A 132,458-nucleotide genomic window follows, 5' to 3' on the forward strand; every position below is an offset into this window, starting at 1 on the left:
TTTGGGTTCATGCTCTTCTCAATGAATTTAGTATTTCTATTTCAAATTCCATACCTTTATATTCCGATAACCAAAGTGCAATTAGGATTGCATCTAATCTGGTTTTTCATGAGAAGACAAAGCATGTTAATGTAGATTGCCATAATGTTCATGATAGCTTCTTGATGGTACATTATCTCTCCCTTATGTTTCTTCTACTGAGCAAAAAGCGGGTTTCTTGTGTTCTCTAAATTTAATAACTCTTGCTCTTGGAGATAGTTATGACCCCCCGAGGATATATTTTGATCGGGTACTTCATGAGCCCCTCTTGAAAGATTGTACAGGTCATTGCCAACTGCTCACCATCTACCTCATTCGGTGCACCAGTGCGGCTCCCGCTAGCACCATGCTTAACCAATGGCTCAGCTGCAAGTGCACATACACCCATCGGTGGCTTAGCCACTGGTACTCGCCTACACTCACCAACAACTTACAATGAGTAATGTGCCTTCAAACTGACTAGGGCTTATTCGTACTCTACAAAAAACTCTTTTTCATGCCAATGACGTCCCAACCCACCTTAGTGGTTGTTGTACTTAATTTCGCCAAAAAAGGCCATTGGAGTCCCAAAAATTGTTATTTTCTCTTGTATTGCATACTGAGGAGTGGGGGCTACCACCATTGCTCTGACTTATGAAGGGTTAGGGACAACTGCTCCAAGCTAGGTACACTTATAACTGGGTATAAAGAAGCAAGTGGACCCTTTTTCCAAATAGCAGAAACCCATTTCCCAAGAAATATTTCTTATTGTAAGAAATGTATTTCATAGGACATAAAAATTTTGCAAAATTATGTGCGGACCATTTTCCTCCCTTTAGTCCAAAATACCCCACATCTTTGCAAAAGTACCAGAGACCACCCCAACCCTCTGCTTTTTTTTTTTCCTATTGAATTGCCACCTTCCGACATTTCCCACACCGGACTGGTGGGAAATTCTCTAATTATTTTATTTGAGGTAAGTCTAATACGAAAAACACCGAACAACTTTATTGAATTGTTCGATGTTTCTAATTTTGGAAAGCCCAAAGTTTGTAGGGTATCTTACTTCAGCAATATCAGACAAATGAATGTGAAACTTTTTTCAATTTTAAGTTGTCTGATTTTTTCAATACTAGAGTGCTAACACAAGAAATTTAGGTAGATAGACTTTCACATTAAAACTCCATAAATCAATGGTAGGAAAAAGAGGTTCCATTGTTGATGATTGATGTCTTATATTCTGAAAAAATAGATATGTCAAGGTGGAGTCAAAGAGATGACTCCGAAAGGCCGTTAAAAGAGAGAGAGAGATTTATTGAATAGAAACTATAAGGTAGTAGTCCATTGAGAGAGAGTGTGTGTTTTGAAGGAGTAACTAAAACGTAAGAACGAGTAAAGGATAATTTTCTTGCATGTGTGTCATGTTCCAACTATCAAAGGACTCACACCCAAAAGAAGGGATTACAAAAAGAAAAAGAAAGAAATGACCATTATTAACAAGGCTGTCTTTCTCTCTCTTTACCTACTACTGCTAAACCTTTTTTATGATATCTTTGAAAGGGATCACCATCTTGAGCCTTATTTTGGCTACTTCCAACCTATCATCGTGTGGGTAACCAGCCTTGATACATCACACATGTTGGAAGGGGGTGGATACCACAAATTTTTAATTATTTTCCTTATTTTCTTTATTTTCATTTGTGGGGTCTTCGGCCCAAGCCAATCTCTCCTTAACCCAGCCTCTCAGATTCGCTCACCCTCATACTCCATTTCAAGTGACACAACTTAGATATAAATTAATAAATAAATAAATAAAATAAAAATAATATATATATATATATATATATATTTATTTATTTATTTATGGGGAGAAGCAGATGAAATCATGCCCAGACACCAAAAGGTTTTAAGTCGATTGAAAGAGGATGTGTATAGAATTATCATGTGCACATGTGACGTTTCCAACATTTTTAATGTGTTATTTATGGGTACCCACCTTACTCTAAGACTCTCAATAAAAATGCCTCTTTGATACAGCCAATAATCTCTCAACATTCAACTATATATAATCAATAATCAATAATATCTAGTACAATGAATAATCGCTCAACAATGGAGCAATATATAATCAATCATCAACAATCTCTCTCTCTCTCTCTATTTGGGGAGGAGACCACGAGTCCCCATAATGAATGGTGTCTCTCTTTCTCTCACATAAAGGACAGCATCTTATTCTTTGAGTTAGGTGAGCATTAAGCCTGGCAATGTGAGCCTTGTGTTGTAACCACAAGATGATCAGTCCTGAAATCTTTTATAATCAACATAATGTAAAACAAAAGGTCATTTCAAGGGGGGGAGAAAGGCGTGACAGGATAGAAAAGCAACAGTGAGAAAGGTGTTAATAATGTTAAAAATCTACTTCTTTGAAGAAACAGCCCACCGCAACCTTGGTCACGGTGGGAAGTTTGAACTGGTATGGGGAGAGAGATGTCATACTCAGCTTATGGTATCGTGTACGTTGAGGACGATAAAGAGTGGAATTGCGATCATTTGTGTTTTGGGAAAGTCTTTGGTGCGTCAAGGACAACACATGTTAAATATCCAAAAATATTGTCTTGAATTTCAATGTAATATTAACCATCAATTTATATTAGATGGTGTAGGTTATAGCGTTGAACTACCTTTGGTGCATCAAGGCCCACGCCAAAGCTTGATCCTCATGTCTGATTTTTATTGTATTTTTCAGTTGTGGTTTCGGGGCATCAAAAACCCATCTTACAAATAGATTTTCCAAAATTTATCTTAGAGATGACTTTTTAGATCTTTAACATTTAATATACCACCACACACATGAATATTGAGAAGAAAAATGGGTTTTGGGGTATCAAAAACCCATCTTACAAATAGATTTTCCAAAATTTATCTTAGAGATGACTTTTTAGATCTATAAAATTTAATATACCACCACACACATGAATATTGAGACATTTTAATCTTTTAAAGCAATGTATTTTTAGAGATTAAATTTCACCTTTTTTAGATTCATTATAATGGTATCTCAAGGTTTTATCCCTGTGAAATTTTGGATCCCAAAACTCATCTCTAAAAAGGATTTGTCGAAATGGACAATTTTGTTTGTTTTGAAAAATTTGGTTCGTCAGCAAATAATGCATCTGCAAATATGTCCGCCTTCCCAAATTCATGTAAAAAATAGATTTTGGATCCAAAATTGCACAAGTTTATAATCTTGGTGGCCACAATTGTAAATTTGAAAAAGAATAGATTTTGGGTATCAAAATTTGTTTACTTCAATAAATTTGTGGAGGCCCGCACCATTTTGGAGGGATTGGGGATGGAATTTTGATACGGGCATTTATACTATCCTCCCCAGGGAGCATGTTGTACACTTACTCGCTCGAGTAGAAGGCTAACTTAGGAAGATCCTTTTTATTCAAAATTTTGGGAACCACCTAAAAACCACTAGATGATTATATTCAAAAGAAAAAAAAAATAATTGAATTTTGAATTTTCTAATAGTTAGATTTCACCTTTAAAAAATTAGACGGTTCCTATGCAATCTTGAGATTTTTTATTTTATTTTATTTTGACAAACCTGGGAAATATTTTCTATCTCCAAATTATGGGATCCTCAAAATACCCTAAATTGGATTTTTTCCCAAGGGAGCCAATTGACAATATGTTCTCTCCCGTTCATGAAATCTTTTGGCTTTTGATGCCAAATCCATGGAAAAGCAGTGGATTTATATGTGGGCGAATCACCCAACAAACTTTCCTTGGTGCGTTGTTCCTAACAAAAACTCAATCAATTGCTTAATAAAAGAAGCTCTCCATTTGCCCAATGTTATCATTGGACCGGTCATCGAATTTAGTTGAAACTGGTACAATTGTTGGTTGAACCGACTAGATTGGATTTTTAAAAATATAAATAAATAAATAAAAATATATTAGTTAAAACATATTAAATGTATTAAAAATCGTCTAACTTAACTTATTCAGTCGAATAGGTCAAAATTATGTACTTTAAATAAGACAAAATCATTAAACAATAATTATGGTTAGTTTTTGACCAAACCCAATCTTTGCTTTTCAATCAGGCTAGCCACAAAACTAATTAATGATCCAGGTGGTCCCAATCTTTATTTTGGACCAAATTAACAAAGGAATCAACTGGTGGTCCAAATCAGTGTAACTCAATGTCAATCTAATCTTGATATCAAGCAATTTTCACTTTAAAGTCCGCTAAACATAAAAAAACAACAGCTTAGACCCAGTTTTGGTTTTCAATTTTAAAAGGGGAAATTTATCATGAGAGATTAATAACTGACCTTTTTGGAGCTATTCCAACTGAAGACCAGTATTTTGAAACTAAATAAAAAAGGTAAAATATTAAATTGTTTGTCTCTCATGGGTAATTTGATAAAGGAAAAGTTTATATAGAGTCGAGGCTCTAAACAATCAAAATAAAACCCACCTCAAAAATTTCACTAGAAGAGGTTGTTTTGATGCTCAAATATCTTCAAATTGATCATCTCGACATCAAGATGCATGGACATAAGAAAAAAATGGATTTCAAGTTATGAAAATAGTGCATCTTGAAACGCATTTTTGAACCTTTAATTTTCAATATTTTCCATTTTTCATCGATATGCTCGATCTACACCATTTTTAAAGCTTTAAATTTTATAATTAAAGATGAAAATATATTTTAAGGCTATCACAAAGATTTCTAATAATGAAATCACATTTCTCGATCCTATTTGAATGTGCACTTTACTTTGATTGTTTAGAGCCTCGGCTCTATACAAACCACACCCTTTGATAATTTCCTTTTAAAAATTCTTCATGAGCACGATTTATTCAATTGCAATCTCTGTAAAAGAAAAAGGTTTCTAAGAAATCAGCTTCATCCCTAATAGTAGAAAGGCCTTTTTTCATACCAATGCATTGTTCTGTCTAGTGGTGTGAACTGGGCAATTTTTGTTTACACAGAAGTCACACCCATTTTTACCCATCAGATTTCAAATAGGGTAGTTGTGGGTGTATTATTGACTAGACCAAAATTCAAAAAAAGAATTCTCGAATTTTATAACACATCACAAGCCATTCAATTTGACATCTAATGGCCAGTAGCAATTATGACCTCCTTGTAACAAAGATAAATGATCTTATAGTATACAATCTCAAATAGGGGTTGTATATTATGAGACCATCTACCAGTGTTGCAAGGAGATCACAATGAATACTAGCCATTAATTGTCAAATTGGATGGATTAAGGTGTGTCATGAAGTTGAAAAGAAAAAAGAACTATGAGTGCAGTTAACGACACTTATAACCACCCTATTTAAAATCTGATAGACAAGAGTGACTTTGACCTTCTTATATTAAAACAAGGCCTCTTTGTATAACTTTCTTAGAAAATATTAGAGTGGAAATGTATTCAATGAGCACGATGAAGTTTATGTACTGAACCTTGACTAATAAGGGATAAATAGAGTTTTTCACTGGTTAAAATCTTTCAAAATTTATGGACTTTGAGTGGAGGAACAACACACCCCAAATATCGTCAAACATCTTGGGTGGAGACATGACACACCATGTTGACATTGCTGGTTGGTGTGATGTGAAGGTTTTTGTAGGAAACTTCAACACAATAATTGTGTATAATTTGAATGAAAGTGTGTTTAAGCTTAGTGCCCTTATGCTTACATATTCCCAAAGATATTCCCCATTTAACATCATTAGGACCTTTTTACCAAGACAAGATATTCTCCATTTAACATTATTGTGACTTTTTTAAGCGATTTGTATTTGTTGGGAAATTATCTCATAAGAACGGTCCTCATGGAGTCATATGTCATGATCTACCGTTTGATATTGATAAGAACCAAACGAAGTTCACCACTGTTCATCAAGTTTGTCAATCATCTCCGCCGTTTGTGATAGGGATCCAATGGTGGAATCAAAAGTCTTACATGAAATCTGTGGGACTCGACTCTATGAGTCACATCCCTAGTCTTAGATTTCACAACAATTTTTATTTTTTTTATTTTCTAATCATCCGCAGGTTACTTAGTCTTTAGCACAATAAACTTTAGTTAGGGTAATTCAACTTAGTCTGGGCCAGTGCTACCCCAGCTAGACCCGACCCAACTATGTTGTCGGGTTTGAGAGGAGATTTAGATATACACATATATGTGTTGATATTTATCAATAACATATCCAACTTGTCAACTATTTAATATTTTACTTATTTTCAACCATTTTGAGTTCAACTCACGATCTCCTATATACTAATGGGATCTTTGAAATTAAATAAAAAATTTGACAAAATGTTAAATAATATATGCTTTAACTGTATTTTGATCAATTAAATATATATATATATATATATATATATATATATATATATATATAAAGGTTGGGTCGGATTAACTTGAACCTGAACCCGATCCATCCAGAAAGGGTCAAGGCGAAACCCATACCCGATCAAGGTCCAATGAAGCCCAACTTGACCCATTGAATCAAATAAAAGTCCGGACCTTGCAGGTTGCCACCCCTAAGGCCTTAACTTTCAGCCCTATCTACTGTCATGTTCGAAAATTTTCAATAGGGCACTTGTTTATGCTTAGATGTATACTTGTTTTTATATTATTTTAAATCTACCTTGGACATATTAGGTTTGTACAAAGAATAATTTCTAAGTCAAGAACTCTGAGTACCAACTATTTACTATCAAGGCATTTACTTTTCTGGTTTTGTAAAAAGTTTCATAAGGTCAGTGGTCCCACCTAGAAGTCACCAATCATGAGTAACACATGTAAAGCTTATCCATTCCAAGATGGAGATATTGGGAAGCTTAACAGGTTGCAATCAATGATTTAAAAAACAGAATGATGACTAGAGGTGGCAATGGACCCGGATCCGGATCCAACGGGTTGGGTTCAAGTCCAAAACCTGGACCCGAAGTTTGGTCCAAGTGGATCGGACTCATACATGTAAACTATTAGATATAAAATATTTTAAGCTCTATTCGTTTGGGTGTATTAAGGATTTTATACAATAATAACTCTTAACCATTTTTAGCTATTAAACGACAAATCAAACAACTTGAAATCTAATGGTGGGTGAATGTGATCTTGTTGCCAATAATATAAATATATGATGTAAAAAAACAGAAAAAAACAAAAATTTGAATGAAGTAACCGATTCTCAAGTCGAGTCCGACAATTCCCAGCCAAGCTGGCATTTTTAGATCACCGGTTGCGATTGATGAAGAATTCATTATCCTTGACGGTGAATTCTGTTGGAGGGACGAAATTGGAGTTTGAATGGAAAAGAAAAGAAGTGTGATGTGATGATGTTGGGCATGGCATGTGCATGAGAATAAGGGGAAGCGAAAACCAATGTGGGGTGGGGCCCAAGATACAAACGAGACGAGCAGTTTTTTTCATGGAGACTGCCAAAAGCTCGTGCCAATTATGAAAGGGCAAAGTTTATGCAAGACTCAAAGTTTATACAGAGCCTCGGTTCTAAACAGTCAAATTAGAGCCTACTTAAAAAATTTCACCACAAGAGGTTGTTTTGATATCCAAATATTTTCAATTTGATAATCTCGACATCAAGATGTATGGACATGAGAAAAAATAGATTTACGTTCCACAAATAGTGTATCTTGTAATGCATTTTTGGATCGCTAATTTTCAAGATTTTCAAGTTTTCATTGACCTGCTCAATTTATACTGAAGGTTTAAATTTTATAATTAAAAATAAAAAATATTTTAAGGCTATCACAAATATTTTCAATATTGAAATCACATTTCAAAACACTATTTGAAGGTGAGTTCCAATTTGATTGTTTAGAGCCTCACCTCTATACAAACCCCACCATTTTGAAATTCAAATATATATATATATATATATATATATATATATATATATATATATATATATATATATATATATATATATATATATATATATATATATATATATATATATATATATAGATGACTTAGGGAAGTGTGCGCCCTCAGCCGTAGGATAAAATCTACGGATGCACAATGATTGACTTGAGGTTCCCTCTCACTCCTGCGATTTGAATTTTGCAAAATATCTCTCTCTCTCATTGTAATAGTATAGTACTTGCAATTTGTTCTGTTTCTAATTGAGTATGGTCCCCGCTTTGCTCTTTGCCATGAAATATCAATTAGATGATGGTACGGGCAGTATTCGCTCACAGTCAGTGCATTAAAATTCGGATAGGTAGGATAAAACATTCACTCGTAAATTTGTCTCCGATAGTTGGATTAGCTATTTTAATCAAAGTTTAGATTTGTCTGGATTACTAATTTAAAAAAATTAATAAATAAAATAAAATAAAAATAAAAATAAGACTTTATAGGGTGGAATTAAAAAGGGACATAAAAAACATTAGGCATAAAAAAAATTATAGAAAGGGGAGTTTTAGGAGGAACCAAGTCGGGACCTATCCCATGTTAGAATCGGTTCAATACCAACCAATTCTTAGCTGGATTGGAAATTATTGGGTTTTAAAACACTACTAATTGTTTCAAAACTTGGATCCATAGGTGGATTGGTTACCTTAGATGTCTCCGTCAGATCACTAGATTGTTGTTTTAGATTGGTCTAAATTGATGATCTAAAAAAGATTATATATATATATTATTAATTAAATAAGAGTAATGATCCTATGAGACCCTCCGCCACCCATTTGTGTAGGACTCCAAATGATCATCATTAAAGTTGGCACGGATAGTTAGAAAAGTTATCACATAGATGTGAGACTTGATTTTTCTATAAATCCGTACCAAATTTAATAGTATTCTTTGGAGTCCTATACACATGGGTAGGGGACGGTCCTACAGGATAATTTCTCATTAAATAATTTATTTTTATTTATTTTATTTTTTTTTGACAAAAGTACTAACTTGTATTAATTGTAGAACATTACAAGTCAACAATAATAAAAAGACCAGAAACAATGAATGAATCCAAAGTAGCGCCCTTCTATGTTTTTGGCAACCCTATAAACATGCTGAAAAGTCACATGCCTGTGAAGTTAAATCCACAACATGAAACCACAAAACATGTCGCATCCACGGTACGGTGGTCTCGTTCCTTGTTACACCAATTCACAACATTCATTGAACTCCCTTTTATTATCAACAAATTGCCCAAATATCTCTTCTTCTATATTAACACGCTTTGCAACAAGGCATGAATTTCAGCATCATTGGCCGAGACCACTCCACAGGAACCTGCAAAATAATTAAGTATTTTGCCCATATAGTCTCTACAAATCACCCACTCTTGCCACACTTGGATTTCTCATAGAGGAGCCATCAAAATTCAATTTACATCAACTTTCTATTGGTGATTCCCATCTACTTCTCAGTCAATACATACAAACTTATTTTTTTTGATATTTTTATTAGATTCTCTTATTTTTAAAAAATGAACATTCAAAACTTCAAGTGATTTGAATTTATAAAATAAAAAAAAATTAAAATATAAAATACATTTGTGACTATTGGAATGGCTCAAATTCAATCTAAAGCCATTGGGCTAATATTGTAACTGTTATAAAAAAGCATTTATTTCATACTAAAAATATATCCCATTCAATGTATTAAGGTAAATTTGCTGAGTGTTCTCTCATAATTTTGTTGCTTAGATTAAGAGAAGAGTGTCTCTCTCTAAAGTTGCTTAGATTAAGAATAGTGTCTCTGATAATGTTGTTACATCTTTCATGGAACAAGCAACCAAATCCCCTCTAAAGTTACTTAAAATTGAGATATGCATTGTTTATCCTATCCATTTGAAGTGGTTGAGTTGGGTGGGATCCATTTAGAGAGCCATTTACCAAACCCATTACCGCCAATCACCAAGCACATCCCCCACAATGGAAACTTCAACCTTTTGAAGGTGCTATTTAGGCCACTCGTTTTAGGAGAAAGAAAACAAATGGAGCCTTCCAGAGGGCAAATCATTCAATAAGGAAAAACGATCAGTGTTTCCAATGGAGGACTTTGAAGTCGAAGCTGCTCTCTCTCTCTCTCTCTCTCTCTCTCTCTCTCTCTCTCTCTCTCTCTCTCTCTCTCTCTCTCTCTCTCTCTCTCTCTCTCTCTCTCACAAAATAAGAATGACTTTGAAGCCTGTTCTATCTATATCTCCCTTAAAATGATTTTGAGAGATGGACTCTTTGTCTCTCTCTAAATAAATTTGAAGCTTGGTGTCTCAGAATAAAATTGAATCCTCTCTCTCACATGTGCTGCATATGGTTTACTTGCTCATTTTCACTAAAAACAAGCCCACTGGTTGGCCTAACACAACAAAAATGGAACCAAGCCCCCCGATGCTCACTCATGGGAGATTGCTAGATCTATAAGGGGGAACTGACGAGTGCCGGGCCCAACTTTGGAGAGAGAGAGAGAGAGTGAGAGACTTATCTCAACATCAAGGTTTTCGAAATTGAAGGAACTGCTCTATTTTTCAAAGTCAATAACCGCATTTGTTAGTTTTCATAAATCAAGAAACTGTCATTTTGGGAAAGGGGCTGGGTCGTAGTGGTGGCATCCCCATACTTTAGTCGCACATTGTACTCTCCACTCCCATTCACAGTTTCAAAAATCTAACCATTTAAAAAATAGGTAGGCACCAATATTCCCACTGAATTACCGAAGCAAAAAAAAACTGTCCTTTTCAAACACATAAAGAAAAAGGGAATGGACCTCTCTCTCTCTTTTCTTTTTTTCTTTTTTATGAGTAACAACATTAAAAGGAATGGATTTTTTTTCTTTTTTTAGCGGTGAGCGAAATTTTATTGAGAGTATAAAGGAGGTACAAAGCAAGGGCCAAGAGGCCCCAAGAAAAAGTAAATAAAAGAAAAAAACAAAGACAATTACAAAGATGTTACACCCTTAGCAAGTGCATCGAGTAAGTTCCTCTCTCTATTAACATGTGAAAAAAAAGGACCTGCCTCCCTTGTAGATGAAAATGTATTTCTGCCATCACATCGTTCCTCCATGGTACAGAAAGGGGATTTGTGCAGCAGTTAATCACATTAGAGAAACCCCGAAAATCCAATAATAAAATGCTGAAACTATTGATCAAGATTAGATTCAACACACACAGTAAGACTTACCAATTCAACTTTCATTAGCCAAACAGTAAGGCAATATATCATGCGTCGTCCATATTATGTGGCCCCTATGGTCTCTCAAGAGTCCTTTATCAGCAACTGCCCCATTGTTTCTCATGCGCCTGTCAAAATTCATCACCACCCATTGTGCAGGTGGTGGTTTCCAATCTGCCACCTTTCTAATACGATGTTTTTTCATGAATAGTACTTGTAAGAAATTGGTCTAGAAATGCTCTTCCAATAAATTCTCGAAGTCCATCTGAGCAATGTTGTCACGTCTTTAGTGAAGTCTCGCGCTTCGACTGTGCGGCACTAGTGCACTCAACCCTTTTGAGTATGAGTCAACCTTCCCACACTACTACGCACCACCCACGCACAAGCACCACCAATTGAGCACAATAGAAATTAACCAAGTGTGCACCGCACAAGAGGAACCAACATACACTCAAGAGAGGACAAAAGATTGAATACGGAGAGCTTTGTATTCACTAGAACACTCAAATGCTTACAACTTTATGAGGTGCCTCCCAAATGAGGAGTCCTCCTTATATAGGCACTTGGCCTTAAAACGAATGGTCAAGATCTATACAAGTGTAAACCATCCAACAATTACGAACATTCTAGCCCATACAACATTCTATAGAGTACTCTTTACAGCCCTTTCTTAGGATAGATTGAGAAACCCTCTAGACTCTCCATGCACTAACTAGAGTTCTCTAGAACCTTCCTGGCACAAGTGATAAAAAATATATAAAAACTATTGTACATGATGTACAACCCAACATAGGGACAATGCAGCATTCTTTAGGGCCCTGACATGCTTCCCCACCTAATATGGCGAAGTCCTCGTTGCGCTTCCTCCATGAAACGAGCCGTAGCGTCTCTACGTATTCCCAGCTTGCTTGTTGTTCGACTATTTTCTCCACTTAGCCAAGTACTTCCTCCACAGTGATTCTCCTCATCGATGTATCGTTCGACTTATAAGGACATTCTTGGCCTCCTTGCCCTCAGGCAGTGCACCATAGCAATCATTTAGACTGCCTTTCCTTATGAAGCCACCCATCCTGCATCCAAAAGCACCTAGTATTTCCCTTCTTTACCACTTGTCACATACCACCCCTTGGGATCGGCAAGCCACCACCAGGTACTCTTGCTTGGGTGTTGTCAACGTTGCCTTCCTTGGTTCCTCCAATTCTAGAGGAACCTTCTTGTCAAGGACTATAGCCGATGGTTTTGCTCCTAGCTTCCTTTCTATCTTATGGCCTAGGAGCCTTCTTGTCACATATTATAGCCGATGGTTTTGCTCCTGGTTCCTTTCTATCTTATGACCTAGGAACCTTCTTGTCACAAACAATAGCTGATGGTTTTGCTCCTGGCTTCCTTTCTATTTTATGACCTACCTCCTCCTAGCCTTTTAGGTAGCTTTGGTGACATCCTGTCCTTGGATCCCTCCAAGGCACATTCAACTTCATTAGCCATTATTCCTAGGGGGTCCCCTTCTTTGGGTGCTCCCACTAGTGTAGCCAGACGAGTCAATTCCCCCTCCTTGGTGAGCTGCATGGCTGACAGCGTCTTGATGGTTTTGGTGCCTTGCACCACAGCCACCACACACGAAGCTTGTTTTACAAGATACATATTGAGTTTGCAAAAGGAATGGGCACTAGTTTTTACCCCATTAGGAAGTCCATCCCTAGGACAACCTAGTAATCATCCATAGGCACCAAGGATAGGTCTATCTTGCCATGCCATTGCCAACGTAGATATCCACCCCACAAGCTGCACCATTGATAGGTTTGGCATCTAAGTTGACAGCATTAACCCAATCTGTTTTCTTAGCAAACTGTAAACCTAACTGGTTAGCTTCTTTCTTAGAGATAATGTTGTGCATTGCACGAGTGTCAATCATTGCCTTCGTGGCTGTGGCCTTCCCATAGATTTGCGCCTTCACGTACATGAATCCCTTACTTTGGGCCTTGAATCTCGCCATCTCAGCCTTCATCCCAATAAAGAACTGCAGTGACTCCATTTGAGACTCCTTATGCCTCCATCATCGGGGTAATCTAACCTTGCCAAGAGAGATTTTTGAGGGCATCCTTCTTAGGGCAACCCCGGGCCCGGTGTGGTCCATCACATCTGAAGCACTCCACACTTCATGGCTTGGACACATCCCTTTGGTCCTTGTTACTCTTGCATCCTTGCTAACTTTCCCACTTGAGGGCTTGTTAGGTCGTCCTTTACGGTTGGAAACTCTCCCATCCTTAGAAGGTTGTTACGTAGAAGGACTGCTTTTTGTGAACTTGACCAATTGTTCTACCACGCAATAGCTGATGCAGGTCTTACACCCCACATCATTGCAACTCTTGCTCGGCCCATGGTTGCAGGCCTTCCATGAAGTTAAAGAACAATTCTTTCTCGACCATGTCAGGGATCTCCAACATAAGGGTCAAGAAATTCCTTGACATAGTCTCCAATTAATCCAATATGCCTCAATCGTTTTAGGCTCTATGGGCCAAGTACTCCACATTCTCACAATAGAATTGCATCTTAATTTCTTTCTTTAAATCCTCCCAAGTGTCAATTACACAACTACCCCATTCGATATCAGCATGCCTTTTATGCCACCAGAGTGTGGAGGTATCGGTGAGGCACGCAGCATGTACTTTGGCCTTTTCTCTATTTGCCACAGGAAGTTGTCTAACTCTCGGGTGTCCCATAGACCCACTAAAGGCTTTAGTTGAGCATACCTTAGAGGTCTCTTGGGCCACAATGCTTCCATTGCTCACTGCTCACTTCATAGGGGTGAGGTCACTCCTAAGTTCATCAACTTGATCATGTTGCTTCACCAGGATCGCCATCATCTTGCCCTCAAAGGATTCCCCCTCTTTTTGTTGTGTATCTGTCACCTCATTTAGGGCACCCAACGTCTCACTCTTGAGTTCCTCGAGCCTCGCTTCAAGGCCCCTCTATTTTGTTGTTATGGTCTTGCCCATCAGCCAAGGCAAGCTCCAACCATGCTAGCCGTTTATCCGTAGCAAGCAAAGGGTCTTGGGACTTGTCCCTTTTTCCCTCTTTCTTGTTCCCATGAGCTTGGTCACTATCGGTCACACCAAAAGCCACAGTGTCATCCCTTTGAACCACAAGTAGAGTAAGCTCCCACAATCCTAGCTTCGATACCACTTGTCATGGCCTTAGTGAAGCCTCGCACCTTGACCATGCGACACTCGTGCACTCAACCTTCTTGAGGACAAGTCAAGCTTCCCACACTAGTACGCACCACCCACACATAAGCACCACCAACCGAGCACGATAGGTGTGCACCACACAATAGGAACCAACACACACTCAAGAGAGAGGGATACAAGATTGAATAGGAAAAACTTTGTATTCACTATAACCCTTAAATGCTAAACAATTTTCTGAGGTGCCTCCCAAATGAGGAGCCCTCCTCCTTATATAGGCACTTGGACTGACAACGAATGGTCCAAATTTGTACAATTGCCAACCATCTAACGGTTAAGAACCTTCTAGCCCATACACCATTTTAGAGTGTTCGGTACAACCTTCCCTTAGGATTGATCTAGACATCCTCTAGACTTTCTATGAACCTCTAGAGTTCTCTAGAACCTTCCAAGCCCAAGTGATAAAGAAAATAGCACTATTGTACATAATGTACAACCCATCATAGGAACAATGCAGCATTCTTTAGATTAGAGGAGCACCCAGAGGAGCACCCAGACAGCCCCATTACAAGGGCTAAATTTCATCATCAACAGGATGAAAAAATCCTATTTGATCTTATGAAGCATTCAAGAATGAGCTTGCTCTGTTCTTAAAGAAAGTCTTCCACTCTAAAAGGGGCGACATTCACACAGAGATGTCATTAGAGTTTAGCATCAACATCTTATTGGTCCATTACTCCACCATACCATAGTTTGGGAGCTCATGACCACAGCAATCGGTATTCTCTTCCACACACAAGCTAAGTTTGCCATCTTAATATTGTGAAGGTCCTTGATTATTCATTACATGAGACATTGGTAATGAGGGCATCCTAATTGAATGGACTCTTAGTGGCTCACACGACTGCATACTGTCACTCTAGCGATAGTAAGGGAGCCACACATATCATATTTAAAAGAAAAAAAAAAGACCCCCAAGATAATTGAATGGACAAAAGACGGGCTGCTAAAATGATCTTAATATGGTGTAGATGGCCAAAATCACGGATGCTGCAGTATATTTCGCATTACTAAAACTATGGAAACAGTTTCTCATCAAAATAAATGGAGATAATAATTGTGACTACTATTAGATACTTGATAAAGTAATCCACACACCATGACCAATTAAAAAGTTTGTAGATATGACTAGCAACAAAAAACACTTCACATGCTCATAACTATCACTGAGAGGATTGACTGCTCAAAAGAATAGTTCAAACCAGTGCTCCAAAAGAAGTCAGGCTTGGACTCACCGGGGTCCCAATCCAAAATCACCCGTTCGACTCACCTGAGATGGATCGAGACTTGGCTGAGTCTGTAGAAAACGAACAAAAAAAATTTCAAAATAAGCTGAAACTTGGGCAGTCCCTGATTTTAACTTGCTAATAGCCAGGGTCATGAGCTGAGATGAATCAGGTCGGCGATCTTTGGAGGGACTAGTTCAAACTCGTAGAACTTCGGCTGAGCCGGTAAAAAAACAACCAAAAAAATATCAAGATAGCATGAAACTTGGAAGGGTCCCTATTTTTTAACTTGAGACTCACCATGGTCCCGAGCTGAGCCAAATCGGGTCAGCAAAACACTGGTTTAAACTCATAGAAAATCGACAAATACATAAAAGAAAAACAAATATTGAAAATGTGATTATATTGAATAGTCTTTAACAATTCAGTCATCCTATCAATATCGAGGGGAAAATTTTAAGGAACTAATGTAATTTTTCAACCAAAACTTCCAACTGAGAATCCATTCCTCAAAGTTTAAAACCGAAATGTCCAACACTTTTTCTTCCTCTTTTCATCAGGTAAGATATGGACATCTAGGAAATTGGCACATGTTATTTCAAGAAAATGGAGAGGCAATGCATTTTTCTCCAATGACCATATTCACCAGAAATTGAGATAACTGCAGTAATGAAACAAGCACAACAATCTTAAAAGAAAGTAGTTAAAAACAATAAAATTATGAAAGTTCCCTCAACTATAAAGTGGCCAACTAATCCGCGGTTTATTACCTTCCACAAAAAGCTAATCAGAAGCAGTTAGATCAGTCAAGAATAATTTTATCTTCCTTTCTAGCTGCTTTTTTCCGCTTCATTTCAGTTTGCACCTCCTTTCCCTTCAGCTCTAGAGAAAAGGAATGCAATGTGGCAGCCAAATCTTCATTTCTATGTGCTGAAATCACATTGAATATGAGCATTTGAATGGTCATATTAGCAACACAATGAAAGTCCATTGCACTTTTTATAAGAATACAATAGAATAGAAAATAATAGCATGTCCTAGAAGAAACAAAAATTCTTGCTGTAAAAGAGAAAAAAGGAAACAGGATCTAGATTAGTTTTGAATAAAGAGATTTATACTATGAGACCATTATTTGTTTGTACAAGGTGGTCACAATCATTTTTAGCCATTGGATGTGAAATCTAGTACATGAAAGTGTTTCACAACATTTGAGAAAGTTTGTTTTGGACTTTGTGCCTAAATAATGACACATCATCAACCACTTGATTTCAAATCTAACGGTCAATGATGATTGTGACCTCTTTGTATCAAAAGTAAATGGTCTCATTATATGCTTTTGTTTGAATAAATATGAGAAGTTGACCCACACCAAACATTTAGAGGCATGCAATTTTATTGGCCTTCATTTGTTTGTTCCTAGTGTAGCATGGTGTATGCACCTATACTTTAATCAGGGAAATGTCATTGATAATTTTTATTGCTGAACTCGGCAGGCTGTAACAGAGGAAGCATGTGCTTTTATACTTTCTAATGGAAACTATTCATAAAACATGGATTGTCAGTAATTGCAGAGCAATGAAATATGCGATGGAGGAGTTAAGAGAGAAGATAGAATCCATTTAAAGGAGATGAATCCATGACTGTAAAACACAATATTAAAAAGGGGCAGTAAAAAATGTCTGACATATGGTATGTTGGGTCATTCAGTATATTTACTAGTTCTTTTTGTTTTTGTTCATAGTAGGAGAGCATGAACATCTAAAATCACAACCAAATTGTGGGATGAACCAGACTTTTGATAGAATGCAATAAAAAATTCACAGAAAAGACTCTCATTAAATATTATCCACATTCGGTAAAGCACATCATGATCTGATACAAACAGACGGAAGATAAGCTTACCGCAAATTATGACATCAGCCACGTCCACTAACTTTCGACCACGATGATGGGCAAATAGTTCCATGTCCTTTGCCAACTGCTCTACTCTTCAAATAGGACAAACTCATCACTTAAAAACATAGTCTTCTTAGATTTAAATATAAAAGTCACTAAATAAAACAAGTGAGAATTTAATAAAACTCAAGCATTAAGGGGAATTGTGCTAGGAGGAATTGTTAATAATGCAGAATCTCAACACCATTTTTCTCTACTTTAATATATCAATGGATCTTTAGTGTGAAGCCAATAACTGATAACAGTTAAAATAGGAGAAAAATGAAAGAAAGCTAAATGAAAATTGACATTTACCTATAAATTTGAAAGTCAATTGAGCAAGGCACACCATAACTGGCTGAGAAACCTCCATACCATATTTTTTAGCTGCAGTTTTCCAAAAAAATGGAGAAACCAAATTAATAAAATAAATAAAACACCACTCTAGTTTCTGACACTATAACCCCCCAAATCTCTTAAAGAATGCATAAAGGTCATGAAAAGTTCGCTCATATTGCAATTTATTACTACAATATTTTCTCAAAACTCCTAAAAACGTCAACAAAATCTTTGAAAATTTTCTACAAGAATCCCAATTCCTCAAATGTGATCGAATTCAGAAAATCCATAAAAAATCCCACAAATTCTCCATTGGAAAAAAAAAAAAAAAAAACACATTAGTATTTGTTTAAATTTATATTGTGATCATAATCAGAAAAAAAAAAAAAAATGGAGAACGATTGGGACAAAACTTTCCCAGAAAAAAGCTCAGAGAGAACCAAGAATCTAGATAGAGGTATCCAAAAAGCAACATGATTTCTCAAAATCGCCACAAAAGGACCAAACAGACCATTCACACAAGAAATCCATAGAATCAAAATTTATATAATAATTCACATCAATAATTCCAGACCAGTTAGAATAATCAAAACAACAAAATAAAAGCTAAAAATATCTGGTATAAAGCAATTGGAAGCACTCGCATCACGTCAATAACATGCATTAAATCCATAGACATCTTTGAATCAGAAATCGCACATTAGCCATTTTTTAATAAAAACCCTAAATCGTTATCCTTGACCGTCACAAACCAATCCCAAATCTGAAAAGCACCTGATCTTAAGCATAACCAGCAACTTTTACAGTGATTCTCCACCTAAGAAACATGAATAAAAAATGGAACTTCCATAGTACTTTCGAGATTCGGGTTTAAGAAAGGTGATCATCACTCTATCTTTGACCCTAGGAGGTTAAAGATGAGAGTCAAACCTTCAGTTTCAGCAATGGAGATCACAGAGAGGCGAACCCTATTCTTAAGCAGTTCAGTCTTTCCATCGTCTCTGAGAACTGAAAGCCCTTCGTCTTCTTCGAAATCGCTGCTGTGTCCTTCCATTGGAGCATGAAACTGAGACCCTTGAAAACCATGTCCTCGGATTTAAATATTCTGACATTAAAAAAATGGCGGGCTTGAAGAACCGACATTTTTTTGTTTAAAATTAATAGGGTAATTACGTCTTAATTTTAGGTTTATTAGAAAAAACCGTATACTTTCGTATGTTTAAGGTTACAACCTTAAACATCCCAATTAAGGCGTACTTCCAAACTTTAACATAACATGCAATTTTGGTATAAAAGATTCTTAGGAATTTTTCAAAATTTATTTTCAAATCTAATTATAAAATTTAAAACCCAAAAATCGTTAAAATCAAGCAGATCTATAAACATATGAAAATCTTAAAAATGTATGGTCTAGATAATGTCTTGCAAGATGCATTATTTCTGGGGTGTGGTTTGTATAGTGCCTAGGCTCCAAAAAATCAAATTATAGCCTACCTTCAAATAGTGTCGAAAAATGTGGTTGCAATACTAAAATTATTTGTAATAGCCTTAAAATATATTTTTATAAAATTTAAAGCTTAAAAAATAGTATAGATCAACAAATCTATGAAAACTTGAAAATCTTTAAAATTAATGGTAAAAAAATGCATTACAAAATACACTATTTTCACAACTTGAAATACATTTTTTTCTCATGCCCATGCATCTTGATGTTGAGATGATTAATTTGAAGATATTTGGGCATCAAAACAACCTCTTCTAGTAAATATTTAAGGTGGGCTCACATTCGATTGTTTAGAGCTTCAGCTCTGTATAAACTTTACCCTTATTTTTGGGACTCAAACAAATTTTTTTTTTTTTATATGATTAATTAGAGAGTTTTTCACATTAAAACGACTTTTTTTTTATGGATTTTTTAGGCGAATCTATAGTTCTACATTTTAAGGTTGGAACCTTATATGAACTTATTCCATACTTAAATGACCCGTAAAGCAGTTTTATAATACCGCTTTTTGCGTGAGAAACGGTCTCCAAAACTGCTCTCGTTCTATTTGTAATAACTCTTTCCTCGAACCTATATAAATTGGGTGTTCTTTTTCTCCTTCTCTATTTTTTAAATACAAGGTGAAATTTTTTAACTGAAAAAAGATTAGTTTAATCAAAATTTGTTCTTTCTCAGTGGGAATTAAGGTCCACGAATTTTTAGATTAGCTTATCGGATAAATGCAATTACTTTGAAGGAATAGTGCTCTTTAAGGGTTTCTTTTTTCTGGTTAATCTTTGAATTTGAGGTTTTTATTGGGCAGTTCTCTGAAACTTTGACAATTTGAAAGTTCTGGTGTGTCGAAGCTTTTTTCTGATTAAAAAAGGTAATTTTTTTAGCTTTTTGGTGCACAAGGTTAATGCAGGATATTTGTTTGACTGCCGGAGAACTTTTATAGCAGCCTGAAAATTGTTTTGTTCACTGGAAAATTCCTATAGTTGCTGGAAAATTGTTGATGTGAGGTTTACTTGCATCAAAGTCTGGTGTCTATTAAAACTTGAATTATTTAGATTAGCCTACAGCTCGTTTTTTCTTTTTTGGTGTTCCTCACCGCAATAAAGTTTTCGAACTTATATTGTTTCATATAGGACTTTTTGACGTTCTGATTAACGGTAGTTAATTACCGTAATAGTTTTCGGAACTATTTAAACACAGTGATGTCTAGAAACATAAAACCATCCGTGAAGGATATTTTGGTAAAAAAAGATATATAAAAAGTGAAAAAAGAGTGTAGAAGAGGTTCATAAAAATATAGGTTGTTTTTTTAATAAACCTAAAATTAAGATATATTTCTAATAATTTATCTTATTTTTATTTAGATCACCTATTTGCATATGCTTTATACTTTGAGACGGCATATTGTAGAAATGCAATTAAAAAAGCTAACCTTCATTATCGTTAAATTTGATTTGCCCCGCTAGGGCCTTACCCCAACTTATCTACCCAAAAAGAAATGTCAAAGTGTTTGGTAATTCGGCCAACTCACACTATTCTTGTGCAGTCCCTTACAAAATATATTTCAAAGATGTATTTTCAATCTAAAATTTTAGAGTTCAATAATCTCAACCAATGATCTAAATTTGAAATTTTTCTTTTTCAAAAAAATATAAATGTTATTTTTTTAATCCATTTCTTCACCATCCATTTTAACTTTTAGTGAATGTAACATTTCTTGACAGTCATCTTAAAGATAGACGTCAGATAGACAAGGGACCGCTTAGTAATAGGTGAGTAGGCTGACTCACCAAAAATGTGTCCTAAAAATATATATAGGAGCAATGATCAAATGCAATAGTTGTATCATAATATAATGAAACGACACTTTTAAAAAACTATGTTTATGGTATTTGTATGACCCCAAATTTTACGCACACACTCTCTTCATCTCAACAATCAATCTCCCCCCGAAAAAAAAAGTTCAATTTGCAACCTAGATATGGTCAAAATGGATCCCCTCTAAAAATGAATGTAGACCATTCATTTTGTGAATTTCAATATCTTAGCCTTTGTAAACTCAATTTTTTTTTTTTTTTTTTGTTTTAACATTGTTAATATAATGATTATAAAGCCATCCAAAAAAATTGAAAATGAAAAAATCCTTCTAAGGCCTAAATCTAAGCATCTCACCAAAATTAACGCCCTATGTTAATTGGGTTAAAAAAATACTGTCTAAGTTGTGTTTTCAATTTTTTCATTTTTTGTAATTATTCATTAAAATGAAAAGAGTGCATATTTCAAAATTTGGATCCAACAAATGGCCATAGAGATGGTTTTTAAGTATTGTTGCATCATATTACTATACAACGGTTGCATGAAATCATTGCCCCTATGTTAGGCTATTCTACATAGGACACGGTTTATATGAGTTCATGTAGAAATGAGTTACGTCTTACAAATCTATTTTTGAAATTGATTTTTGGACCTAATGTTTAAGGACATGTAATCTCTAACATGGAGATTACAAGTATGAATAAATAAATAAAATTTTAAATTTTAAAATAATAAATTTATTAAGAAAACATTTGGACTGTTACTTTCAATTATTTTTAGATAGATTACCTATTTGCATCCATCTTTAAGATGGATGCTTTATACCTCGAGGACCACAAATGTAGAAATGCAATCCCTGCTGCATGAAACAATTTCCTTCTACATATGAGTATTTTTTTAAGATTATCAACATTGTTGGACACTTGATACCCTTACTCCACTATGTAGTAACTTATTTATTTAGGAGTATTTTAAGTAATTAATTAATAATAAAGTAGATATTTGTTTATAGAAATAAAAGCATTTATTAACTCTTAGTGAAGGATGACGTGATCCACATGATGTGTAACATCACCCACATGAAACAATGATTGTTTTTTAACTACTAGTAAAATACTACTAATTTCTTATAGAAATATCTATCATGCTTCTTCTCATGACTAAAAATGCCCTTACTAAAAAAAAATTGTTTTACAAAACAAAGGGCAATGAGTATCCAAAAATATTGAGTAGTACATTAAAGAAATCTTATATGTTGGGTACATGGTTTTCTATTCAAATTATATATTTATAATATGTATACTTACATTATTATATACTATGAGACAAAATATTTTTTTTACAAAGAGACCACAATTACTCCTAGCTATTAGATATCAAATTAGAGGGCTTAGGGTGTGTTACGAAGTTCAAGTCAACTTTTCTTGAACTTTGAGTCTAGTCAATGACATGCTCATAACCATCCGATTTGAAATCCAAAGGTTAAAAGTAAATTATCTCTTTGTACAGTATGCTTTCCATTAAAAAAATATTTATAATATATTATTAAGCCAAGGTTAAAGGATATACACATTTTGCATAATTGAAAGGGAAACACACCCCTAAAGGGGATTTAAGGTAAGAGACCTTTTAAGTAAAGGAAATGTATACAATGAAACCGTTTACTATGGAAGGTGACAATCACCATTGATTGTCGGATTTGAAATAAAGTGCTTCAAGATGTATTATTATTTGGGCACAAAGTGTTGAATGTTGTGAGAGAGAAATAATTCTATTTTATTCAGATAAAAGATTCCTAAATTTTTGTTTGACTCTCATTTTTGCATTTTCTTTCAACTTCCATTGTATATAATGAAACCATTTATTTTTGGTACATAGAGGTCACAATTACTTAAAACCCTCATATATGAAATGTGATAGCTTGGGTGTGTCACAAAATTCGAAAAAATCTCTTTTAAACTTTGAACTTGATCAATGAAATAAATGCAGCCACTCAATTTCACATCTAATTGTCAAGATTAATTGTGATAACCTTGTACCAAAGGTAAATGGTCTCGCTGTAAGCAAACCACTGTTCGGAAACTAACATGAAAATCAACTTATAAGTGGCCAAACTATAGATGCCAAATTATAGTTTGGAACTCCAACCGCCCCGATTTCACGAAGGAAGGTCGTTGCTAGGAGACTATTTGAAACCCAGATGCCAAAACAAATGCTTACCAACCGTACAGGACCCAACCGATACGGGTGTCTAACACGATTTGCTACATAACGTGACAGTAATTACAATCGTAATAAAGATTTACATAATAAAGATTTAAAATCGATGATTTCACCATAAAATGGCTGGCACACGTCGCATATCTTTCAATCTACCATGTAATGGTTGTTTTATTGTTTTAATTTTTGAGAGGTATTCGAGACCATTTTCTTCTAATACAAAGATGTCACAATCATTCTTGTCTGTCAGATTTTAAATCAAGTGCTTGTCAATGTGTCATTCACTACACTTATAATTCAAAACAAGATTTCGTGACACACCCTACACCATCAAATTTGACATCTAATAACTTTAAACTTGACGGTGATTTCCTTGTTATAATAATAAAAAGTCTCCGGTCTCATTGTATATAATCCTTCTTTTATTACTTCCCCCAAAATTTAGAATCGACATGTTCAAAATATTCATCTGAACCCCACTTTCAAGCTTACAAGATAAAGTCATTCCTCCTCTACATAAGAGATGAAATTCTTGGGCAAAACCATCCCTTTCTATACTTTAGCCCTTGGAAGGTGGTCCGTGACGGCCCATATTGCTCAAAGATCATAGAAGAGACTAAAATACCAATCTCCCACCCTGGAACATGCCCATTCACACTTAAAGGTTATACATCTCATGCACGTGCACATACAAGTCTCTCTCTCCCTCTCCCTCACTCTCTCTCTCTTCATGCAATAGATGCACGATTCAAATGTTGAACAAATTATTTTTCCCCTGCTTTTCAAAAAGTTCATCAAGAGGAACACATATTAATGGGTCATTGAAGGGCAATTTTCAATTTTGACCACAACTGCTTCTAAAAGAGGCATCTAGTTTTTGTTTGACAATGTTAAGAGGTATTATTAAATTAGTGCTTTAAAAGCAACAGTATCTATTTCAGATATTTCGAATATCAATCTCGCTCTAAGCACCCTATAAGATGAAATATTAAAAAGATCCACATTTAATGGATGATTTAGTGAGATAATAGTGTTTGAAAACAGCAATATATTACAAAATGACTTATGGCTTATTTGGTAAGATGTTAGTGTTAGAAAACCAATTATCTCACTAGGCTTTTCTTTAACCACGCAACCGGATTTTAGGAATGCAGTTTTTGGAAAACTGGTGGGGCAGCTGAGATTGGATTAGATGCCGTTGCTCGAGGCTCGTGACAATTGTGGAGTATCTCAAAGTTGAGCCACTCTTTCATGTTGATCCTCCTGAACCCAGTGAGAACAATGACAAGAATATCCGTCGCCCCCATTCTAATATCCGAACTCATATGTGATTATGTCCAGGATGATTACATGCATCCAGTAGTAACCCCTGTACATCGATGTCAGAGGTGGGTACTAAGTTAAAGAGTCTCTTGGTCAATATATAGGTCGCATGCCAACAACCACTGCATGCTAAACCTGCCAGATAACACCAGTGATTGTTGCATCATCAATAAAACACATCCTAATCCGAATAGTCATAGCATCAGAATATAATCTTCTTGTGTAAAGGCTTCTATTATAGACACCAACACACTTGAAACTCCACTGAGTCTCTCCATTTAAGAGACCATGGCCAGAAATAAGACACAACAGATCCACTGCCAAACAACAGCCATATAGATGCTTGATTTACAAAGGCATTGAAGGACTCAAGCCTCTCTCTGCAAGGTCTAGACTAAATGCCCAAAAGGATTGAAGATTAAAACATCGGCGGCTCAAAAACCCTTTATGGGGGGAGCCTTCCAAGGGAAGTCAGGAAGTGAACGTGCCTGACTGCTTGTTCTCTTGTCACAGCAATAACGCATAGTTTGTTCCAGAGCTCGTTCATTGCTAGGTTCAATGAATGGTCTAACTAGAGCTTCTGGGTGATCTCAATCACTGTCATAGACACAAAAGACATTGGGTGGCATCCAGGCAGCGAAGGGGGCCTAGGCACCTATATGTTAGGCTTAGGCAGGTGCCGAGGCTTCGAGGCACTGCAGACACAGTTTTATGCATATATATGCACACCAAACATATGTATGCATACATATGTACGACTTGTATTTCTAACCAAGTATTCATGCAAGATATACACATCAAATACATGTATTCCTAACCAAGTACATATGCATACACCAAACATAGGTATGCATACATATGTACGATTTGTATTTCTAACCAAGTATTCATGCAATATATACACATCAATTCTGAAAAACAAATTTGAAATCACTGGATAATTTTAATCAAGGTGCCCAAGGCACACTTATATGTGGGCTCCAAAGGCACATATATGCATAGATATTATTTATCTATATTTATGGATTTATATACTACAAGTATATATGCAAATATATGTGCATGGATGCTTAAAAAAAAATATTGAAATCATTGAATAATTTGAATCACCTTTGACATTTCATAATGGTGATAAATCAGTATTCATTCAATTATAGTTTAATATGAATTACTCAAAAACTCCTGTCATAAGTTGTCTTGATTGTTAAATATGAATCCAACAATAAAAGATAAATAAAAGGTGTTCGATGATCTATCAAACTTTTCTAAAATTTATTTGATCTCAAAAGAATTTAAAAAATCCTCTACTTTTAAAAAAAAAATTATTCCTTGAAATAGAAAACCTATAACAATTCCGAGGGGTTACAATAAGCCCACCACCACCACCACAACACACCCCCCCCCCCCCCCCCCCCCCCCCCAAACCCAAAAAAAAGGACCCTTTTACCCCTGTAGAGCATGAAAGAAGGCCCGAAATGGCCCTTGCCAGAAGGCATTTTATGCTCGAATACAAGAGGTCACCTAGGCAGGCACCACTAGTCCGCCTGGTCAGCCGCCCAGGTAGGGTGATCTGGTACCCTACATGGGGCAGGGCAGCTTCTGTTCTTCTTCTTTTTAACAGTGATCATAGTTCTATCAAACTATTGCCAAAAAGGTCGATAATTTACCTATGCAACTTTAAGATGGTTGTTTAGTGCACGGTATATCTCATCAAATCAACAAGAAGCGTGTGGCTTGTTTTATGCCGATTCTTGGATTTAGTAGAACGAAAATGTCAATCGGGTGTTCTCTATGCGGCATCATATGGAAGCTTGATAACCGATAGATTGTATGCAGGTTGCCCTCTCTCGTGTACCTCCTCATTTAGCTAGAGTACCTGAAAGTTGAAAACGGAAGTTGATATCTAATAAAGGAAAGGCCCTAATGGTGACGTGGTGACACAAAAACAACAATCGATTGAAGCCGTCATTCACGAGGGACTTTTTGTTGCCTAACATAAGGGTAAGCTCACGACAAACCACACAGTTCTAATCGATATCGACCAGCTATATCGCGCCCTCAACAACCAGCTTAGGGTTACAAGTGTCAACTACTAACCTTTTCAACATTAATTAGATAGAAACTGTAACTAGAAACACTAAGATGATCGGGGATGGGTATGACAACCACATGGACCACACAATGAACGAGTTCTGGAATTGACTTAGTATTGTTGTTGAGATGAAAGATCAAGTGGTCAGACAGGATTGCTTCCATAGGAAAGGTACCTCCATTGAGAACACTTCTAAGTTGACTTATTTGATTAATGTTTTACAAAGAAAGACTCGACACAACTATAGGCATGGAGCCCAAACAATAGCCAACGGTTCCTGATGCTTGCATTTCCTTCACTACCTTCTTCATGCATCAAATATACCTTTGGTTGCTATTCTGCAACAAAGATTCACTGTATCTTATTTCACAACTTCCTCTCGAAGTGTGAGACCTAGGGAGTTCAAGATGCTTGAATTTTTCTATAGAAGCATCTATACATAAAGATGTATTCTAATAGCTTTACCAATTGGCTAACTTGTGATCCTTGATCATGATGGATTTCATTGATGATGCAACAACCATTGGCACTACTCAGCGTGATGCAATTGTCGGTATGCAAACCGAAAATATTGATGAAGAGACTCATCACCCTGGTTCCGTCTTTGACATTGATATATGAATGTTGATCCCAGCTGAATCCAAGTACTTGGACATAACTGAGGTGCTTGGACGTTAGGATGAGATGTGCTGGAAATACTTAGTCACCAAGCTCGCTCCTAGCTTCAACAAGATTAACATTCAAGAAAGTTTCAAGTCCCAGAGTCTCCATCGACGTCACATGCCTCAAGTGGCATTACCTGATCCAGCCCGCAGCCCCACCAGTTTTTGGAAACTACTTGCATCCATAAGATCATGCTTGTTGAATGCTATCTTCTCTTTCAAGTTTCTCTTTGAAGTTAATACACTAAAGGTGTTTCGGACAATTATGACATATTTTAGGTTTGTATTACCTACTTTTTATCAAGTTTTGGTCATTTATGGTACATATGCAACAGATATTGCCAGCTATTGTGGCCTTTATTTAATGGTGAATCCAAACTTTTATATTTGATTGGTTCTGAATTACAGTAATCCAATTGCCACCATGTTAGCCATGCCACAAAAAACAAATATGTTGTGCAAACACCCCATACCCCATGAGATGTTGGAATTCAAAAACACAAGAGAACTTAGTGAGCTATTGGTGCTCAAAAATATTAATATCATGGTAATTTACTTGAAGAAATCTTGGTATTCAAAAATAAAAAAGTGCTAAAAGTCTCATATTGGCATTTGAAAATACTAATATCTCAAAAGGCAATTTTCCTAAATAAGTATTTTCACCTTGATGGATGGGCTAATTTGAAAAACTACCCCTTCAACAATTTCTAATACGTTGTTGACCCATTATCATAATGTCCTTAAGGGCTTCCTGAAATTAGGACAAACAAGAGGGTAAAATGTTGAATAGCCCCTCTATTGAGGTGGTTTGATAAACTTCTCAAAAATCACTTAAAATTGTGAAGGAATCGAAGTATGAGCAAAACATGCCATATGCACATTAAATAGCTGTATAATAATATATTAAAAGGCACCATCTGCTAATTCCAACAAAAAAAATGCTCAGAAAAGTTAAGAGCAGGAGCCAGTTTCAATCACAAGGAAAAAGATTAAGAAAATGAATCTAAAGGGAGAGGTGTGTAGGTCATACTAGTCTCCCAATGATACCAAGAAATGGTGTGGTTAAACTATGGATATGCCATTTTTATTGTTTAAGAGTTTCGCCTTTTCAAAGGCTGCTCAAACCAACACTTTTCGCATACCTCATGTCCAAGTTCCAGTCCTTTGTACTAGGCAACAAAACCGGAGAACTTAGAAAGGGGATTTCAGCAGAGGAGATACATTTGAGCCTTGCAGAATGGGCGAGAAGAAATTAAAGGAGTTAGGGATAAAGGAGACCAAAAAGATTAAGGAGGCTTCCTTTGAGAAGTGCTTGTGGACGTGACATGGGAGGAAAGTGAGGTTCATGAGGTGAACTCAGAATCTTGAGAAGCAAAATAGATCATACAGTCTCCATAGACTAGAGAGAGCATGAAGTTACAGCAGTGGTCTGATTATGTACGACAATGATGTAGCATGCATGGAAGAGATTCAGGGGTCATTTCCTGGTTCTCACACGTTTGGTGTCAAAACAAATTGTTTTTGTCTAGGAGGCCGACATGATGACAAGTGAAGGGAGTAGAACGATCAGGAATCACATACCACCATGGCAAATGGTACAATTACAATCCTTTTATTTCCTTCGAATATTCTGCATACTACAAAACGTCATTCATCAAAAAATAAATAAATAAATAAAGTTACAGATCAGCAAAAAAAAAAGTGCACAAAAACCACACTAACACAAACAACTTCAAAAAAGGCAACCATGTTTACAACCAATGCTCAGAATGAAAGAAAAAAAGGGGAGAGGAAAAAAAGACAACAATGGCAAGCTGTACAATGAAAAACAAAATAATCAGTTTGTGTGTCTTAGAAATCGCCTGCTAGGGTGATAACAATGGCAAGATGTACAATGAAAAATAAAATAACTTAGAAATCGCATGCTAGGGTGAAGGTGCAACTCCTGAGCTTACCAATTAAAAAAGCTATGCATAGTGAAGATTTGTTTAATGATGGTTAAAATGATAAAGTAAGGATTCATCAATCAAGGAAACATCTACCCAAACTCAATGCCTTCAAGAACCCAGTGTTGCTTTGCTGAACTTATCACCCAATGATCATTGATTCACATTATCTCTTGTACATAACAGTTCTCAAGCACATCAATGAATTGGAAATCATTGTTTCCGGCGATGAACGCCACTCTTACCTCCAAACGATTCTGTGTGAAACAGTTAAGCAAGCCTTAGGCTTCATTCTTTTTCGAACCTGGCCAGAAATAAAAAGAGAGGCGAAGATAAAGTCATTCACATATACATATGACTGAATTGGGCTATCTCTTTCAAAGTTACCTTTAGGGAAGAGAGAGGGTAGACAGGGTTATTTTATTTTCATGTGGGGTGGGGGGTGTGTTGTGGGTTAAAGGAATGCATAACATATACCTTGAGAAAGCAGCACATAAAATTCATTTTGGGTAGAGGATGTCATAGTGGCCAGGCCGATAAAGCATAGTGACATTGGGGCTGCTGCTTCCAGTGGATGAAGGGATGAAATCATGGTGGTTCACATCAAGTTTCGAAGGGCCATTGGAACTGTTGTCCAGGTATACAACACGAATAGGCACACCCAACGCATCTGACAAAGCAATGATCTGCACATGGTCACTCTCTTCTCCCATTGGCTCCACGGATGACTGACAGAACTGTGACACCCCAAAAAGAAAAGAAACACTAGTAAGTATACCTGAAAACATCCAGCCAGATACTTATTAAATATGTACTCTCTCTCTCTCTCTCTCTCTCTCTCTCTCTCTCTTACACACACACACACACACACACAGGGGCATACATAAAATTGTTGCGTATTCCAGTGAAGTGTGAGTTCTTAGTCTTGGTGGATCAATTAATATATGTTACGTCATTATCCTTATTTAAACTAAAATTTTATATACATGTTACAAACATATTCAAAACAAAACTAATTAACAACCATGAAGTAAGAATCTTAACATCATCATCGTCATCATCCAAGCCTTATCCCAACAATTTGGGGTCAGCAAGCACATAACGTTGGAAGTATGAATCATAACAAAAACAAAAAAACCAATCTCAAAATTAAAAGCAATAATTGGGAAGCCACATAAAAATAGGAGCATGATAATATTCTTTATCCTCAATTGTTTTAATCCTTTTAAAAATAATAATAATAATAATAATAACTATATAAAATTCAGATAAATATCAATAGTGCAAGATGTGCTTAACCCCAATTCACAGCGCTTGCCTCTTGAAAAGTTCCATATATCACTATCGCTTTTTTTCAATAATGTTCCATATATATCACTATCAAAAAGAAAAACATGAGAAGTTCAAATTTATGAAGAAAGGAAATCTGCAGTTACATTTGTGCAGCCGCCTAAACTGATTGGCACAAAATCTTCTGTTAGAATCAACTCCCAACATTGTCCAACTTGTGATTTATGAAAAGAAAAAAAATCACCTATAATATCTGACAAAATTTCATATGTTAGCTGTGAAGTAACACCCTAGCTCCTCAAAAACCTAGGCTGCATTGAAATATCCACCAGTAAGGCACAGATCGCAACCCCTTAAATCTGGTGGATCTTGTGTTCATGTAGTTGGTGAGAGAATGATATTCTAAATGACATATGTGGCACAATCACCAACCTTAACCACATGGCACCATCAGAATCAGCAATGCATTGACCATTGACACATGTCCACAATCAGGCCTCATCGCCAAGAATGCATCATCTCTCTCAGCCACCACCATCCCATGTGTACCACTTGCCCCACTCGTGCCTAGTTGCACTGAAATAAACCCCCACGACATCCTATCCGCTGCCTCACCCACCTCACAAGAAGGCAGACAACATCCATCCATCCCCATGATCACCCTACATCTGGGCAGCTCTCTGCCAACTAAACAAAAAACCACCAATAACCAAAACCCCTCTTCCTCTTCCCTCTCTTGCTTGGAACCATGGTTTCAAAAAACAGTCCGCCCAATGCCTAGGTGGGTACTTAGGCGGGCTAGGGGGGGACTAGGTGGACCTAGTAGGTGGGTTGTCCCTCGGTGCCCGCCTAGCAACCCTACACGCCTGCCTAGGCAGGTGCCCAAGGACTACGCCCGCTTAGGTGCAAAAATACCCAGTGGGTGGGGCATTTTTTATGTTTTCCATTTGGATTATAAAAAATGCATGAATAAATCTAGCCCTAAATTAGGATCTTGGACACCCCTTGCCTCCTTTTGGACCTAGACTGCCTAGATCCTTAGGGGCCCACCTAGGTGCTGGGTGGCCTATACCCCCCTAGCAGCCTAGGGGCCGCCGTTTTTTTGAACATTGTTGAAAACTTGCACTAAATCTTTCTTTTTCTTTTTGTACACCTCTTTTCCTTTTGTTAATCATTATTTTCCTTATTCATGGTTTTGTTCTTCACTTATTTCCACATTTATGTAACTCTTTTTCCAATCTCACCACTGAATACATTTCATTAATCAGAACTTCTGAGTTCTTTTTTTTTTCTTTTGTCTTCCTTACTTGTGCAAATCTTCAAGTAATGCAAGTGACATCATCTTTTCTGTTAGTTTATAGTATGTTCTAATGTTAATTTTTGATGAAAAAGCCAATAAAATATGCTGGATAATCTCTTTTAAAGTAGCATAAAACTTTCATTTCAATCAACCAATAGCTGGGTTCATGAATTATAAGAAAGTAGAACTTTGGACGATAAATTTATTAATATGCTGTCTCAATTCTATAAAGTTAACAAAGCAGAATTGCAATAACATTTAAAGGTAAATGACAATCATTCTCCAAGATCACTGATCAAAGGATCCAAAAGTTTAGTTTTCTAGCAAGTAATCAAGCAATGTTCAAAGTTCACAGGGAACTTCCCGCAGTTAGCTCTTCTGATGAAACCATTCGGTGAGCAAGACTATTAATATCAAGAAAATGTAACATTTTCAAGGAATGGACGCACCTTCTCTACTGTTACATTGCTTAAACCCATGATGAAAGGCTCAAAGAAGTCAGCTCGCTTCTTTATTTCAGCAGATGTCACAAATCTGAAGAACATGACAACTAGCCAGCAAATTATATCAGAAAAAAAAAGTCAAATGGAATATTTATACTAGCGAAGCATTTTGATGTTGCTCTCACCATAATTGGAAATTGATGCATTGCGGCTTCTATCCAAGAGCTCATCATAACTACACCAAGAAAATATTAAATAATTATTTCTTGATAAATAATGTACCATAATATAATAATTCCAATCACAAGCATCAGATATGTGCACCTGATGGACGCTTCTGTCCCTTGGATAACACCTTCCAGCAGATCTGTGAATGACTGGCAAGCACAACTGCTGCATGAGTATATAGACATCCAATGAACAAAAACAAAAGAGAATAAAGAAATAGCATCTCGTCATTTTCGTTTACTCATTAAATGAACTGAATAATTCACACATATCTAGTGGGTTAATAAAACAATCAATACAAGCAAAAAATAATGGACTTTATAGCAACTAACCACAAGCACTATTTTACAGAAGCAATAATTTCTAGGTGGGAAATGAATCTAAGTTTTGAAGTTGTAATAGTTTTACAAATCATACACAAAATTGCAGTTTAATCAGATCCAATTTCTTTTGATTTTCTAAAGTGAAACATTTCCTTTTTGCTAATTGACGGAACCACATCCAATTTCAGAGACTAGAAATACAGAAAGATAGGGAGAATGAAAAAGAAGATAAAATTTCACTTTTTTTCTTCTTTTTTTCGTTCTTTTTTGAGAGAATGCTTATATTAGTAATCACAATTATTACAAAAACCATGAGAGGTGGTAGAAGGCAGCCTTCAGAAGGGCACTCAGGCTGTACAAACAAAAAGGTAGCAAAGAAAGATGTACTAACAAGAAGGCAGCAAAGGTGTACATTGTGTACATACAACCCAGTTCTCAAAAAATAGAAAGGACCCAACTAAAGGACAAAAGAGCCCAAAAACAAGAAGTAAAGAGTAGATAAAGAAGAGAGAAATTGTATGGATAGGTAAATGAAGAAGCTGAGTTTCAGAGGAAAAGGTAAAGGTACATTGGAAAAAGCTGAGAATGACTTGATGATCGATACAGCAGCGTATACAGCTAAGGGAGGGATGAAAGGATCCTGTAAAGCTTTATGGGAATAGGATCAAGCACAAAGAATTCTAGACAAAAAGAAAGATAGAGAGCAGAAGTAGTCCCAATTCCAAAAAGCTTACATTGTGATAGGCTTGAGGAAGAGAGATAATGAGGAATGAGAGCAGAGGGAAGAGAGACTGTAGAGAAAAGTTAAAGATGAAAATGAGTGAGAGGGGGAGAAGAGAAGCAAGGCGCAAAGAAGAGAGAAAATAGATGAGGAGCACAAGAGTTATATAGCAGTATTGGGTAGAAACATCTAAAAAGGTTTTTCCATGAGTGATATTCTTTCTTCTTTGTCTCCTTTTTTTAGATTTTTTCTCATTTTTCCTTCTTTCCCCTTTTTTTCCTTCTTTCCCCATTTTTTCCTCCTTTCCCCTTTTTTTCTTTCTTTTTTTACCTATTTTCCTTTATAATTTTTTATATATACTTTTTTCCCTTTTTTTCCTTTTAAAATAAGAAATTGCCGGACTAAGATAAAATATATGGAATGCAAGTTTAGCAATAATAGGAGTAGAAACGTGGAAGTAGTTAGATTGATGGCCAAAAAATTACCTAAAAGAGAGTGTTTTCGATATCTTGGGTCGATAATCCAAGAAAATAGAGAGATTGATGAAGATGTTACACATATAATTAGAGCTGGGTGCAGTGGAGTTGTGCATTCGGAGTTTTATGTGATCACTGCATACCAATGAAGCTGAAGAGGAAGTTCTAAATGACAGCTATGAGACCAGCTTTGTTTTACAGAATAGAATGTCGAGCTTACAGAATAGAATGTCGAGCGGGGTCAATAAACAATATACCCATAGGATGAGCGTAGCTAAGATGAGGATGTCGAGATGGATGAGTGGCAAGACAAGAAATGATTGAATTTGTACATCACGGTTAGGAGGTGAAATTTGGTTCAAGTAGAAGGCTCTAAAAGGCCAAGGAGAAAGCCCCCAAAGGCATGGATGAAAGTAGTGAGAAAAGATATGGGGATTTATAGTCATACTGAGGGTATGGCCCTTGATAACGCAGAATGGCAGAACAAGATTCATGCAGCCGACTCCAAATAGTTGGGATAAGGCTCGGACGATGATGATGATGAATATGTGATAGTTCTTTTCATAATTGATGAATGAAATTAGTGAAAAAAGGGTAATGGCCGAACACTTGGAACCTACAAGAAAAGAATAGGCTCAACGAATACTACAAAAAAAAAAAGACCAAACTGGTGGATCCCACTGAGTTCCGACAGAGACAAAGACTTTTCACATTCGGCATCTTCCTAAACCAGCAAATGGCCTGTTTAATAGGCCAGTTTGACCTTGTACAAGCAGCCATTCATTCAAGCTGTTGCCAAGACAATCCATTCAAGAGATCAAACTACCAAAAAAGAAGGGTATAGTCCAAGAGATTCAACCTAGATGAGTCAGGTATTAGAAATTAGTAAGGTTCACAAACATGCTAGGTAGGTGGCCAGGAGGTGGCCATCAAGACACTAGATGGGCGCCTCGGTTTCGAGGTGCCCCCACACATAACATCTATCACAAATATAAGCATACATATTTTGGTTTGAAGAACCAAAATGCACAAGTCTTTTTAATTGTGTGTTCTACCAACCACTATATTGTGGTTTACATGGATTCTTCTCTTCTGAACAATGCCTTCACTAGTATGAAAATCCTTTTTTTGGGAGAGAGAAACCTAATTGAGTTATATTCTTTTGTCTCTCTTTTTTTTTTTTTGGGGTGGGGAAGGGGGGGAACATAGCACCAGCTTGTCCTTGTAACCAAGACTTGGTATATGATGATTCATAAATACTCTCAATTGCCATAAAAGACGATAGCTGAACACCTTTAATATAGGTTACTGCAGAGAAACAAGAATACCGCAAGATGAACACGATAGCAAGATAAGGAGGAGATAGGATCTTGCCAAAAACTGAACTAACCTTCCTGAATCCTCACGAAACAGCTTCCACGAGATCATGAACTTTCCTCAAAACTCTCAAATCAAACAGAGGTCATATGACAAAATATTTATTTATGCACTAATATATATTTTAAAATTTAAAAATCCAGATTTTCTTCTTTTTTTTTGTGTTTTTTTTTTTTTAGATCTCTTTTTTCTTTTTATTTTCCGAAGGGGGGGGGGGGGGGGGGTTTGAAAAAGTCTAAGGCAAGTTTGGGGCTGTTAGAATACAAACCGCAGGCTGCAATCATTTCCCCCTTTAAAAGGAGGAAAATGACAAAAATGCACCTGGCCCAAGAGCAATTTCCACCCTTGGTCACGGGGCTACCAAGGCAGGCACCTTGGCTCAGGCAAGAGGCACACACCCAGGCACCACCTCTGGTGCCTTATGGACAGGGCAGCCAAGAGTCGGGGCACTCTGATCCCCTAAGTGCTAGGCATGCCATTTTTTTGAACAATGAAATCTAGAAATGCAACCAAATGCAAGAAAGAATAATGCACTCATTCAACCAGACAATAGCTTGAAGCTGCCAGTAAGATTGCTTTTTACAATCACTCCCAATCAAACGATGAAGTACTCCCAGTCCATAACATTAGGAGGCCTTCTCTAAAAGGCATCCCATCTTATAACTAGCTAAAACAATGGATTGGCCAGTTCAGGCCACAAGACTCACCATGGCCTGTCATCCTATCCTGAACATTACAAGACACAAGCACAACAGGTGGGACCTTTATCACAGATCAGTGAATCCAAGTTAACAGGCCTCTCTACCACCTATAAGACAGTAATATGATTGCCATTTTCATGATAGATCAACAGTCCTCAGTTTGGAAGTCGTTCTATCATCTGGTTCACCTCCCCGTGCTTATTAAAGTTACACATCAACCAGACATTTGCAATCTAACATGGTCTCAGGAGTAACCTCTTACAACTCTATTGCCCCATTCTAATTGAAAACTGTATGATGCATTCAAAGGTTAACTAGGCTTAGCAGCACCAGCACTTGCTTTGTCATACTGCAAATCCCATCAAGGATAAATTGAATATAGAGATATAAACTATGCATGTGTTCTCTAGGGACTATGGAGACCAATGAATTCATTTCTTCATAAGTTTTTGAGCTATATTATTAAAACTCTCCTAATCCTAAGCACATAGCATGTATATTTGTGCGTAATCGTCAACAAAGTACTCCCTCTTCTTTTTGATAATTTACTCAAGTAATTATGATAATATTCTAAAGTGGGATCCTACAGAAAAATAAACGAAATAAGAGGAAATATAAAGAAGGAAAGAAGGGCAGAGAAACTTATTGCCCGTTACACTTCCAAAAAAATGACCGACCCAAAGTTTGCTGTGAAATAAAATAATTAATATGATAAGCATAACCATCATGGGGGACAAAGAATAAAGAAAATGCTAAATAGAAAGAGAAAAAAGGATACATCCTTCACAATAAAAAAGCAAAATAATCTTTAGAATTCTTCCTGTAACAAAAAATGAAAAAGAGTTGTAAAATACTTACTAATACAAAATCCTCAAACGTGAACTCCAAGTAACCCAATCCCAGAAGTGTTGCCTTGCATTCCTCAACTTTATTTAGCATGTGAGCAACCTCAGTTTTGTCTTGAGATTCCAAGACATGCTCCTAAACCACAACAAGACACCATCCCTTAGTCAATAGACAGATTAAAATCACCCGAAATTGGACTCTAAGCATAGAAAGTATAACACTGCCTAAAGATTTGCACTACCAGATATGCAAACAAAAAGCACCGAAAGAAACAATTCCCATCTCCTCGCGTACGCCTGATTGCAGCATACTTCTCCTCAAGAATCTGCCCAGCACAAAATAACGGACTTAACACCAAGTTTTCTTGTGTTTTCATATAAATTTAAATTAAACAATTATCATGGTGCTACGATTATCATTGTTATTAAAGGAAGAGCAATGCAACCATAAGTAACGCATGAGACCTTGATCTTCTCCTTCAATATGGAGCTTCCAGATTCATATTCAGCTGCTAGTGCAGAAAGAGCCTCCTGAAACAGCTTACAGCTTGTTACATTAGTTTATCTCAGATTATCATCAATAAGATATAGACTGATATTGCCAATATAAAAATATTCACTTCACAGGTAAAATTTTTATAAATGTTGAACTTCACACTTCACATGTATTAAAGACATCCTTATTTTCATTTGATGGATCATGCACCACACACACATATAAGGGATAAGGAGATGTAGAAAAATGTAAGGTTTGTGTTTCCTGTTAAAATCAAATATTTGTCAATGACATATTACTAAGTCTTGAGTACCCAAGGCAACTCCTGCAAAAATAGGAAAAAGAAAAGTAATTCTGAATCCTTTGATGTTTCACATTAGCTTGAGCTGTGATTTTTCCATTAAGATGCAAACATTTGCTTCATCACTCACTTCCAAATTCTAGAAACAAATTCAAATGGAAATGGCCATCAGATTTGCAGGTTGAAATGGTTAGAATGCTCTTTTAAAAAAAATATCAGAAAAACCATATTCTTTTGAGATATTTTTTTATGAAACCACATTCTTCTGAGATAATTTTATATATTTCTTTATGTTCTTTTAAAGTTTTTTTCTTATAACTAACAAGTTTTATTGAGTTCAAGACTGCACATCTGTGATGGCACAATTTCTTTGCATGAGCCACATGCAAAGAAAGTGGACAATGTCAAAGAATTAAGAGTTTCTTGCTGATCATTAACGTAATGCACATAACTTGCAGAGAAATCTGAACGTCTATAACTAAAATAGAATTCACAACAAAAAAAGAAGCAGGCAAACCAATACATGTTAAACAGGAAGCAGAAAGAGATGAGGAATTGACATTCACAGTCTTTGAAGGTAAACACAAAAATGAAAGACAGTGAAGTCTTGATCTGAAAATACAGTGACTAGAACAGTGAAGAATATTCAATGAACTTGGAAACAATTAAAGCAGATGTAGATGTTATGATCACGGTGAAATATAAAAAGAATTCAACCTAGCCATTAGTGGAAGTTATAATATTCAATACTCATGATAAAGACTGTAAAAGAACATTAACTCTATGGAATTTTCTCGCAAGAACCACCAACAAATGCACTGCCTAGAAAAGAACAACCTAAATACCATAACTGCGATTAGAGCAAGACATAAGGCTAATCTCAACTAGGCATAATCATTTGTGAATTGCCAATAAATATTCTTAGTACATGAGCTACAGAACTGGAGAAATTAGGGTTTTGAAAAGATCCATTCCATCTTAAAATATGAGAAAAATAAGAGAGAAACAGAGAGAACCATGGAAAAATTAGGATCTAAATGAGATCTGTTCAGGCTTACCTTGTCACCCACAAATGGCATTTTCTCTGCTTCTTCAGCTATGATCGCATTTTGCTGTTGGATGATGGCATCATCTCTGATATTGGACCAGTCCTCCAAAACACTCGCAGCAACGGATTCAGCAACGGCTTCAGAATGCATGATTGCTGCTTTGTCCGAGCTCTCTTCCGTAGTGATTGCTTTCTCAGAGCTCGCCTCCATAGTGGTTGCTTTCTCAGGGATCGCTTGAGACATCATAGCCTTCACTCTTTCTCTGTAATTCTGTCTCTTCTGTCTCTCTTCTCTTTTCCCTGCAATTGACGCTTTCATATGTCTCTGGAAGTTACTCACTTCTTTCTCTCTCCTCTCACCTCTGATATTTGCTCTCTCCTCTGCATCGTTTATTTAGTCACGAGCAGGAAGCTTCAAATGTTGGCATTTATAGCGAGAGATTTGCTCGTTAAAGCTTAATCTTTTTTTCCTGTGACCAGAATGCCCCTCCCCCATTTTGTATGACCAGATGAGGGTGCGTCCGCGGACTCATGTATCCGCCTGTTCAAAATCTTTGACCTATAGGTGTCGTTCATACCTGAAAATATATTATTTATTAAATATATTACAAAAGTATTACATTATCTATAAATGAATTGTTATTGTTTGGGTAGTATTTAAATGTAATTTGGTAAATACATTGTTAATGTGTGACTAGGTTTTGAAAGAAATATGGGAAATACATTACTAACATTTTATGAGTACTTGTCTATAAACTATTTTTTTTTTCCTTTTTTTTTGTTACAAAATTTCACGAAAATACGGAATTAAAGTCATCATTACATCATTCAAAAAATATTTTTTAATAATAACATCATCACCATTTCAAAAATATTTTATAATAATAACTTGTACTATTCTAAAGTCATCATCACACAATTTCTTACTTATTTTGCACTTGTACTATTCTAAAGTCATCATCACACCATTTTTTATTTATTTTGCATGTTTTTGGCATGATAAGTCATTAGAATAATATGATTGGAAAAACAAGTTTTTATTGTGATAATTCTTATTTTTATTTATTTTTTATATAAGTATTTCAAATATCTATATATATAATTTCAAATAAGCAATAAATTTATGATATCAAATTTAAAATCTTTATTGCATAAGTTAAAACATGGGAAGAAGTTTGATTAATAAATGAGAAGGTTTGATAATTGCAATAAAAAATTTTGAAGTATTGGAGGAAACGAAAGAGGTATCTTATTTCAATTGAACTTTTACTATATGAGGATTATGTTCGGTGAAATTTTTTATTATAATTGTGTTGTGTAATTTTTTATATTGGATGAAATTTTTTATTATAATTGTGATATGTAATTTGTCATTGATCATTGATTAGATATGCTAAAGATAATGCATATGCGAAGGAGGGAGGGAGAATAGAAAAGGTACACATGAGAGAGTAAAGGGCTTAAAAAAAAAAAAGGATAGTAAAGAGCTTAAAAAAAATAAAAGTTCATATGAGAGGAAGGGGCTTAAATATAAAGGGGCTAACCGATGTACAAATGAGAAGAAGGGCGAAAAAAAATAGGAGATAAAGGGGTTTAAAAAAAATAAAAAAATAAAGAAGAAGGAGAGGGAGGGAGCATATGCAAACCAGTTATTAAAGTTCAAGAGAGGGGGATCGGCTTAGAAAAAGTGGGAGCCAGGTAAGCGTGTTGGCATTTTATTAAGTTGAGAAGTACACTAAAGATTTATAAAGACTATCCGTGAACCGTGTAATAGATTTTTCAACTTTCACCTAATGTCTTTCATGATTTTTGTGGAAATATAGCGTAATCTCCTTCCATTTCCTTAGAAAAAGAGGGAGCCAGTGCGTTGGCATTTTATTAAGCTAGGATAGGGCAGAGATAACACACCAAAAAAATTTTAAGATTACCCGCGTGTAATAGATTTTTCACTTTCACCTAATGTCTTTGTCATTTTTGGAGAAATATCGGGTCATCTTTTTCCATTTCTTTACAATAAAGTGTACCCGAATGGTGAAAATGTCATATTTACTCGATTGTCATGTAATAGATTTCAACATACCCAAACGACTGCTATTTTAAATTCGAAACTCGACTCTCTACCTTTAGCTTTAGCTTAGATTGAGATTTCTATAATTCTCATAAGAGTGGAATGATGTTTTAAACATTGGATCATTCTATTATGTTAGACAGTGGTTTGATGAATATCAAACTAAATTGTTAGGGCTTAAAAGCCCAAGTACGTTCTCCCCCATTCCCCCTTGCCCCTCTATCTGTACTCGCACCCCCTCTCTCTCTTCTCTTGCATACACCTCCTCTCTCTCTCTCTACTTCCTCAGTCACTGTACTCTCTTTCTACTGCTCCTCCTCACACCCCATCTATTTGCGAGCCTATCTCTATATTGGGTTTATGTGGCCTTTAAAGGCATTATAAGTGTGTAATGAAAAATATTTATTATAGTAGAACATAAATTTAATGGGAGTGTGGTCCCTCGAGGATTATATTAAACAAATGATGTTTGTCGATACCGGATTGTGCTTGACTATTTAGGCCAGTCAATTGTAAAACCCAAGGTACTTGGGCATAAAGAATAAATTGAGAAGGGTTTTTGGGTGAGCCCTTGATGAGGTTGGAGTTGATTCCTAGGTGAGTGAGCCGAATGACTGTGTGACCTTGTGTGTGATGGTAGGCCTACAGAGACGGGGACCAAAACCTCATTCATGATCCATCATACGGCATGTATATCAATAGATCGTTCGAGAAAACAAGTTATCCACCTTTTAGGTGAAGCGTATGCTTGTGCGAGATATACCCCTATGCACCATAGAGCTATGGTCACATCAGGTCGTGGTAACATTAACTCGTCTCTAAGGGAGGACCTGTAATCTACAGACTGAGATTGTGACCCCTGAACTCATCGGCCAAACTTTGGTGACCCTCTAGTGAGCCCCTACTTGGACTGTGGGTCATGGGAAACACTAGGTCGGTTCGATAAAGCAAGTGGTATGTAGTCCACAGTTGAAGCTGGAGTACCCCATAATTATTGATTGAATTCCTAAAACCAAATGGATCATTTTCTCATCATATTAATTTAATTGTGTTCATTTTATTATTTAAATTTTATTGTTTGAATTTTTATGAATCTCTTAATATTTTATTTATGACTTTTTGACTTATAAAAATACAATTATTGATTTTACAAAGTTATAAAAAATTCATATATATATTAAATTATTTTTTTATAAAATTTCATGGGGGCCCATAGTGCACATGGGCCCACCGTGTGGCATGTGGGTGGGGCCCACATGTGCCACACAGGGGTGGCACGCCCCACCCCTTTGGATTCCTTTTAATAGCTTTGTGTTAAAGTTATTTAAATATGGAAAGTGCATGACATGTGGTCAATTTGTAATATACTAAATATTGACCATATCTTATCTATTTAATATAGTAAATATTAACTTGATATTTATTGATATATTCTTATGGAATATATGAGATGGATGATGCAATTTTATGAAATGCACGATATCTTTAATGGATTTAATTAATTTAAATATATTTATGAGAAAATGGTTTAAGGAAATGAGGATAATGGTTCATGCACCTTCCATAATATTGATAACATATCTATGAAATGGATAGCTCAGATCTCTCACTCCACAAGTCACATTGATCAACGGTCCATATTCAATTTCAAAAAATAGTCAAACTATGGGAAACCCTAAAGAAATCCTAGACTTGGATTTCACTATAAATAAGGGTGCTCCTCCCATCTCTACACAGCTCTCTGGCTCTCCCATACACACTCTCACTCTCCTCCCTAGGGTCTCTTTCCTCCCTAGGGGCCACACCTCACTCTCTCCTCTCAGGCTTTCTCTCTCTAACCCTCTCTCTCTCCTAAGACCCAAAGATCCATAGGGGGCACGCCCTAACTCTAGGTCTTATTTTCTCTCTCTCTTGACCTAAATATTTAAGGGTTGGGAAACTTAAGGTTTGAGCCTAATTATTTCGGAGTTAGGGTTTTGTAGAGATTTAAGAGTGCTTACCTAGTTTGGCCAAAATTAGCTTTCTCGGTTCGAGATTGAAGCTAGACCGCTGATCCCCCGGCATTGGATGAGGTAATTCGGTGTGGGGTGTAATAAGCCCGGTTGACATAATCTCTGGCATCTTCTCTTTTACTTTCTTGCTCTTTTATTTTATTTTCTCAAACATAGTATTAAGTTGAATAAATGACGTCAAGCGGTTGAGTTTTATTTATTGTTGTGTTGTTTTATTTTGAAATATTGAATGATTGTAATAAGACAATCTGTAAGTGATATTCTTGCCAAAATAAAAATGGGTGATTATTATCATTATATATATATATATATATATATATACTCCCTGGCAAAATATCACATAGTTCTTTCTTTCACTCTAAACCCCCTAAAAATGTAGAAATCCTAAACCTCTCATCTCTCTCTCTTTAATCCTTTTACTTTCATACATCTCTCATCTCTTGGCATTTATCCCCCACTTGGAGCATCATTGGCACGTATATGTTTTGGCCGTATATTTCATTTGTTTCTGTTTAAATTTGCCATGTTTGTATTAATTGCTTGTAAAAAGGTGTTTTTTGCATACTACATTAAAAAAGTTTAAATTTGTAATTTTTACATTTGTTACTAGTAAAAGAGGGTTTTTTTAGTAGAGTGAATAAAGTACTTGGTATTTTGATTCATATTTGATGCTTTAAAAAACTAATTGAAACAATGTTTCAATGTTTCTTGTGAACTATGACAATGGGTACTGGAAATTTGTATACAAGTCTATCTAGTTTTCATATAGTGTGTGTAATACGAGTTTCGGGTATTGATGATTTGTGTATCAATACATCCAGTGTCTATGCGTCTTTTAATTTGTTCCTATTAGATATTTGTTCCGAAGGGATGACATTCACCTATATTCTCCCTAATTTTAATGGTTATTTCGTATGCAAATGTGAATTTTCAGTAGTGGTCCTTGTGGAAGTTAGGCCGGTTTTCCATTTCAGTGGATGATCAAAGCCCAAATGATGGACCACTTTTTTTTAAGGGTAAGAAATTAAACGTTATTGTTTATAAGGGGAACAACTCCTTGGAGTAGCGAACGGTGCCTTTGTGGAATATAACATGCTGCAACTAGAAGAGTTTGAATTGAACATTACCAACATTGGATTCAACCATGGAACAACATCCAGATTTGGCTAACGTTGGTCCATCCATAAGCAACATGTGAAGTAGTCGAATTTCATGCTTAGATTCATTTTATTTGTGATTTGGATTACTGGCCACTTCATGCACTTCATATTTTGTCTCAGCTAGACATGCGATCTAGCGGCCATCCTCGATGAAAGAGTGATCAATGTGATCTTTTACCAAAGAATAATAATACATATATATATATATATATATATATATATATATATATATATATATAAATTTCCATCCCCAAACCCATCCCTGCATCCATCCCTATTATGCACAAATAACTAATTGATATATTGTGATATGGACCAATATAAGGCACAATAGAACAAAGGGAGTTAGTTTTTCACTTACTTTCATAAAGAATAGCATAACATTAAAGGAGAGAAATATTGGGAAACAATATAAAGAAACCAGTGATTTGAGATTGACACCCAAGAGGATTGTGTTGGCTCGAGGTTTGGTTTGAGGACCTAGAATTTTAAACTCAATATTGATTTGATGAGTCTGGGTTTCCTTATAGCAAAGACTAATGAGTTAAACCAGATCCCTAACTATGAATTCTAGTCCCAACGGGTGATCTCTAGTTCAAGTGGTTAGACAATTGGGTTCACTTGACTAGGGCCATCTACTAAAGGTTATTCGAGGGTCATTCTTTGACTTAATCAAACTGATCGAGTTGGTCTGTTCCTGATCTCAATCCTTGACTGTTTGAAGTGTTTTGGACCATGTTAATCTAGTGGTCCACAGTTGCTAAGTAGTATTAGTGAGGAGTGTTGACTGTTGGGTTTATGTGGCATTTAAAGGCCTTATTACTACTTGTAAAATGATATAGTGGAACATGAACTCAGTGGGAGTGTGGTCCCTTGTGGACCATACTAAGCAAACGATGATTTGCTGATACCGATATGTGCTCAATGATCTAAGCCAGTCGGTTGGAAAAAATCCATGTTACCTGAGCATGAAGAATAAACCGATGAGGGTTTATGGGTTAGCCCTTGATGAGGTCAGAGAACATGCCTAGATGAGTGAGTTGAAGAACTGTGTGACCCTTGTGTGTGATGTTGACCTGCTGAGACGGGGGCCAAAGCCTCGTCCATGATCCATCACACGGCATGCATATCGATAGATCGTTTGGGAAAGCCAGAAATCCACCTTTTAGGGTGAAGCGTATACATGTGCGAGAGATACCCGTATGGGTCATAGAGCCGTAGTCGCATCATGTCGTGGTGATCTTGACTCGTCTATAGGGGAGGACTTGTAATCCACAAACTGGGATTGCAACCCCTTAATTCATCGACCTAATTTTGGTCACTCGCTAATGAGCCCCTGCTTAGACTATGGGTTATGAGAAACACTAGGTTGGTTCGATAAAGCTAGTGTGGTTTGTAGTCTACAGTTGAAGGTGGAGTACCCCGTTATTACAGATTGGATTCCTAAAACCATATGGATGATTTTTACATCGTATTAATTTATTTGTGTTCATTTTATTATTGAAATGATTTTAGTTTTATTATTTGAATTTTATGAATCTCTCAATATTTTATTTGTGTTTTTTGGACTTATAAAATACAATTATTATTATTACAAAGTTATAAAAAATTCAAGTATATATTTTAAATTATTTTATTCAATTTTAAAAATAATATTTTTTTCCATGGGGGCCCATAGTGCACATGGGCTCACCATGTGGCATGTGGGTGGGGGCCCACATGTGCCACAAAATGGTGGCACACCCCACCCTCTTTGGATTCTCTTGTTTGCTTTTAAGATAATGTTAGTTTGATTTGTGGCATGTGGTCAAATATTGGAAGGGATATATTGACCATGACTTTATCTATTTATTAACAAGTTTATTTTAAAGACATGGTCAATTTGAATTGATATGGATCTTATCTTATTTATATTTGGTAGTATTTAACTACTTGATATTATTTGACATATCCTTATGAAATATGTGACATGGATCGTGCAATTTTATAGAATGCATGATATTTATTTTATTTAAATATATTGATGGGAAAATGGTTTAGAAAAGGGGAATAATGGTTCATGCACCTTCCATATGTTGATGGCATATCTATGGAATGGATGGCTCAGATCTCTCACCCCACAAGTCATCATTGGTCTATAGTCTATGTTCAATCTCACAATAAGTGGCAAACTAAGGAAAACCCTAAAAAACCCGAATCTTATTCAGAGCCTATAAAAATAGATTGTCTCTACCCAAAAATCTTTACACCTTTTCTTTCTATCTCTCTTAATAAAATTTATCTCTCTCATGTGTGATCTCTCTCCCACATTATGAAATAACCTAAGGGTTTAGGTTATTGAGTTATTCTCTCCTATCTCTAAAATAAAGATTTATGGCTTAAGGTTTTAGGGTTTAGCAAAAAGAGAATCCATCTTTCTCAAACTAGGTTGCTAAAAGAATTTACTTAGGATTTGAGTTTGTGATCAAAGGGGTTTCATGTTCCATTGGTGTGGCTAGGCCAAAATTTGCTTTCCCCGTTCGAGATTGAAGTTAGACCGTTGATCCTGCGCCATCAGATGGTGGTGACTCGGTGTGAGGTGTAATAAGCCCGATTGAGGTAATTTTCGGCACTCTTCTTTTTTTTGTTTCTTGCAATCTTATCTTTTATTCTCAAACGTAGTGCATAATTGTTTCAATGGCATAAAGTTGTTGAGATCTTGGTTTTATTGTTATGTTGATTTTATTTTGAAACTTATCTTATTATATAATAAAGACCACTTGTAAGTGATATTTCGCCAAAAGAAATGGGTGAAAAAAATAAAAAAATGTATTCCCCAGTAAAAAATCACATAGGTATTTCTTTCATTGACTTGGAGACTAGGACAATTGGCCTTAGTCTTGTGGGTCTGACGGGCGCAATGCCTCCTGGGCTGATGGCTCGATGCCCTAATCACAAATGAGGATGAGGCCACGAACTATGCATGCAATTCATATCTAATTTTGGTTCAGTCGTGGGACATGGCTTAATCAAATCTAACATAAAATAGTTAGACGTGTCCCCACATAAAAAGGTTTGAATCGATTTAACCTAATTTCTATAAGCAAATATTCACTTGCGGAATTCCTAGCTAATAAAATGTTAAAATACAGTTCGGGATTGGGTCCCCCACATACGTCCCAGGCCAACCCTCATGGGAGTGCTTTGGGGTGTTATGTGTTCGGTGCTCTTCAAGGTAGGATTAATGAAGGGATTCTCACCTTAAGGTTGTGTGATCCCCAACCATTCCAACTCTAAGTAGGTAGGTGCCCCTCATGACTTTATCACTGGTTTCAGCAAATGACTTTTAGGTTAGTGTATGCACGAGTATGGAAAAGTAGCACTCTTGTGATGGTGCAAATCTGTGGTGAATGCAAGCAAATATTCTACGTAAGTAAAATATTGCAAGCAAATATACTAGTTGAAACAAAATATAGCAAATAAATCACAAAATAAACAACTATGATGGGATAGAAAGCAATAAATACAATTTTTATCATCTATTTATTTATTTTACCTTTTTTTTTTTCTTCCGCTTCTTCAATTAAGCTAGAAAATAAATAAATCGGAAGATATCGCCCAAACAAACACAAAGAAGTCCCAGGACCGCTCATAGCCATGTTGGGAAGACCAGAAAACAATGTCCCTTTGTTTTTCAGTTTTTAAAAAACCGAAAATCGTATTTAATTGAAACATATATATTTTTTTTGGGTAAGTCAAACATAAATACTTGAAGTATTGGATTGTAGAATACGAGTTTCTGGTTTATAAAACACCGAAAACATGATATTTTGAAAATAAATTGTTATGAAGTTCAAAAAAAAAAAAAATTCGATTTTTGAAATACCGAAATAATAAAAATTTTCATTTTTTAAAAACTAAAAAATTCAAAAATTTCGGTTTTTGAAAAGCTGAAATGGGTAGTTTCATCTTTTTTAAAAAGTTGTTATAAAGTTTTAAAGACGGGCATATGTGTAATAATGAAAAGTATATATTTGCGTAATAACGGAAAATAAAACATACATTTACATAATTTTTTGTTCTTTTTAAAAATAGTTAGAGTAAGAGGGGGGAGGGGAGGGGATCCAAAATTTATCTTACTAATGGATTATAGAAATTGCTCTTACTATACCAGGACACTTAACCCAATCACTTAATTATGACTTCACACTGTTCACACAGTGCCATCAAAGCTTTTATCTTTTTTTTTTTTTAGGTAATCCACGGGGGAAGACAACCCCCTACCTGTTTTTTCAATTATTTTAAGAGTTAGACCATGAATAACTTACATTCATTGCCCACATATTTAAATGTAGTCGGCATTTTTTGGTAATTGGGGAGGAATATTTGGCGAAGGAAAAAATTTCCGTGCACATCTATTTAAGTGACAAAGGCGCATGTTATGTTCTTGTGGAGTATATTGTATGCATACTCCTCCAACTAGAGGACCTTCTTGGGAGGTTTTTTTTTTTTTTTGAATCTAACAATTTATGAATTATCTAAGAATCTGTAGACAATTATTTTTAAAAGAAAGCCTTTAAATTCATAGTTTCTAACACTTAAATCTCACATTTAAAAATAAGATGGTCTTTGTTCAATCTTAAAATATTATTATCTTTTTAAGTGCACAAATGGTACCACTAAGAACTTTCATTTTATTTTATTGAGTTAGTTCATGAATCAAAAGAGGTTACACTTCAAAAAATTAGAGGTTCTAATTTTACCTGAGGGAGTAATTTTATTTTATTTTATTGAGTTAGTTCATGAATCAAAATTATACGTTAGATTTTACCTGAGGGGGTAATAAATAATGTGTAAAAACAAAAAAATCTTTTGGCTTAAATGTATAAATGAAATTATTTACTTTTAATACAAAGTAGTCACCGTAATTTGACCATTAAATGTGAAATTGGATAGTTATATTTATTTCATTAATCAAGCTCAAAATATAATTTTTTTTTTTTTAAATTTTACAACACACCCAAGCTATCAAATTTCACAAGTACTTGCCGCAAACGTGTATATATATATATAACGTGTATATATATATATATATATATATATATTTATGATAGAAATTGAATGTTAGGTGCCCCAAGCGTATATATAATAATAGGAGATCCTCGGTAAAAATATAGCCCACAGCCAGGTTTCCTGGTCCACAACTTTATCGTTCTGAGCCGCTTACCCGCAAATAGTGTGCACTTACGTGGCGTTATGTTGGCCTTTGCTTGGCCATTCCTGAATCTTGGCCGTCCGTTCCCATCTGGGGGCCTATATAAAGGTCTCTTATTTCGTTTCCTGAGATCGTACCTGCAGGCTGGGGTCTTCATTCGAGTCATATTAGGTTTTCAGAGTTTCCCTTACAGGTAAGTGTTCAATATCCATTTCCAATCTAATGTTTATTATGTTTACTTTTTTGTGTTAATTTCTGGTTCCATTTGCCATCCCATCATGGTTTTTTGTTCAGCATTGCTTCTTTTTGCCATTGGTCATGAATTTACCAACCGGCAAGGGCTCTTATTTCCAATCTAATGTTCATTATGTTTACTTTTTTGTTAATTTCTTGTTCCATTTGCCATGCCATCATCGTTTTCTGTTCATCACTTATTTTTTTTTGTCATTGGTCATGTATTTGGTGTTGAATTTCTCTGCATTTTCCTGTTAATTTATTTTTAATATTGCATAGACCTGTTTCTTGTTGGTTTATTATTTTTTGTGTTTACTTAATTTAGATGTTCTTTCTATTTTTTGGTTGTTTCTCTGTTGGGTATATCTCTTGTACGTTATGTTTTAAATGCTTTTGATATTTAACTGAGATTTGAGTTGAAATGCGATAGTAAAAATCACTCATTTTTGTTTTATTGTTCTTGATGATTGAGAGTTGAGAACAATGTGGCTGTGGAGATGCTTACACCACTTGCGGTGGATTTAACTCAATAAAGTCAGTGGCTGAATTGCCTTGATTAGATAAGTGCGGTATTTGGTTGCTAAGAATCCAAGGGAAATGGTATTTTCATACATGATGAATTGATAGTTCAAATGAATTACAATTTTGGACCTCTCTGATGCTAACTGCAATCAAAACTTTTGATTTCATTTGATTTAATGAGTTTCTTAGATGGCTTAAAGGACTATTTCTGTTTGTTCTCATGGTGACTGAGGGGTTTGGCATCAAGGTAATCATGTGCTTATGGGATTATAATATTAAAATGTGGAAAGACGCATTTTCTCGAGGTTTCTACAATATAGTGATTGAAGATGGTGGATCTGAATAGTTCAAGGCTGATCTATGATTATTTCCCTCGGTGATTAGGAGTTCAAAAGGAATTGTTATGCAGCCTATGATGACTCACAGCATTGGATTTATGTTAAGCTCTTTCAAATGTAATGTTAAAAATGTGAGGTTACTTTACCTGGAAAAATGATAGAAATATCTTTTGCGTAAAGTTAATTTTGTATTAAAAACGTAGCAGATATATATATCTGGTTGTACCCATAATCAGAGAGATATCACTTGAGTGAGGAAGACATGGAAAAAGGTGAAATGACCAGGTATGCTCCTCCATACTTAGGGGGTCAACCCTCCCCCCCAACCCCCGCCCCCAACAAACAAACGGAAAAATAAAAGAAGAAAGATAATTACAGTCAAATGGGGGCAACAAAGTTAGGATTGTTATGTCCTTCCTCTCTCTCTTTCTCCCTTGTTTTTATATAGATATTGGGCCTCTCTCTCCTTTTTTATCTCTAATAAACCCCTTAAATCTCAGCTTCTCTTCCCTCAGAGTTTTGGCATACCTTTGCTTTTAATGGAGTTTCATAAGAGTTGCAGAGACTATTATTCTCTCTCTTTTCATCACAGGAAAAAAACTCTAATTCAACAACTCCAACCAGTACAGATGGAGGGGATGCTCAACTTTTGGAAACTGAAACCAAATTCCTTACTGAAGTTGTAGGCTACTTTAAGAAGAACCTTGTATCCTTTTATCCTCCTCTTTCATGGCATGTAAAACTTCATTTTTTGTATTTCTCTTTCTTGGAAACTTCTTTAGCGATTATGCTACAAGTTCACAACTCTAGATTCAGTTGCCCTTTAAATATAAACTTCATCACTCTCAATGGAATCATATTATTGAAAAATTCCCAACAAAAACTTTGGAATCGTCTCATGAAGTTCAAGTAATTGTCTATGGCCTTGGCCACCACTATCAAGGGCCATACCCTCGGTCAGGCTATAGGTCACATCTCTTCTCACTACTTCTATCCATGTCCTTTTGGGCTTTTCCCTTACTCTTTTAGAGGTTTCCACTCGGACAAAATCCCCATTCCTAATTCGTGTTGTTCTAGGTCGAAGCTGCACAAGGCCAGATCACTGAAGTTTACTTTCCCTCATCTTATCGCTTATTGGAGCCATCTCTAAGTTCCCTTTGTGTATTCATTTTGAATACTATCTTTTCTTGTCTTGTTACTCATCCATCTAACATCCTCATCTTAGCTACGTTTATTCTATGAGGATGTTGTTTCTTGACTGCTCAACATTATGTTTGATAAAGCTTGATTGGTCTTACAACCATCCTATAGAACTTCCCATGTAGTTTCATTGGTATGTGACGCTTACATAAGCCTCCAAAAGCACATCATTTTGTTCACCTAGCTTTAACTTTATCGTGACATTCCTCAATCTCTCCATTCTCATGATTATCTAGCCAAGGGTTGAAAATAATTTCTTTTAGGTACTTCTTGGCATCAATCTTAACTAATTCCTTGTTTCTACTCCTATTATTATTGAACTTGGATTTCATATATTCTGACTTAGTCTGACTAATTTTAGAACCTTTAGATTCTAAATCATCCGTCCAAAGTTCTATGTTTGCATTGACGCTGTCTCTAATCTCATCCATCAAAGCTATGTCATTTGCAAACAACATTCAGTATGATATCTCATAAAAGAAGAGATATGGGCAAATGGAGACTCACATGCAAGCATACACACACGCACGCATATGTATATATTATATTTATGCATTAGAAAGGCATAATGAAGATAATTTTTCTATTGGAATCAAAGTCATCCTTTGATGAGCAGAATTTTTTTGGAACTTGTTGACGGAGAGGCTTGCAACTTTCAATGACACTTGGTGTTTTGACCATGTAGAATCTTATCGAGATTGTTGGCATCTTCATTTGCGTCCTTGTTTGCCATCCAACAACTTTTAACAGCACTTGGCGTATTCACCATGTAGAATCATATCAAGATTGTTGGCTTCTGCATTTGCCTCCTTGTTTTCCATCAAGTACCTCCCTAGTACGTGAAATACAATCTTACAAAAATGCCCACATAACTTAGTTTGAATTTCTATAGTACTAGATTTTTCTCTTGTTTGGAATCTGATTCTATGACGTAAGTCGCTTCTTATGATTCATAGCTGCACTTAAGTTTTTTATTGCATATGTTTTTTTCCCTCCATATTGGCTTGTATTCCATTAGTCCTGATTTTGTGTCTCCTGTTTGGGAATTGTTAGACTACCATCTAGGAGAATTGAGGACTTGTTTCCCAATTTGTGGTTTTTACGGTGACATTCACTCCTATTTTGGAGGAAATGTAATGTGTAGCGATTTAAATATTGTGTTTTGTTGCTTTGTGGATTCTTGATATGGCTAAGAGGCATGGCACATGACAAGATTGAATTCCCACATGGCCCTTCCCATACTTGTACTAATCCAAAGAAAAGTTAGGCACAATAATCAAGAATACTAGAGTAATCACCAACTAATTACCATCCCACTCTAAAGGGTCATGTTATGAGTACTAGCCTAAGGCTGATGAAACATCTATTGGGTAACTTGCCAACATAAGGTACTTGTATAAGATGGACCCTTTATGTTTATGATGGTCAATAGGGAAAACAATTGTTTGTATAGTCTAACTGGCAAAATGCAGGGACTAGGGTGTTTGCTCTTTTCCTCTTGATGCGACTTATTTGTAAACTCTTGACCTTAGCATGCCTTTCACCTAATGTTTCATAAACCTTCCATATATGTGCAGTATGGTGAAATAATAATGCTGTTAATATTAGTGTTAATGTTAACACTATTAATATTAGCTTTTATGTGGTTTGTATGACATCTAAATCATTCATCATCCTTCAAGCCTTATCCCAATGATTTGGGGTTGGCTTCATGATAAGATGTGGCAAAGTTTTATATTGGCTGCCTACCTGACGCAACCACCTCCTTTACCCGGGCTTGGGACGGGTTAAAGGAAAGTTTAAGGTCCTCACCATTATTAGACCTGATGTCTAAATCAATAAATTTTATAAATTAAATTCCTTTAGTGGCGGCCCTTACCAATTAATTTGTGTTAATCGTGGCATCATATTGGGTTGCATGTTAAAAATGTGTTTTTGGGCTTGCTACCTTGGAGTAAGTCATTAGGGGGTTTCTTATTACTAATTGAAGATTCACTTTGAATTTTTTTTTTTTTTCCGGTTTGTTGTCACTTTGAAATAAATGTTAGGCCTTAAAAGTGACCCGCTTGGTATATTCTAGATTTAGATAGGAATGTTTTCCACCCATCAATCTTTTTAAACCTTTATTACAATGAAATTGATTATATGGAACTATCATGTGAATGTTATGCAATCTTCTTGAAAGAGCTTTTTCTTTTCTTCTTCTTTTTTGGACTATTTATCAAATATGAGAGGCAAGGTGTATGCATTTTGTCATGAATACATGTTAACATGTATACGTGTTAATATATCTTGATGCTAAACACTTGCAACTTCTTATTCATCTTGGGAGCAACAATCCAAGCAATCATGTATTATAAAGGGTGTGAACCAAAATCACACCTAACTGTGCCTATGTTGTTTGGGACCTTCATGGTGAAAACATTATGTCCCATTGCCCCTTTTTTTTTGGCTTTTTTGGGAGAATGTCTTAGATTTGGTAAGGACATGAGGAGGGTGGACTCTAGATTGCATACTTGCATGTATCTTGGGTCCTTGGGCACATTGCGCCATTTTGTGTTATAGCATTAATGTTTATTGAAGGCAAATTTGGTTATTGTTTCATGTGTCCTTCAATTCTCTCAATTTGACTCTCATTTTATTGGGTTCTAACGGTAATGAGATTCTAATTGTTCCTTTGTTTGCAAAAGTTTAGATCCAATAGTGCTAACTCCTTGTAGGTTCCTCATCTAGCTCCTAGTTTTTTCGTTTTACTTCTTTTGACTCTAGCTTACTTCATCGACATGATTTTTCTTAAAATGAGTTGAATTTCACCCCCATACCTCTCTTGATGTCACCATAATGTAGTGCTTCTTCTTCATATTAATTGAGTTGGAAATTGTACGTACTTGCCCTCCAAAATTTTCAAATTTGGCTTGCCTTTTATTGGCCCATTAACAACAAAATACTATTTGGTCCTCTGTTTGTAGTGTAGGAATACCACTTCTAACTCCTATTGTGTGTTCCTCACTTTGCTCATAGAGGTTTCTTTCCTCCTTTGATTCTTACCCTTATTCTCAGGACATAATTGACTTTAAGATAATTTGACTTCCATTGCTATTTCTTTATTGCTTGTTGTCATAACAACGTCAATAGTGTTGCTGCTTCATCACAACCAAGTTAAAATGGTCTTTTATATGGTTCTCTTAGGTGAATCTCTAGGTTGTGTTTTTGCAGATTTTTTTAATTGGGGTTACTTATTATCAAGGCTTAGAAAAATCGTTAAGTGACCCGGATCGCCCCTCTGAATTTTTGATCCGGTTTAGAGGACGGGGATCCAAATTGAGTGCCTAGAAAAATTTAAAAGAAGTTGAAAAATTAAGTGCGGCTGCTCTGGCCGGTTCTCTGTTTGGTTCTCCCAAAGAATCAGCAAGAAAAGGTTAGAACCAACCCAAACTGGCTGGTTCAGTGATAATTTTTTTTTTAAATGAAAAATGTGGAACTGGTTGGTTCTCGATATTTTGCGGCATCCAGAATTGTCTGACCAATTCTCAATCTAGGTCGGCCAATTTTTATCTGGATCACTGATTTTTCAAACCTTGCTTATTATCAAGGTGCTTTCTACATAGGAATGGATGTCCTCACCGACCATGTCATTTTTTCAATAAAGGCACCTCATAGAAATGAAGAATTCTTTATGGATGTGCTACAAAGTTCCTTGGATGGGGAAATTCTATTTGGTGCATTTTTCTCGTTACACTCATGCCATGTGAAATGCAATCGAGTGGATGTGTAATCATGGTAATTGTATTGGTTGGCACGGAGTAAATATCACATAGAAGGAATGTGGAAAATTTCTTAATGTAGTTCAATTTTCACGATTTTGTCAGCTACATCTTTATTTGGCTCTTTGAATTTTGTCATCATTCCCTTACGAGACCAAGTTAAGAAGTCTATCATTTTTCTAAATGATGTAACCTAGTTACCTAGTATCATGGACTTCATTTCTATCTATCATTTAAGTGATTTATCAAGTTGTTGTGAACGTCGATTTTCGTTGAACAGACTTGATAATGGCAAAAGGGAAGTTTAGGAAGAAGCTTCAAAAGAAGGGGCATGGCGGAACACCAATAAACCCCACTGCGAAGATTTCTAAAAAGGCCCTAAAAAAGATGCCCACCCCCAAGAAGCCTCAGAAGAATGATGCGGCTGTTGATGTGGGAGAAGGGGCCATTAAGTCGCAAGGAGAGGCTAGTGGAAAGATCTCTGGGTTCATTTTCATGTGTAATGCGAAGACGAAGGCTGATTGTTTTCGTAACCGTGTGTTTGGCCTTCCTTCAAATAGGAAAGAAGATGTGGAGGCTATTAAGCCTGGCACAACGTTATTCTTGTATGACTTTGACTTTAAGCTTCTTTATGGGATTTATAAAGCTACTTCTCCTGGTGGCATGAATTTGGAGCGTGGGGCCTTTGGTGGTGCTTTTCCGGCTCAGGTAATCACTATGTTGTTGTAATTTGCTTCCATACTTTATTTTGACTTGGGGCACGTAGATCCGAACCATGTAGGTATTGGATGATAATAATGAGTTTGGGGGTGTTGTAAGTACATGCTATTATGCAGGGATAGACCCTCAATCATTGGGTATCGAGGAGGTTGCACTTGTCCACCTATGTTTTTCAAGGGCAAATTAAGTTATGTTCAATGATGCAAATTTTTTATTGGTTTTTATGAGCATGTAGATAGGCTTTTGCACAATATTTTGAATCTAAATTTTATATTGAGACATGGATTTGGTGAGTAAGCCAACATTCTATGCTAAACGACTGGAAGCGATATTGGAGCTTTGCTTCTTCAAAATTGAAATCTCCATCCTTGTTCACAAATCTTTTATGAAAAATTATTGCAAAGCAATTTGGGTGGCAAAACTAGTAGCCCACAACATTAGTGTGATGGAGATGACATGGTGATTTATATGAATGCTTCTTTTTGTTATACTTGTGATTGTTTATATCAATTTTGTGATAAAGGCCATGCATTAGGGTGCATTATTATCATGTTGGTATATGGTATAAGATCTAGAAAATCATTGCAAGATCGTTAGAGTCTTGATAAGGAATAGTTTTGAAATGATGATGATGCATTGTAGTGTGATTTAAAACATTTTGCCACAATTATTGTTTTTGTCAATTGAACTTTTGATACACCAATCCCGTTAAGGTGCATATAGACATGGATATATACTTGGAAAAAACGGAATGGGTCTCGAGGGGGAGAGGATCCCATATTGAGTCTCAATCTTATTAAGGGCACTAGTACCTTTGCAGTGGAGGACTCATGAAACTTGTTTGGCTTCAAGAATGTTCTTTAAATGGTCTTGGTTTTCGAAGCACCCTTCCATCTTGTGAAAGGCCAACATGTTCTTGCAAACTAGAATAATGTTGAGTTTTATGGTCTCAACCGAAGTGTAGGGATATTTTGGCCACAATTTGATGGGTTTCTTTGAATGAATGGCAATCGTGATTCAATTGAGCGTGAAATCTTGGGCTTGCATTCTCTAGAATGTAGGAATGCCTAAAGCTTATGAGATAACCACATCCTTGGTCCTCAAACTTGCAGTGGATGGGCACCGTGGGCTTGACCTGTTTGATTTATGTGAACGAAAGGCAATTGCAACACGATGATGAAATTCGGGTCTCGGACTTCAGGATGCAAAGAAGACTAAAATCCAAAAGTTATTCCCTACCTTGGTCCTCTTTTGAAGCATAGTTGGGTGCGTTTTGCTACTTAGAAAATCCTCTTGTTTCTTCTATTGTCCACACAATATACTTGGCTGGGAAAGGGGATGGGGAGAGTTTCTAGTTGGAGTGGTCTCAAAGTGGGGACATTGAAAAAGGAGAATGAAATGACCTCATTGAAGAAGTTGCACAGACATTGAAACGGAGAATGAAATGACCTCGTTGAAGAAGTTGCACGATTATCATGTGCTTAAACAATATGATCACAAAGTCGTGTAATGCAGGACAAAGTTTAGACACCAATAACTCACAATGGCTATCTCTTGTCCCTTTTCTCAGGAACCTTCAAAACAATGGGCAGCAAGCTGCCCTCTAACCCTCACCTTGTAGCCTTCTTGCATCAATATTAATGGATCACCAATTGAGTGATCTTTGGGGATTGGGATGGTAGATATGTTTGATTGGTCTTCATATTGGACCGGAGTGTCACTCTCTTCTTTGTTCCCACATTGCCAGCCCAAAATATGGGTGACCTCTTCAAATCCCTGATGCCCTAGGCCTAGAGGATGATGTAGGACCAATTTAGTTGGATCTCAGATGAGTGTATTAATCTCAGGTAGGCTTTTATCTAGGCAGTTTGGGGGCCTGGTGCCTAGGCATTGCACCCGCTTAGACGGTCCCCTAGGAGCACGGGTTTGGCTACCACAAATGGATTATTGGGGGCCAGGGAGTTCTTGGGGCAGGGGTTTAGGCCCCATGGGGAGTTCTTAGGGAAATTTTAAGCAATGTTTAAAAAACAGTCCGCCCGTCCCCTAGGGACCCGCTTAGGCGGCGTAGACCAAAATACTGCACGCCCAAACCTAGGCGGCCCTACGCGGGCGGATGTACCTGGGTGGGCGTCGAGGTAGGCCAGGCGAGCGCCTAGGGACATGGCTTTTTTTTTTAAAAAAAAAAATACCCAAAAGGGAAAATGAGTTAATTTTGAGGTTTAAATAGGTTATGGGGGTTATTTTGAACCCTCAAAGTTAAAAGAAAAATTCCATAAACCCTCAATCTCTTAGCTATACCTGTTTTTTGAGAATCAAAAGTATTTTTTGTGGTTTGAAGAACCTTCCTAACCTTTTCACTTATTATGAAATATGGAGAGTTGGGGACTATTACTAATACATATCCTATTAGACTTTTCAAATTTTGTGTGGTTTGAATTTTGAAATTTTGAACAAATTTATTCTCAACATGCGATGTCATATTTTTGTACATAAAAAAATATGTTACAATATTTTCAAATGTAATAAATTCTAAAATTGACACACACACACACACACACACACACACACACACATATATATATATATATATATATATATATATATATATATTACATATCTACATAACTTGTACAACAGGGCGCCTGCCTAGGTGCCCGCCTGGGCGTTAGGCGCCAGGCCGTCCGCCTAGCGTTTTGAAACCTTGGTTTTAAGGCCCTATAACTCTTGAAAATCAATAAATAAAATTATAGACATCATCATTTATGACAACAAAACTCGAAGTATATATTTCATAAATTGATTAAGTAACCTTAAAAAATTAAAGACTCAAAGCATGATGTCCACTGCCCACATGTGGTGTACTCAACCGGAGATCTTTGACTGCCCAAAGCCCTCTTTTCGACCACTCCATGCTCCAAAAAGTATTGTGAAGTATATTTTTCGATTTCGCAAGAAATAAAGAATGTTTAAATGTTTTTTCAATCTTGGTAGAAATCTAAATATATTAGATTTTCACAATTTTTCATTCTCTAAAACACATATATAGGGTTTGGAGGGCTGGATTCCCCCCCCCCTAAAACCCTCATCTTATGGGAGGAAAATGTCTAAGATGCCCTTGGTTGAGGGTTTATTTTTGCCATCAGCGAGGGTGCATCGAGACGGCCCCTAGGCACCTAGAAGCCAGATGTTTAGGAAGTCCACCTAGGCACCTAGAACATTGCCAGGTTCCATTCATAGTTATTCGGATCAGGAGCGGGGCTTGGTGCGGGGGATTGTGAAATGTTTGAAGATCCCTATGGTTGGGAGCCATGTCCATCCAATGCATATGTTACTTTAAGGGTTGGAAACACAACCCTTTTTGGGTTCTTTATCCCAATCTTTTTTGGGATCTTGCTCCCAATCTTAAAGAAATTTATATTCTTGGATTATATGTACTCCTTAAAGTACGGATCTCAAAGTATAGTTGTGTTGCTAGATGACTAGATATAAAATAAAAAAAATCATAAGTTTGGTTGTTATCTTTCTTTTTAGGGTTGGGATTGGATCCCTAATACTAGGAATTGGGCCTTAATGGTGGGGATTGGGATCTCAAAATTTAAAAATTGAGATGTCTTGAAGTTCTATTTCCCAGAGTGCTGGAGCGTGATTCTGGGGTGGGATTGCTCCCAATGTTCAGGGATTCTAGCAACTATGGTTATGTTTCCTAGTTAGTACTTTAGGAGTCTTACTTGTTCCTCTTAGAAATACAGGTCCTAGGAGGTTTAGTATTTCAAAATTTATGGGACAACAAGGTTTTGATGGTATCATGGTCTCCTAGTTCAAATGGTATTAGTAAGGGATTTCAGGTTTTAAGATTGAAAGTAAGGTGATTAGGTTAGACATGATTTGGGAAACAACGAGGGTTATGTTTAGAGAATGTCAAGGGGTTCTTCTATTTGTTGCAAATTTTGAGGTCCAGCCAGGATAATTGATGGCTTTGAAGGGAGGAGGCCATTTGGGGGCTAATTTATGGGGCTTAGGGGTATGGATGATGGGTTTGCAAAGGACATGGGCTTTGTTATTTGGGCTTGGGAAAGGGATGATTTGGTGAGGTAGTAGACAGGTGACGAATTTGGTTGGGGAAATTTAGAAAGGGAAGAACCACATAAAAGTGGAACGAAAGATCTTAACTCATTGGGAATATTGCTTGGGATAAGGGGTAGCTACTAGGTTTTCATAACACAACATCTCAAGTTCCATTTCTATGTAATCTTGTAAAAAAAAAGAAAAAACTCATTGGGAAGATTCCCAAACTTGAGTTAGAGTTGTGGGAATCACTCCCTTTACAAAAATAGTTGAGCAATCTCACTTTAAAAAGTAGCCTCACACTAAAATAGAGAACTCAAATTTTATTTCTCGACTTGAATATGGATTGGGAAAATTTGGAACTACACAAAAAATGGAAAAAAGATCATAACTTGTTGGGAAGGCACCAATCGTAAGCTAAAGTTATAAGAATCAGTGAATCGCGCCCTGTACATTAATGTTAAGTAATCTCACCTTTAAAAGTGGCCTGCCACTACAATTAGAAACTCAAATTTTATTTTTCTACTTGAATATGAATTGGCCATAGGCCTATGTTGGTCTTTATAGAGAGTTCCAAGTTATGATTAGTGATTTAAAAAGCGGTCCGCCCAACACTTGGGCAGCCGCCTAGGCGGTCTAGAAGGCGGCCAAATTAGGTTGGATATCCCTGGGTGCTCAGAACCTGCCTAGGTTTGCGCCCAGCCCAACCCAACCGTGGGCGGCCGTCCGCCCAACCAAGGGCGGAAATGCCCCTTGTTGAGGGCATTTTTGGTCATTTTTTTTAATACTTTAGGGGAAAAATTAAGGGGTTTAGGTTCATTTGAAACCTAAAACCCATTAGAGCTTATTTTAGAGGGAGAAAACCGCAAAAAAACTAGTTTTTGGTGATTTCCATAGGATCGAAGGGTTTTTCAAAAACTACTGGGCCGTCCACGTTTTGGGCACCCGCCAAGTCAGTGGGCGGCTTGGACCCCCCCCCCCCCCCCCCCCCCCGGCTGCCTAGCCTAGTGCTTTTTGAAATGCTCGTTATGGTAGCCTTTTATTTAGACTTTTAAAAGCATTAACAATAAACTCTTAATACTTTTGGAAACTATCTACTCAAGGGTTTCTGATCCAACTTGGGAAGCACACACACATTTGGAGCCTTACTTCCTAGAAACCTGAGTGAAGCAAAAATTCAAAATTCTAGAAATATTTTATTGAGATGTTATTCAAACACAGTAGTAAGGACTCGATAATGATAAGAATGATACCTAACACAAAAATAAGCCTCGTCACTTCTACACATGTAAATAAAATTCGTCACTTCTCCATCTAGATTTCAACCACAATTTGAATCACAAAAACCCATAATGTGGGTTGTCGATCTTGAAGCGATATTCAATCTACGCTTTAAGATCACCCTGAAGCCTGAACAGACATCCAGGTGAGGAATCATACCTCTAGGAAGTGGTTTACATCATTCTGCCCTAGTTGGTGAAACTTTACCTGAAGTTTTGAAGTGAGATTGAGTGGTTCCCACATTGAATCCATTGTCTTCCTTAGTTCTTTATTTTGTTGCTCTGGAAAGTTAAAATGATCCTGATTTGATGTGAATATTAATTTGTTTGAGAGCTCGAGAAAAGGATCAACATATGCTGAGCGAAGAGTCAAGAATAAAACATCCACTTCATTCAAGTTTCCAATCTTAATTTCTATGCACATCCACACAGTGTTGTTTTTATTGGGAATGAGGAGGTCATGTACTGGACATGTGCCTATGTTGTCACAAATAAACCCCTTGATCAAAAGTTCTTCAACTTTTAAGCCAAACTATGGATGCTCTGTGTGATTCATGCGATATTTGGGTGTCTCTCAAAAGAGTAGCTCTAGGAATGAGATCTATGGCACCTTGAATATCTCTCATGGTTGGTAACTCATTGGGGACCTCATTTGGTACCAAATTTGAGAAGTATGAGAGAATGACCTGGGGGGATAGTCATTTCAGCTAGCTTCTGGTTGGGCTTGACTTCTCTTTCAACAAGCACTCCAATTACCCTACCCTCTTGATGTTCTTCCAGAAATGACCTGGGAGTTAGAACATCGACTTGCCTTTGAAAGAGATTGTCTCTCTCAATAAGTTTTTATCATCATCATCATCATTTGAGCTTTATCTCAACTATTTGAGGTCGGCTACACGAATCGCCATTCGACTCTATTAAGGGCCATATTAAGGTAGACCATAAGTCACTATATCACTTCTCACTACTGTCATTCATGTCCTTTCGAGCTTATCCCTTGCCTTTTTAGAGCTTTCCAATTGAAAAGAACTCCCAAAATAAAAATTGCGTATGTGTGTTTTGACTGAGGCTTTACGTGTAGGTAAGGTTCAAGATTGTGAAGGACTGCTTGCCAGTTCATGAGAGTGCATTCAAGGAAGCTATCGTCGACAATTACAACAGCAAGTATAAGTTCAAGCCCGAGCTTAGCCCTCGACAGGTTTGTTCAAGTTTTATTTTTAGATATTAGGGTGACAGCCACAATGTGACTCCAAGGGCAATTCCTGCTGGGTAAAATGTCTAAAAAATAAAAAATTAGCAAATCAGTTCTTTATATGGAAATCACACTCCTGGTCAGTTAGTTCGATGTTATTCTGAAAAATGGTTTTTAATTAGTCAACTCCTCGTTTCTGATCTAGAAGAAGGGAAGTTATCATTGTTCTGCATTTAAGTATTTATCCATGCTATCCAATTATTGGTTTTGGTTGATGCTGGTTGCTGTGTTTGGGAATACACCCCGCCCATGATGATGGTTCACTAGTATAAAATTCCTCTGGATCTCAAAACTAGAGATCCAGACTAATTGACTAGATTTTTCTACAAATTTTACCCACGTCATGAATTTTAAAGTTCTAAGTCGTGCTGGACTTTTTGAGGTATAGATTATTTAAATACACTGTATTTCTTCTCAAGGGGAACTGTGGATATGCACTGTAGCTCAGATGGTGATTAATTCTGTTAGAACTGCAGTTATGAACTGCGATATCATATTGAGAATGGATATAATGCCATAAACAAGATGTATCGATCTGTGTGCATGATTCTGTAATATAAAAAAAAAAAGGGCGGGGGGGAGGGGTGGTGGATTGGGTCTGTGTCAGTTGGAGCGTCAAGACCAGGCTATCATAATCCCACTGCTAAACCAATGCGACATAAATCAAAAGGATATGGATGAATTGAATGTGGGTCGCACCAATGGTGGTGTGGGATTTGTTGGAGTATTTTATTCACCGTCTATTGTTGGGCGGTGATGGCTTAAGGATTTTAGTCTTTCCACAGTCGCTAGGAATATAATATACTTACCTGAGAGGTTTCACATGGGAAGCTTTCCTGTTCTGTTGACATGCTATGTCATGAATTTGCCAAAATTTGATTTTGACTTTCTATTATTATGAACAGGTTAAGCATCTTTCAAGGCTCTTTCGCCGGGTTCCCAAGCCTCAGGACCAGGCTTATGGGCCCCCACCCAGGCCCATTGAGGAAATCCATAGGGCACCAGTGCCCCCTCTTCCACCTCGTGAGATCTATGCTCCCCCTCAAACTCTAGCCCTAGACAGGGACCGACCAAGATACCGACATGTGACCGAGCTTACCCCGCGTGAGCTGCCAAGGCTCGAGTACCGCTCTCACCGAGAGAGCTATCGGCCTATGGTTTCTGAATACATGAGGTCAAGTGAGCCCCAATATGTGGGCCTTACCCAACCTGAACCGCGCTATGTGAGACTGAGCGAGCCTGAGACCCGCTATGTGGGCTTCAGTAATGGACCTCGATATCCTGGGTCTGTTGGGCATAGCGGTGCATCTATGGAGCGTGAAATGGTGGTGGGAGCGTATTTGAAGCCAGGGTATGGGGGTTCGGTGTATGCTGATTCATTGTACAGGTCAAGGGTTGCTGAGATAGGGAATGCAGCACCAGTTTCATCGCATTATACATTCGCAGGGTCTTTGCCTAGGGGCCGGTGAATCGAGGAACTTGGTTTTTTAGGTATGGCGGAGTTTCCTTTGCCATGTGAATCTTACATGGAGATGTGAGAGATTGGTTGTGATGATTTGGCTTTGTTGTATACCTTTACTTGATGGGTTGATCAGTGGGCTTGTTGCTCTGTCTCTCTCTCTTTCTCTTCCCTCCCCTCCCCTGGTTTCACTACGGGACTGAAGCTAGAAACCAGGGGAAAAAACAGTTAACTTGGTCTTGTACGAACCGTGTTTGATGTTCCTGTTTTGATAAAACATAACTTTGAATATCAAGATGTCTGATGCCCGGGATAAAGGTTTAGCCTTCAGATATTCGATGTTCCTTTATGATTAGAATGTGTTTAGTGTCGGATAGTATAGCTGTATAAGAATCTTAATTTTTTTTTATAAAATCCAATTATTAGGAAAATAAAACTAGAATTTCTGGGGGTAACGAGAAGAAATACCCTTTTTTCTAATAAATTTGAACGTCCCTAACCTTTTTTAAAATTCTTAATAACTGTGATGCTCTAACATGTTTTATAGATAACAGTAATAATAAACAGTCATTGACCACTGTTATGATGATTAAAAGTTCTTTGGACCATCACAGCACTGATAGTTTCATTCAGTCTCTGTGATGGTTTATAAAATGCCTGTTTAGGCATGTGAGTAGAACTGATAGTATCGTTCAGTCTCTGTGATGGTTTATAGAATGCATGTTTAGGCATGAGTGGGACCGTCATGGTTCTTCTAATGGAAATGTGAAGGGTATTTTCAAAAAAAAAAAAAGAAAATTTAGAAAGTTGAAAAATAGGCTATGCTAGTGCTCTTGTTTTCTCACCACTTGGTTTTTCTCCTTGAAATCTCTGTAAGATACGTTGATTAAATTCAGAAGTGGAAACCTTGGAGATTCAGGTTTTAGGCTGTGATGGAATTTTGATGTTTACGCGAAAATGATGCCAAACAAATTTCCAGCTCTCTCTCACACACACACACACACGTGTGCATGTATGTGTTTGCACAGGCTCCTCTTACTCTCTCATATATATTGACTGGCACCGGCGCACCTGGATCAACTGTCGATAGTCACCCTTGAGGAAGTCCTAAACTATTTCTTCTCAATTCTGTGACCAGCAAGACTACTACGGTTATTTGGATATTCTATGTAGGCCTCTTGAGAGAAGAGAGGGATGGAGATCGGGTGCGCGGGAGAGCGTTCTGCCCAAGAATCAACCATCTCTCGAAGCACTTTCAAGAAATATTCATGGCCAAGGTGTTTTTTTCCTCTTTCCATGATTCTTCCCCTGTGACTAATTGGGTAATTGAAAAATCCCACGACTTGGAGCAAACAAGCAAAAACTTCAACGTGAAATTAGGGCTTCAGACGATGATTTCTCGGGTTTTGGAAGTACTTCGAATTATAAAAGGTCATCAACTGAATGCCATTCCTGTTGATTTGGATTATGGTAAGAAGTACTTGAATTATAAAGGTCATCAACTGAGTGCTAGTCCTGTTGATTTGGATTATGGTATTAATGAATCAATTAAGTAACCGGAAGAGTCAAAGTGCAAAGAAAGAGCCTGAGAAGTTGAAAGCTGGGATGTTTGTTCATCAAGAGGCTTGGGTACATTAGAGCTGGGATCTCTGATTGGCTCGAGGGAACTAGGGATATGGCTCCATATCTTCTTCTCGAAAATATGTGAGGAAGAGAAAGGATGCATTGAAGAAAATCAGGATAGGTGAGAGAATGAGGGTACAACGACACATGGGTTTTTAGCAAGACGAGAGAGAAAGAGAAAGCCAGGGAAAAGGGCATGGGGCTTCCAGCAGGAGAGTAAGGGATAGAGAGAGGCAGATAAAAGGGAAGGCATTGGTTTCAAGAGATGGAGGAAACTTAAACAGGGTGTAGAGAGCTCTTGTAATGGAGCATGACAAAGAGTATGGCCTTGCTCAGGTTATTCTGGTTTGCCACATAATGTTGGCTTTAGGGTAGAAATGAAGCTTTGAACATGAAATTACAATACTTATTATCCTCTTGAAAACATAGGTAATCCATCATTGAAATTGCCATAATAATCATAATTATGGTGAGATTTCGGGCTCTGGTATTTAACCGTGACGGAGGTGAGTAGAGCTACTTGTTAGTGAAACCATGCTGAAAAAATTAGACTAGAACTCAGCTTAGCCGAAGCTGGAACTTAGAGAAGTCTGTTAATTATGGCCAAAGTTTGCAATGTGATAGATTCTTATGTGAAAAGATTTCCTCCTCCTTGGGGGAAAGTACATGTTATGGATATTTTTTGGATCTCAAAATTTGGGGATGGAATGTTTACTGCCCGTAGAACGATTGGTTGAAAAATAAGAGGGCTGGAGTATATAGTGATGAAGTAAAGTGAAGAAAGAAATAAAGGTGGACTTTCCTGTTTACCATCACCCTAGACGCACTATCTAGAGACATAATTTACCCATTTACTGTAAAATATTAGTGTACAAAAAGGTAACGCGGGCAAATCAGCTCTTGGGATATTTGGAAACAGAAAGTCACAATAATACTTACTTATAACTGTATGTTAGAGGCACTAACTAGACTTTCTTCAAAAAAAGTTTCTCAAACTTTGTGGCAGGTCTCAAGGCATCTAATGGCTAGGAGTAATTATATCCTCCTTCTAACAAAGATAAATGGCCTCATAGTATACATGACCTTTGACAAATTAGTGTTCATTGGGCAACCAAAAGAAAACTTCATATGGCAGAATTTTGGCTCTTTGCTGCGAATTCTTTGGAAATTTCATTCAAAAGTTAGTCCTTTTTGTAGGGAGGTCCTTTTTTATAGAGCACGTATACTATGCTCCCTTGGGGGCTTAGTTTACCTCTACTTCTTGATCAAAAGACTTAGTTGGGATATTTTTTCACTATGAAATTTTGGAAGCCACAAGCATTACAGGATAATTATTCTTAGAAAAAAAAAAATTGAGATTTGAGTTTTTTAACACTTGAATCTCTCTATTTAAAATTAGATGATCTCTATTCAATTTCACAACATTATTTTTTTCAAATGCAGAAAAAGTACCAAACAGATTTTTTTTATTCAGGATAATATATGGTTGAAAAGGTTATATCCCCCGGTTCTAAAATTAATTCCAGATAGAAATTTTATCCGAGGGAGAAATAGACATTCTACTACAAAAAATCTTTATTCCTTTGCAGCAGCTGTATTGAAGCAAGCGTTGAGATTTGGTAAAAAAGGCTTGACACGTGTCACAAATGTATTTGATCAAGTTACAAAGCAGATAGGGGAGGCGATATTATCCATGTAATAAATGAGGTCAAAATCGCCTAGGGGAATTTTGATTGAACTTGTATAACGCTTAGGCTTTATGTAAATAACGTAAAGCCTCACCTCGAATCTTCATCCAAAAAGCATTTTGGGTATTGAAAAATGATGAATTTAAAATCGATTTTCAACACTGAATATAAAATTTGACGTTTAAGGAATAATACAGATACGTGGATATGTGAATACTTATTTTTAAGGTAAAATAAACAGTCTAAATAATGTGTTATAATATACTCTATTTTTAGAACTTGAAATCAATTTAAAAATTTTCCAATGTGAGAGCTTCAATTTTTAGTAAGTTTTGAAGTGAGGCTTTGTGTCCCAAAACATTTTCCTTTTTCATAATTTTGGCTGTTCTCAATAAGTTTTGGGTGCGAAGTTTCCAGGAGTTTGAGGATTGGTCTAATCCGCTGATAAACAGAAAGACGGACTTGGTTGAGTTTCTAAGTTGATTTTAACACAAGCAAATCCTTGGTTCTTCGCAGATTGAGCTTAAACTCCCTATGCTCTGTTTAAGTTGGTTTGAAACACCAATCAATCAAGTTCAAATCCAACTTATAATAATCAGGAAAAAGTTTATATTAGATGTTAACCTTATACGGTGCAAATAAAGTTCACCTCATAACTCCTTGAAAAATGTTGGTTCGTCATTAGAACCAATTCACATATTCAACCAATTCACATATATGAATATGAAAGAAAAGTTGAATTTCAAGTAATAATAATAATACATCTTGTAACACATTATTTAGACCGTGTATTCTCCAGATATTTAAGTGTTCATAGATTTTCTAAATATACACTATTTTTAAAGCTTTCCATTTTATAATAAGGGTGAAAAATCCAACTTTCATTTTATAACGAGATTGTGAGGTTAAGGTTGACACTTTATACAAACCTTAATCATTAACTCTAATGATTAAGACATTTTTGGAGGTTGACACCTTATACAAACTTTATCCTAATGATTAAGATTAAGACATAAAACTAGTTTGAAAATACGAGGTTTTTGAAATTTTATCAAATCGTGAAATTTACTCAATTTTCTATTTTGGTTTTCTTGGCTTTTCATCAGTTACGTGAATATTTTACGAGTACAATTTTCTATTTTGACTTTCTTTTTTATTTTTTTTGTTGGATGCATCCTATCTAAGTTTGACGAGAAAAATATATTTCTTTTTTATTCCAGGATGTATTTTCTATAAGGATTAGGCTTTATGAAAACAAATTAAAGCCTCGCCTCGAAGCCTCATCTAGAAAGCACTTTGGACATAGAAATATCCGTGATGGCTCTAAAATCAATTTCTAACACCATTTCGAAATTTGAAGCTAAAAAAAAGGTATAGATCTTGTGGATATGTGAATACTTATTTTTAGGGCAAAATACAGTTTAGATAATGTGTTATAATATACATTATTTTTAGACTTTGAAATCTTATTTTTTTTTTTTGTAACTATAATGTTCAGGGCCGAGACGATTGATTTGAAGGTCTTTTGATGCTAGAACTGTAATTTAGGTGAAGATTTACCTTTATTCAAACGGAATTGCATAATGCTAAAGAGCAGGACCCACCAACGAGTTTCATTGGGCTACTTCGCTACATAATGGTTCATCAATAAGTGAAACAGCCCTAATATCTAATTTTGGGTTTACTTGTTCATGAAAACTTAAATTACAAATAAAAACCATATATAATTGTACGCATGTTGCAAAGAGACTTACAATGGATTCACTTAGAAAGGTAATATGAATCAACCTTGTTAGTTATTTATTTCCTCTTTGATAATATATATATATATATATATATATATTTTTTTTTGAACATTATCTTTGATAATATTCTCAATATATTAGACTACTGTTATTTTCGTGGTTCTTTAGCCATTTGAATCCATGAAAACTGAATTTCAGACACTTATGTTCACTTCGAAATTTAGCAGAGTTTATCTCACTAGAATTTGAGTACGTGCTCAAGTTTCCTTGAAAACTCTCTTACCATTTTACAAGCTTCAGTAGATACCCAAGTTTCTTTGAAAACTCTCTTACCATTTTAATAACAGTTTCAGAAGATGCCCAAGTTTCTTTGTTTCTTTGAGAAATATCTTAACATTATTACATGTTTGCAAACTGAAAGTGAAAGCCAATCGACCTCTCTTCCATTTTGACAATTATCTGAATTGTCAATCACATATATTGATCAAAATGCATTTTAGCCTTGATTCATCGATTAAACAAATATAGCATTTTGATTTTAATCATCTTCTTTCATTCTTAATATTCTCTAGGCGATCTTTGCCGACCTAGACCAGGCATCTGGTCTAGATCTATGTTCAAAAGTTCAGTTGGAGGTGCCTAAAACAACTTCTGATATATTAGAAAGTGGTACCTACTGAACTTCCTGATATTCTAGAAGTCATTGAGGTCCACATATATTAGGTGCAAGGAAATGAATATTATGCATATTTTTTTCTACATACGTGAGAGAGAATGATCAAAAGTTTTAAAATCACATTCTTCAGATATAAAAGACAACCATGCCTGGAAAATGCGCTTGTGGCTTGAGCTATAGTTGTTTCATAATCTTTCTGTTGCTTATAAGTATGAATAATCATAATAAAGAGCAATCTGTTGCAAAACCTGTAAAATTTGATCACCATATGCCCATATGCTATATTATATTCAATTTAAAATATGATAATTATAAATGAGCTACATTATGTTTTCATTTACTTTAATTTGGAACATTTTTTAACATCTAGGTCGCTATTGAAGAAATAGTGAGAAAATATATTATGACTTTTGATTTTACTGAAAGTATGGCTATTAATGGAGAAAAATGGAGGTACTTGATTCAGAGAGCCAACCCCAAATAATTGGAATCAGACTTGGATACTGATGATGTTGCTATTGAAGAAACTAATTTAAATTTTTAACTACTTCATAAATTGCCATCTTTTTAGTGTTTTTTATCTAATATCAAAACTGTTATATACATGACGAAAATGTGATTTGAAAATATGCAATGCTGTATTGACATAGTAGGTTGCATACTGTTTGAGGTAGTCTTGTCAAATTCTCTACGTTGTCGATGGTTGAAAACAGCTATTCGATTGTTCATTTCATGTTGCCTTGTGCATGTGCATATTTATATGTCATCAGTATTGTAAAGCATTATTGTTATCATCATCATAGCCTTTTTCCAATTAACTAGGGTTGTCGTTTTTTTCTTGTATCTACAATGCGGGTTTAAATAAATCAAACTCTTCCCAATTTGTTGGGAGATATCCCAGGGTAACATTGCGCCTTGTTTTCCCATTTTTTTGCCATACAAAATGTTCATGTCTCTGCAGAGAGTAACCTAAAATCTTTATATCTGCAGGTTCAGATGTAGCTTGAGCTCATGATATCTCTCAGGAAGAAACAGTCAGATTTCTTTAATAGGATCCAATTATATGACAGATGAAATCAACTCACATCTTAGAATAGATTCCCCATGGTTCAAGAATATATCAATATTTCAGATTATACAGGCCCGGTCTAAATCTGGCTCAACAAGATGCATCTGAGGGTGAGATGATGAAGGTGTTCAATTGGCCAACATGCTTAAAATCACATGCTCTCAATAATAAATTCCAGTGCATGTCAAAGAGACCATCTCTTTGACAGAGTCGTCGAAATCATGGAAGTTACTATTTTCATCCATATTACAGCAAAGAAAAAAATTTACTTGGAGCAGTACAAAATGTCATACCCAGCCATCATCTTTCAAAAATAATGTTTTTTTTGTTTTATCCAAGAACAAAATATTTCTGCACAATGTTTTATAATCTTATTATGGATCATTTGCTTCAAATTTCTACATTTCGTAATGCTTAAATTCCTCAGTTCCTTCATTTATTGATTTGTTCATATCATTTACTGTTACATAGGAAACATAAAGCATTATTGCATGGAAAAAGTTTAGACATGGATGCTACCTTATAATGTAGAACTACGGATGCCCCTCAAAAATCCATCGGAAAAGGTAGTTTTAATGTTGAAAAACCCTTTGATTGATCATCTTGACATCGAAATGTATGACTATGAAAAATAAAAATATTTTAAGTCTCAGAAACAGTGCATTTTACAAGAGATTATCTACACCGTCCATTTTCAAGATTTTAATATGTTTATAGATCTACTTGATTTTTAACCATTTTTTAAATTTAAAATTTTATAATTAGACATAAAAATAGATTTTGAGATAATCCTAAGAACATTTTACATCAAAATTACATACCATAATAAAATTTGAAGGTGCACCTTAGACCCTTATTGCATTTCCCTTACCATACTCTTGCTTGTCTTAAAAAGTTTTTACCCTACTCCATATACTTTTGCTTACCCAGACAATATATGCATTACCTGTCTATTGCCAGTTTATATAAGGAAAAGAGTGCTGTTAGTCAGGGGAGGCAGGTCCACATATGCATCCCCTGATGGTGGTCCCTCCAAAGTCTAAAATGGTGGGTCTTAAATCAACATTAGAAAATACCAATATTTAAATTCCAAAAAATGTTTTCATATTCATATTCACTAATGTGGAGATTGTCGACCCGTAAATTTCTGGATCCATAATCTATGTCTAAGATGAAGTTTAGAGAGAGGACCCATTTAAAAAGATGAGTTGGAGGACTCATAGAATCCTTGTCTTTTATATATATATATATATAGGGAGCTTGCCAATGAATGAATGGATGCCCAAAGGAAGGAAAAGATCATAGATGCTGGTGGGAAAGTTTTCAAAGGAAAGAAGCCCAGGGGTTTTAATCTTCTCTCTTTCATGGTGAAAGGGGCGATGGATTGGGGTTTCCCATAGAGTTAGCTCCTGATCACTCTAGAGAAAGAGAGATCCTTACAAAAATTATTGCTCTCCACATATGAAGCCAATCAATTCATACATTAAATGACATTACAAGCACCGGAGACACCAAACCATGGTGAAAGGTGCAGTTAAACAGAATGACATGACTAATCCCAGACTCTGATCAGGTGCCGTAATGGTGTTCACAACACCCCCCATGATGACAACGGCTTTCACGGTCACTTTCCTGAACCATGTTCATGTCATAGTTGTCTTTATTTTGGAAGAGCATAGGGTTTAGTTGTGGGGATGGAAATAGTAGCTTGAGGCGAAAAGCATCGACACCGTTCAAATAGTACCTGAATAGCCTCTTTGCCCGTATAAACCCTAGACGACCATATAGTGCAAGAGCTCCTTTATTTGTTACTTCTGCCTCTAGAGTCACCTGCATAATTCCGTAACTTGTTATCGCATACACTGCATGAAAATCTTGTCCAACAAATTTATCCTCTCTCTCTCTCTCATATGCTACTCAGGAGGTCACATGGGGCACATGATTAAAGAAGTTTCAGTACAGAAACGATTTGGAGAAGAATCGAGAAACAGATTAGAAATAATAAAAAACAGCTGGATATGCTAACATACCTCTTCACAGCCAGACTCCATCATTACTTGAATGGATCTTGTTACAAGCTCTGTAGCTGCGGTTATCGAAAAGCACAATGCAAAATATAAGATAAACAACAATGGAGATAGTTTTAAGATTTCTTATCGAATATTTTATTTTGTTTTCTATTTTATGTAGGAAAAAACAAATTTATTTCCTTAATTTTTATAATTAGAAAACTAAGTTGTTTCTAGATAGACAGAATGGGTCAAGTCAATGAATTTTTAATGAAGAGCTACAATTGGTCAATTTATACTTCGCTTTGAACTAATTTGACCGGTGGGCATTATTTTCATACATTTTCTTCCAGCATTTGACGCATTACAGTTGTTACCTTTTGTAACAAACTCATGTTGAATCGCTGTACTTCAGTCACAAAGTTTCTTGGTATTTCAATTCCTTCATTGTTTGTTACAGATTGAAGCAGTAAAATTATAATCTTTTATGGATAAAACAAGATATTACAATACTTATCATTTCAAGGATCATCATCATCATCATCCGAGCCTTACCCCAACTATTTGGGGTCGGCACTTATCGTTTCAAGGATGACAATACGAATTTCAAGAAGAAGAACTTGTAACGAGGAGCAGTATATGCATACTGTTTAAATATGTCATGATTAATTATGTAAATGGTCGTAATCAGGGAATACTACTTGAGCCCTTTATCCAAGAAAACAAACTGATGTCACATATGGTCCTATGGGGCCCTTAGCACATTTTCATCTTGGATGTAATCTTCTAGAGAAGCTAGCTACCAAATGCAGCTCAGTTTAGCCTTTTCCTCTTGATAAATAGGTGCTCTTAGCTATTTTAAATTCACAAAGATATTAGTCTTGCAAGGGAGAAATGAAAAACTCATAAATGATGATACAAACAGGATATATGTCCTAACAAGAATACCACCATTCCCAGGAATTATTTCAAAAACAACACAAAAAACTTTTTTTTTCCCCTACTTAATCGATTCGTGTTGATATAACTGGGCACCCAAAGTACATCATCGTTCAGAATGTCCGAACTGGTTGATGGGAAAAATTGAATGGAAACTCATTGTCCTTCATCTGACATCAATAACAAAAAATCTATCCAAAACTACTATGTTTACTAAATTCATTATCAAAATGCAGGGCTTAATCTAATTTTCCAATAAAGCTTACAATTAAAAATAAATAATAGCTGGTTTCATAAAATGTAAGTGCTACAATAATGAAGTAGCATCCAAAATCTCACCAATGCCTTTCCCTCTGTAAGGTTTGATCACAACTAGCATGGCAATGTAACCTCTGAATGTATTCCTATGCTCACCCATTTTGCAAACAACAGTTCCAACACAAGTGCCTTTATGAAATGCCTGTAAGAGAAATATGCAACATTATCACTTCTCTATTAAACATATTTCCATGAATCAAAGTCATGGTGACCTTCCACAGTGCAAGGAAGTACACCACTTTTTGGGCTCAAAGAAAACAAAAAAAAGCTTATAAAAAACTATACTGAAGAAGGAACCACATAAAAAATGTACATCACGTTTAAAATGAACACTACATATTCCATAACAGAGAAATCTCTCCATAACTGTGCATTTAGGTGTCAAAATCAGAGAAAAAGATAAAATGGCTAAGATGTCATGAAATCCCATCTACTTATAAATAAAAATTTAACTTAAAGTATTCATATGTCATAATCAGGGTCTTGCAGTTATAGCCGACAATGCTTGGCTTTCTATAAAATGCAGTCCAATGTTAGCTTGAAGATAGTGCATAGCCGTATCATGGAAACCATGAGCTGCTATTTTGCCACTGGTTTGAGACTACTTCAGAAAACTACTAATGTTCAAAGAGCAATTTTACAAATTCTCTATTTGCTCCATTGTTTTATGGAATTTAACTAATTTCTCAAGCCAAAAGCTCCTTCACCTCTCTCCTGCCCTCCCTCTCTCAGCAAGTGTGTCTAGCATCCCCGAGAGGATTCCCGGCCTAAGGCACTAAACTCAAGGAGTATTCCCACGATGTTATGATTCTCTTCATGCCATTTATTAGTATAATGTCAGGATCATTGTTTTAAATGCGAGATGCAGTACCGATATGCTTGGGAGGCCGATGCGGTGATGCGGTCTAGATGCGGATGCATCACCCCAATGTGGTCAATAAATATAAAAAACTTCTAAAAAATCTCAAAAAAAGGTTAATGCATGAAGAAATATGGAGGTGATTTATGTGATAGTAGGTATTTAATTTATTCATTAATTTTAAAAGTATCAGCTGTTGGGGATTTTGAATCCACTATTCCCTGATAGATTATAGAAGACATTAGAAAGTAGAAACAAAAAATTTGAAACTAACTTTATAGAAGACAATAGAACTTAGAAGACAATATCAATATCTTCTCAGCCCTTGAAACCCTTGATATGCTGTCAAATCTTCGCTCAAACTTCCTCAAATCAACACCCAAACTTATCTTAATCAACAAGCAAAGATCCACCAAGACAACATCAAAACTTTTCTCACAAATAAATTTCCTCCTTTCTTTTTTTTTTTATCGATTAGATGGAAAAGAAAGCCATGAAAGTTGCTGTTTTTGCTGTTTTGGGGGGTTCAATACCCCCCCAAAACCCTTTCCCCTCCTTTTCGAGGGGGGGCAAAAATATCTAAAGACCCCTTTTTGAGGGGTTTTTTTCAATCACGCTGTTTAGGTGCATATTCAGTGCGATACGCTATGTGGCATATGCAGTGGGATGCGGCGCACATGCGGACTTATCTCACCAAAGCGCATATGCACTGTTTTGAGATGCGCCTCTAGCGCATACCGCATGATGCCCCCGCATATGCAGCGATGCGGCTGCATTTTAAGACAATGGTCGAGATATTGCTTAAAGTCATGTATCATAAACTTGTGGGAAAGCCTGCTTTTTCCTTTCAAAATCGGTTTTGCAGAGGGAGGCCCAGTCTCAGGTTTGTTTGATTAGACTTCAAAAGTAGGGTTCTGTTGACTAACCATTTACAACACTGAAGAATGATCTTGCCTAAAACGCCGCTTTTATGTAGGAGAGTGGAGGAGACTGACCATTTTTTCATCGAATGAAACTATAACTGGCAGGTGTGATCAAGTATGCACCAAATCTTCTTACCATGTACAGAGCGCGTACAGCATACTCTCACGAGATCATAGCATACCCTGACTCCCCCAGGAAAAAGACCTCCTTAAGAGGATCTTCTTGATCGGAAATTATCCTCTTTAGAATCACTAGATGAGTCCTCCCCTCCTGAACCCCCCCCCCCCCCAACAACACCAAAAAAAAAAGACTTTTAGTTCCTAAACATTTAGCTGACCATCTAAAGATTGGGTGGTCTCTATTCAATATGAAGTGTGTGTAGCAATATTATTTTTGAAATTTTGTGGATTTATTGCTAGGTTGAGGAGGTTATATCCCCAAAATTTGGGGTCCTAGAAATTCTCCTTGCTAGGGTTTCATCTGAGGAAGTAAATGTTCATTATGCTCCCAAGAAAATATAATCTACTAGCACATGTAAGTACAAAATTATACACTATGATATGATCTATATAAAACTAGTGATACGCCAATAGAAAAACCTATAGTAACATATACCCAGAAAATAATGAATGTTTTTTAACATAAAGCGAGAAGATCTAATATGATAGAAACCTAGAAGATGACATCTGATAGATCCAAAAGAAAACATCTATAGAACTAGGGAAACTAACAGAAAACTTTCTTATTTTGAACATTTAAAATATACAGAACTGCCATTTAATTTTGATTTTAAAATAGGATTTTTCATACATTTTCCATATAATGAAGATACACATCTTGATGCTTTATATCATAATTTACGAATTGTATAAGCTGTAATTATTGGAGTGTTTGATAGAACAGTCGTATCATTTCATGTGCCTTGGATATTGAGAAATTCTGAGCCATATCCTCGCTCACCATATTCGTTTTCATATATGTATCCATGTCTGGGCATCTTAGGGTGCCTTCCATTAGTCTTCATATCCCTTTAATTTCCTCATAGATCATAATATATGGTCTTTTAATTATCCAAAAAGATCTTCTCAATACCCATCTTGGGTTTCTATTACAAGTGTCAAACAATATTACTTGGATTTCTCCCGAATTAGCTAGCTTAAAGCATAAAGGTGCTTAGTGGTACTTACTGTGGATAGTTTAGGGCGATATACCTATATGGCCTAGTTGAATGGGATAATAAATGTGATCATTTGATTCTGAATCAGCGTATAACAGAATCAGCATAAAATTATTTTCACAATGAGAATGCCAATTCCGAAATCAGCCTCTCTTTTAATTCTCCATCTAAAATCTTGGCTTATTTAGAAAAAGAAACTGCTACATGATTTTATTAAATTGATGCATATGCAGTCCACAAATATTTAAATCAAGCATAAAATACACTATTAAATTTGTTGTTGCTATTTTTTTTGAGGAATGTTTGTTATTTCTTTCGCAAATGAAGTCATTGTATTACTGTACACATTTCAGTAGAATTTCGGTTTACTTATGATTACGCTCTTGCTTATCATACAAGTAAACTCATAAACCAAATTCTGAATTCGGATGGAAAACATATGACATATCTTTACCATTTATAAAAAAAATCACAAATGGCATATAAAAGGTTTAAAATCATCAGTCATGTATTGGGTTTTCCCTTATTCTGGGAATAGACATGAAGCTAGAAATGTAAAGTAAAATGGTGACACAAATAATAACTTCCTCATCGGAGTGTCTTACGAAGATGCTTGGATTGATTGAAGAAATACAATTTTTTTTGAGAATTGGATTGATTGAAGAATGTTTCCATTTAAAATTTTAATTGCAGCTAGTACACTTCTCATACGCTCTGTCACTTACGCATTAAGCTATCAAGTTTACATATAGATGGTCTCATTTCTCACTGAACTCACAAACTCATTATTCAGATGAATGCCTAATCCTCATGAATGCATCTCTTTTGAAGAATCACTCTGATAGTTATAAGAATTGAACTTTTTGTTATGAAAGGTTGTAACATAAAAACATTGTACAAAGCAGATTCCGATAATACACTTTATTTTTACCAAATCATGAAGTTTTAATTATCTTTTGATTCAACACATTATGAAGATGGTTATTTCTGCAGATGACATTAAGCAACACTTCTTCATAAATCAGACTTGAATGAACATAGTCCTACATCTCACATTAGACCAAATGGCTGAATCACTTCCTTCTGAGTCCTATCAAATACATGTAAGCACATTGTTAGCGCTTCAAGATCAACCAAATTTATTACAATAACTTTATTCCACCTTTACATGTTTACATTTGGAGTAAGTACTTTACTATTAACATAGCAGATAGCAACCACAGTATCATAGAATATATACAAAATATTTTGATTACTTTTACCAACTCCATATCCTTTTTTTTTAATATGTTAACTGTTACCAACTCCATATCCTTGACATACAAAAGTGAACCTTTGTTGGACAAAAAGAAAAGAAAAAAAAAGTGAGCACAAAACTTCATACTCCTAACGAAAGTTTTTTTCTCCACACGAAAATTAAAACAATGAAAACTTTGAATACCACAAGGGATAAAATCCAATTTCATTATATTTTAAGTATCTATGCCTCTAGCTTCCTAAATCTAAAAGTACCTAAACGTGGGCTTTCCATCATTAATATCCTCACCAAACTAATGCAGGCTCATGACCCCAAGATTTTCAGCACAATAGCATAATTTATAATGTTTGGTCCGATTGTTCTAGCTACATATATAGCTGATTACAATCCAATATGATCTGATGGAATTAGTCCCAATCAACCAAAGTTGATTACAATCCAATATGATCTGATGGAGTTAATCCAGAATCAACCAAAGTAACAGTGGGGTTAACTCAGTGGGCGGGGAGCAAGGACATAATGGATGGAAAAATATTCATAACAATTCACGTTGGTTAGTTCCAATTAAGAAGACAAAATCCTCTAACTAATGATTGACAACTGACATCAAGAACAATCAATTTTACATCTCCAACCCTAAAAAAAATAATAGTAAGGACAAGAGAAACCAATACAATCCCTCCATTCCCATAACCAATATCTCGAAGGCTCTAACCAAGTCTTAATTCCCTAAAAAGCACATCATATCCGATTTTACGAGAAGCCCAGCCATCAAGAAATGCGCCCAAAACAATTCCACTGTGGTCAAAGACAAATATCACTCGGTTCACCACATGCGAAACCAATCTAAAAAGAAACTGCAAAACCACAACTTTTTTGTGATCAAGGTCAAACTTTAAGAAGAAAACTTGATTAACGACTGCAAATTTCATAAGCCCCATTTCTAAAAGCTTCAATTCCCATTTCCTATTCAAAATTGACAACCCAAAAGATCTAAACAAAAGAAAAACCAGATAATCAATCCCAATAAAAAAACCAGATCAGACAATAAAAATGAAGTCATGATTGAAATTTTCAGGCATAGAATCGAATGGGAAAAGGATAAAATTTTGAACACCTACCAAGAAACAGAGCTGTGGCCAAAGGTACACAAAGTATCTATAGGTGAATATGGAGTAGGGCTCGCTCAGTTCTTGATCAACCAAGCTCATGACCAAAGGCAAATGGTGCTCGCCCTGATAGCTCACATACTGGACCTCACTGGAACTCGCCTGAATCAGAGTCTGGCCATGGCTCGCAACCACTCTGGAGGCCGGACCCAAATTGGGCTCGTCCACCATTGTTATTGCACCATGCTCTTGCTCATTGGACCAAGGTGAGCTGGAGCCATGGCTGGAAGTGGGCTCACTCGCCATTGTTGCGGGCTCATTCGAGCACGCGCCCAGCCTCGAACTGGGCTCTACCGACATTTATGGGCGAGATTAGAATCGGGCCACGGGTGAAGGTGGACTTGAGGGCTGGGCTCGAGATGGGTTCGATGAATCTTAATGGCAGATAGCCTTTGAATTCCGGGGTTTTTCAATCTCTTTTGCAGAGCATGTAAAATCTAGGGGTTTTCTTTGGATGGTTTCTATTAGGTTACAAACTTAAACCATCCAATTAAGGTGTACCCCTTCAAAATTTTTAAATTATTAAGATTATCTGAAAATCTATTTTAGTATTTAATTATAAAATTTTGAACTAAAAAACAAAGTTAAAATAAAATAGATCTATAAACATATGAAAATCTTAAAAATGAACGGTCTCGATAATGTGTTGCAATATACACTATTTTTGAGACTTAAATTTTTTTTTTTTTAATCATATTCATACATCTCTATGTCGAAATAATCAACTAAAGGGTTTTTCAACTTTAAAACAATCTTCCATGGATTTTTGAGGTGGATCCATATTTCCACATTTTAAAGTTGCAGCTTTATATAAACTTTTTCCTTTTTCTTTTAATGTAATTTGGTAGAGTGAAGAAAGAGGCAACCGTAACCTCGGAAAATTTGATCGGGCGCCACAAGGCAAATGAAAGTCGTTGGCTACTTTCGTTTATCATTATGCGAATTTAGAAATTGCATGTGGTTTGTATAAGGCTGAGGCCCAAAACAAGCAAAGTAAGGCGCACTTTCAAATAATGTTGAATGATATTTTGGTATTAGAAATCTTTGTGACCGCCTCAAAATTTATTTTCTATCGTTAATTATAAAATCTAAAGCTTAAAAAATAGTGTAGAATCTTGAAAATTTATGGTCCAGATAATGTATTAACTACTTCCAAGACTTGAAATCCATTTATGCTTATGTTCATATATCTTAAGGTTGAGATGATCAATTTGAGTAATTATGGGTATCGAAACAACCGAATTTTTGAAGTGCGCTTTAATTTGATTTTTTAGGGCCTCACCCTTATATAAACTTTTTCTTTAGAAATTTAGTTTGGCTTCATGTATGCTAATCATTATGTTTCCAGTGTTCGCAACATCAAATCGGAATGGTTAACCAGATATGGGGCCGGAAATGGTTCAACCGGCCTAATCGGTAAACAGGTCGGTTCAACCACCCTAACCCAGCAAGTTTCAAGCGGTCAAAAAAGTGTTAAAAAAAATCTAATAAAATATGAAAAATATATTTAAAACATGCTTAAACAAAACACCTCCAAATGAAGTTGAAGATTAACAAAAACAATATATTTTCAAGAATCGATTTGTTTCCAAGGGTATTTTGAACATTTTCAAAAAAGATGGAAAAATATAAAAATAAGTATTAATTGCCAAAACAATTTCCAATCTTTTCCAAAATGATGAAAAACATTAAAAATTACATTACAAACAAAATTCCTTATTTTTTTTGGATTTTATATTTTTTTTTTCAATTTTTTAAAAAATACCTAGTCAGTTCGCCAAAATTGGCCAAAATCGGAACTGGCCACTGGCCGGTTCCGATTTAATCGGGCGATTAGAATTTGAACGGCATGATTTTTCTTACATTGCTCAAAACTAACTAAGATTACACTTTTTTGTTGGAAAACTTTCAAATCGATCATCTTAACCTTGACCATTATGGTTGTGAAAAAAATTTGGACTTCAAACCTTAAAAATAGGGAAAACGTTTATATATAGCAAATGCTCTAAATAATCAAATTAGATCCTACTTCAAAAATTTAACTTGAAGAGGTTGTTTTGATGTCCAAATATCTTCAGATTGATCATCTCGACATCAAGATGCATGGATATGAGAAAAAAATGGATTTCATATTTTGAAAATAGTGTATTTTATGATGTATTTTTGGACCGTCAATTTTCAAGATTTTCAAGTTTTTATAGATCTGTCAATCTACACTATTTTTGAAGCTTTAAACTTCATAAATAAAGATGATTTAAGGTTATCACAAAGATTTATTATATTAAAACAGCATTTCTCCACACTATTTGAAGGTAGGCTCGAATTTGATTGTTTAGAGCCTAAGCTCTAAACAAACTGCACCCTAAAAATAATATATATTATAGCATTTAATCTAGGCCGTTCCATTTTGCCTTAAAAGGAGTATCCACATATCCATAAGATTTGTACGTTTTTTTTATCTTCAAGCTTCAAAGTTGGTAATGAAAATTGATTGTAAAGCGATCATTGAAATTTCCGATGCCCAAAGTGCTTTTTCGACGAGGATTTGAAATGAGGCTTTACATTATTACCATAAAGTCTAGGCCTTATATAGAAACTGCATCGTACGCCTTTTTTTCGTACACTTTAAAAGCTTAAAAGAGATGTATGAACAATATACTCATGAAAATCTTTAAAGTTTGGAAAAGTTTGGAAAAGTTACGTAAACCCGCTTATATGAAAGTTCCTTTATATACCTCCACTATTTTTTATAGGGTGTGGTTTTTTTAAACAATCCAATTAAAGTACGCCTCCAAATTTTATTGTAACATATAATTTTATTGTAAAAATTTTTTAGGATTATCTTAAAATCTATTTTCATATCTAATTAGAAAATTTTAAATTCTAAAAATGGTTAAAATCAAGTAGATTTATAAATATATGAAAATCTTGAAAATGGACGGTCTAGATAATGTATTGCAAGATTCACTATTTTTGGGATTCAAAAAGGTTTTTTTTTCATATTCATATATCTCGATGTTGAGATGATCAATTAGAGGGTTTTTCAAAATTAAAACAACATTTCCGGTAAAGTTTTGAGGTGAATCCGTGATTCTACATTTTAAAGTTACAACCTTATATAAACTTTTTCCCTTTCTATAATACCCCTAAGACTTACTGTTTTCTCTTTGCATTGACGTGTCGAAGAGGCGTTTTAAAAAAAAAAACATTTGAACCAAGGTTGATTGATTCGACACTATACACCTTGGTTCATACTATTTTTTTGGGGATCGGTTTAGGTCCCTATGGTCTGCACCAACCTAGGTTCAATGTATTGAACTGAGTCCCAGGACAATTTGGGACTTAGAAAGCCGAATTGACTTGGTCCAACATAATTTGTCTTCCAATACGTCTCAATTATAACCTTCTAGGTTATAATCCAAATTTCTTGAAACTTTTTTTTTCTTTTGAATTTGCCTATGGAAGTTTTATGGATAGATGATCGAAAGGCTTTAGCAAAAAAAAAAAACGTAAAAAATATGATGACTTATCATAATAAAAATATGTTATTTCATAGTGTTAACATCTTGAATATTCCAAGTAAAGGCGCAAAGGACGCAAAGGCATACAAAAGGTGTGGCTAATTCTTATGCCTGATGCAATTATAAAGTTTAAGCTACCTACTAATAGGGAGTGTATGCTCAACCATGTTTTGGGTATAAAGCTAAAAAAGAAAAAAAAAATGTCGGTAATACATTTCCCATATTTCTTCTGGACATAGCAAAACAGTAACAATGTACTTCTTAGGTTGCATCTAAATACTACCCAAACAGTGACAATCCATTTGTAAGTAATGTATTTCACATACAATATATTTTCAGATATCCAAACGGCCCCTAACTAATCTAGGCTCAAACTTTTCCCAAGGGCAATTTGCCACTCCAAGTGCGGAACTAGCCTCAGTTCAGTTGGCGTAAGATAATGCCCCTATTTCCTTTCCATTCGCATTTTGTTTCTTGATCTTTTATTGCATAATCCAATATAATGCCAAATAATTTCATAATTCATTTTTGTAGTTGATCATATAATCTAGTCACTCATCTAATTTAGACCATATCAATTAAAACCATATAAGGACCACAAACACATTAAAAAATAAAGATAAAAATAGCACAAATTTTTCAAAAGCTAAAAAAAAAAAAACCCCTCAAAATTTCAAAACTAAACATGTGGGTTTATCCATGCCACTACAATAGAAAAACTCAGAACTTCATGGCAGATCAAACTATAGAGCCTCAAGACGAAGCCATAAGCCCAAAAAAAAAGCTTTCCGTGCACAATAAATTTTAGGGTTGCGGTCAGTATAGAGCCGAGGCTCGAAACAATCAAATTAGAACCGACCTTCAAATAGTATCGAGAAATATAGTTTCAATACTAGAAAGTTTTGTGATAGCCTTAAATTATATTTTCATTTTTAGTTACAAAATTTAAAGCTTTAAAAAAAGTGTAGATCGAGCAGATCCACGAAAACTTGAAAATTGACGGTCCAAAAATACATTACAAGAGGCACTATTTCTAAAACTTGAAATCTATTTTTTGCTCATGTCTATGTATCTTGAAGTCGAGATGATCAATTTGATGATATTTGGGTATCAAAACAACCTCTTCTAGTGAAAGTTTTGATGTAGTCTCTAATTTGATTGTGTAGAACTTAGGCCCTAAATTTTATCAAAAGAGAGAAAAAACACAACTACAAGAGCTCAACAATGGCCCTCAGCACCTCTGACTTAGGATTTTTGAGGGCCAGTTAAGAAGTAAAACCTTTTTCGTCCCGTGGGGCTCCTCGGCAGGCCTACCCCCTGGCTTGAGGGCCCCTTCTCTCTTCCCTTTGCAGTTTTAAATTCCTCTCATCAGGTTGACAAAATAATCGGCAGGCAGGCCGGCCGGGCTATGAGGGTTGTTCAAGGCTGTGCACCTCACACTGGTTTTCGACCACGCTACTCGCCCTCCTGTCTTCTGCTATCCTTACTTTCTCCCTCCCCTTCTCCTTGGCCCTCCTCCTCGACAGATACCTTGATGGCTGTGTACTTCAGTTTAAGTTAAGTGCCCTCAGTATAGCTTCAGGGTTCTCCTGTCAATCCCTTATAGATGGTATGTATATCCCACCTTTGCACTAACAATAACAATAATAATAGCATATAAAATTAATTGGTTGAAAATCTATCAAATAATGCATTAATAATGAAAGAGTGCGGTTTGTATAGAGTCGAGGTTCTAAAGAATCAAAGTATAGTCCACCTTTAAATAGTGTTGAGAAATGTGGTTTCAATATTGAAAATCTTTGCGATAGCTTAAAATATATTTTCATTTTTAATTATAAAAATTTAAAACTTCAAAAATAGTGTAGATTGAGCAGATCTGTGAAAACTTGAAAATCATGAAAATTGATGGCCCAAAAATGCATTACAAGATATACAATTTCCAAAATTTGAAATTTATGTTTTTCTCATGTCCATATATCTTGATGTCGAGATGATCAATTTGAGGATATTGGGTTATCAAAGCAACCTCTTTTAAGGAAATTTTTGAGGTACGCTCTAATTTGATTGTTTAGAGCCTCGGCTCTATATAAACTTTTTCCATAATGCGATACACTAGCAATAAATTAAATAAATAGCTTATCATTATTATGTCATCATCATAAACTTTCTTGTTTCTTTAAAATTTTAATTGCGAGATCCGGAGAAAGATGTATGAGATGAGGTTCCAGAAACGATGAGAAATGAATATGAGTTCATTATAGCAAGAATATTTCATCTCTAGACATGATAAAGACCAAAACAGAGTGTGAAAACAAGAAGTTGACATGAACTTTGATATAATTGAGAAAGTAAATCTTCGAATATCTTGAGAAATATGACATGTTTTGGGTTTAAACATAGGTCATTAGATCCATCTTTCGATGCGTGGTCAAGTTAGGTTCATGATAAGCACTATAAACTTGCCAAAAGGTCGACTTTGATGATTTTAGGAGGTCATTTCTGAGTTCATCTGCCTTTTGCAGTGAATACTATTTGGACACCGTTTCTATGAGTCCATTTAGAAACGAGTCACCTATTAAAAATCTATTTTTGAGAAGGATTTTTTGATCTAATTTTTAAGATGGATTTTTTTGACCTAATTTTTAAGGACATGTAATGTCTAACATGGAGATCATGTATATGAAAAAATAAATAAATTTTAAAAATTTAAAATAATAATTCTATTAAAAATACATTTGAACGATTAATTTTAATTATTTTTAGATGAACCACATGTTTGCATCCACCTTTAAGATAGATTCTTTATACCTCTGAGACCGCAAATATAGAAATGCGGTCTCACCGCATGAAACAATTTTCCATACTATTTTCAACTAACAAATCTTGTGATTTTTTGCCCGAATGGGTAGGAGATCTCATAGGACAAATCATAGATGTCTCAATAAAGGAATATGTTCTTGAGACATTAGATTTGAAGACCTTAACTTTGCCAAGGCTAAAAGTAATGCTAGCATATCAAGACTCACCAATTGTATAAGGGTGTTTGCTTTAAAAGACAAATTTCGAAAATGGCATTTCTAATAATGTTTTAGATGACATCAATGTTTTTATTTCAAGATTTTAAGAACAATAGTTAGAAGCAGTTTTTAAATTTTTGAGATATCAGACACCAGTGTTGTGATTTCTATGTTGGTGAGCTTTTGTGGGGAAGAGATGAACTGATGCAGAGAGAGAATAAAACCAAAAAATTGACAATAAAAAGAAGGAAGGTTAAGAGAAAAATACCCTATTTCAAAGGTTTGCAAGGAATCCAACCCCAAAGCAATATCTTTCAAGAGACCAATTTTTATTCAATTCATAAACTGATTTACAATAAAAGGATATGTTCCTTTAAATAGACTAAAATAAGATAACTAATAAAACACTTATCTCTACACCTATCCCTATTTTCTCTCTCTCATATCCACGGGCTTCTAGATAGTCACATTTTTTCTCTCATATTTTACCCAAAAGACCTCCCAAGTTGGTTATTGTTGATAAAGATAAGCGCACTCCCTAAACAAAATAAAAATTAAAATAATCACAATAAATGACCCTAATAATTTCCCCTTGTTACATCATTGCCCTTTATTTTCCTCTTGGGTTATGCAACCCTTCTTTGGCCCAGTTACGAAGGGGCATGACTGCATCATTCCCGCCAAAGTCCCAAGAATCGAAAGTAATATTGTAAGATTGTGAATCACAGAGATTAGGGTTTTACCAGAATAATTGAGAACTCAAGTTTTATCTGTGTGCCTCTCCATAGTCATGAAACCCTATTTATAGAGGGATGGGAGGAGGTCGTTCTCCAACGTTCGGCATTCCCCCTAAAATCTTTGAGAACGTGGCCGTCTTTTCTTGGGAGATGGGTAGTTATCTTCTACCCGTTGGATAAATGCATATTCTATCTCTAAGAAGTTTGTTTAGTGATAAATATTAAAATATATTATTAATATTAAGAGAGAAAAATATGACACATGTGAGGCCCCATGGCTACCTACACGTACTAACATCTCATATTTGGCCATGAGAGTCAGATACATTGAAATATCATAAAGGTTATATTATTTAGTGGGTTCAACATTTATGAGCATATATGTGTCATGAGGATTTTCAAGCTAGTACGATTATGCATCTCATGACACAAAATATATCCAAAATCATATCATGGGGGTTTTCACGCTAATGCAGCTTTTGTTCTCATGACTAAGACATTAAAAAAAATATATCCAATTTAGGAGTTTCTGACTTAAATATTCATAAGTCTCATCAAAGCTAAATGCTTTGCTAATATTTCTGCATTGTTGAAGGATCTAATGATAATCAATTTCAATGTGGTTACCCTTGGAACTATAGGCTCAATTTTCTAATTAATGATATGAAAAATTGATTATCACAAAAAAAGTTAATAGGTTCGCTGCCTATATCCAGCTTCAAATCATTTATGAAGCATTTAATCTAGATGGCATAAGTTGTAGCAATGCTACAAGCAATATACTTGACTTTCATAGTATACCGAGCTACACTACTTTGTTTCTTGCTAGACCAAGAAACACATCCACCTCCAAAGAATAATACAAGTCCTGATGTTGATTTTCTATCATCTAAGTCTCCTGCATGCAGACTACCCAGTAACCTCTAAATTATCAGCTTAGAAGCACAACTGGTAATTTTTAGTTTTCTTAATATATTTGAGTATCCTTTTTACGGCTTGCCAATAAGTTATCCCATGATTACTCTGAAATCTACTCAGAAGGCCATATGACTCAAATTAGATTTTGTACACAACATGACATAATTTATGCATCCTACATCTTGAGTATATTGCATTCTTTCCATTTCAGCTTTGTCACTATCATTTAATGGACACATTTTCGTTGACAATTTCCAGCCTTTACAAATAAGGGTATCTATAGGCTTGCAATTTTCTATCTTAAATATCTTTAAAATACTTTTTAAATAGTTTTCTTGAGATAAACATAGAAGTCTCGAACTTTTATCTCTTGTTATTTTAATGCTCAATATATATGAGGCTTCCCCCATATCGTTCATCTCGAAATGAGAATTTAGCCATGGTTTGGTTTGGTTAATCATGTCAATATCATTATCAACTAGCAAGATCTCATTTACATATAATGATAAGATAACAAAATTGCTCATACTATTCCAGACATATACACAATGGTCTAACCTATTGGCTACATAACTAATTCCAGTGATCGCGTTATGAAACGTAAAGTACCACTGCCTAGAAGATTGTTTTAGACCATATAATTATTTCTTGGTTTTTTTGGAATATAATAAGATGAACTTTGGGCAAAGTGGAACTCACTTGACTTCTTCTTCATCATTATTCTTTCAGCTTTAATACTAAGGTGCATGAGAAGATTCAACATAGTTATCCCTTTTACATAGTGATTCAATGCAATTACAACAACCCCCAAGGTAGAGGGAGACTGTTAAGGACAATGGACACTTACATGCGATCATAGATTGGATTCCCGGCTGCAGCTATATCCTTTGAGAGCATTGTCATTTTGTTGATATGCTCAATCATTGAGTTTGATTTTGTCATTCTGCAAGAATTATATTTATCTAATAACAATGGCACATGGGTTTTAGAAATGGTCCCATATTTTTCAGATAGGGCTACTATCATACTTTGAGTTGTTGTGTGGTCTTCAAAAACTCTAATTAAATCATCTTTCATAAAACTCAACATTGTGGTCCTTGCTATTTTATCATCTTCTAACAATTTATCAAGTCATCTTCTAGCTTGACCATTGGCATTAGGCTCTAAAATTGGTGGTTCGATATTTAGAATATAGTCCACCCTATCTTGGAAGAGAATATATCCAATTTTTCTTTTCCATATAAAAATATTGGTTTTATTAAGTTTTCAAGTTTTGATAGTTCTGACATGATTAACCTAGATACCATTTTAAATTTAGTTAATGACTAAAAGCTCAAAAATTTAATTATGTTTAAGAAAAGAGTTGTCTGCTATAGTCAAATTAGTAGGTTGACGACTCGTTATGGCAGTGACTTCGATGAAGAATTCTCTCGAGCAGTTTAGGTTTACACTACTGTGATGCAAGAAATTTAAAAAAGTAAGGCAACAATCCACTTTATGATGTTCTTGCACAAGACTAATTTTCATAAATATACAAATATGTTTGCGCTCTAGAGAAAGAGAGTCTACAATGATATTTGATATTCTCAACAAAAAATATGAGTAACATAATCACAAAAATTGAGTTCACCAAATCAAAATCATGAAATTTTCTCACTTAAAGAGACCAAAGTATATGCTAATTATGCTAAACAATGGCAATTACTATGCAAATAAAATACATAAATTTTATCCCTAAATTAGGGTCCAAGCATATAAAAAATATGTAGCAGCAAATAAATAATTATTTGTAGCAGTTATATGTCTCTATCTCTCTCTAAAATTCCATAAGTAATTATATCTTTCTCTCTCTAAAATTCCATCAGTAATTATATCTTTCTCTCTCTAAAATTTTAGCAATTTCAAATTTCAGCAGTTTCCAAGAGAAATTTATAAAGAGAAAAAAAAAACCCAAAATTAGATGTAGATAACTTAGAGAGAGAAAATGGCTCCCTATTTGGGTTGAAAATCAATAAAAGAAGGGATGACAGACACTTTTGCAAAACGTAATGGTTTATTTTGAAAGAGAGGGATGACAGACACTTTTGGGGAAGAGCACTTCTATTTATAGTGTATATTTAGGTTTAGGATTTTTAGGATTTTCCCATAGTTTTCCTCTTTCATGATATTGAATCTAAATCGTTGATCAATGTGACTTGTGAAGTGAGAGATCTGAGCCATCCATTCCATAAATGGGCCATCAACATTATGGAAGGTGCTTGATCCATTGTCCCCCTTTTCTTAAACTATTTTCCCATCAATATATTTAAATAAATATATATCAGGCATTCCATAAAATTGCATGATCCATGTCACATATTCCATAAGAATATGTCAAATATTATCCAGTAAATAAATACTACCAAATATAAATAAAATAAGGTCAATATTTACTATCTATTCAAATGGACCATATTTCTTTAAAACAAACTTGCTATAAAACAAATAAACCCGTGGTCAATATTTCTCTTTCAAGATTTGACCACGTGCCACAAATCAAACTTACATTAACTTAAAAACTTGAATATAAAGCAAACAAAAGAATCCAAAGAGGATGGGGTGTGCCACCCTTGTGTGGCACATGTGGCCCCCCACCCACATGCCACTTGGTGGGCCCATGTGCACTTTGGTCCTCGTCTGGAATGTTATAAAAAGTATTCAAATTAAATTAAAATGAATTAATATATATTTGAATTTTTTATAACTTTGTAAAATCAATAACTGTATTTTTACAAAATCAAAAAATTACAAATAAAATATTTAGAGGTTCATAAAACTTCAAATAATAAAACTAAATTCATTTTAATAATAAAATGAACACAATTAAATTAATATGATGAGAAAATGATCCATATGGTTTTAGGAATTCAATATGTAAATATGGGGTACTCCACCTCCAACTGTGGACAACAGATCACACTAACTTTATCAAACAGACCCAGTGTTTCCCATAACCCACAGTCCAAGCAGGGGCTCATTAACGGGTCACCAAAGTCAGGTCGATGAACCAATCGCAATCCCAGTTTGTAGATTACAGGTCCTCCCCTAGAGACGAGTCAATGTCACCACGACCTGATGCAACCACAACTGTATGGTGCATAAGGGTATATCTCGCACATGCATGCGCTTCACCCAAAAGTGGATATCTGACTTTCCCGAACAATCTTTCGATATGCATGTCGTGTGATGGAACATGGATGAGGTTTTAGCCCTTGTCTCAGTAGGTCTACCATTACACACAAGAGTCGCACAGTCCCTCGGCTCTCTCATCTAGGCATAAGCTCCGACCTCATCAAGGGTTTAACCCAAAACCCTCATCGGTTAATTCTTTATGCCCAGCTACCTTGGGTTTTCTAACCGTCTGGCTTAAATCGATAAATTCAATCCGGTATGAGCAAACATCATTTGCTTAATATGGTCATCGAAGGACTACATTCCCACTGAGTTTATGTTTCACTATAATGAAAGTATTTCAATAGACACTCATAAGGCTTTTAAAGGCCACATAAACCCAACAAATTTCACAAGATTTTAGTGAAGTTTTCAACAAATGATAAAGTTGCACTTTAAGCAAAAATATAGCCTATTGTCTACGTAGTAGACATGATCTTTTCTTCTCTTTAATTAAGAGGTCTCAACGTCAAACCCTATGGTTGCACCTTGTTTTGTTTTTGAGCGAAATTCTATTGTGGCAACCAGCGTTTTAAAAAACGCCGAGTCGAACCGGACTCGCCCGGTTCGACTCGGAAATAGTGAAAAAGGAACCGGATCGCCCCGAAAATCGGAAATCGTCCGGTTCTAGAGAGAACCGGACGATTCTGTACAGTGAATCGCCGATTCACTGTACGGAATCGGCGAGTCCGAACAGTGAATCGGCGATTCCGTACGGATTTTTTTTTTTTTTTTTTTTTTTTTTTTTTTTTTGGTAATCCATGATAGATTTTTTTTGTAATCCATGATCGAATTTTTTGGTTTTTTGTAACCCATAATAGAATTTTTTGTAATCCATGATCGAAATGTTTGTTTTCTTTTCTTGTAATCCATGATCGATTTTTTTGTTTTTTTTTTTTTTTTTGTAACCCATGATAGAATTTTTTGTAATCCATGATCGAATGTTTTGTAATATATGATCGAAATGTTTGTTTTTTTTTTGTAATCCATGATTGAAATGTTTGTTTGTTTTTTTTTAATCCATGATTGAATTTTTTGTTTTTTGCTTTTTTTGTAACCCATGATAGAGTTTTTTGTAATCCATGATTGAATTTTTTGTAATCCATGATCGAACTATTTTTTTCTTTTTTTGTAATCCACGATTGAATTTTTTGTTTTTTTTGTTTGTTTTTTTTTGTAATCCATGATCGAATTTTATGTAATCCATGATCGAATTTTATGTAATCCATGATTGAATTTTTTGAAAATTTGTGATTTTTTTTGTTTAATCCATGATCGAATTTTTTTTTGTAATCCATGATAGAATTTTTTGAAAATTTGTGATTTTTTTTTTAATCCATGATAGATTTTTTTGAAAATTTGTTTTTTTTTTTTTTTAATCCATATTATTCAAAGAGAAAACGAGAGAGATGATGATTCTGAGGCCACCCTATCCCAACCATATTATTCACATATCGAGTCCCAACAGCAACAGTGTAGGGATGAGCACGAAATACTGTAAATTAAATGCTGAATGGCGGTTCATGCAGGGAAAGAACATATCAATATTTGCATATTCATTCAAAAACATGAAAATTCTTAATGGAGTACCCTCATTTTTTATTGAATTCCTAAAAACCAATATTTATAATGAATTTTAATAATTTTTTCGGATTTTTTTGAAGCTTTATTCTGACCGATTCACCCGATTCCGATCCGGATCGCCGATTCGCCGATCCGGATCGGTTTTTGAAAAGCCCGATGCGGATCACCGATCCGGTTTTTAAACCATTGGTGGCAACAGAGACTTCAATTGAAACTGTTCACCACAAAAAAAAAAAAGGAACACTGTTTACAACGCAGCATGCTGAAAACATAGCAAGAAATAAAAGCGGAGCAAACGAATATGTTGTTAAAATACCGAGGAAAAGCTTTCAAAAAAACATTTGTTGCATTGATGATGAGCAAGAAATAAAATCAGAGCAAAAGAACAACTCTGTGATTTGATTCTCTTTGTCTTTGTATAATTAGGTTGTAAAGTCATATAAATAAATAAATAAATAAATAAATAATAGAACCTGATGACTTTGATACCAATGTTGAACTTTTGAAGGGAAGAGATGAACCCGTCAAAATTTCAGGAATTGAAAACAATGTCGTACGACTATGAATAACAGAGATCAGGGTTTTACCAGAACTCCATAACCATGAAATCCTAACCAATTGAAAATTCAAGCTTTCTCTGTATGCCTCCCCATAGCCACGAAATCCTAGTTAAAGAGGGATGAGAGGATGCCGTTCTCTAACGTTTGGCTTTCATACTGGAATATCTGAGAAGGTGGTCCTCTTTTCTTAGGAGATGGGTAGTTATCTTTTATTTGTCGGATAAAGGTATCTTCTCTATCTAAGAAATATTTTTAGTGATAAATATTAAAATGTATTATTAAGATAAAGAAAGAGAAATATGGCACATGTGAAGCCACCCACACCTACCAACATATGTGGATGAGAAGAAGAAAAATTTAATATTCGCATATATCCATTACATAATTTGTCTTTGATAATTGAATAATATTGCTTTTGCTTGATTCCTTATCTAAATTCCATTTAGTTGTCTTTTTTTCGATGTTTACATCAACTATGCTCATTTAATTTGAGCCCATCTCCAAAATTCAAAATATAATGAAGGTGTAATTGAAAAATTTATGCTCATTTTCCTCAATTATGATGATGTTGTTCATATTCCTCCAAAGTAATATTATTATATAACTATTTTTTAAAGTTTATTTTTTACATTCATATCTCTTTTTTCATTTTTTTTTTTTCAAAATGCCCTCACTTCAAATCTTCGAATTCAAAAGTTTGAAAATGGTCATTAGCTTCAGATCTTGAAGATCCGAAGCCAGATAATTTAAAAATTTTGAAAAATTAATGACTATAGACTTTCAAAACCCAAAATCAAAGACTTGTCGTAATGACTTCAAATCTTGAAGATCATAAACTTAACTTCTGACCATAAAAAACCAAAGTCACGGTAAAAAAGCTTAAAGTCAATAAAAAAAATTTGTCTCAGACTATGAAAATCTAAAGTTACACTAAAAAAATGTATTCAAATTTTCAATCAATAAGTCACTATCACTTCTGGCCTTGAAAGTCTTAAGAGGGGCTCATTTGCAAAAGAAGAAAAAAAGAAAGAAGAACATGTATGAGCATAAAAATAAAAGGGGGAAAACCTTTTTATGGATACGTTAAAATGTCTCCAAAATTTTGAATTTGATGTAGATGTCCCTTTTTCCATTCTATGTTTTCTCCAATATGCCTATTTGTTGGATACTCTCAATTCTAAAATATATTAAAGTTGGTTTTTTTTTTTTTTTTGGCAAAAAAATGCCAATTATTATTGATAGTATCAAATATATTCGTACCTTTAATTAAGTTTGTTGCTAAGTGTACCGAATAAATCACATTATTTTATGGGTCATTTAGGACCTTAGGATATAAAAATCTTTTTTTGTATATCCAAATTTCGATATCCCAAGGTTGCTTGAGTGTACTTTTGTAAATCGTATCCACGATATTTATATCTTCAAAACCTTTCATATCCAGCATTTGCTCATACCAAAACAAAACTTGAAATGAGCGAACGCAAGATTTTGGAAAAGCCAGTTTTGCATTGGGGTGAGTGTCTCTTGCCCTTTTCTTTCTCATTCATATATTATTCTAGGTTATAATATTCATATATGATATTTATTATTATTATTATTATTTTGTTACTACTACTCTATAAATATGCATTACTACTATATTCATATCTAATATTTATTATTATTATTATTGATATTATTATTATCATTAATATTATTATATTATTATTGCTATATAACAATTATTCTATTATTATAATATAATTATTGTAATATCATTATAGTAATCATAATTATTATATAAATAATAATAATAATTTTTATAATTATAATGTATTATTATTGTTTTCATAATATCATATTATTATGTAATTTAATATTATTTTTTAAGACTTACATACTTTATATACAATTTTGTTTGAATAAACAATATATTCGAAAATATTCAAGAGAGAGAGAGAGAGTGAGGGGACGAAACTCAAAAGTTGACTATACAATGTTTTACAAATAAGATATGAACTGTTTAATTTGTTTTTCATATTATGGATGGCTTATTTACAATTAATTAATTTTAATTGAAAAACACTAATATGTAATCATCAAATTATGAAATCAATGGCTTAACAACAAAGTATTGAAACCTAGTTTTACAAAGAGGAGTTAGGAGGGAAAAAAGAAATGAGGAAAAATCAGGTGAAAAAGTTGTAGGTAAGAGAAGAGGGGGCAAGGGAAGAGGCGAACCACAAGCCACTCACTCGAAGTACGCTCCTCCTCAAATAAACAGTATTGGGCCACAAGCCCAGACCCCAAAAATGCATGCGGCGTCGGACTCCTCAAATAAACAGTATTCGGCCAAATGCATGGGGCGTCGGACTAAAAAAATCCGAGTAACCCATCACATCACATCACGGTATACCAAACCCCAAAGGCAGAAACCCATCTTAAGCGATAACTTTAAAAAGGGAAAGAAGCCAAAAGCCCATGCGAGACCATCAACGAAAGGCGAAGGTGCATAGAAGAAAATAAACCATGAAAGGGGATGGAAGCTGGAAGGGTTGGATTCTCTTATCCCCCCCTGTGCATACACCATTTTTAGAATTGTTGTTTTCTTTTAATTCTAAATCTCATAGCATAGGAAATAACCCTTAAAACCTCAGATAATCCCTAGGGACCACACCTGCCTAGTACACCATAGGACACACTAAACTACAGTAGGAACATACCATAATCCATCCTAGAATATTCCTCAGGAGTCCATGGAAAATCTATTTTTAGGAGACCTTGGACCAAAAATGGCAAGCTTGAGAAAAAGATAGAAGGATGATATGATGACACTGCCAAACCATGTAAATTCCCCAAATGAGCAAGTTTTAATGATCAAAATCATAATCTCGAAAAACAATACGCTAAACTGAGTTGGTTGCTCATCACAGCAGGATTTGCGACGCGCCATACATTTGATCTATGTCGGAACTCATGGTGCGAATAGCTGTCGGCCCCTGATTGGTCTAGACAACCACCTCCTAAATTCTAGGTCATTTTTTCCTATAAAATCTCTCATTTTCGACCCACAAAAAAATAGAAGAGCAGCACATTTTCAAGAAACCCTAATTTTCTAGTCTAACCAAACTCTAACCTTAGACCGAGAGCCTTAGAAACCCTAATTTTCCAACAACCATTGCCACCAATTTCAGAGAAGAAAAACTAACATCTTTTCATTAAATCATCATAATCCTAGATTGTTCTTCAACTCATTTCATTCAAAGATTGGAGCAATCATTTATTTCATCAAAGGGAGTTTATTGAATCAATCTAAGCTCTTATCAAGTCCTCTTCTCTAGGTGCCGAGCCTCGAGGCCCCGCCTGGTTCGTAAATTTCATTACCTTATATCATTTTTTATCTTTCTGTTTCTTTGACTAGTTTATGCTTTATTTCTATTATTCTCAAGAGTTTGTTACTCATCTGTAGACTTTGATGTGATTTACAAGCCAGCACTGCTGACAATCCGAAGAGGGTCTAATCTCTAATGGTGAGATCTAATCACCTTTGGTTTGGAATTTGACAAGCCCATCCATCTCATAAATAACTTGTGAAGAGCTGATTTATGTCCTGATTGTTGGAAATACGACTTATCAGGCCCTTTTATCATGAGAATCAATAATGGTACAAAAGAATATGTGAAATCCCATGTGGTTGACATGAGGTCATGTCATATACTAAGATCCATTTTGGAGCTTTTATAGGATGTTGTATTGGAGAGAAAACCCAATATCAATGGAGGGAAAACCCAGTGATTTATTTGGATTTTTTGTAAGAATTGTTTTTTTCTATATTATAGATGTACAAAATTATTTAATTTCTAAATATGTTTATTATTAAATCGTAGGAATGTTTGGATGACATCCTATTATGTGAGTCATTAGTGCATGAATGACATGTTTAGCTCATTATATAGGATTAACAGTTTGGTGACAACTTGTTAATTCTAATTGGCTACACTTAAGGGAATTAAGGTAGGTGTTATACTTGGATTTTAACTCCTATAGACCATGAATATGAGAGTTATAAAAGATGGTTCACTATGAAAAGAGGTTAACCCCTCAAATAATAGTACATAGAGAATGATGGAAAATTAGTGAAGGAGATTCAATAAGAGGACTCTCAAGGTAGCATGTCACGGGATGACTTGGTCTATAGGTTTTGGTATGGAACTTTAAGTCTCTCATAAGATTTAAGGACAAATTCTAATAAGTTATTTATCGATTTTATTTATTTATATATTAATTTTTATTATTGGAACTAACAATGGTATCAGAGCCAGGTTGTAAATCGGTTTTCAAATACAACTTATTGAATCATTTTTTTTAAAAAAATATTTTTTGGCATATATCATAGAGATCGATGCACATGTAAATTTTTTTTGTGTGCCAATAATAATAATAAAATAAGGGCTATTTTTTGGTCCTTCTATCCCTTATGTAGTAATTTCCTTATACTGCCCATAACAAGTTGTTATAATACTATTTATTGCTCAAAGTCCTTATCAAAGGCATTTCCATCTATCTTTTATTTCACCCTCCCCTTTATACTTAAACGGATAAGTCTTCCCATCCAAAACTCCCCATTCTGTAACTCTTGTGAAAGGAAAACAAAGAAAAAAAACCTACTGCCCCTTTCCTATCTCTCTCTCTCTAGAAATTTCATTACAGAGGAGTTTTGTTTTTGGCAAAGATCCGACCCCAAATCTCAAAAGGGAGATATTTTCTCGTCCTGTTTCGTTGACAAATAAATATCCAAAAATACTATGTTTATTTTGAGGATTCAAAGATAAAGAAAGAGGAGCGAAGAGGTAAGTTTTCTTTTCTGGTTTCATTTTATCTTTATCTTCAACATATATTTTTTTCAACCGCTCTATTTCTCTCTCTAGCAATAGCTCTTTTAAGCCAAAAGAATCTTCTTTTTCTCCTATTTTTTTGCAATTGCTATTTCAATAGAGAAAGGTCCGTTTTCTTTCAGTTTTTTTTTTACTCCCTAAGGGTCCGCCCAATTTTTGAATGAGGGAAGAGAAGAAACAAAAAAATGAGACTTTTTTTTTTTCACATCTATGGTTGTTATCCGGTCAATTAAGCACAGATCATAGCCCCCAAAATTTGGTAACTGGTATCCATGACCAACGGTAACAAATTTTTTTTTGTTAATTTTCTTCCTTTTTGGCTGCTGTGATGCACTACAAAAGGATGAGCTAAACCCCTAAAACGTTAATCAGTCTTTCAAATCTCTTTTTTTCCCCTTTTTGATATACTAGTTATTCTCCTCTCCTGCTCATATATATGTTTTTTTTTTTTTTGGGTTTATTATCCTGAGATCATCTATTTCTCTATTATCCTTTTTTTGTATTTCTTCTCCCAATTGTAGAGAGAAAATTATCTAATTGAACCTGATATATTGTTGTTTGTTTACGATTTGGGTATTTTCTGATGAGAAGGTTTGGAAGAATTATTGATTGAGCTGGATTCACATCGAGGCTTCTTCCATTCACCGGTTGTTGCATATTGTTTTTTCTTGAGCTATATTCTTGACAGTCCATACTATCGCCCAGTGAGATCGCAACTATAAACTAGATTTAATTTTTTTCTTGGTCTGTATTTTTTATCATGATGAATCTGAAACTAGAATTGAAGATAGAAAGACTCAATGGGCTGAATTATAATACATGGAAAATAAGATTAGCCTTGATATTAGAGCATGAAAATTTAGATTATTATTCCAACTATAGTTCCTACTGAGCCCAATGATGTTAGCAAGAGGGTAGGAAGATCAACTTATGCTAATTGGGAACAAAGAAAATAAGAGGTGTAGGAACATAATTTTGAGAAATATGGATGATGAATTATTATTGAGTTTTGATAAATTTAAAAATGCCAAAGATATTTATGATGAATTGGAGATACAATTTGAGGTGACTTCAATGAGTAATTTAAGATTATTGACTCAAGAGTATTATTCTTTAAAGATGAAAGAAAATGACTATGTGGTTGAGCATGTTAGGAAAATGATTTGCTGAGCAAACAACTTATAAGTGCGGGTTATGCTTTGAATGATCAACAAAAGACTTTAACTATGTTGAATAGTTTGCTTAACGCTTGAAATCTATTGTAACTACTTTATCTTTAAACCGCAAGGATCTTACACTTTAAAATCTTGCTGTTGAATTAAAATTTGAAGGGGATCGTAGATCTTCAAGGAGGGCTAATGCACTTCGCATTGTTCAATCTCAAAACCCCCGAAATAGAGAATCTGCTAATAAAAGAAAACCTTATCAACCTTGGAACAATAATAAAAGGAAAAATGTTGAAAAAAAAAACAAGAAGCTTATGCACAATGGACCCATGGTCGTAACTATTTGTGTGAAGTAGTTGATTGTTTAATAACTAATATATCTATTGATGATTGGTGGGTGGACTATGGGGCTACTAAACACATATCCAGATCCAGAAAGGGCTTTGTGGAACTTAAAGAGCTTAAAGTTGGGGAACATGCCATCTCTATAGGCAATAACTCTAAGTCTGATGTATTGGGTATTGGTACTTATAAATTAGCCATCCCAAATGGGAACTTCTTGCTTATTTCTAATACTTTTTATGCTTCTTCCATATGTTGTAACTTGCTGTCAATTAAGAGACTTGATGCTAAGGGATATGAAATTCGTTTCAAGGATGGGAAAGTTTCAATTGTAATTAATAGGAAATCATTGTATGGGGGAAAGCTCGAGGGGATATGTATTTCCTTGAGAAAATAAATGAAATTTCATCTTCTTCTGCTTACTTGAATGTGTGTGATGATGAAACTTCTTTTTGGAGGCATATGCGTTTGGGTCATATTAGTAGAAATAGAATTTTTTGACTTGTCAATGATGGCTTAATTCTTAAAATGATGAATTTAGATTTTAAAAATTGTGAACCATATTTATCTGGTAAAATGAGTAGAAAACCTTTTGGTAAAGCAACTGGATCTTATGATTTATTATCTATTATTCATTCTGATATTTGTGGGCTACTTAATATAAAAACACATAGGGGTAGAGAGTATTTTATTTCATTCATTGATGAGTATTCGAGATTTGGTTATATTTATCTGATTAGCAGAAAATTTGATGCCCTTGAAATGTTCAAAAAATTTAAATTAGAAGTTGAAAATCAATTAGATAAAAGAATTAAAATCCTTCGAACGGACCGAGGAGGGGAATATCGTTCCAATTTGTTTGATATTTTTTGTAAAGAAAATAGGATAATACACCATAAGACCATGCCCCACACACCTCAACAAAATAGTGTTGCTAAAAGGCGTAACCGAACTGTTTTGGAAATGGTGCGATCGATGGCGAGTTATGCTAACTTGTCCTCAATTTTTTGAAGTGAAGCATTGCATATTGTTAGGTATATCTTAAATTATATTCCCTCAAATCCGTAGAGGAAACACCTTATGAGTTATGGACTGGACGTAAACCTCGATTGAAATATTTAAAAATTTGGGGTTGTGAATCTCACATACCTATCTCGAGCCATGAGAGATCTAAGTTGCAGGCTAAAATTAGAAAATGCTCATCCATAGGATACTCTGATACTTTTAAGGGTTGTAGGTTTTATAACTATGAGACCAAATCTTTGATTGAATATAGAGATGCATATTTCTTAGAAGAACATATGAAAATAGACAAACTTTCTCTTATATATATACACATGAATTAGACCAATAACAAATGAGTAAATGAAAACATAGAAAATTATGAACCTAATGTAGAAAACCTTGATAACTACATGGATAGTGGGGGTGATACATTTGAACTAACTAATGTCGATGGCAGTGAACCTATGAGAAGTTCTAGGAACAGAAAAGTACCATATCATTTAGAACCATATCAGAGTTTTATTTGCATGCACACTTTCAACCAATACTATAAATTTGCTTGTCAAGATATTCATGAACCTTCAAATTATAAAGAAGCTATTAATTCTGATGAATCTGATTTTTGGAATAGTGCTATGAATGAAGAAATAGATTCTATAACTAAAAACCGTGTTGGGAGTTGGTAGATTTACCTAGTGGGAGAAAACCCATTGGTCGCAAATAGATATTAAAAAGAAAACTCAAGGCAGATGGTAGTATAGATAAATATAAAGCACGACTTGTTGCTAAAGGGTACAACTAAAAGGAAGGTACAGATTTTATTAATACTTTTTCTCCAGTCGTAAGATTTTCTTCTGTTAGAATTTTGATGTTTATTGTGGCTAACCTTGATTTAGAATTGTTTCAAATGGATGTTAAAACTGCATTTCTTAATGGAAATTTAAACGAAGAGATATACATGTTACAACCTGAATGATATATTATAGAAGGCAAAGAAAATAAAGTGTGTAAACTAATTAAATCACTATATGGATTGAAGCAATCTTCTAGACAATGGTGTTTAAAATTTCATGTCGCAATTATGAAACTTGGTTTTATTTCTAATGAAAGTGATCATTGTATTTATATTAAGATTAGTGGGTGTAAGATAGTAATATTGTCTTTATAAGTGAATGATAGTTTGATTGCTGAAAATGACATAGATATGATTAATGAAACAAAATCATGGTTGAAATATAATTTTGAAATGAAAGATATGAAGGTTGCATCATATGTTTTAGGAATTGAAATTACAAGACATAGATAAAAAATGATGCTCAGCTTATCTTAAGAGTATTATTTAGAATATGTTCTTAAAAAGTTTAAAATGGATTTATGCAAGCCGGTCTCCACCCCTATTGATAAAGCAATTAAATTATCCATTGATTTATGTCCTACTACTACTAATGATGATATGATAAATATTCCATATGCTCAAACCGTTGGGTGCATTAATTATGTTGTATCATGCACTAATCCAGATCTATATTTTGTTGTTGGACTTGTTAGCAGGTGTCAAAGAAAGCCCAGAATGATACACTGGCAAGCAGTAAAAAAGAGATTAAAATATATATAGGGAACACTGAAATAAAAGGTGCACTATCAAGGTTCTACCCTTAAGCCTCAGGTTTACTCTGATGCAGATTGAAGTGGTGACTATGATGATAGTAAATCCACTTCGGGTTTCATTTTCACACTTAGCGGATGTGCTGTATCATGGTACTGTAAAAAACAAGATTGTATTGCTTTATCAACCATGGAAGCAGAATATGTAGCTTGCAGTTTCGGATCACAAGAGGCTGTTTAGTTGAGAACTTTCCTCATAGATTTAAAGTGACTATGCATTGCAAATGGGCCTATAAACATGTTTTGTGATAATCAAGCAGTCATTGCCGTTCTCAAAAATTCAAAAATAAATTTTAAATCCAAGTACATTTACAAGAGGTACCACCATATTTGAGATGTAGTGGAATATGGAGATATAACAGTTGATTATATACCTTCAAATGAGATGATTGTAGATTCATTGACTAAGGCTCTAAGCCAGGGAATTTTCGAGAAACATATAGCTGCTATGGAACTGAGATAAGTCCAAATGGAAATCCAATAATGGTTCATAAAATCATATTGGTGGGTATATGAAAATTCCATGTGAAAAACATGAGGCAATACTATATACAAGATGTCAAAGAGCCTTCAGGCTGGGTATATGAAAATCCCATATAGAAAGCATGAGGCAATGTCATATACAAGAAGTTAAAGGGCCTTCAGGCCAAGTGGGAGATATTGGAAATATGGCCTATCAGGCCTTTTATCCCAGGAATTTATTTTTCAATAATGGTACAAAAGCCATATTGTAAAGTATATGTAAAACCTCATGTGGTTGACATAAGGCCATGCCATATACTAGGATCCACTTTGGGGCATTTATAAGATGTTGCACTAAAGGGAAAACCAAGTGATGTATTTGTATTCTTTGTAATAATTTTTTTTTTTACCTTATAGATGTACAAAATTATTTAATTTCTAAATCTCTTTTATCAAATTGTAAGAATGCTTGGATGACATAGGGAGTGAGAGTTGTGAGGAACAATAACAACAGATCAAGAGAGAGAGAGAGTAAACCTAAAATGATAAGGGGAAACGAATTCTAGAAAAAGAGGAAGAGAGAGAGATAGCAGCAACAACATAACAACTAACTACAACTATAGATCTAGAATGCAATATATCTAAAAAGGGAGAGGGAGATAAATCTAGAGAAAGAGAAGGAGAGCAGATCTAGAGAAGGAGTAGTGGGGAGAGAGGTAGTGCAATACTGACAACAGTAACCAGCAACGTTCTAGTGAGCAACATACCTAGAAAGAGAGAGGGAGAGAAATAGGAGGAGCAAGAAAGAAAGCGATGTTGGGTTTATGTGGCCTTAGCAAAGCTTGTATGAGCATTTTACAGTGAAACATAAACTCAAAGAAAGTGTGGTCCTCTTGTAGATTATACTAGGCAAATGCGATTTGCAAATACTCGGACTAGGATCGACGTGCTAGGCCAGCTGAGTTTAAAAAAATCCAAGATGCCTGGGCATAGGGATCTATTGGGAAGGGTGGGTTAGCCCTTGATGAGGTCGGAGTATGCCTAGATGAGAGCTTAAAGACTGTGTGGCCTTTACGTGTGATGAATAGCCTTTGGAGACATAGTTAAAAACCTAAAAGATTATTGTTATATCATCACATGGCATGTACATAGATAGCTGTTTTAATATTATCCAATGAGGTTGAAGTGTGTACATGTGCGAGAGATTACTCCTATGCACGATACAGTCATGGTTGCATTATGGTCTGGAGGACAATGAGTTTTTTATCTCTAGGGGAGATCCTGAAATCCATAAACTGGGATTACGTCTTCTAGTCTATTGACTGACTTTAGTGGTCCAATCATGAGCTATTGTAGAGGACTGTAGGTCATGGGAACTGTTGGGCCAGTTTGAGAAAGCTAGGTGGATCATGGTCCGCAGTTGAAGGTGGAGTGTTCCCGTATATTGATAAATTCATAGATATAATGGATCTGATTCCCACAAAAATTAATTAGTTTTAATTAATGTTATGATATATGATTTTTAGAATTTTTTTTTTGAATTTTTGTGAATCTTTTGATATTTTATTGTTGTCATTTGGATTTATAAATTAAGATAAATTAATTTTTCAATATTTTAAAATTTAAAATTTAAAATTTAAAATTTTAAATTTTAAATACAAAATAAAATATTTTTTAATATTATATGAGACCCTCTATAAATATGGGAGCCTAATTTAGAACATGTGGGATTGGGTGGGGCCCACGACCACCAAAGGGTGGCACGCCCCACCTTTAGGGACTCACTTGTTCTCTAAGATTGAGTGATAATTATTCTCTTGTTTGTTAGCTATTTTTTTGGGTATAGCTAACTTAGGTGAATATTTGAAATATTAAGTAAATCTTTGAATCAAGATTGCTTCATCCAAGAAATAAGGATTGGATATAGTAAAATAAAAAGTAAGATATATATTTTATTTATTTAAAGATTTGATGGGAATAGATCTAAAAAAATGATGATAAGGCTCTAGCTGATCTCTTTGAATCGTGATGGTGGATCAAAAAGATTACTGGCTCAAATATCTCACCCCATAAGTCTCATTAGATCGACGGTCAACATTAAATCCTACAAATAAAGGCTTACCGCAAACCATAAAAAATCTTGAGGCTCTCCTACCTCATAAAATCTCGACACCTATTCTCTCCTCTATCTCAAGGTTTATCTCTCTCTCAAAGATCTATGGCACACTACACAGGGCTTCAAGATCTCTCTCACCCCACAAGTCTCATTAGATCGACGGTCAATATTTGACCCTACAAATTGAGCCAAACCCCAAAGTATAGAAAATCTAGAGGCTCTCCTACCTCATAAAATCTCGACACATATTCTCTTATCTCTCTAAAGGTTTATCTCTCTCTCAAAAATCTGTGGCACGCCACACCTAGGGCTTCAACATCTCTCCCAACTTTTTTTAAGGAGGGCACACCCCAACCAAAATCTCTCTGGGACATGCCCGAATAATCTCTCTCATGGCAGGGGCATGCCCAAGTCATCTCTTTCATTTCTAGGTGGCATGCCCAAGCTAAAATCTCTCCCAAGTTTTTCTAAGGCGGGCACACCCCAACCAAAATCTCTCTGGGACACGCCCGAGTAATCTCTCTCAAGCCAGGGGCATGCCCAAGTCATTTCTCTCTTTTCTAGATTGAACGCCTAAGCTAAGTTTAGCTTGTGGTGGTTTGATTTGTGGATAGCAAAGGGGACGATCTCCTTGCTAGTAGATCTCTCCCTCTCTCTTTGATCTTTCTCCCATCTCTCCAAAGATCAAGCCAAATGGGCTTGAGCAATACTAAGGCATTGAGGCATTGGTTCTAGATTGAGAGCTCGAAAGATCAAGCCAAAGGGGCTTGAGTAAGACTAAGGCATTGAAGCCTTAAGTAGTTGGTTTTAGATCAAGATCCATATGCCATTGAAAGTGTTTTGTCATATCTTGGAGAATCAAGAGAGCAATCATATATCCCGAGCACCATTGGAAAGATGAGAGTTAGTGTGAGGTGTGCTAAGCCATATTGAGGTAATCTCCAACAATTTTACTTCTTTAAATCTTTATTTTGTGATTTGATCTTCTCTTCCCGTAAAAGAATGGGTTAATATTTTGATTTAAAGAATTGTATTCAACAGTGGTAGCAAGTGATAATCGTATTTCTTTTTTTTTATTATTTGTTTCAAGATTTATCTTTTATTTTATTTATTTGTTTCAAGAGTTATTTGTTTGTAATTGAACATTGTGAGTGATTTTGTCAGTGTAAGAATAAGTAAATTTTTAATTTATATACACCTGCTTGATCACATAGTCCAACTTTCAAGAGAGATATAGCATATCTAGAGCGAGAGGGGGAGTAAGATCAGTAGATCTAAAAAGATTGAGGGGGAGAGAGAGCAAATCAAGAGAGAAGGAGAGCAAATTTAAGAGAGCAAATCAAGAGAGAAGGAGAGCAAATTTAAGAGAGAAAAAGAGAGAGAGGTAGGGAGAGTAGTAGCGGCAACACAGCAACAGAAGGCAGTAGGTGTAACAACCAACACCAAACAAGCAGCACCAATCGAGAGCGAGCATTCAAGGATTTTCTTCTTGCTGGAATGTCTTTCTTCTAAATCACTGGTGCAAGAACTCCATATCAAATGATATAACATTTTTCGGACGTGTTGCTCTCTATCGATCGCCCAAGAAGCAATCTAAATACGTGTGCACTTTGCCCTAATTTTCTGTCTCTAATGATTCCTCTCATGAATCATCTCTCCCTCCCCCTCTCTCTCTCTCTCTCTCTCTCTCTCTCTCTCTCTCTCTCTCTCGCTCTCACTCTTCTATAATTTCTCTAATAAAGATATACATTACCAAGTTTGTAAATATCAGGTCCCAAACAACTTATTACATGTTATGTTTGATACTCTCAGTACGGAACTACTGCAATTTTTTTAAAGAAATGATCCTGTAGGACCCTTCCCCACCCATGTATGTAGGACCTAAAGGATCACCATTAAATTTGGTACGGATTTATAAAAAAACAAATCCCACACCCGTGTGATAATTTTTTTAGAGATCCGTGTCAACTTTAATAGTGATCTTTTGGGGTCCTACACACATGGATGGGGGAGGGTCATATAGGATCATTATTCATTTTTTTAATATTCGATATTGAGCTATAAACACTTACATATTTTTTATTTTTATATTTTATTCGATACTCTTAGTACTAACTTTTGTTAAAAGCATGTGTATATTAAGTATCTATAGTACCAAACAATATTTGATGCAAAAACAAACTCCAACATAGTTTAGAACCAATAATATCGAACTAATAGGCATTAAAAAAAGCAGAATGAAAAAGAAGAAGAAGATATATGCTCAAACTTAAAATTTGAAGAATATCTCTTAAATGACTTAAAAATATAGGTGAGGTTTGTATAAGGTGTTAATCTTATACTATTGAAGTAAGGTGCACATTAAAACTATGCTGGAAATGCAGTTTTAGTACCACAAAGCCTTGCCATGATATGAAAATCTATTGTGGCCCCTAGATATGAAATTTAAAGTTTTAGAAATGATGACGATCAAGCACGTCTATAAGATTTGAAAACTTAAAAATGGACGGTCTAGATAATGTATTAAAAAATAAATTATTTTTAGGACTAAAAATCCCTTTTTTTTCATATCTATAAATCTCAAGGTTGAGATGATCAATTTGAGGGTTTTCCGGCATAAAAACAACTTTCACTAGTTGGTTTTTTAGGTGCACCTCAGTTGAGATCTCATAAACCTTTTTCTAAAAATATATCGGAAAAGTTTATGTAGAGCCTTCGCTCTAAACAATCAAATTAGAGCCTACCTTATAAATTTTACTAGAGGTTGTTTGGATGTTCAAATATCCTCCACTTGATCATCTCAACATCAAGATGCATGGACTTCAGAAAAAAAATGGATTTCAAAATTTGAAAATAGTGCATCTTGTAACTTATTTTTGAAACGTTAATTTTTAAGTTATTCAAGTTTTCAGCTTGCTTCACTATTTTTTAAGCTTTAAATATTATAATTAAAAATAAAAATATATTTGAAAACTAATAAAAAATTTCTAATATTAAAACTACATTACTTGATACTATTTGAAGATAGGCTCTCATTCGATTGTTTAAAGCCTCGACTATATACAAACCGCTCCCAAAATACGTTGATTTCCCAAAATAAAGACCCTAGGCCATGTTGGCGTACAAATGAATGGTATCTTTAAACAAGAGGGTTTGCAACCTTAAACAATCTATTTAAGGTGCACTTTCAAATTTTATCATAACATATCATTTTGATATAAAATATTTTTATGATTATCTCAAAATCTATTTTTATATCTAATTATAAAATTTTAAACTTTAAAAATAATTAAAAATCAAGTAGATCCATAAATATATGAAAATCTTGAAAATAGACAGTCTAGATAATGTGTTGTAAGATATATTATTTATAGAGACTCAAAATCTTTTTTTTTTTATAATCATTTATCTTGATGTCGAGATGATCAATTAGAAAATTTTTTAATATTAAAATAATTATTTTAATTGATTTTTTAAGTGCACCCGTAGTTGTGCATTTTAAGTTTGCAACCTTATATAAACTTTTCCCTAAAATAAAGTATATAAAACCGCGTCGCCGCAAAATTTGACACCGCCAAAACGACAGTCCTAATTTTGTTCTTTTAATCATGGCTTCGGCGTGCATCGCTTTCACCGTTGAGACAGCGGCCGACTTCCCCTCTTTCAAATTTTCATCATTTTCCCACTTCTACACGCCTGCGGCGGATTGGCATAAGTCCCAAAAGCTTCTATTTTGTCGGATCCTAGATGCTTAGTTCATTTCCTTACATTATTTATTTTGAGTTATTTACGGGAGGATCTTAAAAAAGTCCGAAAAAATTACAATTAAGATCGATCAACGTAATTTTTTTTTACAGATGCCATTCTCAAGTTGCCTGTTTTTGTTTTCAAAACTTAAAGTTGCGGTATAAAGATGACATTCTCGGATCGTTTTTTTGTATTTGTTTTTTTTTCAAAACTTAACTTTTGGTCCAAGGTTGAAATTTTTGACCTTTAACTTAAGTTTTGAAAAAAAAAAGAAAAAAAAGTGGTCATGGGATGCCATCCCTGGACCTCTTTTAAGTTTTTTGTTTAAAAAAAGCGGTCCGGGTATAACATCCCCAGACGGTCTTTTTTTTTTTTTTTCAAAATTTAAGTTTTGGTGTGAGAATTTCAACCTCGAACTGCAACTTAAGTTTTGTTAAAAAAAAAAAAGCGGTCTGAGAATTTCATCCTCAGACTGCAACTTAAGTTTTGAAAGAAAAAAAAAAGTCCAAGAATGGCATCCTCAGGCTTAGGGATAATTTCATCAAAAAAAAAAAAAAATCGCGTTGACTGACTTTGGATATAATCTTCGCATATAAAGAGAGCATATTGTATTTTCTTTACTTATATAGGGTTCGTACGTAATTAATTCTTTTTTCTTATCTCCTTTATTTGTGAGGAGTTGAATTCAAGTACCTAAATATATTATATTGGGTTACATCTTGATAATTTATATTATAAGTGTGGTTACAACCATAGTTAGCAAGTCAGAGAATAATAATAGATTGGCAAGCCAAAACATCAGTAATGATTCAGTTTTGTTTAAAAAAGTCAGTGGAAAAAATTGGGCAAAAAATTACAGATCACAAAAAATGAGGAGAGTTATAAAGTCGTGAATAATTCGGATTTGTCTCAAAAAAAGGGAGTGAAAAAATTTTGATATATAAAAATGACATAATATAGGATTATGATTTGCAGTTATTATATAGATATATTAAAGCCATTGAACAATAATTTTATGAACTTACCTACTGTCGTTAGAGTGATACTTGACAATTTATTGTCTAAACTTGCAAAAAGTCTAACAACAATGCCTACTCTGATGTCACAACACGAAACATATCATAGATTTATTTGGAGCATAAAATGAAATATAAATAATATTTAGCACAAAAACTACATTAGTAAATAACAAGAACTACAAAGTAAGATATGGGATTATTGTTTGAAAAAACAAAAAAACAAAAAAGACCGCTTAGTATAGGTTTGCAATTAACAAACACAAAATACATACCCAAATACGTAAAATAGTAGTCCATCCAAAATTCTATGGAGTATACATCAATAAAATAAAAAAAATAAAATTAATCAAACTTCTCTATATATAAAAAAAGCAACAAAATATTTAAGTAAATAAAAATCTCACGCTGAATTATAGCTGCTTAAATATTTAGTATACAAAATCTTTAAGCAATTTCGAATATCACACAAAATGCTCTTTACAATGATGCATAGGGTTTAAAAGAAATATAAATATCTATATATATTTCATTGGGTTAGTCTTCTAGCTCTACCTGCTACTTTGAAACATATGATTGTTCTAATATCTTCTTTTTTTTAAGTGAAATTATTGGTGAAACGTTTTATGGAATTTATTTTAAATCAAGGCTCTTAATTTACTCCGATGATTAATTTGCTTATCGTTAAATAAAAAAGCAATAATATTAAGTTAACAAAGAAATAAAGTTATAGGGAAGATGCTTTTTTTGAAAAAATATAAAATCTACATTGGAAAAACACACGATTTTTTTGAAGATCTTTTGAAAAACTCAGAGTTCTAACCGGATTTCAAAAAATTAGAAATTTTTTGAAAAAATCGTGTTTTAAATGGAGACTTGCTAACTATGGTTACAACTCAAGTAGAAAAAGGTATTTTCAAGTTAAAAATCTTTAAATTGATTATCTCGACCTCAATATAGGGGTGACAACGAGTCGAGTACGAACGGGCTGGACCCTGACCCAAACCTAATAGTATTGGAGTCCCAAATTTGGGTCTAGTCGGTTCTATTGCCACGCTATGATTATGAGCTCTTTTTTTTTTCCTTTTTTTTTTTTACAATCATATACCCTATGACTATAAGTTTATTTTTTTCCGCAATAATACTATTAAGTGTTGTCAATATTGTGACAATATGAACCCTTGGTGAGCGCCTAAAGACCCATGATTGCCATTATATATCCTAGGCCAACAATATGAACACCTACATGGACCAAGACACGAATAGTATTTGGGTCTAAAATTTGGACCCATACCCAGACCCTAGGTCGGGTATGCCTGTCGAGTCCCGAGTCTGGTCAGGTCTGTTACCACACCTACCTCCATATGTATTAATATAAAGAAGAAGAAACAATGCATCTTGTAATATATTATCTAGACCGTCTATTTTAAAGATTTTAAGTATTTATATATCAACTTTCTACATTACTTTTCGAATTTTAAATTTTATAATTAGGATTAAACATGAATATTCAAAGCATTTGACAGTAGGATTACATGTTTTCGCAAAATTTAAAGGCGCACATCACGTGTATAAGTTGGGGAGCTCATGCAAACCTCACCCCTTTGATGTACCTCAAAGCCTAGAATCATGATATTTTATAGAATATGAAGCTTGGTGGGGTAGTACAACTCTTTTTGAGAAATAAAGGAGGTTAAAAAGTAGACTCTTTGCATCTGGTTCATTCCGGCCAAGGAAAAAAAAAAAAAAAAGCGTACTTTTCCAAAAGAATATGGAAAATCTCTCTGTTCAAACGGAATATGGAAAAGAGAAATGAGCAAATCTGTTTGTCTGTAACACGCCAAATATGACATACGTTTGTCTCGCAATCGAAAGGAAGTAGTGTTTATTTTAAAGCAAGATATGCCAATTGTCGCTTGTCCATGAACGCCAAAAAGAAAGTCGACAGCACTAAAGTAAACTCTTATTCGTATTTTTGGAAGAACTGAAAAGTAATCTCTTATTCCACAAACAAAGTTTGCAGAACAAAAATAAACTCTTATTTCTCGCACAAACACAAATTGCTGCTCCCTCCCTCTCTCTCTCTCTCTCTCTAAATTTTAAAACGTTGCCGACAAGACTTTCTCGATCTACAAGCTTCACATATGTTTTTCTCATATTCCACACTGCGAATGTGAAGCTCTGCGAAAGAAAGTCATATGGGACCCTGATTAATTGAGATAAAGCTGATTAATCGAGATAAAGCTTGAAAGATTGATGATCATCTTTTAAAAAGAAAGCAGTCAGTCACGCATGATTGGACTCGAAAATAATTGGAATAACGTTTGAAAAATTATCTTTGCATAAATAATTGGAATAAGGTTTGAAAAATTATCTTTGCATTCATATTGTTGTGTAACTTGTTTTCAGACAATATTTCAATGAAACCGAGTTTGTGTAACGTATAATCAGTACCCAAAAGCGGCAGTTTGTACAACAAATTGACTCAATAACGAAGTCGTCTTTCTCTTTCTATGAAAACAAAATGAATGACACGTTTCTCTCTTAGAAACGTGATGAAGCGTCCAACTTCACTGAACCTCATTTACATGAAAAATTAATGCATCAAAAGAAGATTATAAAAAGGGTAGAGGCCTCTTAATAGGTACATTATCTTCATTTAGAAGTCACAACTAAGGTTTGGCTCGAGGTACGAAGTGATATATGCCCTACTTTTCTACAACTATGTACTGTTGTTTTCTATTTAGATTTGTTTAAAGAACGAGGCACGCGTTTTTGCAGATTTTGTTCAGAGTGTTTCAGTATTGATAATTTAGAGATGCACAGGCTTTCCGTAATTTGGGCAGGCAACAAGCCAAAAGTCACACTAATTAAAGGTTCCAAGATCCCAAACTGATCCCAGAAGACTCTCTCCCTCTCTCTCCATTATTTGATTCAGGCAATCTCTCTCTCTCTCTACCATATTGAATTCAAGCAATCTCTCTCTCTCTCTCTCTGTCTCTCTACCATATTGAATTCAAGCAAACTCTCTCTCTCTCTCTCTACCAAATTGGATTCAAGCAGTCTCTCTCTCTAAACCAACCAACACAAATCTAAGCTCTCTCTCTCTCTACCATTTTGGATTCAAGCAGACTCACTCTTTCTCTAAACCAACCAACACAAATCTAAAGTCTCTCTCTCTTTCTCGCTCTCTCTCTCTCTCTCTATGAACAAAATACTGTCTTTTAATATAAACCCCATCCATAACCAGCCATAAACAACCATGCTCTTCCCTAATTAACATTGTTTTGCAACATACACCACACGAAACCTAAAAGGAATCCAAATTCTCTCTATCTCTCTCTCTCATGCACGCAACTACTTCCAGTCATCTTTCCTGGAAAAGAAACCAGAAGAAAGTTCTCTCACTCTCTCATGCACACAACTACTTCCAATGTGCCTTCCTGGAACAGAAACCAGAAGAAAAGTTCTCTCTCTCTCTCTCTCTCTCAACCACTCCAACTCGTCCCCGAACCGAACCCAGAAGAAGAGCTCTCGCTCTTCGACCCAACAACAGGCTTCTTCTCCTCAAAAACCCCAAACCCTGGCCCACTGTTCTCCACCTCTTCACCACTCCCTCTCAGCAACTCGGCATACTGATAAATCTCAGGATAAGAAGCAGGAGAGAGAACCGGCGTCGCACCCACTTCTGGGCCCATAAACTGGTTCACTATGCTCGACGATTGCACCCTCTCTGGAAAATTAAGCTTAGCCTTCGTTCCCTTAAATCGTAAAGCGGCCTTATCGTAGGCAACAGCTGCGTCTTCAGCTGTATCAAAGGTTCCAAGCCAAACCCTAGCTGCCTTTTTTGGGTCTCTAATTTCTGCTGCCCACTTCCCCCACGGCCTTTGCCTTACTCCTCTGTAGTTTCTCTTCTTAACGTTGGTGGTGGTGGTGGTGGTGTTGATGTTGATGATGCCTTCTTCTGTTAATTGGGAGATTGGGTTTTGTGGCTCTTCCTCTCTCTTACATGGCACTGCAACGCATAGGGCAGCCAAAAAAAATGTATACGCATCAGTAGGGGAGATGTAAGTTCCCAGTACTTAGGCCGACTCGATGTTTTGAGCACCGTGTTATATGAATAATTAGCATAGAAAACGTACCTCTCTCTACTCTAGAGAGAGAGAGAGAGAGCGGTAGCTCCATTAACAAATCATAGTTTGGTGCATCTAAGAAAGAGGAATAGCTTCCATGAAATAAGAATAGTTCAGTGCATCCAAGAGAGAGAGAGAGAGAGCGGTAGCTCCATTAACAAACCATAGTTGGTGCATCTAAGAAAGAGGAATAGCTTCCATGAAATAAGAATAGTTCAGTGCGTCCAAGAGAGAGAGATAGAGTTTTCAAGGACAAAACACCATGTGGTGCATTTAAAGCATAGCGATTGTCTGCCTGTGTGAGGAGAGAGAGAGAGAGAAATCGGACGTTTCACCTCTATAGTATAACTAAAGGCTTCTAAATCACTCTGTAGTAACAGAGAGAGCGAGAGAGTGTTTGTGCGCGCCTCTGCATGCGTATGTGACAGTAAGAGAGATTTCTTTATTCTATAGTATAATTAGCGGCTTCTAAATGCATGTATGGAGAGTGGAGAGAGAGAGAAGAGACATTGGATAGTTCAATTTATAAGCCAATTCGGGCCATTTAAATCATTGCATTTGATCAATCAAACAAAAAAAAAACATCAGTGCCTCTTTACGTTTAAAGAGGGAGGGGGAGAGAGAAATTGGTTAGATAGCAGGTTGGGGACCATCTATATCAGTCTTTGAAAACCCGGGATCAACTCGGAACCGGGCCGATTTCAATTTTGGCCAGTTTTGGAAATCTGATCAGTTATTTTAAATAAAATAAAAATATATATATAAAATTCCAAAAAAAAAAGATTTGTTTATATTGCCCTTTTGAATATTTTTATCATTTGGCAATTGGAAAGTGTTTTCTTATTTGTACATTTTTCCATCTTTTTGAAAACTTTCAAAAAATTGCATTAGCACAAATCAATTTTAAAAAATCCGTTTTTTTTTTTTTACTGATTTTCAACTTCATTTCATCTGGTTATGCTTTGTTTAATCATGCTTTAAATATACTTTTCATTTCTTTTTCCAATTCCTCGAAACCAGCCCATGACTGGTTTTCAAGGCCGATTTGATTTCCCAAACACTGAAGTATATATCATTTTATGCTCATGCGTTGAGAGAGGGAGAAAATCAGACATAGTTAGCTTCATCCAAATCATTGTTAGGTCCGTTCAATGATGATAAGGACCAATCCGATTGTTTGCATTGGAACATATACTTAACATCCTAAGGGGTACGATAAGAAAATATACAAAAATAAATAAATATTTAATGTGATTGAGTTTAAAATATAAAGCTGAGTGCTAAATTTCCATAGTTTCATATATAGTAGGTGCACCCAGGCTCGCTTAGGTGAACTGCAACTTGAATACAAACCGAAATTACTAATCTTCAATTCCTATATAAATATAAGAGTGAGAATTTGGGGTGCACTTGACTTGGGCTCCCATATAAATAATATAGAGAGTTAGAAAGTAAGTTGTAAACTCCATTTCAATTTCATAGAAGAAACAGGTGGATGAAAGAGAGAGAGTATCTATTATTCTATCAGTAATGCCAGGGACAGAGATAGGGAGTCGAAAGTTCCTATTTAATTCATTCCAGTGTTTTTATTAGAGGGAGTGTTCAAAATATCTATATGGATTTGTCACCATGGAAAATAAAGAAAATTGGATTAAGTGGTCAGCTAGTTGACTCGGAATCACCCAAGTTGACGTGGATCGGTCGGTAATTCCGGGGGATAAGCCGAAAAATTAGGTGTATTTACGTTTAGGGTTTCGGTTAAGTTATGTTGTGGTTTTTATTCCTACTGACACTACCCCACTAACGCTTTCAAAAACAAACTTCTAAACAATTTAAAAAAAAAAAAAACCGGTAAGAGCCTATCTTTTCCCGTGAATTACCCAAAAAAAAAAAAACAAAAACCCTAGGGTCATTGTTATTCGAACAGATAGTGCCTGCCCAACCCTTGACTTCACAATTTTGCTACGGACAGGATCGAGACCTGAAAGACTTGCAACAGACAGGTATGACCTTTGATAAAATAGAAAGGCATACAAGCCGACCCCAAATAATTTGAAAAAAGATATGATGATGATCATATACGATATCTATAATTTTCTATCAATAAATTTTTATCTAATTTTGTTAGTAAATGCCCATGTTTTTGTGTTGGAAAGAGATGAAACGATGGGTGAGAGAAGGAGAAGCCACGAACCCTCGCGGTGCTCGAAAAACATGTAAAGAAAATAAGACAAAAGGCAAAGCTTGCAACCCAGCCCTTTCTAGAAAACATCGGGTGCACTCTCTCTCTCTCTCTACTAAGTGCACTTACTCCAGATAACATCTACACCAGCTGAAAAACACCTCTCACACATATCCATTAACCCTAGGGTTTCCGAAATTACCAGTAGTGTAAGGGTCAGACACCGAGCCGCCCCGTGCGTCCGACACTCTCGTGTCTCCCATGCCAATCACACCTGAGCCCTTTTCCGACACCCCGCCCAGCCACGACCGTTGTGTGCTCCCGGTGCCGATCACTCTTGCGAGTGCCGAGACCATAACATTGGCGTCGTGCTCCGACCGTCGAGAGAAAACCGATTCTTCTCCCTCTCCTCCTTCCCCCTCCTCCGCCTCTTTCTTGTATTGTGTATCAAAAGGAAGGGGCCTCTTCCCATGCCTCCGATCCACCTTACCGAACCCTCTAGACACTTGTACAATCCTTCTCTAGGATTCCAATTTAACCATAACCAGTGTCGTCGCCGCAGTCGATCGATTGGTGCGGGAAGCTCAATGAATGTTAGGCAGCAATCTAGGGTTTAGAGGGATCTTGCACAGCGTTATCGTTCGTGCAGGTTACGTGGATCCTACGGCTGTGAGCCGTCGATTGGAGCCGAAGTTGCAGGGATCTTAAGCGAATAGCAGTGGTAGCGATGAACCTGGACGAGAAGCTAGGGTTAGGGATTCTTATGGAGAAGAGAGCGTCACTAGCTCACCTTTTGGCGAGGCCTTCTTCCTTTCTTTCTTCAAAAATATCCCCAATACCCTCCATTCAGGTCAGCCAAATTTTTCCGTGCTCTCTCGGGAGCTTATACTGTCTGTTTACTCCCTCGGTTAAAACATTATCAAGGAGTACTCTTAGGATGCTAAATTTTGGGAAATGTAACGTCTCCCGGATTTATTTTTTATTTTTTTGAGAAGAAGGTTTTTTTCAAATCGCATTATATATGCACCTAAAAAAATAACATCTTTAGACGGAATAGAGACCGTCCCCATTCTTGGAGGGCGACATTTAAATAGTGCAGAAGGCCTTTTTTTTTTTTTTTTCTTTTTTTTTTTTTTTTTTGTGGAGATCTAGTTGTTCTGAGATGGATATCAAAATTTTATATCTAAAAATCCTCCAAATAAGTTCTTTTGGTCAAAGGAGTAAATGTATCCTATGCTCCTACAGGAGCATAGTATAATGATGAATTGTAGGAGATGGTTTAAGTTGGATGAATGATAGCTGGAGTGCAAGTGGAGCAAAGCACTATGGTTGATATCTTCTTTTAGAAGAGTTAATGGAATCATAGACTCTGGCCTTTTTTTTTAGTAAACATGGATTTATGACTGGGACAGTACATTACAAGACTTTCTAAGACGTAACCGATCTTAGCTGTCAAATGTGGAATTGAAAATCAATCCTAGCTATCAGATATGGAATTGAAGAGCAAGGGTTGTATCACCATGTTTGAGAAATACTATCTTAGACTTTAAGCTAAGATACATCCGCAACTACCCGATTTCACATTGAAGGGCTGAGGATGAAAGTTCATATGTGAGTGCAAAGAATGATTATAGTTTTGTAAAGGTGAAATGTCTTATTGTATTTTTTTTTAAGTGATTTATGTATGTATCCTAAAATTTTAGGTAAAATATGAAGTGGTCAAATTACAAAAAAAAAGTTGGTCTACTCATTTTTTTTTTATTTTTTCCAAACTATCCCTCAGTCAACCCAAAATTTGATTTATTTATTTATTAGTGTTTTTGTTAGTAGGGCAGTGCCTTAAGCTTGGGGCACTGTTCTACTAACAAAAAACGAAAAACAAATATCAAAATTCAAGTTGACTGAGGGGCAATTTTGAAACAAAAAAAAAAAAAAAAGAGTTGACCGACCTTTGTAATTTCCGCCTATAAGTGGAGCATTTGCATTTTACCTAAAATTTTAAGATCTGAACATAAATTACTCTTTTTTTTCTCCTTTACAATATGTTTTTTCCTTAAAGGGGTGTGGTTTCTATAAGGTTGCAACTTCAAACAATTCAATTAAGACGTACCTCCAAATTTTATCATAACATGTAATTTTAATGTAAAAAATTTTAGGATTTTTTGATAAATCTATGTTCATATCTAAATACAAAATTTTAAACTATAAACATATGAAAGTCTTAAAAATGGATAGTTTAGATAATGTGTTGTAAGATGTACTATTTATGGGATTCAAAATTATTTTTTTCTTGTTTTATATTTATAAATCAAGATGATAAATTAGAGGGTTTTTAATACTTTTTTGACGGATTTTTTAGGTGATCTTTAAATGTACTTTTTAAATATACAACCTTATATAATTTTTTTCCTCCTTAAAATTTTGTGTATATATATACATATATATAGTTGACCCAGTTTTAGTGAGTACTGGTGGTGGTTGCAAATGCGGACACGTAGTTCTGATAATAATGCCCTTTATTTGCGACTTCATCAATCAGTTGCCACTTTTGGTTTTATTTCTTTTGGCCTTCGTGACAAAATTTGTATTTGGTAAATTATTTAATCATCGACTTCTTTTCTCACTATTTCACTCCTAATTCCAATATTGCAAGTCATATACTCCACCTCATCTCTCCTCTCTCTCTCTCTCTCCTGATTTACCTCCCCCTCTCTCTCCTCTCTCTCTCTCTCCTGATTTACCTCCCCCGCTCTCTCCTGATTTACTCCTCTCTCCCCTTCCCCCTCTCTCTCTCCTGATTTACTCCCTCTCTCATCTCTCTCTCTCTTTTTCATGCAAACATGAACCGACTATTTATGTTATATTCCTCCCTCTCTCAGACTCATTATGTATCTCCCTCTCTCTCTCTCTCTATCATAGACTCATTATGCTGTTAAATTCCTCTCTCTCTCTAAAACTCTCTCTCTCTCTTCCCTAAATTAATGCACCGGCATGTGCACCGCTCGCGGATATGCACGTGCATGAGCATGGGTGCACATGCTTTCCTTCATCAGAAACCCCGCATATATTCTTAGACATGCTTCTTTCACCCTTTCAATAAACATTTTAATAACAAACAAATTCATTAAATGATTGCTTACTTGCTTTTCACGAAAACTATGAACAAAGAAAAGCTACAAAAGAAGTTAAAAGACGTGAAATTTAATATATGACTTCACCTGAAAAACGACAGGGAATATATGTATTATACACTTGTGTATCATAAATAGAATAGAATATGGAAAAGTGGAAGATGAGACCATATATCTTTCTTTCGTACTAGGTGGTCACAATTAATTCCGAGCATTAGATCTAAAATTAGATGGCTACATTTATTTCATTGAATAAGTTGAAACTTCAAAAGAAATTTTTTCGAACTTTGTGATGCACCCAAGCTATCAGATTTCACATCGGATGGTTGTACATAATTGTGATCAGCTTGTATAAAGGATAAATGATCTCATTGTATATAGGAAAAGGTTTATATAGGGTTGCAACATTAAAATGTAGAATTACATATGCGCGTAAAAAATCCATTGGAAAATGTTGTTTTAGTGTTGAAAAACCCTCTAATTGATCATCTTGACATCGAGATGTATGAATATGCAAAAAAAAAAAAAAAATTTTGAGTCCCAAAAATAATGTATCTTGCAACTCATTATCTAGACTGTCCATTTTCAAGATTTTCATATATTTATAGATCTACTTGATTTTAACTATTTTTGGAGTTTAAATTTTATAATTAGATATAAAAATAGATTTTAAGATAATCCTAATACTTGTTTGCACCAACATTACGAAGATAAAATTTGGATGGTGCACTTTAATTGGATTCTTTAGGGTTGCAACCACACCCTTATAGAAACCACACCCTTGTATATAATCCCATAGAATATAAGGGATGCACTACAAAAATGTTGAGAATGGTAGGGGGCGAATAGAATATAGGTATCATAAAAGATTCCATATAAATGAATCATAAACATGTTAAGGAGTTATGTTATGTAGGCATGGACATTGGTGTCTAGATGTGACTGTCAGAAATGTGGACTAAAAAAACTCATACGATATGTTAGTACAATATATGAGTATATATGTGAATACTTATACTTATAGATACATATATAGAAATTTATGTCTTTGTTAGGGTGCTCATACTATAGAATAATTTATCATTGTACTCAACAATTTGGGATATTTTTATATCCGTATTTTCTACATTGAGCTTTTTTTAATAAGAGTATTTATTGTTATTAGGAGGGTGTGATGTCATCCACATGGAATGTGATATCACTCACATAGAGTATATATATATATATATATATATATAAAGTTTATTTTTTATACAAAAATGTCATAATCAATCTTAACCATTAGATGTGAAAAACGTGTTACTGACGGCATTCAAAATTCAAAAATATTTTTTCAAATTTTGTGCGCACCCATAGTCCCATATTTCAATTCTGACGGCAAAGTGAATTGTAGTTCTCATCATCTTATATTTGAATCTAAAGGGTGCTTTTGACCATCATTGTCTTGCAAATCACTAGAGTTGTACCAAGATTTACCAAGATATTCTTTCTAAGCATATGGCTTGCCAAATTTCTTGTTTCATGTTTTAGAGCACAATCTCTTGATGCAATGGTTATAAAAGATTTTGAGTTCTCCCACTTTGAAGAGCTAAAGAAGCTTTGAGCATTAAGTGACTGAGCACTTAGTGTCCTATAATTTATTGATCACTATGTCTATGTGAGAAAAAATATAGGGATTTATGACCTCATTGAGAGTATGGCTCATAATAGAGCAAAAAAGCACATCAAGATCTGCATAGCTGACCCCAAATAATTAGAAAAAAACTCTGATAACGATGATAATGACTCTATGCCTTTGTGATGACCGTTAATGGCTTCAGTTGTAAAATTAACATGCAACAGCTATAATTCTTCCAATAATTCAATTCAATAAGTATTAAATCCTTGTAACTTGTGGAAATATCCTAGGGAGCATATATTCACATGAAGAAAAAGTAACTTGCAAAAATGTTGTTCAGAAAACTACATATAGTAGAAAGTTCTTTTATGTGGGCTATTACTTCGCATCTTACCCACTGGTCAACATTTACTTCAAGAAAATCATCATTATTATACGGTCGTTATCCCAAGTAGCTGGGGTTGGCTACATAAATCCACATCTTCCATTCAACACAACTATTTAGGGATGGCCACACCAATTATTTGGCATGTCTTTGAAGACAATACGAAAATTGAGCACATCTTTTAAGACAATATCGAATGTATATCATCCAACTAAAATGGATAGTTTAATTTATTGCAATCTTAGTTCTACAAAGTATAGTCATTGCCTTGTATAATTTTTTTTTCCTTTTGTTTTATGGATGAATGAGAAAAAACCGGTAGTCACATTCTTCATAAGCTCCCAATTGTATAAGTTGCTAGGAAGTGATAGTCCATCTAGTAATAGAATCTTAACCATGTTCGATCTTTTGGTAAAACCTCCTTTCCCAAACACTGCCTTAGTTAAAACTGCAGCTTGTGTGCCGATAACCAAATTTTCTTGGGCCATAAAATATGATCCATATGGTCATTAAAACTCCGTAATCATGGGGATATGACTTTCACATCAACTTGATGCACGGTGATGGAGGAGGTGGAAGAGGTCCTATTGTAATTCCAACTTTATATCCATCAACACCCAAACCGAATGATTGTATGGTCAATTGGGGGGGGGGAGGATGTGGTGATTAGGATATAGGGGTACTACCACCACGACCCCAATCCCTTTCCATTGATTGTATGGTCATGAACTACATGGTCATAGTTTTTTGTACTTTGAACAAGTGAATTATATTATTTTTTGAAGCAAAATCCATCAATACACATACAAGAGATTCAACATATAATATTTTATCCATTTCATTTGTTATGCTTTCAAAAAGCCCCTATCTCATGGATGACTTAAGAGAGATATTTGTTTAAGAGAATATCGACATCTCGAAGGGTTTAACCTATTTAGCGAGCAAAAGTTTTGATATCTTATAAGGGGTTTGGAGTAAGATATTGGTATTTAAAGACAAATATCTTATAAAAACTTAAACACCTATAAGATATCAGTATTCAAATCACAAGGTGACCTAGTGAGATATAGGTCTACAAAATACCGATATCATGGTAATTCACTTAGCGATATATTAGTGTTTGAAAGTACAATAAGTCATGATGTATTCGAAGTGAGATATTGGTATTCAGATATACTAATATCTCATTTAGCTAGTTTTGCTACAAAGTACTATGGAGAAGCAAATTTCAGAACTCCCCATCCAGCAGTTTAGAGCCCATTATTGACCCCTTATAGCATGTTCCTTTGAATTTTTTTTGAAACTAAGATAAATGAAATATTACATGGTGCATCTCTCAAAAATAATTTGATAAATTTCCCTTTTTCTAGATTTTTTTGCCAAAATAGTACATCTACTAATAATGTTTGTTAATTTAGGGGATGCTATCCTTAAACTATTTTTCTGAGCTACTCTTCTTGGTTCAGGGGATAGGGAGTTAATAACTTGAGATTTGCAAGTGATAAGACGCTTTTGAGGTGACCTAACACCTGTATCTTCAAATTTAGAAAAAATATATTTTCCTCTCATGCTTGGAAGGATATATATATGTTCATGAGGTGATCATCGCCATCCAAATAAAAGGTTTGGATAATTGATTGCGAGAAGGACCGCAAGGCCAAGATAGGCTGCTTTTCGGAGTATCTCACATTCTCTTCATCACCGTCCAATCAATTGATTAAACTATGCATGGCTGTAAATTCCTTGGGTCCAAGAACAGCATAGTCATACATTTAATATAAAAAAAAATCAACTCAAAGCATCACAAGGTCTACATTACAAGATAATCATAAAGTAACAAAGATCATCTTTTTATGGGTTTGGTTACCCATAATTAAAACAATTAAAGCATTAAAACAATCAATTGTCTTGTTGTAAGAAAGACGAAGGCTTTAAATTGTTCTTTAATCCATCCCAAACCTAGATAAAGGAGGTGGGTTGTGTTAGATAGGCAGCTCACATAAAACTCTACAAAAAAATTTTCATGAATGATGAATCTATGTTATCTGCTTAACTTAAGGCGTTTAGCTCTCGATTCATGTTGCCAGCCTCAATAATAAAAAAAAATCTCTCATGTTAATGTTGATGATGACGTAATATGAAAGAAAACTTATTTTGCCTTTATTTGGTTAAGCAACCACAATGGATTCATTACACTTCAAAAAGATACCTTCTTGTTCACATCCAACGAACCGTGGTGGCCATCTCTCAGCATTAACCAAATAGTCAAACACGAATTTTACTTTTCGGTCATTGATGCCTTATTCAATTTTAAGAAAGTGATTTATGTATGGATCTTAAAATTTTAGATAAAATACAAAATGCTCTGCTTATATGCGAAAATTACAAAAAAAATTAGTCGACAGGTCTTCTTTTATTTTTCAAAATTGCCTCTTGATCAACCTGAATTTTAATTTTTTTTAGTATTTTCATTAGTAGGGAAGTGCTCCAACTCCAAGGTGTTGCTCTACTAACGAAACATTTTAAAAGAACTAAAATAATAATAATTTAGGCTGACCAATAAGCAATTTTGAAAAAAATAAAAAAAGGCGGGGTGAATGATTCTTTGTAGTTTTTTCACATAAATAGAGCATTTTCTATTTTGCCTAAAATTTTAAGGTCCGTGCATAAATTACCCTTGGAATAAAGAACTTTCAAGCCTCGTTCAGACGGCCTAACAACTCTATAGTACAAACTACAAAGAAAGGGAACTATTAATACAATGGGGAAAATGTGCAGCTCACATTGCAAGGTGACTGATATTTTGGGGTCCTTCGGTTTGTGGGTAAGTTCTTTTCGAGAAAATGATTTCCCAAAGGACGTTAGTTTGCGATCATTGGAAAGTGCTTCCGCCCATATGAAACTTATTCCCATGAAGTGGTCTATCAGCACCAATTTACGGAAAAATGGATGCATACCTAAAAATAAGTATATGCTCTGCATGGTAGACCATTTGTGTGAAAGCTCTGTTTAGGGGAGCACTTTCATGTGAACCAAACGACCCCTGATTAGCCAAGCTACAAGGGCGCAGTTAAATCGTGACGCAGACCAAGCTGGGCAGTTTTTAAATACATGGAGGAAGAACAGTTCCCAAAATTTGGCCTCCAAATAACTATCTCTTCCTCCATGGGTGTCAAAGTTTTCTTTTTTCTGGTGAGTCAGTGAGGAGAGGGTCCCTGCCCTCGGTAGGATTTGAGCCTAAGACGTAGCGTTATCAATCGTCGAGTGCCTAACCAATTAAACCCGGGCTCTTTTCTTAGTGTGTCAAAAGTTCATTATCAACATTTTAACTTCCTAAAGAGATGTTTTAAAAATCCATATTGTATCATTCTTACAACCGCTAGTCGTTCTCATTCATGTGTAATTTTCATATTTTAGAATTTTTAAAATCTTACATGTTCTTGGGCTTTCTAGCATTGACCTCAGTCTTTTTATAAGTTCAGTTGAATATTCAAAGTACTGATATAGGACCAGACTCTAAGCCAAGGCCCCTAACAGCGTTCAATTATTTTCTTAATCAAGAGTCAACCAAGAGAGTTAGCTGACCTAATTGTGAAATTTAATGGAAAATTTTATTGGACTAGGAAAGTGCAGAGATGGTCAGGGAGTACCGAAATTCAATGGAAAATTTTATTGGATTAAGAAAGTGCATAGATGGTCAGGGAATACCATAATATGAAGTCTTTGAGTTTTATTCTCACCAAATCCCAAGATAACATTCAAACAAAAAAAAGATAAAAAAAAAAAAAAATGATTGGATCGGGTTATGCATTTATAATTATTAAGGTTGGTACCCAGCCAATCCACTATTTCATGTCCATGTTGGATTGGTCATAACCATCTATTGAAATGATGGATGGCGATGGAGAAATCTGCTACTTAAGGTTGTTTCATGTGCCAATAGGTCCCCGTCTCCATCACTGTCTATCATTTCAATGGATGGTTATGACCCAGTACACTACATTTTTATCAAAGACCAGCAAATTGTACTACATGGTTTCCTATTCTCATCGTTATCAAGCGGTTGATATACTCTCTCTCTCTCCCTCTCTCTCTCTATAGGATGTTGACCTGCACCCCTTTTCTTTGAACATTATGTGGACCTGCACCCTTCTTTGGGCGGTAAGCCTATGGATTTGAACCTGCAACATAGGCTATGGGCTGCTACCCTTAACAATTCTTGAGGAACCAAAATTACAAAAAAGCTTGCCTATGCTATGCTATTGCGAGAGTATACTATCTGCTTACTCCCACGAGTATAAAAGATACTTAGGAGAATTGTTTTGACGTGAAATTTTTTGCTCCACTTAAAAATCAACGGAAGATTATCTTGAAAATAAAAATTAGATTTTGAGTTATTTAATATTATATGATATATCCGGTTGTCAAAATATTGGATGGTCAATGTTTAATTTTAGAATGTTATTTGTTTCTTAGCTCACATAAAGTGTTTAAATTTCTTTCTTTCTTTCGTTTTTTTTTTTTTTTTTTTGAAGCTCGTCGGAAGGTTAAATAGAAGACCCGCATTCTATGCGGCCAAGCCCATATATGTAGAAATAGGAGCCTTTTAATAAATCTATTTTTGGGATGAATTTTAAGAATTAATTTTTAAGGACGTGTGATCTCTAACATAGAGATCATGAATATGAAAAAATAAATAAATTTTAAAAATTAAAAACAATAATTCTAGTAAAAAAACATTTGAACCGTTAGGTTCCATTGTTTGTAAATGAAAAAATAAATAAATTTGAACCACATATGTAGAAATGCGGTCCAGCCCGCATCAAACAATTTTCCTAAATAGAATGCATTGCAAAAATTGGGGTGCTAAAAAATCCTCATATGTTAATACTTACCCGAGGGAGTAAACAAACAATATATGCTCCCAAGGAAGCATAAAACCTTTTGACCCTCGTTATAACGGAATTAATTCTTTTTCACAAAGTAGGCACTCCTGCTTCACGGTCCCCAATCCAAGTTTTCAAGAACCGTTATGACTCGTTATAAAGGCACAAAGCCTTTCCCGATATAATGACTATAGTGGCATGCCGACCGTCATTTGACCACCCGCTATTTGGCGATATTTTCTGCAGTGGCCATTGCCGATAACCGTTACGTCGCCGTCATATCCAGGACAATAACAATTTTTAAAATCCTTGGCTTTATCCATTTTCCTAAAACGCCAAGATTATAGACGGGTCCACTTCGTTTTAGTAGTTAAGTTGAATGACTAGCTCCATTTACTAACACCAAAAAAATATGTATTCTACAAGAGCATATATTGTTCATTTACACCTTCGATAAATGATATGGAATCTTATAGTTTATGGCCCTTAATAGAACAAAATAACATACTAATATTCATGTAGCCGACTTCAAATAGTTGAAAAAAAGCTTTGACAATGATGATTACTCCAATAAACTCCAATCTAGGACTATCATGCAGATGTACTTTTTCTCAAGATTGAACAAAGACCGTCCAACTTTTGGATGGTGAAGTACTAAAATGCTAAAATTTTAAATAACTATCTAATGATTCTTAGATTGATCCCAAAAAGTTAGATTGAAAAAAAAAAATTCCTCTGGATTAAGTCTTTTGCCCAAGGGAGAGCATACAAAGTGCACCACATGAGCATAGTGCCCTCTCACTTTGTAAGGAGTAGGCTGTTCAAAGTCATCCAAGCACTAAAGTCTTTGGCCAAACCTTCTTTAATGGATGTCAAAGGTGGCAACTACCCATTGCATATACTCATCCCAAGTCCTCCTTCAAAGGCTTTTAAACACTCGTATGCTTTCACGAGATCTTTGACCATGGACAAACACCTAATATTCTTTTTGAAATGGGAGGCAAGGAGTAAACATCTCTCTCTCTCTCTCTCTCTCTCTCTCTCTTTCATTTTCATCTATCTGCTATGGTCAACACTGGATATAACTTCTCATTCTCATTAAGGCATGTGTTGATATGTGCACCTAACCCAGTGACCCTCTTTTTAAAGAAGGCATACTTTGAGCCAAGACTATAGAATGTGTACATGGCAGGAGACATTTACATTGCTTGGGCTGAGTGTAGTATCATGGGTAGCTCTAATTTCTCTCTCTAGAAACCCTAGAGAGAGAGAGAGAGAGAGAACTTAATAAAAAAGAATATGATTTTGTGCTGCGTGAGGGAAAATACTTCAGGAGAACCAATACTTTAAGTGACTTTGACAGATACCTCATGTTAAATTATGGGGTTGTTTGGGTACTGAAAATATATTGTCAGTGAAATACATTACTGGTTGAAAATAGGTTTTTGTTGTTGGGCAAGCTTTTTATGTTTCCCCTAAAGCATAAAACTTACATACTTCTCATTATCCAACCGTCCATTCTGAATGGAGGGTTAAGATTGCCCCAATCAGAATGTCACATCTGTACATTATTTTATTTTTAATGTTTTTTTTATAAACTATTTTGACACCAAATTTTGGACGTCCAATCCTCTATTAAACTCGCACCAGCGAAAAATATTAAACCAAAAAAAAAAAAGAAGCATTTTCAATAAAATAAAATGACCAAAACACCCCTAAAAGTTTCAAGGGGTATTTTGGTCATTTTATTTTATCAAAATTTTATTTTTAATATTTTTTATAGATGTGCTCCAATGAAAATATGGCGCGTACCAAATTATATATTCATACAATTTGTATAACAAAAATAAAAATAATACTTTGAAACATCGGATCTAAAATCAAACGGTGAGTGGCTCTCTTGATCAAAATTGGATGGCTAGATGGTAGGGGAAGCATAAATCTTCTATGCTAGGGGAAGCATAGAAACCTTTCCTTTTGCTGTTTGAGTAATATTCAGATGCAATCTGAGAAATCCATAATTGTTGTTTGGCTATGTTTAAAAAAAATGTGGAAAATGTATTACCTTCATTTTGGCTTGGAAATATTGTATAAATTTTAGAAAAATATCTCCATACCCTTTATTTTTAGGTTTCATTTTATAATAGACTAAAGGTTTTAAAGATATCTTGAGGCATAAAAATTATAGATTTATATCTTCTAACCCCTTGAGCTAATTTAAACTTATCTTTTTAAGCCAAACAAATCGAAAAGACATGCTTTGTCTAAAAGCTATCCTCCCAAACTTCTAGAGAGAGAGAGAGAGAGAGAAGGGCCTCATGGAGGTGAAAGGTTATCGGCAAGAGAGAGGGGTGTCCGGAGAAATACGAGAGGAGAGAAAGAGTGAGAGAGACATGAAGAGAGATATAAGTTTGGAGTATATAGGTGAAGAGAGAAAAATGATTGGGTTTAGAAATAGCTTGTCTTTATCACATTTGTTCAAGTTAAAAAATAAGTTTAAAGTGGCCACGGGGAAGAAGATGTATTTTGAAACCTCAAGGTTACCAAGAAATGAACTCTAAAAATAAAGAATATGAGGATATTTTCCCTAAATTTTACCTATAATGATGTATTTTACCTATAATGATGTGATTTTTTTTTAATATATTTCTTAATACTTTTTCTCTTTTAAGATAAAACATCAATTAAAACCAAATAGAAAAATAATTACAATGCTCATAGGCATATAACGACAGTGTTTTGAAGACATGTCTATGAAATAGTGACAAAAATGCCAATACTTATCCCTATAAATTTCCAGAGAACACTTACAAAAGGAAGGAATGCAGGCTCGTGCATCACATTAGCAAAAAAATTAAAAATAAAAAAAATACAGGTAATTTGCAACAAGAAGTTCCATGCCTCCTAACAAAATTTCAAAAAAATTAGATATCTGCTTTAAATAAATCTGATAACTATAATTAGTCGGCAAGTTTGAATTTGCATTAAAAAAAAAAACAAGAACAAGGTAAATCCATAATAACTACAACCGCACTTAACTCAAAAATCACATTCGAAAAAAATCAGCCAATAAAAACCCTAATCCCAAACTACCTGAACAACCACCGTATCACTGATTAAGCACTATATAAATTGCCCCAACAAAAAGAGGTGGGGGATAGCGATGAGAGAGACTTTAGAAAGAGGGTCAAGGTTTTACGCCAGCCCCAAATTTATGAGGCCCATTTGATGTTTTCTATCGGGTAAATCGGGTTTACCCATCAGTAATACATTTTTTAGTTTTTGGGGCAGGCACTAGATTTCACGATTTTGGAAGAAATTTTAAGTAATGTGTTTCATTTCCTGCAAACTATGTGCGTACCCAAACACCAAAAAAAACATATTTACTCATAATCTATTTTCCCATAATAGAAATACAGGTATCCATATGGCCCCAAATTAAAGTCACAGCTATCCGAAATACGTAACTTGAGGATCATAGGACAATAACTGAGCATAATGTCAAAGGGATGCAATCATGCCAACAAAATGAATCATCCAAGCAACTCACCAGTAGCGCATGCTGGAAATATCCTCTTTCCTCCATGACGAGTCACTTTTACTAGGACAAGAAGAGAAGAAAATACCCTTATTCTCCTTTGACATTCAGACGTTAATCCCAGAGATTATCGAGATAAGTGTCATGTTCCTAATTGGAGGTACATGAATCTTTTAGTGTCCCCACTAATCCGAAAACAGGGGCCACCAAGAGGGCGAACTTTGAATATTTATTCTTCTTTTCTGCCAAGAGCACAGAACTTTTATTGCTTAAAAGATAATTACAGCATAATTATACTTCAGACATAAAAGTAAAAACAATAGAGGGAAGATGAACAGCAACTTTAACCAAAGAATTAGCTTTATCGTTGGCTTCCCAGTAGACATGTTGAAAAGAAAAAAGATGGTGTCGACAAAGATCAAGAATAATTTTCCCATCAGCTCGACATGTAGAAATACACAATCAACACAGCGAGGAGGCCAAACCACTACGCTATCCTACTACTTCACAAACACTGCAACTGCCAGGCACATTGATAACTACCCCAGCAGGAGTTCATGTGTTGTCTATAAAAGAAAACACAACACACCAGGAAGAGCAAAAAAGGAACATATAAATTGAAACAAATGGAAAGAGCAAATAGGAAACATAAAAGGTCCTTCATATGTGAAAAAGGATTTCTTCCTCTTGTGGAGCTACTTGTAACCGATTAAACAGAGGTACTTCACCCTTCCACAGGTAGATGATCTGAACGTAGTTAACAAGGTATCTTCCTTCCTGTCAGATATTTATTTGTTCTTCTTGTGTTGATATGGACTTTTCTTGTGCATGTTTTTGCATAGTTGTGATTCAATTTAAGAACCACCCACACAGCAAGCCATGAGTATTTTGAAATTCTGAGGTATTGATAAGTAACCTTCTCAACCTAGCAACCATCTTTGAACAAACAAAAATGATTTTGCCTGAGGCACTAAGTATATATAGTATGAACCCCCGACATCAAACTATATGCACTCAAACAAGAAAGCACACACTGTATTGTTACACCCAAATTCTGTCTTTATAACCTGCTAATTTTGTTTCGACCTATGCTCACCAATGGAAAAATGCGGCATCCTTTCATAGTAACATTAAAGGGTGCAGTTGGCACACGGATGCATCCGTAGCTGTAGAAGTAAAGTGTAACTTCAAATTTTATCATTGTCTATAATTTTGATGTAAAATGTTCTTAAGATTATCTCAAAATCTATTTTTATATCTAATTATAAAATTAAAAATTAAAAAATGATTAAAATCAAGTAGATCTATGAACATATGAAAATCTTGAAAATGGACAGTGCAGATAATATGTTGTAAAATACATTATTTTTTAGACTTAAAATCGTTTTATTTTTCATGGTCATACATCTCGATATCGAGATGATCAATCAAAGGGTTTTTCAACATTAAAATTACCTTTTCCAATGGATTTTTGAGGTGCATCCGTAGTTCTACTTTAAAAGGTTGCATCCTTGTATAAACTTTTTCAAACATTAAATTATCATTTGCCCAATCACATGGTTTGGAAGGTGAAAGGACTATAATATTGATGAAAATAATGACATGCATAGCGAGGCCCACTCACTAGACCTCATCGCTGGCCAAAAATGATGATGCACCCAACCTCATAACCGGCCAAAATGATGATGCGACAGCTATAACCTCGACTGCAAAGGTTGTATTATGGAGTCCAAGAGATTTTTTTCGATTTTGAGTAGCACACTTCTAAATGGCCCAATTTCACATTCAATGGCTAGAAAAGTGATTGTGACTTCTATAGACCACGGATAAGGAGTATTATTGCGTATTTTTACATCTAAAAGACAGTTGAGATCACTTAAATTTGTTTTAAGGGCCCTAATTATACAGTGAATGATTCTAAAAGAACCGTTGATACATGATATGCATGATTAGAGTTCTTGATTACAATAATTACAGAAAATACACTCACATCTCAAAAGTAGAAACTAGAAAGGATCCAACTTTTTTGTATGTATCTTTTGCCAAGGGATAGAAAAATGAAGCTGTGTAGAAGATTCACCACTTGGGCATTCGATACCAGAAAGGATGAACTCCTTTTGCCTGAACGTACCACAACATGAATTACTACGCGATGAAAATTATCTGCCAAAAAGAATCATGAAAGGGGCGGAAAGTGATGGAACAAAAGTAAAAAGGCTAGAGAGGAAAGAGAAGCATCAAAACAAAAATATCATCACTAATTTTAAATCCAAAACAGTCGGTGAAGCCGACAGCTAATATTCTTAAAACTACCAAAGAACCAATCCCAAAACTCTCAAATAATCCTTATTCAACCCTAAGATGGGTATAGAAAATATGCTTTTGGAGCCAAATAATCCTTATTTGGCTCTAAGATGGGTATAGAAAATATGCTTTTGGAGCGCATAAAGCATTCCAAGTATATTCTCACTGCAAGCACAGTTCTAGAATTTGCAATTAGTGGGCTATCGGATCTGAAGACCGACAGCTTAAATTACGTTTTTTTTATTTAACATTATTTGAAACTATATGAAAGGAAAATTTTCCGCACAACAAAAAACCCTTTTTTACCCATATTTCTATAACATTCACCCTATCTCAAAAAGTATATATACCATGAGACTATTTATCTTCGTTACAAAGAAATCATAATTACACATAGCCACTAGATATCAAATTGAATAGCTTAGATGCTACGAAGTACAAAAAAAAAAATTGATTTTTTGAATCCGATCAATGACACTAATTTGAAATTTAATGGATGAGAACGATTGTGACCCCCTTGTACCAAAGTAAATAATCTCTTTGTATACCTCATTACACAAAAAGTAAATGATCC

General features: G+C 35.1%; 5 protein-coding genes and 2 long non-coding RNA genes across 18 annotated transcripts; 2 read left to right on the plus strand and 5 right to left on the minus strand.

Moving 5' to 3' along the window:
• Nucleotides 1-9,230: 9,230 nt before the first annotated feature.
• LOC18434334 (Histone superfamily protein) lies at nucleotides 9,231-19,435 on the minus strand. Of its 7 annotated transcripts, none has more exons than XM_020667439.2 (5): nucleotides 18,871-19,430; nucleotides 17,917-17,988; nucleotides 17,569-17,649; nucleotides 16,437-16,596; nucleotides 9,231-9,318 (listed from the first exon to the last, which is right to left on the minus strand). In XM_020667439.2, exons 1-4 carry the CDS (start codon nucleotides 18,992-18,994, stop codon nucleotides 16,469-16,471), a joined length of 405 nt encoding a protein of 134 aa, XP_020523098.1. In that variant the 5' UTR covers nucleotides 18,995-19,430; the 3' UTR covers nucleotides 9,231-9,318; nucleotides 16,437-16,468. The 7 variants fall into 7 exon arrangements, 6 of the variants coding, with proteins under 6 accessions (XP_020523098.1, XP_020523096.1, XP_088724948.1 ...); XR_016056927.1 differs by lacking the exon at nucleotides 9,231-9,318 and adding an exon at nucleotides 15,486-15,737 and having other exon boundaries at nucleotides 17,569-17,654; nucleotides 18,871-19,026; XM_020667437.2 differs by lacking the exon at nucleotides 9,231-9,318 and adding an exon at nucleotides 15,486-15,737.
• Nucleotides 19,436-23,877: 4,442 nt separating this feature from the next.
• Nucleotides 23,878-29,180, minus strand: LOC148781518 (uncharacterized). Its single transcript, XR_016056928.1, has 2 exons — nucleotides 29,132-29,180; nucleotides 23,878-24,110 (listed from the first exon to the last, which is right to left on the minus strand). It is a non-coding gene; the product is annotated as an uncharacterized LOC148781518 (long non-coding RNA).
• A 441-nt stretch (nucleotides 29,181-29,621) lies between these two features.
• LOC18434333 (ubiquitin thioesterase otubain-like protein) lies at nucleotides 29,622-39,447 on the minus strand. Its single transcript, XM_006844405.4, has 9 exons — nucleotides 39,056-39,447; nucleotides 37,666-37,731; nucleotides 37,443-37,526; nucleotides 37,214-37,336; nucleotides 32,854-32,906; nucleotides 32,715-32,764; nucleotides 32,536-32,636; nucleotides 29,974-30,233; nucleotides 29,622-29,800 (listed from the first exon to the last, which is right to left on the minus strand). Exons 1-8 carry the CDS (start codon nucleotides 39,362-39,364, stop codon nucleotides 29,997-29,999), a joined length of 1,023 nt encoding a protein of 340 aa, XP_006844468.2. The 5' UTR covers nucleotides 39,365-39,447; the 3' UTR covers nucleotides 29,622-29,800; nucleotides 29,974-29,996.
• Nucleotides 39,448-49,614: 10,167 nt separating this feature from the next.
• LOC18434332 (DCD domain-containing protein NRP) lies at nucleotides 49,615-71,509 on the plus strand. 6 transcript variants are annotated; one of them, XM_088868826.1, is made up of 5 exons: nucleotides 49,615-49,672; nucleotides 52,459-52,608; nucleotides 55,818-56,245; nucleotides 62,684-62,800; nucleotides 71,036-71,509. In XM_088868826.1, exons 3-5 carry the CDS (start codon nucleotides 55,826-55,828, stop codon nucleotides 71,045-71,047), a joined length of 549 nt encoding a protein of 182 aa, XP_088724952.1. In that variant the 5' UTR covers nucleotides 49,615-49,672; nucleotides 52,459-52,608; nucleotides 55,818-55,825; the 3' UTR covers nucleotides 71,048-71,509. The 6 variants fall into 6 exon arrangements, with proteins under 6 accessions (XP_088724952.1, XP_020523094.1, XP_088724951.1 ...); XM_020667435.2 differs by lacking the exon at nucleotides 71,036-71,509 and adding an exon at nucleotides 63,760-64,643; XM_088868825.1 differs by lacking the exon at nucleotides 52,459-52,608.
• A 1,041-nt stretch (nucleotides 71,510-72,550) lies between these two features.
• On the minus strand, nucleotides 72,551-80,041 carry ATMAK3 (Acyl-CoA N-acyltransferases (NAT) superfamily protein). The gene is made up of 4 exons (XM_006844403.4): nucleotides 79,720-80,041; nucleotides 74,402-74,522; nucleotides 73,145-73,200; nucleotides 72,551-72,944 (listed from the first exon to the last, which is right to left on the minus strand). Exons 1-4 carry the CDS (start codon nucleotides 80,011-80,013, stop codon nucleotides 72,684-72,686), a joined length of 732 nt encoding a protein of 243 aa, XP_006844466.2. The 5' UTR covers nucleotides 80,014-80,041; the 3' UTR covers nucleotides 72,551-72,683.
• A 32,308-nt stretch (nucleotides 80,042-112,349) lies between these two features.
• Nucleotides 112,350-113,701, plus strand: LOC148781519 (uncharacterized). The gene is made up of 2 exons (XR_016056929.1): nucleotides 112,350-112,396; nucleotides 112,489-113,701. It is a non-coding gene; the product is annotated as an uncharacterized LOC148781519 (long non-coding RNA).
• Nucleotides 112,930-117,393, minus strand: LOC18434330 (ethylene-responsive transcription factor ERF114). The gene is made up of 2 exons (XM_011625101.3): nucleotides 116,225-117,393; nucleotides 112,930-113,722 (listed from the first exon to the last, which is right to left on the minus strand). The coding sequence occupies exons 1-2, from the start codon at nucleotides 116,376-116,378 to the stop codon at nucleotides 113,196-113,198; spliced, it is 681 nt and encodes a 226-aa protein (XP_011623403.1). The 5' UTR covers nucleotides 116,379-117,393; the 3' UTR covers nucleotides 112,930-113,195.
• Between the last annotated feature and the right edge of the window lie 15,065 nt (nucleotides 117,394-132,458).

The sequence above is a fragment of the Amborella trichopoda genome, chromosome 6, assembly GCF_054954075.1.
Source record: "Amborella trichopoda isolate Santa Cruz 75 chromosome 6, AtrichopodaSantaCruz75HAP2 v2.0, whole genome shotgun sequence".
NCBI classification, from domain to species: Eukaryota; Viridiplantae; Streptophyta; class Magnoliopsida; order Amborellales; family Amborellaceae; genus Amborella; species Amborella trichopoda.

What these genes read in the sequence shown, in the direction of transcription:
- LOC18434334 (XM_020667439.2), bottom strand. Translation starts at nt 18,994, where the DNA reads ATGGAAGGACACAGCAGCGATTTCGAAGAAGACGAAGGGCTTTCAGTT. An exon ending in ATTGACTTTCAAATTTATAG is followed by an intron (nt 17,650 to 17,916) that starts GTAAATGTCAAT and finishes TTTGAAGAGTAG; the next exon opens with AGCAGTTGGCAAAGGACATG. An exon ending in GGCTGATGTCATAATTTGCG is followed by an intron (nt 16,597 to 17,568) that starts GTAAGCTTATCT and finishes ATGTGATTTCAG; the next exon opens with CACATAGAAATGAAGATTTG.
- LOC18434333 (XM_006844405.4), bottom strand. Translation starts at nt 39,364, where the DNA reads ATGAAAGCGTCAATTGCAGGGAAAAGAGAAGAGAGACAGAAGAGACAG. An exon ending in TGCATCAATTTCCAATTATG is followed by an intron (nt 32,637 to 32,714) that starts GTGAGAGCAACA and finishes TTTGCTGGCTAG; the next exon opens with TTGTCATGTTCTTCAGATTT. An exon ending in GCAATGTAACAGTAGAGAAG is followed by an intron (nt 30,234 to 32,535) that starts GTGCGTCCATTC and finishes GGGGTGTCACAG; the next exon opens with TTCTGTCAGTCATCCGTGGA.
- LOC18434332 (XM_020667435.2), top strand. Translation starts at nt 55,826, where the DNA reads ATGGCAAAAGGGAAGTTTAGGAAGAAGCTTCAAAAGAAGGGGCATGGC. An exon ending in GTGGTGCTTTTCCGGCTCAG is followed by an intron (nt 56,246 to 62,683) that starts GTAATCACTATG and finishes CTTTACGTGTAG; the next exon opens with GTAAGGTTCAAGATTGTGAA. An exon ending in CCGAGCTTAGCCCTCGACAG is followed by an intron (nt 62,801 to 63,759) that starts GTTTGTTCAAGT and finishes TATTATGAACAG; the next exon opens with GTTAAGCATCTTTCAAGGCT.
- ATMAK3 (XM_006844403.4), bottom strand. Translation starts at nt 80,013, where the DNA reads ATGGCGAGTGAGCCCACTTCCAGCCATGGCTCCAGCTCACCTTGGTCC. An exon ending in GGCCACAGCTCTGTTTCTTG is followed by an intron (nt 74,523 to 79,719) that starts GTAGGTGTTCAA and finishes TTTCTCTTACAG; the next exon opens with GCATTTCATAAAGGCACTTG. An exon ending in TTACAGAGGGAAAGGCATTG is followed by an intron (nt 73,201 to 74,401) that starts GTGAGATTTTGG and finishes CGATAACCGCAG; the next exon opens with CTACAGAGCTTGTAACAAGA.
- LOC18434330 (XM_011625101.3), bottom strand. Translation starts at nt 116,378, where the DNA reads ATGGTCTCGGCACTCGCAAGAGTGATCGGCACCGGGAGCACACAACGG. An exon ending in GTCTGACCCTTACACTACTG is followed by an intron (nt 113,723 to 116,224) that starts GTAATTTCGGAA and finishes TATGCGTTGCAG; the next exon opens with TGCCATGTAAGAGAGAGGAA.